Genomic DNA, 144,179 nt, shown 5'->3' on the forward strand with positions numbered 1-144,179 from the left:
AATACAAAACCATGGAACTGCTGGAACGACGAAGACTAGTTATTCAGATCAAACCGCTGGCCATGGTGACATTCATTGTTCGCACACTGTCCATAAAAGGGCACCATCTCCATAATTAGGTACACCACTTTTGGATGCAGGTATATATATAAATTAGTATAGTATAAACAAATATGAATTTAGATTAATTTTCTCCAAATTTATTAGCCCAGTAACATGGCTAAAAGTCCAACGCCGCCTAGAATTCGTGCTCGACTTTAACAATCACAAATAATCATGAGGTTGTTCGCACTCAACACTTGCTATCTGACACGTTCTGACATCTGCCGTTCTGTTTTTCGTAGAAATTGCGCGCATGACTTCAATAAACCGAAATGCCAGCGCTTCGCCGACAGCAGTGGTGACGCGATACATAACGTTCATTACATTTTGATTCATACATATATTATGCATATTTTTTTGTACGCAAGCTAAGCTGGAGCCCTTTCGCTGGCGTTCGCAAATTCTGCTGTGCGGTGCCTTAAGAGTCGTGTAACGATGGAGTAAATCTTCGTCGGCTGCGCATACTGACGAAAATTCCGCTTTCCATGGCCTGCATTTTACATCTTGCGAGGCGACAGGATAGAAGCTCACGCTTAGCAGCTCCATTCAAATGATTGATCAGGGACTGCCGTTTATTCCGTTCACTGACTCTATGCACTATTCCTCTGTTTCGCTTGAAGCATTAGGGCCCCTTTGCAATTTCCTCAGACGGCAAATTCATGATCGTTCCTGCCATCATGGCTTCTAACGTTGCGTGTTTCCCTCAGGAGTTTGATGCTTTCAACTTGCGTGTTATACAAATGAACGTTGTTGCGTCGAAACACAGAAACCAGATGGTATACAAAAGCTATCGGAACAAAAATTAGGTACCCTGCCATTTTATCAGCTATGCGCTTAACCAGTTCAGTCTCCTTATGCGGTGTTTGCCCTCATCTGAGTTGTTTATTCACGCTAGCTCAAGAGCACCACGGAGCAAGTGAATGGCTAAGCAGAGAAATGCAGCCCTCTTCAATGTAAATCGGAAGCTAGAATAAGAGGACGAGGGCCTCCTCCTTAGCGTTACTCAACTTCAAGAGTACTAGCGCTACACCAATGTCCACAGCAATGACTTCCCAGTCTCGCCACGTTCAGATTGTCTCAAGAATATGGAAATTGTTAGATAGATTACTGGCAGCCCACTTAGGGTAACATGCATAATTTATTTTCATTTTCCCAGCGCTCAATCTTAACAATATTGTGATCGGTAGATTTTCTACTTGTAACAGAGTGAAAGTGTTACTGAGACTCCTAGACCACGTGTTTTCATTACCTGTCTTGGGCTTTCCCCTGTTATTCCTACGGTGGCCCTCCAGTCACCTGAATTTGATAATGACCTCTCTAAGAAAAGAATAACACTATGCTACATACCTTCACCCTTGAAACAAACGTTTCCTTCGTACCATCCATCAGAAAGCACCCAACACTTTTGTGCTAAGTGGGGAAAACGATGTAATATCATATATTTGTCAAGTATATTCATATGGCCGAGTTGGTCGCATCCGTGTTCATGGTGACGACGTAGTGGCGAGGCGTCACCTTTATCGCTGTGTTTCTATTCAGGAGCAAAGTGCAGCAAGCCTATTCGTCATGAAGCGAATTATTACCTGGAAGCTTCACTTCTATCATGAACTGAAAAATCCACGCTAGCTGTCTCTTGCCACGAAGTTTTATGCTTTCACTACTAGAGGGAACTCGGCCGCTAATGCCTACAGGAGTTGTAAGCAGGGCGGTTCATCCAGCATAGTAGTCTTGGTTAGTATATGGATTTGCTTAAACTTTGTTCTTCCGGCTTCAAACGGCTTTGTGACTTTGTAAGCCCATAATTTTCAACAAAATACCCCGCAATTTATAATTAGATAGACAATATGAAAATTGTCCAATGATATAAATCCAACACAGGACACTAGCGCCTATTAGCGATATTGAAATCACAGCACCATGGTCGCATGCAAACACAAGTGTCATACTTGGCACCGCAGAACACCTTTATGAATTTAACGTGGGCAAGCAAGTTCGTTGGTAGGCTTGGCGCTTTTTAAATTTGGTAATTCCAAATTGCAAAATATATAGGCATATGCGACGTCATCAACGTTGGTGAACTATGCAATGTGCTGGAAATTTTCCCTTTGCAGAACTCTCATGACCCCTCACCTTTGCAGAGGAGACACGGCGTTCCTCTGGCGTTACGGGACGTGCTCTGCATGGGCTCTCGCTTTCCAGCTCTTTTTCGGAGGTCGAACCTATTCGGCATTCTGACCGTTGCCCTCTATAGACGCGGCAAGTCACCGGGATTATTTTCAGAGCAGCTTGACCGCAGAAAGTGAGCCCCCCCCCCCCCCCCCCCCTGCCATCAAGCTCTTTCCGACCACGGCAGCCGCAGGCACGCAACGGGATCGCTAATCCTTTCCTGGCTGAAGCATGGGCCTGGCGAGGGCTTTGTCCAGGAGCGCTGACTGGCGACAGTGACGCATTTTCAACAAGCCAGAATGAATCTGCATCGCATCGAGTGAGAACCTATGTCTTTCACGCAGGTTGCAGTACATTCTGCTGTTTTTCCTTGTGTGAACGCCGCCGGCGTCCGCAAGCCCTCCATTTCCATATGGAGGGCGCTCCCACCGGGAAAGTTGCAACAGACGCTGTGATCGCGCCTGCTGTGGGGGCGATGGCAGGACTTCGGCCACGACCAGGACTAGTGACGAAACTTCCCGATCGAATGAAGACGGCTGTACATGGGTGCTGGTCCAAAGGAAGCACCGCACACAAGTGGACCTCCGCTTCCCGATGCTGAACCAAGACCTGAAAACCAGCCAGCTTGAAGGCAAGACCCCCAGTGCGTCAACCCATAACGTTGCGACCATCCCGCTTGCCCTTCCACTATTACGAGGCCATCCTGTGTCCACATCGAGGGCGCCCTTTGGACCAGTGGACTCGTCACATCCTAACCCCGTCCATTGGGGGTGTCGCAGGTTTACTTACGGTTGAAGTCGATCGGCTTGTTTTTCGAGTACGCCCGGAACAGAATCTTGCCGTGATAATCACGGCGCATGAAAAAATCGCCTTGAACCGGTATAGCGTCGAACACTTTCGCCTGTTCCAGCGCAGCTATCCCGTTTTGGTCTACATAGCCGACCTCGACAACTCGTGTAAAGGAATCATCTCTGGTGTGGACTCGAGAACGAACCCGTCAGAAATTATGAATCATCTTGTTAAGCCTGGCTTCCCCGTCCTGCAAGCACGGATGGTGGGCAAATCAAACACGGCCCTCCTCATCTTCGAAGAACTCCGGGTTCACCACTACGTCCGCAACAACGGCGCCCAATGCAGCTGCTACGTAGATCATCCCCACCAGCAAGTCTGCACAGTTTGCCTCCAGTTGGGATATCGCTATGACAGCAGCCCTACTCCGGACCGGATCGTAGGCGAGATATGCTGTGTTGATAACCCCACACAGAGACACTCCTGCTCACCCAAGTGCCGCTCGTACGAGGGCGATCACCCCACCGCAGACGCGAGGTGCCCCGCCCGTGTTTGGCACCCGTTCAACAACGAAGTTCGAAAGATGCTTCAGCAGGAGCAGGCGCAACAGCAGCAACAGCAACAAAACCAATTGAATTAGCAGCCTATACCCTCATCATTGCCCCTGGTCAATCAACCACTGGCTGATCCAACCCCGGGTGGGAAGTCCCTATTAAGGTCCCGGACCCGAACGAAGTCACAAAACAAGGCCCCACTCCGCGGCCTCCGCGGCCACACTCCGCGGCTTGATATCGAGCAGCATCACCGATCTATCCACCGAGATGCAGCAGGAAAACCAGCGGAACATGCAGCAAGTACGCCAGGAGTTCGCCCCCTTCGAGACAACTACTCCGCGAACCAAACGCGCTCACCCATATGCGCGCCCATCGGTCCTGAAACGCGACGATAGGGACGCGTAAACGCGGACCAACTCGTCGTATGGATATGGAACTGCAGGGGTTTCCGCCGCAAGCGGGGCCCCTTGCAGCAATACATTGCCACCACCACGGTAGTTCCTGATATCGTTCTGCTTCAGGAACCCAACTGCGCCCCCTCTAGAGTTTAGGATTGGGAGAGTTGGTATTGCATTCTAAAACTGCTACAGCGCAACATACAAAGGAAAAAACCAGCCCTGTCCGCCAGATTAAGGAACAGAGTGCTGACTTCCAACTGGTTTATTGGCAAGTTGCACGAAATACGAGGTCTCTTAGAAAAGAATCCGACCGTATTTTTTTGCAAATAGCTGATGGATATGAAACAAGCGCGCTTCCATCATCCAAGCTTGAACCTTCGTGCGCATGCACGAATTTTTTCCCACCTGCCGATACCGTCAGTCGCTGGGACGCAGGGTTTGAGTGAGGTAGTGCGCAGTGCTCTCGTCGGTTCTTTATTGCAAGCAAAATGGCGGAGCGACTGGAGCAGCGCTACTGTATCCAATTTTGCTAGAAACTAGGCAACAGCCAAGCGAAAACCATTCAGAAGATTCAGACGGCTTTCAGTGACGATGATATGAGCAGCACACAGATTAAGGAGTGGTAACCGGTTTAAAAACGGCCGCACATCGGTGGAGAGCGAGCCACAATCCGGTCGGCCATCAACATGCCGAAATGACCAGGTCATTGCTGAAGTGAACTCTGTCGTGATGCGGGACCGTCGTGTGACTATCCGAGAAATTTCGGAAGAGGTGAGCATCAGCACTTTTTCTGCACATTGAATTATCAGCGAATATTTTACCATGATGAGATTTGCGGCGAAATTCGTCCTGCAGCTGCTCGCTGTTGAGCAAAAGCAACTTAGTGTTGCAATCTCACAGGACATGCTGGATTCCATAAACAGTGACTCCGACGTCATGAACACCATAATCACTGGTGGCGAGTCTTGGGTGCACAGGTACGACCCGAAAACCAAATCCCTGTCCTCACAGTGGAAGCATTCCACATAACCAAGACGAAAGATCGCCCGCCAAGCTCGCAACAACGTCAAAATGATGCCGACTGCTTTCTTTACTCCTGCAGTGTGGTACGCCACGCGTACGTACCACAGGCTCAAGCAATCATCAAAGAGTACCAAAGGGATGTCCTCCGTCGCCTGCGTGATGCTGTGTGGCGCAAGAAACCGCGGAGTTGTGATCAACAGGAAATTGGCGCATCCATCACGACAATGGTCCTGCTCATTCCACGCACTTTATTCATACTTTTTAGGCGGAAAACCAGACTCCTGTAGTTCAACAGGCTCCTTACTCTCCGGATATGGCCCCCTGCGACTTCTGGCTGTTTCCCAAAATCAAGAACCCATTGAAAGGAACGCGATTTTAGACAAGAGAGGACATTAGGCTGCAACAGCAGCTGAGCTAAACTCCACTCCGAAGGAGGCCTTTTCGGAATCCTTCCAACAATGGCAGCACCACTGTGAGAAGTGTGTGGAGTCCCAAGGAGACTACTTTGAGAATGATTATGCTTCCAACGCTCCAGTTATGCGCGCTTCTTTTCTTCGGCCGAAGGTCGGATACTTTTCTAACAGACCTCGTACGTACCTACAAGAAAGCACCAGCACATTTCGTCATAACACTTCACAAAACGTCACACCTATAGAAGGATACACCATCATGAGTCAAAGAACGCACAATTCTGTCAGGCAAGGTTCAACTGATCAAGAAATCTTGCTTGCTATGGAAATAGGCACAAAGATGGCGCGCTAGCACACGTGCTGCCAGCCCTTGCTATGAGATCAGCGTCAATGATCTTCCGCGTAAGTTGTGATTTGTGCTTTTTTAGCACTTCACAGCGATAAAAGTTCGGTTTACATCCACAATCGCGACAGTGAATTCCTAAATGCCCTGTATAGCCGTGTGCACATTATAATCATGTTCTTTTAGCCTTTCATTAACGCAGCGACTACTTTGGCCTGTATATTTATTCCCGCATGATAGAAGAATTGAATAAACAACTTCAACAAGTAAGACAAGTAACAAGTAAGAAGGCGTACCTGGCCCATTCCATCGTCCAACTCGTCCACGCTAAGAACGCTGTTGAAGGGAAGTACGTCTTCTTATCGAGAACGAGGAGTGCTGAGTTTCTTTACATTATCTATACGAAGCCTGGAGAATGTTTCATCGCGATAGACTAGCACGACTGAAGTGAAGCCCACCAATGTGCCGAAAAAGTTCGCTTAAACCCCCTCTATCCTCTCTTGATCCCTCGGCCAGAAAAAACTGCCCGCCGCCCCTTCGTGTGATCCAAGCATCCAAACCAGCGAAGGATCCGCATTGAGGGTGAAGGTTCACTCAATTACTTCCGCGCCTTTTTCAACTGCACACAAAGACAGGAGGGTATTATCGTAGATGGGGAATAGCACGCTTGACTCAAGCTGACATGTCATGGTTCCTGGGATTACCCTACAGTTAGCTCGAGCGTGTGTAAAACGACCGTGACGGTTTAAGGAATCCGCGAGGAAACCCCTTTGAACACCCTTTTGCTCCCATTGGTAAATGAAGGCGACAGCGACCAAATAATACTGGGTCCGCCAAACGCGTCTTGCCTTGCAGGCGGCACAAGCCTGTCCGAAGGGGACGCATTATTGGCTTCACGAAGCGATTCGTGGCAGCGGGGCAAGAGATGCTCTGCCGGGCTTCTGTCATTTATAACCATACGCAGAACTGCCTCCTGACGCGGCCGCCAAGACAGCGACAGCTGAATGAGCAGTGGGAAAGTCGAACGAAGAAGTAAGGAAAGGTTTGCTTTAAAAACTACGTAATATTATCTATGGTAATATCAGCATCATGCAGTACAATATAGCCCGCCTCAAGCCTTTTATTTCGGAAGCTGCATACCTATAGAGCGTTGCAGGCTCCTAAGAATTTTCATTGCAGTGGCAAAGTTTTCATTAAATTGTGGGGTTTTACGGGCCAAAACCAATTTTTTATTAAAGGCACGCCGTAGTGGAGGAATCCGGAAATTTCGACCACCTGGGGTTCTTTACCGTGCACCTAAATCTAAGTACACGGGTGTTTTCGCATTTCGCTCCCATCAAAATGCGGCCACCGTGCTCGGGTTTCGATCCCGCGACCTCGTGCTCAGCAGCCTAACACCATAAACACTGAGCAACCACGGCGCGTAGGCAAATTTTTCAATATCTATATGTCTCTCTCTATTTCTTATTTAAATGTCTATCTTATTTAGCAGAACAAACGTTTTTGCAGAGGCGCATGTTTCACAAAACTTTATTGGCTTTCAATCTATTCCCACCACCACATCCTAAGAAGATATACCAAGAAGGTTTTCATCGTAATAAGGCAATTATAAGAATACACATCCTAAGACTTTCTTGGATCTGTAACAAAGAACCGAAATTTGTGCGTTAGTAAGATCAGTAAAAAAATACTTTAAGAAAAGGTATGTAGGCATGGAGGTCAAATTCTTCTCCAAAATAACATACATCATACCGGCTGACTACATAGCTATGGCTATATCGATATGGCCACCCGAAATGAACGGGATCCTTCTTGCGATTAGCTTTCTTAGGATACATCACACAACTTTTTATTCACTATCAACGTTTCTCAATTCTCGCCAACTTGGGAAGTTGAGTGGTCAGTGGTCTGCGCATCGAGCGATGGTGCCGAGGGATGAGGGTTTAAAACTTAACGTCTGACTAATCTGGCCCATTGTCTAGGTGCCCCTGGATTTGTACTGCTCTTATTATACAACAATGACTCCAACTGGTGTGACTGGGTATGTGCAGATCATCAATGCACCTCTTTGACGCCAGTTTAGTTGGCTAGTAGTGTGCCACTAACCATGTGTTGCTTTCTAATGGCAATAAAGGCCCTGTAGGATTTCTCGAGTGCAATCGATTTTGAGAACGACACCAGCTTGGAGTTCTACCTCATAGAAATCTCCGTCAGAATCCACTGTATTACACTTACTCTTTTTTCTAACAAAATGCCCTTTCTGCTGGCAGAAGTAATTTGAAAACTGATGTATTTCGTCGGACACTGTGGGAAACAATTTATCGAAACTGGTGCTATCCTAAAAATTCATTTTAAGCCGATACGCCTTGCGAAATGACCGGCTACAATTCGTAAATTGGAATAAGTGTTAACAATAAAGACGTTCTTATTTAAGAAGGTAATTATTTGAACTTTGTTAACTAGTTGAGTATGCGGTTCGATTTCTCATGCTAGTAATGTCATCGCCTTCGGATATTCCAGCTCAAGGACAAGAATTATGCTTTTCTTTTTAATTCCGTATAACTCAGAAATAATCACCCCGTATAATCACAAAAGCCACACGCGTGAACATTTTCCATGGCGCTGCTAGATAGGGCAGCGTTTACGTGAGAAGAACTAGGGAGCAGCGCAGCTTAGTGTGCCTCCACCCTCTATGGAGTGGCGGCTCAGGAGGACATCGAGGCACGCTAGCGCAGCAGCAGACAGGCCTCATGTATGACACATTTTGGCATTACGGTGTGCCCCTACTATATCTCGCGTATTGACTTGATATTCATCATGAAATAGGCTCTCAGATTTATTTTTATGCTGCAGGATATAAAGTTAAGCCATGTTGCAGTGAATGTAGCAGTGTTAATACACGCGCACAAAAAGGCTTTATGCGTGTTTTTTGCGAAGTTTTAGAAGTTTATCTGGGAACAAATCTATTCCTAACAGGGACAATTTTACAGCTGATCCGAGGGAAATCTTAAGGTATGCAAGATATTTAGGATCTAAACGCAGCTTTTTGAACACTTGATTAATTTGCTGCCATGGTGGCAGCGAATTCCGATTTGTTAAGAACGAGGACACATGTAATGGCGGTGTGCACCTTAAGTATCAATTGTGTAGATTATTGAGGATGCCTGAACCAAATTAATAATCATTCTGTTTCCCTCGAGGAGTCCATCATAGGAAGCGCGCACTTTGTTTGAACACATTGTAGAACTAAACCCGCGATTGAAATTCCTTATACATAGGTTTGGGAAACATATTGTGGGTAATATAAGAGGTGCAAGCGCATCGAGCCGCCTTTCCAGTTCTGCTCTCCTTTCCCTCTCTTCTCCAAGCTCGGCCACGGTCCTTACTAAGTGCGCGGCCTAGACCGCTTCCACCTTGGCCAACTCGGCGACTTTCGCCTGCAGTGCTACCCGCTTCTCCCGCTCCTTCCTCAGGTCTGCTTTCAGCCCTTCGAGTTTGCTGCCCAATTTCCTTCCATTTTTTGGACTGCTTCCCTGACACCCTCGCACAGCCCGCACGTAAAGCTAGCAAAGCGTAGCAGCGCCCACTGGTGGCGGTTGTCTAGTCTATATTGTGGTAAAATGTAGATGATCCAGCACCGCCTGTTGTTTCGCACCACTGAAGGGACTCTTGAACAGCTACCGCGAGCAGTGCCTGCAGGCCTACTGTCAGCGCTGGTGTCTTCTTATGGCCACCCAGTCGCTTTCGCGCGCGATATATGCAGCTCACGAAGCATTATGTGACTTCCTCCGGTAATCACTCCTCTCAAAACGGCTGCTCTACCGGAATAAAGAGTGCTGGTTCACAAGGCCAGGCGAAAAACTCGCAGAATCAACTTCACAGCCAAATCATGAATAGAATTTGACCTAGAGGCTGTATGGTATATATCACGTAAATGTTTGGCTTCTTGAGTCTATCATCTGTGATACCCTTCCATCGTGTTCTTTTTATCGGCCTATAGCATTTCTCCCAGTGTTTACCGCCCTTAAAGTGTCAGCAGGCTATACTAGAATGATTTACCTCTCGTAATATTTTCCTGTATATTTTGCCTTTTCGTGTAAGTAACAATTCCATCTACAACTACGTTATCAATAGTGACTGTCAGCGTGTGATCACATCCCGTTCCAAACGTCACGCACTGCACGGAAAGAGTCATTAATGAAATACTTTTCCATTTACATGTTAGCAGCAGCAGTCTAAGAATATGTCTGGTCTTGTGCATCGTGGCACTCAGCGCTGAGCTCGCTCACGCTGGCCCGCTGGTACTCTCGTCCTGGAATCATCTCGGCAGCATTATTCGCCGCTCCGCCACCTCTCTTAACCTGATGTATGCTTTGGTGTCACTTTAAGAGCCCCGTCGTAACCCGCCGTTGTCGTCGAGTATTCACCGCCAGATGCTAAAGGAGAAGTGCACCAGAAGGAGACGACCTCTTCAGTCTCACCCTTAACTATCTTCTGTTGTGTTGGTGGAACAACAGCGCCACACGGACCACTCGGAGTCTCTGGTGCGACCCTCTTCCGCCAGTGGCCTACCTTTACTCTGTACTCGGCCCCACCGCCACCTTCTCCACCGCTGCACGCAGATTATTTCCCGCCAGTCAGTTAAATACGGAATGCCTCTCACGGTAGAAAATGGTAATCGCTTTAGAGACGAAGAAAACGGAATATGTTGAAAACGGGAAAAGTGTTTGGCTGGGCTGTTCAAGAAGTTTGAGATCTCCGCCAAAACATGCTTCAACAGTGGCGTAAACATAGCGTCAGAGGAATGGAACTGAAACAATGTATAATAGCTTTCCGTTATGGTGACTCTGGTTCCTTCTGGTTGCAATGAGTCGCTCCGAACGAATGCCGCTTCTCGAACACGCCAATGAAAACCTCGCCGAAACTTATCGTCACAACACGTCGCATAAACTCACCCTAATGACGAGCATGTTTGATATCATGCTACGTTAAAAATATGAATTACTACTGGACCACTTTTATGACTTCATATCCCCAAGTATAAGTTCCTTTCCTGAAATACTCGTTCAGTGCTGTGCACACTGCGTCGTTATGCCAGGTGCTTCTTTTTTTGCTGCACCGAGTTTTCTAAGATTATCTCTGGTATATAACACAATTCTAGTAATTGAGCTAAATTACACAATGAAATGGCCATTACTTCTTCTAAAATCAAAACGCTTTATTGAAACTAACGTAATTACACTAAATAAATTTTAACTATTCACAGCACATAAATAAATTTACGAGTTGTAGCCGGTAAGTTGGCTAGCCGCATCCGCTTAGAACGAATTCTCAGAACTGCACCAGTTTCGACATAATTTCGAAGAGTCCGTCGAAATACATTGGTGTTCCATTTATTTTTCTGCTTCGTTTCATAAACCACCGTTTTCTTAAAAATAAAAGTGGAACAACCTGGCATTTTTCTACAAGTTCGACGGTGCATATCTCGAAGCTGGTGCCCTACTGCGTTGTATTCCGTACTATTAAGTCCATGGATGATCAGAAAGAACATAACTCTAGCTTGAATGATATATTTTTGTGGTGCGAAGAATAGGGCATGGCTGCAAACATAGATAAAACTGCCTCTCTTCGCATAACGCACAAAAAGAATCCCCTGGAATACACGTATCAAATGTGATATGTTTCATTAAAGCAAGTTGAAAGTTACAGGTACCTTGGCGTAACGTTCACTAATAAATTTTCTTGGAACCTTCACACTGACAACTCATGTTCTTCCGCCTTTCGGAAGCTAACCTATCTGCGAAACAAACTAAGAAATGCCCCTTCAAACGTTAAGCTACTTACTTACCTAACCTATATCCGGCCAAAACTTTAATATACTTGCGTTGCATGGGATCCCTATACTAAAGTAAATGTTAACAAACTTGAGACAATACAGAGAAAATCTGTTCGTTTTATTTATTCTAAGTTCAAAAGTTTGGATTCCATGTCAGAGTTGATGCTGGCTAACCACATTCCTCCGCTTGAACAAAGAAGACAGAAACACAGGCTAGACTTTTTACATAATCTAATTACTCACAAATTGGCTCTGGACCCTTCACTATATGTAAGTCATCTCTCCACTAGTTATACACGAAACCATCGTCTGGATACACTGACACCTATCAATGCTAGGACAGACAGCTATAACTTCTCCTTCTTTCCCCGAACTATTTCTGAATGGAATTCGCTGCCCACCCCTTACAACATATGCCTGTGTTTTATGTAAGTTTTTTTTTTATATAATGTGTTCCTCCTATTGAATGAGCGGGGCAGGTCCTAGGCTCGCAAATTCCATTGCCTTTGATGTGCAGTTCCCTTACCTTCGATGTGCAATTCCCTTGCCTTCTTTTTTACATCGTTCTGTTTGCACCATTTATTGATTTAGGTATTGTGTTTTGATCTTTTTCACTAAATGATTTTGTGAGCAATATATCAGTGTAAAGTCTATATATTTTATGAATGTATACAAGTGTATCTTATATATGTCTTGTACTCAATGTCTGCTCGTCATGCAAGGACCACAGTGTGGTCTACAGTACGTACTAAAGAAATAAATAAATAAATCCTCGTCATTCCTTCCAAATCGATATGCTTTGCCAACCCGCTAGCTACACATAGCAGATTGCCGTATTGATTACATGTATCCGAGATATACGTACGCCGCTCGGCTGCGGGAGGTAGGGGTTCGATCGCCACCGCCGGACGCTTACCAAATTCTAAGACGGGTAAAATTTAAGTAACCCCGGGCAAGATGTCCGGCTTTCTAGTGTACGTTGCTTGGAAGCGGTTTGTACGGACCATTATACTTGCTCTGCGATTGCGAAGACAAACAAAACACTCAGACAACTCAAAAAGGAGCTGGTGATCCCTTGCGGCCGACTTCCCCATAGGTGGGTGTCCTTCCAAGCGCCCGTGTGAGAGCCTATAAAATCAGCTCAATTCCATGTGGCGATGTACCTCTATTCATGAAAAAGAACGGTTGATTTCCGGCAGCACCAGGATTCGAACCCCACGTTTCGCATTCGAGGCGCAAGCTCTGCCATATCGCCACCACTGCAGTCTTTCCTGTCTAAGTGACCTACTTTGAGCCAATATTAACTCGACCCCACCGATACCGCCTGACGTACGTCAGACGATACGTCATGACACGGTTACTTAAAGAATACCTGCAACGGCCGCCAGTGCTATTCGCTTAAAAACAAACAGAAACTGCTGCAAACTAGGAGAGCGCTTGATGGGACTGCTCAAGACGTCGATGGTGCTCGCCACGCTCGCGCCGACGGTTACATAAATTTTACGTCAGGTGAACAAAATTGAATCAACACGGAATAGGTTGGTGTTATGGCGCCCCTGGTTTTTACGGGTTTCAAACAGTCGTTAAACTAGCACAGCGTTTCTGACAAGCACAAGAGCAGGATAATGCGTGTTGTAGACTGCAGGCGGATCTAGGCTGGTAAGACATGCCGGTAACTGCTCTGCTTAAGTTTGTCCTTTAAGGAAAGTGCGCCACTGTTCAGAAGCGGACACGAAGCGGATGATCAACACGTCGCGCACAGCGAGGCGGAATAGCACACAAGGCCGCAGCCGGTGAATAATTGCGTCCACCATGCAGCGCCAACTGGCCCACCCCCGACACAACCTCCTGCAAGTGATCTATCAATTATTACCAACCATTGATGAAGCCAACGGGACTTAGCGTTAAGTTGACAGCAGGACGTGTGGGGAGGTCTGCTTCCTAAATATTCGGGGCCTACGAGCAAAGACCTTGCGGTCATACCAATATTTGGAAAGCCTACACAATGGAACGAGCCAAACAAAACGTTGCGTTCTATAACAAGTCCAGGACAGTCCAACAAATACCATTCAACGTGACCAAAAGCTTTATAAGTCTCACACAACTGTGACGTGGCGTAGGTAACTTCAGCAGGGATGCCCCTAAACAAGATGTCCCTGAAACCATTACTGAGAAAGCGTAGGATCAGTATAATTTTAGCCTAACAACGAACACCTATAACTTCGACAGAAACACAGTACAGGAATCAATATGTTACTGTTTCTTTAGTGCTGTGAATAGTTAAGGTATAAATTTAATCTCAATCCTAGGTTACTACTTTGAAATATTCGTCCAGTGCTACAAACAGCGCACTGTTAAATGCCACATAAAATTAAAAGGGCACTCGAAGAAGAAAGAACAACATCGTTGTTGCATTGTACGCGCTCCCAGTGATAAGCGCAATTGTGGTGCGCGTGCATACGCCCGTCTCTCATTTGTTTTCTCCTGTGCCCTTTGCCTCTTTTTCTTTGATGTATGTATTCTCTGCGGAAAATAAGCGCGTCGTTATGCATGGTGACACAGGCTACTTATAGTGACCGCCGCCTCCGACATTTGCGTTTGGATCTGTGTATGCAGTTGGGTCAATTTTCTGATATTGCAGGGGAAAAATACTTTGTTTACATTTTAGAGGGTTAAATGAACACACTTACAGCAGACACAAATGCTATAGTTTGGGTCGTTACCAGCACAATCCACTCTACCGCCATCTTTGCAATGTTCTTTCCAGTAGTCCGAATGTCCCTTGCAATCCTGGAGATCTTCTGAAAAATGATACCACCGTAGAATTAGCAAAAACGTGCAACTTTACAGTTTTCCATATTAGTTATTCATGTCCGTTAATTTCCGAAAGCAACCCCTAGCGCCATTTGCCATAGCGAGATCAGAGAAGTCGCCTCACTTCATGGAAAATGTCTATTGAAAGTCGACTGCAGTGCTTCACCTTTACATGCCTTCAAATTCCTTGTCTCCCGTAACCTACAGGAAGCGCTCTCACAAGATGTCAAGCCTCACTTTATTCCAGAAACTCCTTTCAGATGATAGGAAATATCGATTCCATCGCATCCTTATTAAGTCAATGATTGATCTGCATAATTATGGAATCATACATGTCCATACGCCACCAATACATGTTTATATTATATTTGTTTTCAGTAAAATTGTCGCAAAAACTTCTTTTTACGTCTTATTTCACATGTTACATGATCATGCCACTCTACTCCGCTAGTCGACATCTCAACCAGTGTACACGTTACTTCGAATTTATCACCTTTATTTGGTTGTGTTTCGATCATGTTAGACTAAATGTGTTTTTCAGCCCTTTTGTCGACGCGCAGCTTCTGCCCAGAGGCATAATCCCAAAGAATTTGTATCGATCGATGAAACGAACGATTTCAAGTAATTTTTTCTATTATTGTCCAATGAGACCTCCGTGTGTGTTGCATTCTTAACGAAGTGCCCCCCCACCCCTCATTTGTGTATAATCTCAAGTACCCCTGTAAGCACTCCTGCAGAAGGCGAATCCCAAAATCATATGAAACATTCGTACTTTTTTCTTATTGAATTTTCGTTCATGTACTTTTATGTGTTTGCTACAACCACGCTCACCAATACTGCCTTTCGCCCAGAGGGAACAATGAACGAAATTATTCTACTGACGTAATCACTGCGCTACACTCTTCGTAAACGTCATGTATGGTTTAAATACGACGTCACCGAGATGGGAAGGCCCTTTTCTGAAAAAATAAAAAGGACACTGCCGGGACAGCCTGTGATACGACCATGCACGTTTGAATGAATTGCCGGTTACCAAACCAATCAACTAACCTCGCTCTTGCAGCCGTCAAAATGCGGAGTTATTATATTCCAAAGAATTGTGTTAGGCGAGAGCCACTTCTTTAAAGCGAGAGCGAACATCGAAACGCCTACATCGCACGACGTGGCTTACACATATTGCCTTCTTGAGAAGTTCGCCTTCTCTGAGTGTAGTATACACTTTTCAGCATCAAAAAAAAAAGAAAAGAATGGCGCTGTCAACATATTCTAAACAAGGGGAAAATATGTTCCCTTCTTTCCCTTGGTTTCCTTGATGAGCATTGCGTATTGAGAAACGCTGAACTCGGATTTCGACAGGGCTTTTCCACAAACACTCAATTAGTAGAAAAAATCACGATTTTGCCTACACAATAAATAATAGAAAACAAACTAACGCTATATTCATGTTTTTCAGTAAAGCATTCGACAAAGTAGCCCACAGCAAATTACTTTATATATAAGGATTTTTACTTAGAAACGATAATCTATTAATATGGTTACAAGCGCACCTAACCAACGGTTTTCAATTCGTTAGGATAAACCAGACTTCCTCCAACACATTACGTGTTGCTTCTGGCGTTCCCCAGGAATCAGTGCTGCGTCCTCTTTTATTCTTGACATTCCCAATAATCTATCTGTCAAAATTAAACTTTACGTGGATGGCCGTATACTATTGGACAAAATTCAATCACCCCAAGGTCAAACCAGGCTAAAAAGTGACATTAGCGAAATAGTTGCATGGTTCCATCAATGGCAAATGGCTATTAACTAAGACAAAACCGTCTTTATGAGAATAAAACTAAAAAAGCCCCTTTTCTTCCCCTATTTTGCTCAGAACACTTATATCTCCGAAGTACCTTACTATAAATATTTCGATATAGACATATCTCACAACCTTTCCTGGTCAAAACATACTGACAGTGTAATGACTAATTGTCTTCGCAAATCGTTCACTCTCAGACGGTCGCTAATATTCTCCACACCAGCTGTCCGCCTCCCGGCATATAATACAATAGTTCGTCCTACTTCACAATATGCAATAATCATTTTGGAGCCCTGCACAAAAACAAATATTGAAAAATTAGAAAGAATTCAAAAGAAAGCTGTCCGATTTATCTACAATTCTTACAGTCGAACTTCTGTAACAGATCTCCTTAGACATAGTGGCGTCTCTTCGATTACAGAACAAAACCGTGTTTCCCGACTAAAATTCTCTTTTCAGCTAATAAATGGCCGCCACCATATTGATACCTCGCGCATCTTAACACCTTTAACTGGTTATGCTACTCGTCATAAGCACTCCCTAGCAATAACCCCGTTAACAACGCACAACAACTGCTTAAAATACTCTTATTTCACAAGAACAATAGTTGATTGCAATAAGCTTTTTGATAAAATCATTGCATTAAATATTTTGTCCCGTTTTCAGGCGCACCTGCATTCATGACTCAAACGCACATAGTTTATTTGCTCTTTTTTTTTCGTGCATTCTGTCCTATTGCCATATTCAATTCAAGCGTCGGCATGACTGCTTGAACTGTATGTTTCTAATAATGTACTTGTATGTTCATATTGCGCTAAGATCTTGTAAAGGATCGCAGTACCTATAAGTAAACAAATTCTAAAATAAACATTTTTGTAGTATATTAATTGGTTCGTCGTGAACGATAGTTTTCAGCGCACACAAGATCATGAGAGCAGAACAAGATTACGGCAGAAATTCTCAACTGGGACTTGTTAGATAGTGGGTATGTATTGTTTGCATGCCGTGATAGCTTAGTGGCTATTGTGTTAGGACTGCTGAGCGCGAGAACGAGGGAACATATCCTGGCCACGGTCGCCGAATTTCGATGAGTGCGAAATCCGAGCACATGCATGTGCTTGGATTTATGTGCACGTTAAAGACCCCCAGGTGGTCAAAATTTTTATTGTCTCGCACAAAGGCAGGCCTCGTTATCAGATGGTGGTTTTTACAGGTGAAACCCCACAATTTATTTTAATTTTTAAGTATTCTTTCCAGAGCAAACCGTTGGTTCCGGCTAGTTGGTAATCGATCAATTTTTCCAGTCACACAACTAGCACACGTGGGTCTCTGACATATCCAAACGTATCTGGTCTTATGTTGGCGATGTTTGCTTTATTCTATATATATTCACTATCCGCTATCTGCTATGTACTGTTACAATCACTATGAGCTGCACTCGAGAGGCACGGATGCCTTTTTACCGACAATAGTGCGCAGGTTCCCGTTGGGTTACCATATTCCAACTGACAATCGTCCATTGGAGGCCATTCTGCTGCGACGGTATGCCGAACGAGAGAGGGCTGTAATTGCCGAACAAATACAAGAAATGCTGGTGCCTAATGTTATCAGGCCCTCTTCTAGCCCGTGGGTGACACCGGTTGTTTTACTACAGAAAAGAAGACAGCAGTCTGCGATATTGAGGGGGCTATTGGTAGCTAAATTAGCACACCGTACCCGATTCATACCCTGTACCAGGTATTGGCGATGCCAGACTCTTGTCGTCTTGAGATTTCAAAGCGGGGTATTGGCAATGGCTGAGGAAAATGGGTGCAAGACGGCTTTTCGTGCACCTGCTTGCTTGTACGAGTTCAACCGAGTGCACTTCGGACTGTGGAGAGCACCAAGTACGTTCCAGTGATCCACGAATGCCATACTGGGTACGCTGAAAGATCACGCCTGTGTTGTGTACCCTGACGACATCCTGGTTACCAGTGCAACAGAATAAAAATATCTTTAAAACTTCGACATTGTGCTTGATAAGTTACACGACATCTGATTCCGGCCCAAACACGAAAAGTGCCGGATTGGAATGGCTTCTATATACTATCTCGGTTACACCATATCTCAGGACGGCGTCCAGACCCTTCCTGAAAGAACTGCAGCCGTAACGAACTATGCCGTGCCAACTTGTATTAAACAGCTGCATGTACTCCTCGGAATTTGGTTGTATTTTGGCAAGTGTATTACCACGTTGCGTCTACTGCTGCTCGACTAACGGACCTGATATACGGGAATGTCAACCTTCACAGGGCGTCACCTTCCGGACCCTAAAACACCAACTCACACAGAGTCCTTTTCTGTGCCGCTGTCATGAATATTGGAACAAGCAGTTAACACTGATGCAAGCCAGGTTGGTGTCGGAGCAGTTCTGATGCAGCGAGACCCTGACAAGTGTGAGCATGTCGTTGCCTGCGCCAGCCGCGAACTCTCAGAGCTGAAGCGCCATTATCCCTCGTATGAACTGGAGTGCCTCGTTGTCATTTGGAGTGCAAAGGAGAAGTTTTCTCATTACTTCTTTGGCCTACAATTCACTTTTGTAGCGAATGGCTCTGCTAGTGCATGAATGTTTGCTAAACAATACTGCATGCACATGTTTGCACGGTGGATCGTTTGGCTGCACGGTTAAACTTGCGACATCCCGCACTGAACAGAAGCACAAAGCTAGGTTGCGGATGCTCTATCGCGAAAGCCGATTGACTAAGGCTCCCCATAACACCGAGAAGGCTGGATCGTTTCCACCTAGCAAGACGTTTCGAAGTCCCAACGCGTCGATAAAAACGTGGTGCCGATGATCAATTGTCTAACAAATATGGGGCACAATTGAAGTTTATTTTGCGCGAAAGTACGTTGTATTGTCGTCATTGGGTAAAAAACAAACACGAACGCCACTTTCTGGTGATGCTTACTACTTACGCTCAAGCATTGTGCGTGCTATCCATGATAGACCCGAAGGCGGCCACGTGTGATATCAAGCCACCATCCGCAAGGCACAGGAGCGTTTTTGGTGGTCGAAAACAAACAGAAATGTCCCTTCGGATGTCGCAGGCTATGATATGTGCCAACAGAAGAAACGGTCTTCCGTGTGTCAACCTCAATACGTTACCCCTATCACGCCCTCTGAGAGAATTTTCCACAAAGCGGGAAGAAATCACGCGGGGTCTTTTGCAAGAACAGCAACATGTAACCTATATAGCATACTCGCTACTCACCATTTGCCAAATGTCCTAGAGCTCGCTGCCGTACTGTTACTTTCCGCCAGTTGCGTCATAATGTTTCTACGGAACTGCGCTAATGGAGACATGGCCTCCCTAAGAAACTCATCTTCGACCGGTTGACCGAATTCTGCAGCGGCGAACTCAGCGCTTATCTACAACTACCTTGAGTTGAGCACCACTTCATGTCGGCGTACCACCCACGAGCGAACGGTCGGACACAGAAGGCGCACCAGATTAACCAAACTCGACTCGCACCGTATTGTAGAAACAACAATCCAGGTGAAGCGAATTGGGATGAGCACCTTCAAGCTGCTGCATACGCAAGTTAACACCCCATTACAGAGCTCCACAGGCACGTCCCCTTACGCGATTCTGCCAACTTCCAACGCTGGGCGCTACACTCAGCTTGGACACGCCTGGAAAAATGGGACCTTCCATAGCACGTGTGATGCTTTGCCGCAAAATCCGAACACAGGCGCGCAAGAGGATTGTGCATGCTCAACAGGCGCAAGAACGGCACTACGACCACCGCCGCCGTCTGGCACCGAAATACAACATCGGCGGCAAGGTGTGGGTGCAGCGGGGTCCACCGTCATCTTCACAGAAATTAGGCGCAGAGTTCGAATCACACTATATTATTAGTCCACGCGTGGGCGAGGACACTTGCCATGTGCGGTCCTCGGCATCTGACTCAGGCATACAAGAGAAAGCGAAACAACTTTTCCGTGCATGTGTCGCGTGTGAAGAACGGCGTCCGTAGGTAAACCTAAAGTGCTGTGGTGTGTTTTTATTTCAGGGGCGCATCAGTTGCCTTGTGGCCAAGTAAAAAGGACACAGAGTGGACCTCCGGCTCAGCGAGCGCGAGGAAGCGGAAGAGGACGAGGCCGAACAGAACAGCCAACCCGGAGAACGGGTGTTGAACTGATGTTGTCTTTGTTTCGCTTTTACAATATATATACAGAGAGAGAGAGAGACGATCGTATCCGCATCTATGTAGCTCATCGTGCTACGCGTCACGTACCGACACACTTTCAAGGAAGTAGCCCAATAACATTCATCATAATCAGCCTATATTGTGTCTACTGCAGCACGAAGTAATCGGAGATTACTTCTGTCCTGCGCCAAGCCATTCCAACTTGAGCCTGCAAATTTCTTAATTTCATCACCCCACCTAATCTGCTGTGGTCATCGACTGCGCTTCCCTTCTCTTGGCACCACTTCTGTAACCCTAACGGTCCAGCGGTTATGAAACCTACGCATTATATGACCTGCCCAGTTCCATTTCTTTCTCTTATTGTTGGTCAGAATATCGCCTATGCTCATTTGCTATCTGATCCACACAGCTTTCTTCCCGTATCTTAATGTTACGCCTAACATTCTTCGTTCTGTCGCTCTTTGCATGGTCCTTAACTTCTTCTCGAGCTTCTTTGTGAAGCTTCAAGTTTCTGCCCTATATGTTAGTACCGGTAGAATGCGTTGATTTTACACCTTTCTTTTCAATGATAGTGGTAAGATTCGAGTTATGATTTGACAGTGTCTGCCGTATGCCCTCCAACCCACCTTTAATCTTCTGTAAATTTTCTCCTATTGATCAGTGTCATCTGTGAGTAATTGACCTAGGTGAACGTACTCCTTCACAGACTCGGAGAGGCTGACTGGCGATCCTGAACTATTGTTTCATTGCCAGGCTGTTGATCATTATCTCTGTCTTTCTGCGTATTATCTGCGTATTAATATTGCCACATGGTGTGGCAGAGCAAGGGGACTGAAGAATAGGAGAACGAGGTTCGTCTTGGCATCGAGCGTCGACGCTTACGTTTCGTAAACTTGAAACGCCTGCATCCTCGTTCAGCGTGTATACTACAGCAGGGTATACGCGACAATTTGGTGGAGCTTGCTGGGTACACTCAACTTATGCCGGAGACCTCACTGGGCAGCAAGAACATCAACCCACAATTGGAGTTGACTCCTGTTCGCCGCACAAGCCGGCGAATCTGAGGTCTCGCCCCAGAATTTCGAGACCTCCAGAAAAAAGTGATGACTGCGCCACTGCGACTTCTACGGAAAGGGTGACACCGACTTACCTAACGCTGCTGAACCCCCAAGTGCGGAGGGCTTTTCATGGCGACACATTTGAAGACGTGGAAGACTCGCTGGCGGAGTTCGAGCGCGTGGCTGCGTTTGACGAGTGGGACAATAACGTCGAACTCAGGAACGTCTACTTTAGCCTCCACGATGGTGCTCGCACGTGGTTTAGGAACCACGAAAGTGCCCTGTCATCCTAGGCTGAGTTCCAGCGCAAGCTACTGGAGACTCACTCCAGACCCGATCGCCGAGAAAAGGTGGAGCGAGCCCTTCAGTCACGCGTTCAAAAGCCCAACGAGAGCGTCACGATGAACGTGGAGGACATGACGCGCCTCTTTCAGCGGGCTGATCCGAACATGTCGGTAGAAAAGAAGGTGCGTCATCTGATGAGAGACGTAAAGGAAAAGCTCGTTGGCGGTCTTGTTCAGAATACGCCCAAGACTTCTGCGAAGTTTCTCACCGAAGCCACCGCGATGGAGAAGACGCTTCAGCAGTGGTCGAACATGTACAACCAAAATGTAAGTGCCGCCTGCATTCCGGATACGCCTATAGGCTTCCGGTGCGACGACGCCTTGCTTTGCGAGCTGATTAGCAAAGTGGTTCGCGACGAGCTGCAGAAGCACCACGGTACATCCCCACTTCCAGTCAGCTCCCTCGCCAGCGGAGTACGCAGCGAAGTACAGCAGGCACTGCAGGCAACTCTTTCCAGCAATGAAGCACCACCTCAGCCATGCGAGCCCCGGCGCAAGACTTACGCAGAAACACTACTGAGCCCCACCCAAGCTTTCGCACCTAGTTATTTTGCGTCGCCAGTCGCGTTTCTATCGGCGCAAGCCGTTCCGCCAACTCCGCTACTGTCCTTCAATAACCGCAGATCACCCGCGAGGGAATCAGAGGTTTGGCAAGCACCCGACCGACGACCGCTGTGCTACCACTGCGGCGAAGCTGGTCATGTGTATCGGGAGTGCCCCTACCGACGACTCGGACTGCAGCATTTTTCTATCGATTCGCCTCGACCTAGGTTCGGCCAAAGGCCTCCCGACATTGCAGAATTCCTCGAGCAGCAGTGCAGGCTGGGCACATTGCAGCGGCAGTCACGCTCACCCTCACCGCGGCGGTATTTCCCTGCTCGTGTTATACCACCTTGAGGACGACGCAAGGGAGGTCACCAAGTCCACGCCGGGAAAACTGACGTCAGCGACTTTCCGAGGTGAGGCTGGAAGTCGCTGACCTCGTATCGTATCGATACTTCGAAGACCTCGTATCGTGCCCACCGCAGAACAACGAAAACAGGCTGATGCCAGAACCAGGTCCCGCGTACAAGATTTCACTGGACGTACCTCTGTTGATCGACGGCAGAAAAATGAGTGCACTTGTAAATACCGGCGCCGTTTACTCTATTCTCAGTGGCAAACTGGCGAGCGTTCTGAAAAATGTTACGTTGCCGTGGAATGGCGGCCACGTTGTCACACCGCTTGGCTTATGCACTGCCAAAGTAGAAACTCGCTCGTCTGTTGTTCTCGCCACTTGTCTGGTTCTACGCGAGTGTTCCTGCGATTTAATTCTTGGGATGGACTTTATCCGGGAATATGGCGCCATTATTGACCTCCACGAGAGCTGCAACACTTTCTCGAAACAAAGGGCAACAACACAGACCAACACCATTGGACACAGATCCGCACTTTGCGTTTCGGACGACAGCATCACGATACCGCCGCATGCGAGTGTTATGGTTCCGGTCAATTCCGACGACCTACAAAACGGTGAAGCCATTGTAGAAGGCCTCATTTCATTTGTTGCTGACTCAAGGTATTTCTGTAGCGCGAAGCCTTGTGGAACTTCGTGATAGCCAGACAGCTCCTCGTAAGCAACTTTACCTTTGAGCATCGGCACATTTTTTGTGGCACGGCCATCGCCTACGCCGAACCATCAACGGACGTCGTCGAGTGCTTTGCTTCAGAAGTGGACACAGAGGACGGTTTGCTCAGAGACATCGATGTAAACTCCGAGCTTATGACCACCAAAAGAGCGCACTGCAGAAACTCTGGAATGAATCCCACGCGTGTTTCGCTCGGGCTACTTAGTTAGGCCAAATGCCAATCACGAAGCACCGAATAACGACATCCGCCGATGCTTATCAAATAACAGCCTTATCGTGTCTCGGCGAACGAACGTGAGACAATTCAAGTCCAAGTCAAGGAGATGCTAGATGATGGTGTCATTCAGCCTTCGCACAGTCCATGGTCCTCCCTGGTCGTTCTGGTCAAGAAAAAAGACTGAACGCTTTGTTTCAGTGTTTATTATCGACGCCTCAACGACGTTACCAAGAAGGACGTGTACTCATTAGCACGTATCGATGACTCTTTAGACAGGTTGCGAGAAGCTAAGTATTTTTCGTCTCTTGATCTAAAGAGCGGTTACTGGCAAACTGAGGCAGATGAAGGAGACCGCGAAAAAACTGCTTTCGTCACTCCAAATGACCTTTACGAATTCAGAGCACTTCCATTCCGTCTCAGTTTGGCACTAGCAACTTTCCAGCGAATGATGGACACCGTTCTCGCCGGTCTGAACTGGCAAAGCTGCCTCGTCTACCTCGACGACGTGGTTGTTTTTTCGGCGACATTTGACGACCACCTGAAACGACTGCGACAAATTCTCGAAGCCATCCAATCGGCCAACCTCCCCCTTAAGCCTCAGAAGTGTCATTTCGGCTACACGGAGCTGATGTTTCTAGGACACGTCGTCATCGCGGAAGGCGTGAGCCCCGATCCCGCAAAAGATGCCGCTCTAGCCACGTTTTCAACACCGGCCGACAAGAAAGGCGCCCGACGCTTCCTGGGGCTTTGCGCATACTACCGGCGTTTCATAGAAATTTTTTTGAAGATGGCGGAGCCGCTGACTCGCCTCACGAGGGACGATGTATCGTTCGTCTGAGCGTCAGAGCATGAGACTGCTTTCGCCAAGCTTCGACAGCGTCTGGTGTCAGAACCAGTTGTGGCCCACATTGACGAGCAGTCGGACACGGAAGTTCATACAGACGCTAGTAACGTTGGTATTTGTGCGGTGCCTGGACAACGACAGGAACGTATTGAAAGAGTGATCGCCTACGCAAGTCGCCCACTATTGCGTGCAGATACCAAATACACCACCACACAGAAAGAGTGTCTTGCCGTCATATGGGCGCTGGCCAAATTTTGACCGTACCTCTACGGCCGCCCATTCAAAGTTTTAACCGATCTTCACTCGTTATGCTGACTTGAAAATCTGCGGGACCCTTCTGGACGACTGGCATGGTGGAGTCTACGTTTGCAGGAGTACGACGTGACCATCGTGTAGAAGTCATACACGGAGACGATGATGCACTCTCGCGCGCCCCTATAGACACTACCGACCAACACATAGAAGACGATGGCGTTTTCCTTGGGGCCGTAAGCGTTACTGATTTCTCCACATGGCAGCGCGCAGACGACGCACTACGGCCTATATTCGAACATCTGGAAGGACGAAATCCATCAATACCCCGGCATATCGCTCGAGGATTGTCGTCTTTTTGTTTATGACATGGCGTCTTTTATGAAAAGAACTCCGCTGCCACCAATAAGACCTACCTTTCTGTCGTTCCAGCAGACCTCCGTGTCGGAGTTTTGTTCGCCTGTCATGACGAGCCTCTGTCTGGCCATTTGGGTTTGGCGCGAACGCTTGAAAGAGCCCGCAAATCCTACTACAGGCAAAAACTTGCCGAGTGTGTTAAGCGGTACGTCCAAGCAAACCGTGAATGCCAGCGCCGAACGTCGCCAGCTGTTAAGCCTACGGGATAGCTGAATCCGATTGACCCACCTGCCAAACCTTTCGACCAGGTCGGCGTGCATCTTCTGGGCCCATTTCCATTGTTATCTTGTGCCAACAGGTAGATAATCATCGCCACAGATTATTTAACGCGGTATACTGAGACAAAAGCGCTGCCTCGAGGCACGGATTCCAAGGTGCCAAGTTTTTATTGCAGAGCATCGTCCTACGGCATGGCGCCCCATCGCACGTCATAATAGATCGAGGCAAAGCCTTTGCTTCACAGCTCATTGAAGACATTTTAAACTCAGCTGCACGACTCATCGCAGGACAACTGCCTATCATCCGCAGACAAACGCTTTGGCCAAACGACTGAACAAAGCGATGACTGACATGCTGTCCATGTACGTCGACGTGCAGCACGAGACCTGGGACGAGATACTCCCTAACGTAACGTTTGCCTATAGTACTGCTACGCAAGAAACAACACGCTTCACGCCGTTTTACCTAGTTTACGGCCGTGAAGTTAGGTTAGGTGCATTGCTGCCGCGCGACAACACCGATCATCTCGACCTCGCCCCAGGTGATGCACTTTTCGTGCAACGCGCAGAAGAAGCCCGTCAGCTTGCCCAAGTGCACTTAAAAAAACAACAGAGCATCGATGCGCACCGCTATAATCTCCACCATCGACATGTCGAGTTCCAACCTGGCGATCAAGTTTTGTCCTGGACTCCCATGCACCGAAAAGGACTATCCGAAAAGCTTTTGAGTCGCTACTTTGGCCCTTACAGGGCGTTGCAGCGAAAAAGTGGCGTGAATTACGAAGTTCTTCCTGAAGGACGCCAGTCTCCCCGAAGTCGACAATCACAATCTGAGATTGTGCGAAGGAAGACGAAGTGATTCTTTGATAGAACGCTTGTGCTTTTGTCTCCGCTTTTTCGCTTTGTTTCCCTGCATTTCTGGGAGCTGCCTTTCCCTCCTTACGGCAATGGATGAAGAAATCTCCGAGGACTTTCCTGATGTGCAGCCATCAGGTCGGCTAGCGTCCAGGAAACGTGGAAGTGCGTCAAGCGATACAGACAGCGAGGCCACTGAGATATGTTCAGACAGCTACGACTCATCGGACGATGACTTCCAGGTCGTGATGAGTAGATCAGCGAAAAGAAGACTACTGCAGGCATCTTCGTCGCCAAGTGCTTCTACCGTGAAGAGTGCACCGCTGCGCTGGCCGCACACTGTGCTCTTTATGCCCGTGGACCCAGCGACCAATTTGCGGCTCCTCAACAGGCAGGTCCTCTCTTCCTTACTCGAGAGAATCGCACCAAATGAGATTAAAGACGTGCGAATAAACTCGCGGAAAAATGTCCTGGCAGTTGATGTGCTACATCGCAGTGCCCTACAACACCTACGTAATATAACTGATATCGACAAGGTAAAGGTGCGATCAATGATCCCTACAGGCGGCAATGGTACTGCGGGCGTCGTTTATGACGTCGACGTTGCCATTCCTAATGACGACTTGCCAACGCTGATAAAGCCAACGACAGAAGGCAATTTCATTACAAGGATTTCCAGATTGGGAAACACACGCTGTGTGAAGATTTTGTTTGAAGGAGACAGCCTTCCTTCCCACGTCAAAGTAGGACATGTCCGCCATCCAGTACGACCATTCGTACCGAAGCCCCTCCAGTGTTTCAAGTGTTGCAAGATTGGCCACGTGAACGGTGTCTGCGTGAACAGCGTAGTGTGCCCGCGGTGCTCCGAGTCCCATTCAGAAGACGCCTGCAGCGCACATGTTCTAAAGTGCCCTAACTGCAGTGGTCCTCACAAGGCCTCATCAAAGGATTGCCCGCGGATGCGGAAGGAATTCACGATTCTAAAACGCATGGTGCGGGACAATTCAACGCATCGAGAGGCTGCTACCGCTGTTCGGCGACGTCGGCATCGACACCGAAAACGTTCAAGAAATTCCGCAACTGCAGATAGGTACACGCCAGCTACAGTCAGAAGGGCTGCCGCATCTCCACACTGCGCCACCAAGACAGATACAAGGAAAGCGAACAAAGAGGAGAGGCTCGCCCGCCCTGAAGAATGGCATGAGCTACCGAGGGCACGACTCCCTGCTAAGTTACCTCAAAACGCACCGACTGCAACGCCTTCTGCGACTGTTGAAGCGACGCTGGCTGATGATCTCCAGGTCATCAACATTCTGCGGTCGCTCATGAGTGCTATTCGCGTTATACTTACCAACATGAAGTCTTCGTCTGCGCAAAGCGCACTACAGGTGTTGGACACTTTGAGTCCAGTACTTTCAGCTCTTGGTTAAAATCATGGCTCTCCAGAAGCCGTCGTTTCGTGACGAAGTCCGAAACGCGTCGATATTTCAGTGGAACGCCAGAGGACTGAAGTCACGCATGTCGGACTTTCGACAGTTTGTGTTCACAAATAAGTTCCCGGTCATCGTCATCTGCGAGCCCCTATCAGATAGCATCAGACTGTCCGGGTATGAGTGTTTCATGTCCGCCACCCACGGAGAATGCAGCAAGATCATCGTATTCATGCGACGTGATCTTACGTATGTCCATCACCCAGTGTCGCCAGACCAAGAAAACCAATACGTCTGTCTGACAGTGAAGAAAGGCAAGCTCACTTTCACATTAATTGGAGCCTACCTATCGCCCTCAAGTCGGTTGGACTGCGAGAGATTACGGCAAATCACCACAGCGACTCCGCAGCCTTTGGTGATTACTGGAGATTTTAATGCCCACCACCATCTCTGGGGAAGTTCTAAGATAAACTCGAGAGGCAGAAGATTAGTGTCATTTGCCTCCAAAGAAGAACTGTGCTTGTTAAATGATGGAAGCCCCACCTTTCTACGTGGAACTGCCTACTGTAGCTGCCTGGACCTGACCTTTGTTTCACGCTCCTTCACTAGAAAGGTCAGGTGGTTTCCGGATATTGAAACGCGGGGAAGTGACCACCTACCCACTTATCTTAGGGTTGAAGGGTTGACGGACTCCAGGTTAGCCGCCGTCACACAATGTATCGACTGGCCAATGTTCAAGTCAATTGTCGAAGACGGCTGTCGTGATGACTTGTCCACTAGCCGAGAGGACATCATAAAAGGTGCCCTAGAGACTGCGAAACATTCGCTTCTGACAACGTCTACACGCACCGAATACGACTTTGAGCTAGAGAAGCTTCGTGCAATTCGTCGTCGGGCAGAGCGAAGATACAGGCACACGAAGTCTGTACTTGACTTGAAGTTGGCCAGAAGAACTCAAAAGAAAATTCAGCGTCGCATGGACAAACTTGCATCACAAAGATGGAAATCATTCTGCGAATCTTTGGATCCACGAAAACCATTGTCTCACATATGGAGAACTGTTTGTGGTCTCCGTGGAACCCCTCAGCAGCGCCACCCTTTTAAGTCTTTGGCCCTTCACCAACAATGCAGCGAGATTGACTTAGCGGAAGCTTTCTGCAGGAGGATTGCTGGCGAAAGTAGTTGCGCTGGAACATCGACGCTCCGCCACTAACCAATTTCACGCGACTCCCGCATGGATAGTCCTTTCTCCATGGACGAGCTCGAAGCTGCACTGGCCTTGTGCAAGCGTTCATCTTCACCAGGACCCGACGGTATAACCTATCGTGCCCTGTGTAATCTTGGCGATGAGGCTCGAAAAGTGCTCCTGCTCCTGTTCAACATCTCCTGGCAGACAGGTACGGTTCCCCAAGAATGGAAGACCAGTCGCCTAATTCCACTGCTCAAACCTGACAAGTCGCCTGTAGACATTGCATCATACCGACCAATTGCGCTTGCCAGTTGCATCGGAAACCTAATGGAGAGGATGGTTCTAGCACGGCTAGAATGGTACCTCGAACATTACCAGGTATATCCAGATGCAGTGGCCGGTTTCAGGCGTGGCCGTTCTTCCATAGACAACGTTATCGACTTGGTGACGTACGTCGAGCACCAGAAGTCCTGCAAAAGATTATCTGCTGCTCTGTTTCTGGATGTTAAAGGAGCGGACGATAACGTAACGCACGAAGCGATTTTCAACGCGTTAGAGGCAGTAGGACTTGGCGGCAAAGTATATTTTTGGATAAGTAGCTATCTACATAAGAGATCCTTTTTCGTACTTACCGAGGATGGCCCGACCTCCCAGCATTACAGTAACCGTGGGGTGCCTCAGGGCGGAGTACTCAGCCCAACGCTCTTCAGTCTAACACTCATTGGACTCACCGACATCCTGCCAGGCACCGTTAGGCTCTCCATCTATGCCGACGACATTTGCATTTGGACGTCGGCTGTGACGCGACTGTAGCTTCGCGCGCGGCTTCAAAAGTCAGCTACTTTAACATCATCCTACCTTCGAGAACAAGGACTTCGTATATCATACGAGAAGAGCGCAGCGGTGGCATTAACCAGGAAATCAATGTCTCCATACGTGATATCCGTCGACAGACACATGATCTCGTACAGCACGAGTCACAGATTTTTGGGGGTGGTCCTTGACAAAAATCTCTCCTGGACCCCTCATGTGAATTATGTGAAAAAACGCCTGACAGGAATTTGCCATATGTTTAAGTTCCTTGCAGGAAAGACCTGGGGAGTGCCAATACACTCTATGCTGCAACTGTACAGGGTCCTCTTTATTGGATTCCTGCGGTACAGCCTACCTATCATGTCCAACAACTGCAGAACCAACCTGAACATAATCCAAAGCATCCAAGCCCAAGCACTCAAGATATGTCTCGGTCTACCGCGGAGTGCGTCAACGACTGAAGTTATTGCAGTCGCTCAAGATTTCACTATTAGAACGCACATTAGCATTGAAACAATGCGTGTGCACATAAGACACTTCGCCCGGACCCCTACTCACCACCTAGCAAGTCTCCCAGTAGATAGGCCCCACACGACATTCAGTGCGACTGTCTTCGCGCACCGTGCCTCTTTCAGGTCAGGTTGCACACCTGCGGCAAGGCCTTCTATTCCTCCATGGTGTACGCGCCGTACTCAAGTGAACCTTACAGTCCCAGGACTTCAGAAAAAGTCGGACTTTACTTCTCTTGTACGAGAAATACAGCGACTGCACACACGTCTACACTGATGGATCAACTACATCAACCAGTTCCGGCGGCGCTGTAGTTATACCAGCAATGGGAATAACCAAGCGGTTCAGGACTTCCCATGTCAGTACGTCTACAGCTGCAGAGCTCGCGGCTCTCCGCGACGCGCTTCAAGTGATAAATACTGAAAGTCCTAGAAAATGGGCAGTCTTCTGCGATTCAAGGCCGGCCTTGCAATGTGTGCATTCATTTCTCCGACATGGAACTCACGATCAGCTCACGTGCGAAATCGCGGAACTTGTCCATCACTTAAGAGAAAAAGGCCATGATATCTCTTTTCAGTGGATACCAAGTCATTGCGGTATCATTGGTAATGATGACGCCGATAAGGTAGCTCGGACGCCAAACCAAGAAGACCGCTGCGTCCCCATTCCGCTCTCAAGGACCGGCGCCGCGAGACAACTTGGCATTCTGGCAAGCACTATCTCCATAGCAGAGTGGAATACCGTACATACAAGGCGCACAAGACTGCACCGACTAAACCCGTCACTTCAACTCAGACCTCCAGCCGGTGTGCACCGGCGTGAAGCGTCTCTTCTGTGTCGGTTATGGCTTGGAGTGGCCTTCACAAATGCCTACTCAGCACTAATTGGAATGGCTGATAGTCCTGCATGTGATGTTTGCGCATGCGAGGAGAACATTGACCACATATTGTGCCATTGTCCTCAATTTTAAGCACAAAGACAGTATTTGTCCGACACATTGAGGAAACTAGACGATCGTCCTCTGAAGGAACAGACAATATTAGAGCACCGTCCCGACCGATCATCGGCTCAGAAGGCAGTGAAGGCACTTTTGTGTTTTCTCAGAACTTCTGGTTTGCTCGAGCGACTTTAACTGAAGTGCTATCCGTACACGTACCTACACCTTCTCTCTCCCTTCTTTCTCTTCCCTTCTCCCTTCCCCCAGTGTGGGGTAGCCAACCAGACTATTGACTGGTTAACATCCCTGCCTTCCTGTATTCTTCTCTCTCTCTCTCTCTCTGAGATTGTGCACGTTGTGCGGTCGAAACCGTAGTATAGCCCCTAATATTCGACGTTTTCAGACGCTTAGGTTCGTTTTTGTTGTTGCTAGCCCCTCAGTGCCTTGTGACTATATCGCACACCACAGTGATTGCGACTTTAGCCTATGTGTTCGTCCTAGGCCATCTCGGTGTTCTCACGTCAAGCCTATCCATGTTTTCGTTCTTTTTTTTTTAATAGGGGGTAATGCCACATGGTGTGTCACAGCAAGGGGATTGAAGAAGAGGAAAACGACGTTCGTTTCGGTATCGCGCGTCAACGCTTACGTTTGGTAACGTGCTAACGCCTGGATCCTAATTTAGCGTGTATACTACAGCAGGGTATACGTGACAATATTGCCACGCATCGACGATTCGCTGGACAGGCTGTGGCATGCACATCATTTTTCATCAATGCACCGAACAAGCGGGTATTGGCAGATTGAGGTGGATGAGAGAAATCGTGAGAAGACTACCTTGGTCACTCCCGACGGCCTTTACAAATTTAGGGTCCTTCCGCTCGGTTTTTTCTCAGCGCCGGCCACTTTTCAGCGTCTAGTGGACACCGTGCATTCAGGCCTCAGGCAGCAAACATGCTTGCTCTATCTAGACCACGTAGTAGTGTTCTCAGCTACGTTTGAGCCGCACCTAAGTCTATTACTCACTCTGCTCCAAACCATACGCTTGGCTGGCCTGATGTTAAAACCCGATAAATATCATTTTGGTTTCAATGAACTGTGCTTCCTCGGCCACGTCGTCAGCCAAGAGGGTGTACAACCTGATCCAGCCCAATTGACGTTGTAGCAAAGTTCCCCACACCATCCGACAAGAATGCACTGAGGCGCTTCTTGGGGCTGTGTGCCTATTAGCAACGCTTTATTACGAATTTTGCATGCGTTGCGGCGCCGTTAACACGCCTGACACGAGACGATGTTCGCTTTTCGTGGAGGCAAAATGAGCAAGTAGCATTTAGCGAACTACGCCAACGCCAACGCAAACAAGCGCCTCCTGTTCTTGCGTACTTCGACTAAGATGTTCCAACAGCACTTCACACTGATGCGAACAATGTTGGTCTGCGTGCCGTACTGGTGCTATGGCAAGACGGCTCCGAAAATGTAATCGCCTACGCTAGCCGAACGCTCTCTCGTGCGGAGGAAAACTACTCAACTACCGACAAGGAATTCCTCGCCGTCGTGTGGACGGTTATCATATTTTGCCCGTATCTGTACGGCCGTTCATTGAAGGTTGCCAGTGATCATCATTCTTTTTTATTTGGCTGACTAAATTAAAAGACCCATCTGGCCGTCTGGCGCGCTAGAGTCTTAGGCTTCAGGAGTTCGACATGACCATCATTTACAAATCAGGAAGGAGGCACACTGACACCGACTGCCTCTCGTGGTTACCCTTCGAGCCCGCAGGTAACAATTGCGTGGACGTGGACGCTGTATTTTTGGGCGTCGTCGACTCCGTCACTATTTCACAGGAGCAGCGCCACGAACCAGAGCTGCTCCCACTCATTAATTTCTTGGAAGGCCGAAGTAATGACGTTCCATAAATATGCAAGTGGACTGCCATTGTTTTCTCTCCGGAACGATGTCCTATACAAGAACTTTTCTGCCAGTGGCACCACGTACCTGCTTCTCGTACCGGCATCACTTCGAAAAGAACTACTAAAAGCATGCCACGATGAAACCACCGCAGGTCATCTAGGCTACACGAGAAAATTGCCCGAGTCCGACGGAAGGACTACATTCCGAAGCTATCCGCTGCTGTAAAACATCACGTACAGGCATGTGTGGACTACCAAAGACGCAAAGCACCTCCCGGCAAGCCCGCAGGTCTCTTACATTCGGTCGAGGTACCAGGCCAGCCATTCGCACAAGTTGGAATGGATTTCCTGCACCCATTTCCAACTTCTACAGCCGGCCACAGATGGATCATTGTTTCCACCGATTACCTGACGCGCTACGTGGAGGCGAAAGCTACACAGTGGGGCACAGCTGCCGAAGCAGCTCCTTCTTTCAGTGAAAACGTCATCCTAAGGCACGGTGCTCCAAAAGTAGTCATCACAGGGATGGGCCTTCACTGCCGAACTTCTTGACGCGCTTCTCAGACTCAGTGGTACAAGCCACTGGAAAACAACCGCTTATCATCCGCAGACGAACTGACTAACCAAGCGTCTTAATAGGACCGTGGCAGACCTGCTATGCATACATGTCAACATAAAACATAAGAACTGGGATCAGACTTTGCCTTACGTAACATTCGCCTGCAATACCACTCAACAGGAAACTACTCGAATGTCACCATTCAGCTTGGTCCCGGGCCGCGAAGCTACGGCAACGCGGGATGCCATGATGCCGCACGAGTTTGACGACCTACCGGCCGACACCGACGAATTTACTCAGTGCGCCGAAAAAGCTAGACAGCCTACCCGCGTACATACCTCCATTCAGCAAGACCAAGATGCAAAATGCTACGATCTTCAACACAGGTCCCTTTTCTACTCTTCCGGCGACAAGGTATGGTTCTGCATACCCATACACTGTCGTGGACTCTCCGAAAAGCTCCTGAGATGGTACTTTGGGCCGTGCAGAGTGATCTGCCGCCTGAGCGACATGAATTACAAAGTCGTTCCCGACAGTGACAATAGCTCCAGTCGCCGCAAGCACCTAACCGAATTGGTGCATGTGGCACGAATGAAGTCGTATATGTTGATGTAAGTTTTGCTTCTTTATAGTTTTTCTTTTGCCTGTGTGTGACTGTCCTGCTCTACTCTGTCCCACTGGCCCATTGCCCCGATTAAACTGCTCATAGAGAGGATGCTTCCTTTGCAGGAACGCAAATGCCACTCATGTACTCTGATGAAGAAGAAAACAACCCGTCTGGGCACGAGTGTTTTTGTCGAGCCACAGTGCAGAAGTCGCAGTTGCGCTCGGTACTAAAAAGGTGACCCGCCGCTGTTCCTCCTGAATAGCGCTCTACGACCGCTGTTTTTCATGTTGCGACAATATCTTACAGCGCTCCGCCGTGCCTAAAACGCCAGAGATTGCCCACTCTATTCCTCCGCAGACAGGTTTGACTCATAAAAATATCTAACTTCACACGCCCCATAGCTGCTTCTTAAGCAATAGAACGTTAGAAAATACATCCGGTCCAAAGCTCTACCTGTTCTCTTCATGAAATGTTCATGATGTTCTCTTCTTCATGAACACGGACACCAGAAGAGCGACGAATTATGAAAAAGACAGCCGCTTTCGTGTGTTTCTTTTGCAGTTCAAGAAACATGTTTAACTCTCCAGTCCAACATCGCGCCATGACATGTGCGACAGCTACATTACCACCACACGCACAATTTTCTCGGGCTGCTACCTTTCCAACTTTGCGCTGCATGCTGTAACGCAGCCGCCTCTAACGGGGTCTATTACTGTGTGACACGTTGCAGGTGGGTGTCAAGTCTGCTCCACTGGTGTGCTACACGTTCGAAGCACGGCCAAAGTAAAGCACAACTGTTGAAGCTATGGGTTTCAGCGGCTTTCTCTGTGCGAAGCATTTCTTTAGCCTAGTCGCAGTCAACGTTAGGCGCGAGGTCATCGAAAGTCTCAGAGCTTGTCGCCGAAGCGCGCGCACCACTGTGGGTCCGGACGCTGACCGCTATTGGCTCGGTCTCTCCTTCCTATACGCACGTCCACGCGCTGTCCGATGTGGCCGCTCGAACACCGCTACTGTCCTTGCAACTCCTCTCCTTGCGTACTCGACGGTAGCGGTGCGACAACCACAAGTAGGCGTGATTCGGTTGCTTTCTCTGCTTTATGTTGGGTGTAGACCTCTACTTGCAGATACAACAATGAGGTCTGGAAACTATAAATCGGAAAAGGAGCGCAAAGCCTCACTCGCAGAGCCGTCAAACATTTCGTTGCATCACCGTCACGGCTACGTGTTTCGTCAGGGAAGAGGGTTTCCGAGTCATTTTATCCTCAGTAACGGATCACCGGGGAGGTAGAGCGGTGTTCTAGGTTTCTGTCACCGTGCCAGTGACGGAGCCTCATCCCTACAAAATGTACCAATCAGAAATTAAAAAGCCGTCGCTAACTACAGTCGTTAATAAAGCTGAAGCTGGCAATAACACAGCTGCTGCTTTGTATATACTAGCGTTTAAGAAGCGGCACATAGAATACTGAGCTCTGCGTGTCAGTGGGGATGAAATGTTCGACATGCACAACGCCGAAATGTACTATTTACCATTTTGTTCTTGGTCTGTGCAAACCTTACACCAACACTAAACTATTTACAGATTCAATGTGTGATTTAGATTATATTTCTCTAGCTTTAGGAGCACGGGGGAACGGTCAGTGAATACTGTACATTAGCCTGCTGTCGACATCACCACCGCTGTCGCCTATTCGTTTACTGCGCAATCGTAGCTCCGGTATGTCTTGTTTTTTTGACGTACAGGTGACACGATGGACCGTTTGACGGCTGTGTGAATCAGCCCTAACAGGACAAAGGCCCTGCAGAGAGTGTAAAGGTACGCAATACGTACAGGAATGGACGAGGTAAGAGGCTGAGTGACACCTCAACGAGATTATGCATGACCGTTGAACGCGAGCAATAAGAGAAGTGACGCGTGGCCGACAAACAATGGTAGGCTAAGCGAACGGTCGCTGAACGACCGCTGAATGGCCGCAGCCGAAACTAAGCGGCGCCGATTGAAACACCGCCATTCACGAGAACTAGACGCATATCTTCAAGAGCACTTTGTCGAAGACAAATTTGCTGCGGCGTGTAGCGTCAGCGACAGCCTCCGGTCCAGATCGGATGTTGTCGGGGTGTGGCGACACGCGCCTGCGCCGGTCCTCGAGTGAGTGCTTCCCCGGAGGTACGTGCAATTGTTCTCGCTGTGCACAAAGTCAGCTGGAGAGGTGCTTCACTGTGAGTTAGATAATCAACAACGACGGTTCCTCCTATAATTTTTTATACGTTTCCCCCTCTCACCTTTTAGATGCTCGCGCAATCCGCTCGTCAAAGCATTTGCTCGCCTCGTGAAGGCAAATGTGTTGTTTTTGACCTCTGCCTCTTATTTAACAACGTAGGAGCTTCCGTTCCACGGCTAACGCCTAACCAGTATCGCTGTGCGGGGCAGGATTAACAAATACTTCAGCGAAATTACAGCACAAGCAAACTGTTGTGTTTCATGTTTACGTAGCCGCTTTTATTTTGTTCTAATAATTCCACCTACTTATTTATTGGATTATTTATTTAATATTATTTTTGCCTAACTGAACATTGTGATTATACATCCCTTGTGCCTAGTCTAGCCCTTACCTGGTTCCTTTACGCTCAGCTAGCTCGGCCCCATCCTCACTGACGACTACCGTAAGGTCTCTAAAAATGTAGCCAGACAGGTACAGCGCAGTCAGCAGTTTGTTTTAGTTTCCCTTCCTAGTTTTGGTAAAAATAAATAGCCAATTACTACTACCAACGGTTTGCCGATGCAAGCTTGCACTGGGTATATTGTATTTTCATCTTCGGGCTAGTGCGTACAGGGCAAAGATGTAGCGCCTACGGCGACGAAGGGCCACTTGCCCTGTCGGAGGTGCAAAAGTCTTCACGATGTTGTTACTCACCGTTTAGCTACACCTTACATGTTCGTCGTGTCGATGGCATTGCACACGGCAAAGGTTGTAGCGTTGTGGTGCTGCGTTCCTGTCTCGAGCAGCTACTTCGAGACCTCGTACTTTGGATAATGTTGGCCTGCAGGCTAAGCTTTCTCTACTGATCAGTCTCTGTTCTCTTATTATAAGAAGTATTCGTCATTCAGTTGCACTTACATATCAGCCGGTTCAGCTTTCGTGTACCTTTCAATTGATAGTAGCAAGAACTGTGCAACCACATAAGTTTTCTTATATTGCTACATTTTCCTTACATGATACTGATATTTAGTGAACGGTATTTCAGCGACAAATGCTTGGAAAGGCTTACTCTTGACAAGCACGCAAAGCAACTTGACTGACAAAACTTGGCCACGTGGTTCTGCTGAGCACGAGATCGAGGGTCCGATTCCCGACGCAGCAGTCGCCTTTAGATGTAGGGAAATCCAAGAAGGTTCATGCACATTTTCTTTTTTCAGTCAACATTAATCCTTATCCCTCCTGTATGAGAGTCCGCAGAATTCACTTTAGAATTTTAGGACGTTAAGCACCACAAATACAAATTAGCCAATAAACACGCTACTTACGTTCAAAGATTAATGAAATACAGTAATGAGGTATGCCATATACGTACCACTTCGTTTAACTGAAAAAAAAATAGAATGCCAAGTAAACACGAAGCATTGCCAGCGGTGCCAGAGATCAGTATATTTCTGATAGGCACTAATCAAGAAATTAATGACCAGTTGCTTATTACTAGAAATTAGATGTCTTACGCTAATTTAGAACGGCTCTAAATGTAAACATTTAAAATGAGAAGGAATAACGGTATATTGGCGGGAAGATAGAGCTTCACGGTGCAATAAATGAGACCTACCACGTTTGTATATTTCAGATACTTAATTTTGTATATGTAGGGTAGACAACTCGAAGACCTTATGGGCGTCTTGTAATGCAATGAGTTCTACTGGCAACAATTGAATAGCTCATCGGACAAGGAGGACCGAGCGCCGTAGGTGTCATTTGCCACTGTTGTCAGCACTACACAGTGCAACTAAAATTTAATGAATGCTTTAGCGCAATATTTCTCTATATACAACAGTGTGTTTTCTATACTTTATTCCTTCCTCTCTATGTTGTAACATGGTAGTGGCGGTTGAGGACACAGCAAATAGACTGTGAATGGCAAAACTAACTTTATTGTACGAACCTGTGCCAAAAAAAGAACAGGCTACACTCAATGCTCAACGAAAGCGGCGAACACAGTCGGCGATCGTCGAAAATCTGATCAGCGGGTCAAGCGCGTCGGCTTCTATACATAGGTCTACAAAGTTCTACCTTATTCGCGGTCGCGCACGCATGCAATCAGATTACAGAATGTGGTGTTATCATCGTCGCTAGTGTGATAGCAGCGGCGCGACTATCGCGACAGCTTGTTATATTAACCAAGTCATGTGGCCACCGGGAGGCATTCCAGTACGAGCCGTCATGGAATAAACCACGTTTGGTTTAGCGGGCGCCTTCTTCCTTCGTCTGCGGTTTCCCCCCGCGAAAACACCCCATTGGCGACGAAGATGGGATCCTGACCAATTCTGTGGCAAGCTGACATGAAAACGGAAGGTCCGGCAGCGGCGCGTGCAGTGGCGCAAATGGTGGTTTGACTGGAACACATCGAGCCCTTTGACGAGTCCGCAAGCGACTGGCAGTCGTACGAGGAGCGATTGTCGTCGTTTCTTCAGGTCAACCGTATCCCCGAGGACAAGGTACATGCTTTTTTGAGACTCATTAGCCCAAAGACGTACAGTGTTCTCAAGTCGTTGACCGCACCGGAATTGCCGTCAGCTAAAGGTTTCGAGTTATTAGAGAGACTTCTTGGTGACGATTTGTCACCGAAGCTGTCGGTAATAAGCGAACGCGCGATAATTCACAGAAGAGCGCAACTTGCGCTAGCCATGGAAGCAGCGAAAAAGAGCGTGGCAGAAGCGCACGCTTCGGAATCACGCATATCAGACGTTCACAAAGTCGAAGTGGCTGGGGAAACTGATATGACGCAGGGAAATTGTCACAATACACCCGGGTTCGGGAACGAGGGACGGCTTGATGCACCCCCCATTAGAAGGACGCTCCGCAGCGTGGTGGTGCTGAACGATGACTGACCGCCGAGCAGAATTTCTTTCCACGGGACACCGCGTCGACCACCTGAGAGAGGACTGGGTACCGACTGGTCGCTTGAGATACCGCAGATCTGGAGAGCACCTCCGGGGCTCGTCGGTGTTTATTGCAGTACGGTGACCAATGTTGCCTACCGAGTTTGGCAGGCCACCAAGCCTGGCGGCGAACGAACATTATGCCTGAGGGTGCATCACATGCTTGCTACAGCCCCTTACCACCAGTGTGTTTGTTAAATAAAAGAAACAAACGTCCGTGTTCAAAATACGAGGCTCTGCCTCCACCCTAGCTGGGTCAGCGGTGCCTGCTATCCAGGCGAGTACGGCCCGGTGGCCTGCGCTGTCGAGTACTCCGCCTGGGCACCGGTGTTGATGGGTCGGGTCTGGCAACGCCGGATGCTGCCTGAGGCAGGCTCGCGCCATCCGGAGGGTCGGTAGTGGTCGGCCTTGTGAATGGTGCCGGGCTCAACACCGGTCCAACGGGTGCCGCACGACTGGCTGCGGTTGCCGCCTCCGAGGTGGGTGGTGCTCCGCTGCAAGCGACTGGTACTGCCGCTAGTCCTCCTGCGAGCTGGAACTGAGAAGTGGCAGTTGAGGGTGGCAGTTGAGGCCACGAGGCGAGGCCTGACATGGTCGGCGTGTCTGTGCCACATGGCCCCGTCTGGCATGCGGACGAGCAGCGATGAAGCGCTGGCAGGAGACGCCACCTGTCTGGCAGACCAGGGTGGCCAAGGACGGAAGTTCTTCGCGAAAACTGGAGCTCCCGACTCTGGCAAAGGCCCGGAACGGCACCCTTGGTCAGCAGCCACCTTCTGCTTCAGCTGCTTCAAGAGCACTGGGTATCGGAGGTAGGGATAAGACGTCCAAGTGTGTCTTAACCATCCGACTCAGCAGGAGCTCACAGGGGGCATGGCCAGTGACATCGTGGGGCGTTGTCCGGTACTGAAACAGTATCCGGGAAATCTGCGTCCGGAAATCCCTAGTCTGACTCTTCTTGAGCTTGTCCTTGATCGTTTGCACCACCCGCACGGCGCCACCATTTGAAGCAGGGTGCTACGGCAGAACCATCACCCGGCGGATTCCGTTTTTCGTCAGCCAGGCCAGGTAATCTGTGCTGGCGAAAGCAGGGCCATTGTGGGGACACGATGACATCCGGCAAACCCTGGGCGACGAAGACCTCTCGTAGTGCTGCAATGGTCGCGCCTGCTGATGAAGCGGTGACACGTAGAACATCCACCCACTTTGAAAAGGCCTCAACACCACCAGGAAGTAAAGCCCTTAAAAAGTCCCCCAATATCCACATGTAGGCGGGACCACGGTCTCTGTGGGAACGGCCAGGAGGTGATTTCCACATGACGCAAGGCTCGCTGATGCTCCTGGCAGATAAGGCCGCTGTGCCCCATGTGAGCGATGTCCTGGTCTGGGCCATAGGACTGGGCCACCATCTTGGTCTTTTCTACGCCAGGATGACCCGCGTACAGCAACTGCAGGACCCTGGACCGGAGACTTTGCGGGATCACCAACCTAGAACCCCGCAGTACGCATCCCTGCTGTAAGCTCAGCTCAGCGGCCTTGTGGCTATAGGCCTGCTGCATCAATTTCTTTCCACGGGACACCGCGTCGACCACCTGAGAGAGGACTGGGTACCGACTGGTCGCTTGAGATACCGCAGATCTGGAGAGCACCTCCGGGGACGAGTGTTCCAGCATGAACACTTCAGCAGGTTCTGGAACAGCATCAGGCACCTCTGACAGGGGCAAGCGGCTTAGGGCATCAGCAGGTCCCAGGTCCTTTCCCGGACGGTAAACCAGCAGGTAACTAAGCCGCGAGCCTCAAGGCCCAGCGTACCGCTCGAGGTGATGCCTTCACAGCAACTGCCTTGTCAGGCCCCAGCAGCCCCCACAAAGGCTTGTGGTCCGTGACCGCCTCGAACATCCGGCCCCACAGATACTGGTGGAAGCGTTCGACACCGAACATGAAGGCCAAATCTCCCTTATCCAGCTGGCTGTAATGTAGCTCTGCCGCGTGAAGCCGTCGAGAAGCAAACGACACAGGGCGTTCCTGGTCATCTTTGCCCCGGTGTGCCAGGACGGCTCCCACACTGTACGGCGACGCATCTACAGTAAGGACGACATGCTTAGCAGGATCAAAGTGCACCAGCAGTGGAGCCTTGGTGATTAGCTCCTTGCTGCGCTGGAAGGCCTGGTCCTGCTCCTTCTTCCAGACCCATTGTTGACCATCTCGAAGCAGAAGATGGAGCGGCTGTAGATGCTGCGACAGGTTCGGCAGAAAACTCCTGTAGAAGTTGATGAGGCCCAGGTAGCTCTGAAGCTCCTTCTTGTTCTGGGGCTTAGGTGCCTTGAGCACCGCATCAACTTTGCGTGGAGCCGGGGCTAGGCCTGCCTGGGAAATGATATGTCCCAAGTACTCAACGCTGGGGGCTAGGAAAACACACTTTTCCAGCCTGAGCTTGAGGCCGGTGTCCTGCAGTCGTAACAAGACGTTGTGCAGGTTCTGCAGGTGGTCCTCGTCGTCGCTGCGAGTAACCAGGATGTCGTCCAAGTACACCGCCACGTGTTTCATGCCACTGAACAGGTTGTCCATCTCCCTCTGGAATAAGGCTGGGGCCGAGGCCACGCCAAACGGTAAGCGCGTGTACTGAAAGAGCCCTAAAGTGGTCGACATTGTGACATATTTCCGGGAGGCATCCTGGAGCACCAGCTGCTGGTAAGCATCTCTGAGGTCGAGCTTGGTAAACTTCTGTCCATTGGACAATGCTGAGTACAGATCTTCAATCCGGGGCAGCGGATACTTCTCGACGGTAGCGACGGGGTTGATGGTAACCTTGAAAACCCCGCAGATCCTGGCACTGCCGTCTCGCTTGAGGACTGGTACGATGGGAGCGGATCATTCAGATGTCTCGACAGGTACCAGGATGCCCTCTCGCTGTAACCGTTGCAGCTCCTGGGTGACCCCGTCCTTCAGGGTGAACGGCAGTGGGCGAGGCTTGAAAAAACGTGGCTGGGCTCCCTCAGGTACATAGATGCCAGCTGTCGTGCCGGCAAATGCGCCCACCCCTGGCTGGAAGAGGGACTTGAACTCAGTCAGATGGCTGGGGATGTCTTTCATCACATGCAAACTGGCTTCCTGGTACTCTGACAGACAAACGCCCAGTGCATGAATCCAGTTTCGGCCCAGCAGCATCGGCGACGACCCCTGCGTTAAGTAAAGGGGAAGGGTTGCCTCCCTGTCGCCAAAGCGAACGCTGACCTGTGCCTGTTCCTGGACCTGGGAGAGTTGCCCGGAGTAGCTGCGCAGCATCACGCCCGAAGCCTCGACGGACACGCCGGGGAAAGTACGCTTGAGAGTTTCCCGACCATTACCGACACGCTGGCCCCTCTGTCCAGCTCCATGTAAATGGCGTGCCGCATATTTCGACGGTCAGCATGTACGGAGGCACAGACGACGGTACAAAGCCTGTGTGACACATGTCGAAAATCGGCGGGCTCTCCGCCACGACATGGAACCTGGCCGCGGAAGAACTTGAGCCTGCTGCCACACGCCCCCGCCGCAAACGCTTGCGACGGCTACCCTGGCCGCGTGGCATTGTGGTAACTGGGCTTCAATCAGGCTGCTGCTGCTGTTTACTATTCGTCCTCCCCCTTCAGAATAAACGTTCCAGGTGCCCAGTTTTCCCGCACGTAAAGCATTGTGCTTAAGATAACTGGCACTGTGAGGGGGAGTGGGCACCGCCACAGCGACAGCAGGTACTGCCCTTTGTCGCCAACTCGTTCAAAGCCGCTTCCGCCGACGGTGAGCCAGTCGCACAGGAAATCTCTCCGGCGCCCTCGGCGGCAGCTTCCATTGCCAGCGCTTGCCTTCACGGTGTCGTCCAGAGAGGGGTCGGAAAGCTCATGGAGTCGCGTCTGCATGGCGGGGTTGTTGGTGCCGCAGACGAAACGGTCCCGGAGTCGCGAGTACAGCTGGTCCCCGAAAACGCAGGCCCTCGCTAACCCTCGTAGCGAAGCAACGAACTGCCGAGGGTCTCTCCTTCCCGGCGCCTCTGGTTGTTGAAGCGGAAATGCTCCATTAGTGTGGACGGTGCTGGGTTGAAATGCAAGCGCAGTATGGCGAGCTGCTCCCCGAGCGTCTTAACGTGCGGCGTGGCTCGCTCGAGAAATCGAGCAAGAGGCTGAAGACGCAGGTGCCGCAGCTGGACAGGAAAATGTGCCACTGTTTGGTCTCGGGCGTGTCGTTTGCCCGGACGAACACGTGGATTTGCATCTCGTAAATTCGCCATCGCCCTCGAATAGCTCGAGCCTTCCGAACAGCGGCAAGGCGGCAGCAACGGGGGGTGTTGTTTCGCCGCTCGCGGCGGCGTGCGACGATCCGTGGGTACTCGTCGCCAGCGTCACGATCCACCCGGGTTCGGGAACAAGGGAGGGCTCGAGGAGCCCTCCGTTAGACGAACGCTCCGCAGCGTGGCGGTGCTGAACGATGACTGACCGCCGAGCAGCTGTACTCGTCGGTGTTTATTGCAGTGCGGTGACCAATGCTGCTTGCCGAGCTTGGCAGGCCACCGAGCCTGGCGGCGACCGAACATTATGCCTGAGGGGAGTCGACTACTTGCTTGCTACAGAAATTGCTACCGCTGCGGGTCTGCGAAGCATGCTAGCATACTGTGCTGGCACGTTGCGGCCATCCTTTTCAAATGTGATAAGAAAGGGCACATTGAAAGAGTGTGCCAAGCTAACAAGCAGAGAACGACGAAGGGAGGGCGTCGAAAAGCGATGAAGGTTTTGAGTCCCGTTATATGTTCTGTTAGCGTGAAGGGAATAGTTTCGCCTGGTATGGAGCAGATAAAATTTCAATGCACGTACAAGACGCACCCTTGGAAATGCAGTGGATACTGGGGCTACTGTGTCCATAATGTCTTCGGATCAGCTTAGTCGTATGTTTCTCTTAATCAAGGTGATGCCAACGATGCTGAAGCTGCGGGTGTCCAATGGAGCCATCATCCAGCCTGTCGGAGTTGTTCACGTTGCCGTGCAGTACGGAAAGCAGAGGGCCCAGCTGTCTTTTTACATCACGAGAGAAAAGGGACCCCCTCTGCAAGGTCGGCAGTGGATGCTAGCCATCCGACTCGACTGGAGCCGTATGTTCAAGCTCAACGCTATTGCCAGGTGGGACGATTCTGCATGTTCGAGATTGCGCGCTCATCTAGACAGGTACCAGATTTTGTTTCAGGACGAACAGAGGACAATTACAGAAGAGCGAAATTGTCCCTGAAAGAAGGTAGCGTGCCAAAATTTATTAAGGCAAGAAGTGTGCCCTTCGCATTGCAACCGGCAGTCGAGGCAGGGCTTAAGAAGTTGGAAGCCATTTCACCAGTCGTGACATGTCACTACGCCACGCCGGTTGTGCCAGTAGTAAAGGACGGTGGCATAAGACTATACGGCGATTATAAGAGCACCCTAAACCCTTGTCTTGAAACGGATCGGTATCCACTTCCCAGAATCGACGAATTGTTCACAGCGCTCGCAGGGAGCCAAGAATTTTCTAAAATTGACCTAAATTGAGCCTATCAGCAGGTAGTAATGTCGGAGTCCTCAGTAAAGTACTTTACACTAAATACTCAAAGGACTTTTTCCGTTAACAGGCTGCCGTTCGGGGTTTCTTCGGCGCCTTCCTTTTTCCAAAGAGTTACGGACACAATGTTGAAAGACCTGAAAGGCGCCAGCTGCTATTTTGATGACGTTCTCATCTCCGGCAAGACGTCAGACGAGCCTTTTGCAAACCTCGAAGCGGTTCTGAAGCGGTTGACTGAGCGCGGGGTTCGAGTAAAGAAAGAAAAGTCTATTTTTTCCAAACGGAATTACAGTATCTGGGTCATGTTATCAGTGCAGCAGGTGTCAGCACAACGCCAGACAAGATAGAAGCACTGATGAAAGCGTCCGCACCCACAGGCAAGCAGCAACTGCAACGTTTCTGGGCATTGTAAATTACTACGGGAAGTTTGTTCCTGGATTGTCTACTCGGGCGAGTCCACTTTACAAACTGCTGCGTCGCGACCAGCGATGGCTCTGGGATGAATCGTCGCAAGGGGCGTTCGAGGAAATGGAGAATGCGTTGGCGTCATCCTCGATCTTGGCGCATTAAAAGCCATTAAAAACAATTCTGGGGCAAATAATAGGCATTCCACCAATTGCAGCAGCACGCTTACAGCGATGGGCTGTCACGTTGCCTGCTCACAAGTTCCTTTATTCCTTCCTCTCTATGTTGTAACATGGTAGTGGCGGTTGAGGACACAGCAAATAGACTGTGAATGGCAAAACTAACTTTATTGTACGAACCTGTGCCAAAAAAAGAACAGGCTACACTCAATGCTCAACGAAAGCGGCGAACACAGTCGGCGATCGTCGAAAATCTGATCAGCGGGTCAAGCGCGTCGGCTTCTATACATAGGTCTACAAAGTTCTACCTTATTCGCGGTCGCGCACGCATGCAATCAGATTACAGAATGTGGTGTTATCATCGTCGCTAGTGTGATAGCAGCGGCGCGACTATCGCGACAGCTTGTTATATTAACCAAGTCATGTGGCCACCGGGAGGCATTCCAGTACGAGCCGTCATGGAATAAACCACGTTTGGTTTAGCGGGCGCCTTCTTCCTTCGTCTGCGGTTTCCCCCCGCGAAAACACCCCATTGGCGACGAAGATGGGATCCTGACCAATTCTGTGGCAAGCTGACATGAAAACGGAAGGTCCGGCAGCGGCGCGTGCAGTGGCGCAAATGGTGGTTTGACTGGAACACATCGAGCCCTTTGACGAGTCCGCAAGCGACTGGCAGTCGTACGAGGAGCGATTGTCGTCGTTTCTTCAGGTCAACCGTATCCCCGAGGACAAGGTACATGCTTTTTTGAGACTCATTAGCCCAAAGACGTACAGTGTTCTCAAGTCGTTGACCGCACCGGAATTGCCGTCAGCTAAAGGTTTCGAGTTATTAGAGAGACTTCTTGGTGACGATTTGTCACCGAAGCTGTCGGTAATAAGCGAACGCGCGATAATTCACAGAAGAGCGCAACTTGCGCTAGCCATGGAAGCAGCGAAAAAGAGCGTGGCAGAAGCGCACGCTTCGGAATCACGCATATCAGACGTTCACAAAGTCGAAGTGGCTGGGGAAACTGATATGACGCAGGGAAATTGTCACAATACACCCGGGTTCGGGAACGAGGGACGGCTTGATGCACCCCCCATTAGAAGGACGCTCCGCAGCGTGGTGGTGCTGAACGATGACTGACCGCCGAGCAGAATTTCTTTCCACGGGACACCGCGTCGACCACCTGAGAGAGGACTGGGTACCGACTGGTCGCTTGAGATACCGCAGATCTGGAGAGCACCTCCGGGGCTCGTCGGTGTTTATTGCAGTACGGTGACCAATGTTGCCTACCGAGTTTGGCAGGCCACCAAGCCTGGCGGCGAACGAACATTATGCCTGAGGGTGCATCACATGCTTGCTACAGCCCCTTACCACCAGTGTGTTTGTTAAATAAAAGAAACAAACGTCCGTGTTCAAAATACGAGGCTCTGCCTCCACCCTAGCTGGGTCAGCGGTGCCTGCTATCCAGGCGAGTACGGCCCGGTGGCCTGCGCTGTCGAGTACTCCGCCTGGGCACCGGTGTTGATGGGTCGGGTCTGGCAACGCCGGATGCTGCCTGAGGCAGGCTCGCGCCATCCGGAGGGTCGGTAGTGGTCGGCCTTGTGAATGGTGCCGGGCTCAACACCGGTCCAACGGGTGCCGCACGACTGGCTGCGGTTGCCGCCTCCGAGGTGGGTGGTGCTCCGCTGCAAGCGACTGGTACTGCCGCTAGTCCTCCTGCGAGCTGGAACTGAGAAGTGGCAGTTGAGGGTGGCAGTTGAGGCCACGAGGCGAGGCCTGACATGGTCGGCGTGTCTGTGCCACATGGCCCCGTCTGGCATGCGGACGAGCAGCGATGAAGCGCTGGCAGGAGACGCCACCTGTCTGGCAGACCAGGGTGGCCAAGGACGGAAGTTCTTCGCGAAAACTGGAGCTCCCGACTCTGGCAAAGGCCCGGAACGGCACCCTTGGTCAGCAGCCACCTTCTGCTTCAGCTGCTTCAAGAGCACTGGGTATCGGAGGTAGGGATAAGACGTCCAAGTGTGTCTTAACCATCCGACTCAGCAGGAGCTCACAGGGGGCATGGCCAGTGACATCGTGGGGCGTTGTCCGGTACTGAAACAGTATCCGGGAAATCTGCGTCCGGAAATCCCTAGTCTGACTCTTCTTGAGCTTGTCCTTGATCGTTTGCACCACCCGCACGGCGCCACCATTTGAAGCAGGGTGCTACGGCAGAACCATCACCCGGCGGATTCCGTTTTTCGTCAGCCAGGCCAGGTAATCTGTGCTGGCGAAAGCAGGGCCATTGTGGGGACACGATGACATCCGGCAAACCCTGGGCGACGAAGACCTCTCGTAGTGCTGCAATGGTCGCGCCTGCTGATGAAGCGGTGACACGTAGAACATCCACCCACTTTGAAAAGGCCTCAACACCACCAGGAAGTAAAGCCCTTAAAAAGTCCCCCAATATCCACATGTAGGCGGGACCACGGTCTCTGTGGGAACGGCCAGGAGGTGATTTCCACATGACGCAAGGCTCGCTGATGCTCCTGGCAGATAAGGCCGCTGTGCCCCATGTGAGCGATGTCCTGGTCTGGGCCATAGGACTGGGCCACCATCTTGGTCTTTTCTACGCCAGGATGACCCGCGTACAGCAACTGCAGGACCCTGGACCGGAGACTTTGCGGGATCACCAACCTAGAACCCCGCAGTACGCATCCCTGCTGTAAGCTCAGCTCAGCGGCCTTGTGGCTATAGGCCTGCTGCATCAATTTCTTTCCACGGGACACCGCGTCGACCACCTGAGAGAGGACTGGGTACCGACTGGTCGCTTGAGATACCGCAGATCTGGAGAGCACCTCCGGGGACGAGTGTTCCAGCATGAACACTTCAGCAGGTTCTGGAACAGCATCAGGCACCTCTGACAGGGGCAAGCGGCTTAGGGCATCAGCAGGTCCCAGGTCCTTTCCCGGACGGTAAACCAGCAGGTAACTAAGCCGCGAGCCTCAAGGCCCAGCGTACCGCTCGAGGTGATGCCTTCACAGCAACTGCCTTGTCAGGCCCCAGCAGCCCCCACAAAGGCTTGTGGTCCGTGACCGCCTCGAACATCCGGCCCCACAGATACTGGTGGAAGCGTTCGACACCGAACATGAAGGCCAAATCTCCCTTATCCAGCTGGCTGTAATGTAGCTCTGCCGCGTGAAGCCGTCGAGAAGCAAACGACACAGGGCGTTCCTGGTCATCTTTGCCCCGGTGTGCCAGGACGGCTCCCACACTGTACGGCGACGCATCTACAGTAAGGACGACATGCTTAGCAGGATCAAAGTGCACCAGCAGTGGAGCCTTGGTGATTAGCTCCTTGCTGCGCTGGAAGGCCTGGTCCTGCTCCTTCTTCCAGACCCATTGTTGACCATCTCGAAGCAGAAGATGGAGCGGCTGTAGATGCTGCGACAGGTTCGGCAGAAAACTCCTGTAGAAGTTGATGAGGCCCAGGTAGCTCTGAAGCTCCTTCTTGTTCTGGGGCTTAGGTGCCTTGAGCACCGCATCAACTTTGCGTGGAGCCGGGGCTAGGCCTGCCTGGGAAATGATATGTCCCAAGTACTCAACGCTGGGGGCTAGGAAAACACACTTTTCCAGCCTGAGCTTGAGGCCGGTGTCCTGCAGTCGTAACAAGACGTTGTGCAGGTTCTGCAGGTGGTCCTCGTCGTCGCTGCGAGTAACCAGGATGTCGTCCAAGTACACCGCCACGTGTTTCATGCCCCTGAACAGGTTGTCCATCTCCCTCTGGAATAAGGCTGGGGCCGAGGCCACGCCAAACGGTAAGCGCGTGTACTGAAAGAGCCCTAAAGTGGTCGACATTGTGACATATTTCCGGGAGGCATCCTGGAGCACCAGCTGCTGGTAAGCATCTCTGAGGTCGAGCTTGGTAAACTTCTGTCCATTGGACAATGCTGAGTACAGATCTTCAATCCGGGGCAGCGGATACTTCTCGACGGTAGCGACGGGGTTGATGGTAACCTTGAAAACCCCGCAGATCCTGGCACTGCCGTCTCGCTTGAGGACTGGTACGATGGGAGCGGATCATTCAGATGTCTCGACAGGTACCAGGATGCCCTCTCGCTGTAACCGTTGCAGCTCCTGGGTGACCCCGTCCTTCAGGGTGAACGGCAGTGGGCGAGGCTTGAAAAAACGTGGCTGGGCTCCCTCAGGTACATAGATGCCAGCTGTCGTGCCGGCAAATGCGCCCACCCCTGGCTGGAAGAGGGACTTGAACTCAGTCAGATGGCTGGGGATGTCTTTCATCACATGCAAACTGGCTTCCTGGTACTCTGACAGACAAACGCCCAGTGCATGAATCCAGTTTCGGCCCAGCAGCATCGGCGACGACCCCTGCGTTAAGTAAAGGGGAAGGGTTGCCTCCCTGTCGCCAAAGCGAACGCTGACCTGTGCCTGTTCCTGGACCTGGGAGAGTTGCCCGGAGTAGCTGCGCAGCATCACGCCCGAAGCCTCGACGGACACGCCGGGGAAAGTACGCTTGAGAGTTTCCCGACCATTACCGACACGCTGGCCCCTCTGTCCAGCTCCATGTAAATGGCGTGCCGCATATTTCGACGGTCAGCATGTACGGAGGCACAGACGACGGTACAAAGCCTGTGTGACACATGTCGAAAATCGGCGGGCTCTCCGCCACGACATGGAACCTGGCCGCGGAAGAACTTGAGCCTGCTGCCACACGCCCCCGCCGCAAACGCTTGCGACGGCTACCCTGGCCGCGTGGCATTGTGGTAACTGGGCTTCAATCAGGCTGCTGCTGCTGTTTACTATTCGTCCTCCCCCTTCAGAATAAACGTTCCAGGTGCCCAGTTTTCCCGCACGTAAAGCATTGTGCTTAAGATAACTGGCACTGTGAGGGGGAGTGGGCACCGCCACAGCGACAGCAGGTACTGCCCTTTGTCGCCAACTCGTTCAAAGCCGCTTCCGCCGACGGTGAGCCAGTCGCACAGGAAATCTCTCCGGCGCCCTCGGCGGCAGCTTCCATTGCCAGCGCTTGCCTTCACGGTGTCGTCCAGAGAGGGGTCGGAAAGCTCATGGAGTCGCGTCTGCATGGCGGGGTTGTTGGTGCCGCAGACGAAACGGTCCCGGAGTCGCGAGTACAGCTGGTCCCCGAAAACGCAGGCCCTCGCTAACCCTCGTAGCGAAGCAACGAACTGCCGAGGGTCTCTCCTTCCCGGCGCCTCTGGTTGTTGAAGCGGAAATGCTCCATTAGTGTGGACGGTGCTGGGTTGAAATGCAAGCGCAGTATGGCGAGCTGCTCCCCGAGCGTCTTAACGTGCGGCGTGGCTCGCTCGAGAAATCGAGCAAGAGGCTGAAGACGCAGGTGCCGCAGCTGGACAGGAAAATGTGCCACTGTTTGGTCTCGGGCGTGTCGTTTGCCCGGACGAACACGTGGATTTGCATCTCGTAAATTCGCCATCGCCCTCGAATAGCTCGAGCCTTCCGAACAGCGGCAAGGCGGCAGCAACGGGGGGTGTTGTTTCGCCGCTCGCGGCGGCGTGCGACGATCCGTGGGTACTCGTCGCCAGCGTCACGATCCACCCGGGTTCGGGAACAAGGGAGGGCTCGAGGAGCCCTCCGTTAGACGAACGCTCCGCAGCGTGGCGGTGCTGAACGATGACTGACCGCCGAGCAGCTGTACTCGTCGGTGTTTATTGCAGTGCGGTGACCAATGCTGCTTGCCGAGCTTGGCAGGCCACCGAGCCTGGCGGCGACCGAACATTATGCCTGAGGGGAGTCGACTACTTGCTTGCTACAGAAATTGCTACCGCTGCGGGTCTGCGAAGCATGCTAGCATACTGTGCTGGCACGTTGCGGCCATCCTTTTCAAATGTGATAAGAAAGGGCACATTGAAAGAGTGTGCCAAGCTAACAAGCAGAGAACGACGAAGGGAGGGCGTCGAAAAGCGATGAAGGTTTTGAGTCCCGTTATATGTTCTGTTAGCGTGAAGGGAATAGTTTCGCCTGGTATGGAGCAGATAAAATTTCAATGCACGTACAAGACGCACCCTTGGAAATGCAGTGGATACTGGGGCTACTGTGTCCATAATGTCTTCGGATCAGCTTAGTCGTATGTTTCTCTTAATCAAGGTGATGCCAACGATGCTGAAGCTGCGGGTGTCCAATGGAGCCATCATCCAGCCTGTCGGAGTTGTTCACGTTGCCGTGCAGTACGGAAAGCAGAGGGCCCAGCTGTCTTTTTACATCACGAGAGAAAAGGGACCCCCTCTGCAAGGTCGGCAGTGGATGCTAGCCATCCGACTCGACTGGAGCCGTATGTTCAAGCTCAACGCTATTGCCAGGTGGGACGATTCTGCATGTTCGAGATTGCGCGCTCATCTAGACAGGTACCAGATTTTGTTTCAGGACGAACAGAGGACAATTACAGAAGAGCGAAATTGTCCCTGAAAGAAGGTAGCGTGCCAAAATTTATTAAGGCAAGAAGTGTGCCCTTCGCATTGCAACCGGCAGTCGAGGCAGGGCTTAAGAAGTTGGAAGCCATTTCACCAGTCGTGACATGTCACTACGCCACGCCGGTTGTGCCAGTAGTAAAGGACGGTGGCATAAGACTATACGGCGATTATAAGAGCACCCTAAACCCTTGTCTTGAAACGGATCGGTATCCACTTCCCAGAATCGACGAATTGTTCACAGCGCTCGCAGGGAGCCAAGAATTTTCTAAAATTGACCTAAATTGAGCCTATCAGCAGGTAGTAATGTCGGAGTCCTCAGTAAAGTACTTTACACTAAATACTCAAAGGACTTTTTCCGTTAACAGGCTGCCGTTCGGGGTTTCTTCGGCGCCTTCCTTTTTCCAAAGAGTTACGGACACAATGTTGAAAGACCTGAAAGGCGCCAGCTGCTATTTTGATGACGTTCTCATCTCCGGCAAGACGTCAGACGAGCCTTTTGCAAACCTCGAAGCGGTTCTGAAGCGGTTGACTGAGCGCGGGGTTCGAGTAAAGAAAGAAAAGTCTATTTTTTCCAAACGGAATTACAGTATCTGGGTCATGTTATCAGTGCAGCAGGTGTCAGCACAACGCCAGACAAGATAGAAGCACTGATGAAAGCGTCCGCACCCACAGGCAAGCAGCAACTGCAACGTTTCTGGGCATTGTAAATTACTACGGGAAGTTTGTTCCTGGATTGTCTACTCGGGCGAGTCCACTTTACAAACTGCTGCGTCGCGACCAGCGATGGCTCTGGGATGAATCGTCGCAAGGGGCGTTCGAGGAAATGGAGAATGCGTTGGCGTCATCCTCGATCTTGGCGCATTAAAAGCCATTAAAAACAATTCTGGGGCAAATAATAGGCATTCCACCAATTGCAGCAGCACGCTTACAGCGATGGGCTGTCACGTTGCCTGCTCACAAGTACTCGCTCGTGTACAAAAAGTCCGCTGACAACACAGAAGCAGATTTTTTTCAAGGTTCCCGCTCCAGGGTCCTGAAGACGGCACGTACGAAGGTGAGGAATCGTTTTATGCTTTGCGTCTGCCCTCTATGCCTGTGTCCGCCAAACAGATTGCGATCGCTACAGTACGTGATCCGGTGCTCAGTAAAGTGCTCCAGCTTCCAAGCATAGGCTGGCCATGACACTTGCAAGATGCGCGCTTAAAACCATTTTTCTACAGACGTTTGCAGATCAGCGTGCATCAAGGGTCCCTCATGTATGACCTGAGGGTTGTTATTCCGTCCCCTCTTAGGGAATCCGTGCTCGACGAACTGCACCTAGGTCATACCGGCATTGTGCGAAGCAATGAGCTGGCTCGCAGCTACGTGTGGTGGCCGTCAATGCAGGCATACAGACAAAGGTACGAAGTTGCCAAGCCTGCCAGAAACAACAGAGTGATCCATTTAAGGCACCTCTGCATCCCTGGACATGGCCGACCGCACCGTGGCGGCGAATTCACTTGTGTTCTAGTTCGCAATTACAGACGCTCAACGAAGTGGGTTTGGAAGTGGGTTTGGAAGTGGGAAGACTGGACCAGTCTCTTACAAAGTCATGGTAACCGCACCCTGATGCATGTTCATCTGGCGTCGACATCTCGACCAGCTGCTGGCTTGCGCAGGCCCTATGGTGACACCAAAGGCATCCGACTCCGACTTCACGGAGGGGTTCCTGGTCTTCCCTCAAAGCCAGAGTGGTGACCAGCGAAAGTCAGAAGAGCCGGTGCCCGTGGAGTCTGTCCCTCCAGTTGCCGCTCCTCCATCAGAGACATCAGCACCGCAAAGGCGCTACCCGTCAAAGGAAAGACGTCCTCCCGAGCTATACTACGCCCTTTCTTTAATTATTGTATAAGGATACAAGTGCACCATCTAAAATAAAAGGACCCGGCGTGGTTGCTCAATGGCTATGGTGTTGGGTTGCTGAGCAGGAGGTCGCGGGATCAAATCCCGGCCACAGCGGCCGCATTTCGATGGGGGCGAAATGCGAAAGCACCCGTATACTTAGATTTAGGTGCGCGTTTTCCGGAGTCCTGCACTACAGCGTGCCTCATAATCAGAAAGTGGTTTTGGCAGGTAAAATCCGATAATTTCATTTGCAAAATAAAAGGGAGCAGTATGGTATTATCATCGCCGCTAGAGCGATAGCGGCTGCGCGACTATCGCGACAGCTTGTTATCTTATCCCAGTCATGTGGCCACCCGACTGCATCCCACTACGAGCCGTCATGCAATAAACTGAGTTTGGTTTTGCTTGCGCCTTCTTCCTTCGTCTGCGGTTTCCCCCCGCGAAACCGCCACACACAAAGTTCGGTCACAGATCGCGGATGGAACCATCGATAACATTCCAGAAACTTCCAGTACACGCAGGCGCGTCCTGCGCTGCGCGATATCATTTGTGAGGCGGTGGAGCGTCGCCCGATAAAGACACACAAGTGCAGGTGTCAATATAGATGAATTTCAAAAAAAAAATTATGGGGTTTTACGTGCCAAAACCACTTTCTGATTATGAGGCACGCCGTAGTGGAGGACTCCGGATATTTCGACCACCTGGGGTTCTTTAACGTGCACCTAAATCTAAGTACACGGGTGTTTTCGCATTTCGCCCCCACCGAAATGCGGCCGCCGAGGCCGGGATTCGATCCCGCGACCTCGTGCCCAGCAGCCTAACACCATAGCCACTGAGCAACCACGGCGGGTAGATGAATTTCACAACACAAAAACAATATTTGATTGATTTATCTCTTCTGCCATTTTTTACGAGATGTTTCATTAGCATCCGAATTTTCATTAAATACGCAGACACGTAAAACGTCATACTTCACTGCCCTTAACTAGCCTAGCGATAAATACATGTGAACATTAGCGTTGCCATCATTTACGGATACAACACTTATATTACCCCTTCCCTAATCGCTTTGTGAGGAACAAGCCGCACACGAACAGCCTTTGGATTGCGGTGGTTCTGTCGGGTGTATTGGCTTTACGTGTAGTGGCTTTACGTGCAGCTAATGGAGCGAGTGTATATTTACATAGAAAAATATAATCTGCAATCACACAGTACTGCAATCATAATATACAATTTAAATGTAGGCGATTTAAACACGGCTGAATATCCTCACCACACTATCATACGCCATAATTGACGTCCATATTTAGATTCCAGATTTACAGGACAGACAGGACTATCATTGTTTATTTCTTCTTTTTTTTTACTTGCATTTTTTCCTTTCCTCACAGTGTTCTCTCAAATTGTCATTACCTTGACAAGGATTTTAAGGAGGGCTATCTTCTGAGGACTCAACGTCATCCTTGAGCTACCTAACCCCAGGCAAAAACTGCTGAAATATGTGCGCAAGTGATTTAGTTACGTCTACAACCCGGCAACATATTCGCTACAGCCAGCGCAGGTTCCCGCTTCATGCGGACGACAATCCCTTGCACCTACGGGTCCTTGCGCCCATAACCGCTCATGTGACCATGCCTGTGCCCTCAGTTCATCTCAAAACAGCAACATCGGCGTACTCGGCTATTAGCGTGGATGTACTGCTGCTTTAAACGTCAGCATATATTATGAAGGTGTTTCTGGTAAGCCATACGCGTGATGGTAGAGTTGTTCCACATATATAAGTTCCATATCTGTCAACAAGTTGTGGAAGAAAGACACACTTTTGCCCGAAAGGCACAGAGTCAATTGCGATAGCAAATGAGCAGACAGCCGTAAGTAAGGATGGTACTTTTATCGGCCGTATTAACTTGTCAATAATTGCTTGCTAACGTAATCAATAAGCATGGTGTCAGCGCGCACAGGAAACGTGAACACATCACACTCGATGACCGCGGACATTTACTGTCGAAACGCTGGCATGAGCAAACGCGGAAGCAGCAGTGAGCGAAGTGACATTCGTGCTGTCCATCACTTCAACGGAAAGCGAGTGCCGAGAACAAACAGCGCGCACAAAGCTACTAGCCAACCTCGCTCCTATAGACCGTCTTATGGGTGAGCAGCAACGTTGCCTTGGACCACCGCGCTGCACCGCTCTGTTTCTCGCACTGGTATGTGCGGATTCTGTTTTCTCCCAGCGGCACCTTGGAAAGGCAGTGGTTTAATGGGGAATTAGTTCCAATCAAGCGGGTTCTGTCTCGCATCGCTTGGATGTCAGATGACTCAAAGTGGATAAGCTACCTCTCTGCTCTAATCGGCTGCAAAAACAACTTTCGGAAGCAAGCGCGAAGTGCATCTTCAGCCGTGGTGAATTCGTGGACACCGCCACTGCGATTACATATACGCGTCCGCTTTGCATTGCCAAAATAAACATCAAGTTCTTGATGCTATATCCTATATGTTCGTAAGCTTTTTTCCCCTCATAGCACTCGGTGACAAACTCGGAACTATAAGCACCCATGATCAAACTGGCCTATGAAAGAAAAGTGCGAATTCGAGCCGATAAACTATTGCGAATGAGAGAAGTTAACTATTTCTTCGTGCACGCACATCAAACTTATTCTGTTCAAAAGTGTTTTGAGATTATGATGCTTGGAAACCGACGTTTTTGTGGACGTTGAGTGAGGACGTATTATCAAAACAGTACGTGCAGACCAAGAACTCAAGGTGTGTTAGTTTACATTCTGTAACCAAAGCCATGCCTACAGTGTGCTCTAGTTCAAATGGGCTCTCCCGTTCTTCCGAAACTATCCGGGAAGCTATCGGCTCCGTTCGTCCTGCACTGTATTATTGCAGAAAATGAAGTGGCTGTTGCAAATAGTAGTTGTTCATTTTTCAGCTTTCTTTTTCAGGTGAGGTGCCCTTGCACGCATAGGCAGCATTCGAGACCTAAGAGTGCGCATAACCTTTCAACGCTTCGCAAGGGTCTGGTTTATCATGGTATATTGGCGACTACTGTCATCAGCTCATTTTATGTATGTTAACAGCACTTTCGACCCAGGTATTCTACACTGCCTTATTTGTTAAAGCTTGATGCCCGGGTGCCAGATAAACAATGTTTAGAAAAAGCTATCAACGCGTGATTCCTCAGAGCTTCGCAGTTGCCTGAATTGAGATGTACTCTGGAGCGGTTCACCTTATGACACAGATACGCATCTGATTGTTGTCACCTCAGTGATACCTCAATACAGTTCAGACTTCAAGGCTAGACATACAAACCTAGCGTGTCACATGTATTCGTTACGTATCGACAATGCTCACACTTGACTCGCCTCCTACTTTGATCGTGGGCAGAGCTACGGGAGTGCCGCGAGGCCCGTCACCATTAGATATTGCGGCTATATCTAAGCTAAGTGCTTAATGACGACACGCTAACGAAATTTCCAATCTAAACAACTTCTTGACACCTCTCGAGAAAGCGCGAAAACGAGCACGTTCACCGTGAACCCTACAGCGCAATCCCACCTACCCCCACGGCACCGGATGATAGACGGCGCCGCGATCGCAAAATGGCGGCGCCCTCAGTAAAACAGTCAACAGACTCTGCCCCAACGCAGGTCGTTCTCAAGATACTGCCAACGTGACCGTGTGCAACCGCCACATGCGTAGTTGCAGCTTGAGGGAACGCCCGTCCGTCCCCTCCCCGCGGCGCCTCGCAATGTTGCGTGCCTCGCGAATTAGAGAAGACGACGCACGTCCTCTTCGCATTCGTGCGTTTCGTGTGGGCGGTATTAGGTCACGATTACTCGCTCCCCTCGCACGCTTTCACTCGAACATGCAGCGTAGGGTGAGCAGCAAAGGTTTTATTGCACTTGGACTTATACCGCACCTCACGGCGACGCCGATGGCAGAAGTGAGTTTGGAGTGTCCATATAATTAACATCGCAATAAAAAAGTGCCCTAGCACTCTTTCTTTTGCTTTCATGTTCCACGCGAAAATTTTATTACAGCATGGTATTACTGCCGAAATATTTATCTCCTCCTTTGTTCCTTTTTTCTGCTTTTCCTGCGTACCGCTTCTCGTTGTCTTTCTTTTCGTTTAGTTCTCCTTTATTTCTGTGCTTCTTCAGTGCAGCTTGTTTTTAGTCCTTTCTGTTACTCTTCCTTTAATTTTCTTTCCTGTTTTCTCCTTCCTACACATGCTGCCCTTCACGACCTCGTGATCCTGCGTCATTTTCCTAGTGTGTATCCTAGCTTTCACTTTCTTGCGCAAATGCATTTTGTCCTCCTCAAGTCTCCTCAACGACCAAAGGCCCCCACCTTCTCTTCCCCTCGTTATTTTGCTCGTCTCCTACTGAAATACCTGCTCTGTGCTAGAGGCGAATAATATGAACGACCAAAACAATGATTGCACAAAAGCTCCGGTTCTTTTTTCTGCCAGCACAACGCTTCGTTTAGACTATATCTAAGTGAGCCAGATTTTCCCTAACCGCACTGTCCTTCGACAGTCGTCACATCGTTCTTCTCTCTCGTTTGTTTCCGCAAATGGTAGCTGCTCTTTTCCTCCACGTGATCTCATGGCACTCATGTACTCAATCCTTGTAGTACTTCGCCTAACCAGTCGTGCCACAGTTTCCGCGCGTTCGCTTGTGTCGTGCCGCCTCACTGATGCGAATGAGCGCAATATTTTCTTCTCCCCTAGACGTCTTCATTTCCGCCAACAGTTTGATGGCTAGTATATTTTGAAGGGTGTGGTGTAAAACTTTCACTCGCAAGTCGGTGGCTGCATTAGCTTCTGGCTCGTCAGTCGCAAACCATCGTCTAGAAAAAGAACGCAGCCCCGCGCTTAGCTCGACCACTTATGACAACTTCCAGTGGCAAGGAAGTGCAAGACTTGATCAAAGTCTAAGGGCACAGCATGCACAAAAGCCTCAAAGGGCATCATGACTACATCGGCAGCAGCAAGATCTCGGACAGTTTGCTACCAGTGCATTTACTGTAGACAGAAGTCATGAAAAAAAACCAGCATGAAGAAAAAAACGGCATTAAATATAGGGGTTGCGCAGTGGAAAATGTTCAAATCCTAACATAGCCTGCGGATTGAGCTAAATGCGTTTCGCAAATGTCAGAAGGAATTCATGCCTTCACTAATACGTCGATGTGTCTCAGAATGGTTACCTACGCAGAAGGTGCCCTAACTGGTCGGCTTCCTCACTATTACAGCTGCCAGTGTAAGGCTATGGACCATTAACTATACTCGTGGACAACTTTCTGTGGCAACGAAGAAAAAGCTAAAGAGGCAAAGCGCGCACAAGTGAGAGCGCTTCTGGAAAGAGCCCCGTGTTTTCATCTGCGTTGGTTTAAGCTGAGGATGAGAAAACATAAAAACCTTATTAGCAAAAGTTAAGTATAATAAAACACACCACTGAATGTAAAAGTTTACTTATTTTGCGGCTATTTCCTTCCGCGTATGGGGAAACGTGAAACCGTCGCACGTGAAGCTGCGTCGATCCAGCGTCTCTTCCGAGCTACCAAAACACTGCCAAACGCTGGCGGACTACTTGGCACCGTAGCACTGGTGCAGCAGCCACGCCCCCGTACTTTCCCTCCATTGCCACAGAAAGTTGTCCGTGAGTATAGACCGGTGAGTGAATGAGTGCGAACTTTATTTTGGTCCTGAGGAGAGCGAATTAAATCAATCCGGCAGCTCCAACCAGTTCGCCGCCGGTAGACAGAGTCCTTCGGCAACAGTCGGGCCCTCTGGACAGCCTTGAGTGGAGCGATGAACTCTGTGGTTTTGAGGGCTGAGTCCTAGGAAGACTGGTTAGGAAAGTCAGTGCCCGCGTTGGCAGCGCACAGCCAGAGCATGTGTTCCAAGTTGCATTCGTAACCGCAGTATGAGCATTCAGTAGAACGGTCCGGATTGATCCTGGTTAGTGTCGTTGTAGGGATGTATGTTCTAGTTTGCGACTGTCTCCAAGTGACGGCCTGTGCTTTTTTGAATTGTGGGTGAGGAGGATGAAAAATCCTTAGTCATAACCTATGATTTGAAGGGATTTCGTCGTATGACACGAGCGGGTCTTTGTTGGATAAGTCGCTCCAAGCTGAGTAGAAGTGAGGGGGTGTACCGCAGACGCGGAATGCGAATTCTCGCGCCAGTTGGTGTACCCGCTAGCTCGGAATACAATCAGGACATCCGGAAATGTTGCCCATGTGGGCCGAGAACCACGTGATGTGTGGGTACATGAGGTTATAATCTCCCCTTTCTTGGAAGAAGATTTTGTTGATAACCGTAGCTGCTTTCAATGAAACGAGGGCCGCGGAGAAGGTCGGCTGTTCTTGGAAGCTCCTGTGCACGGAGGCTCCTATGCAGCTTGGAAGGGCCACCGCGATGGCCATTTCTTCGCCTTCATGAGTGAAGTTGGCAACTACAGTGGCTGCGTTGACGAGCGAGCCATGGACGTCCACCGCAGAGACCACGTAGGCGCCTCGATTCCAATAACTGGCCGCGTCAACGAAGAGGACTTGCGTATCGTTACGTTTTATGTTTTCAATGATTGCCTTCGCTCTCGCTTTTCTCCGCCCTTCGTTGTGGACGGGTGTATGTTTCTTGGCATTGCTTCGACTGTTACTTCCCTGTCGGCATTTGTGCATAGTTGCGACTTCTCTGGTGGCATGAAGGGGAGCTGTGTGCCTGCTTCTAGTAAGATCCCTGTGCCCACCCTTATGATTGAAAGCCGACTAATTTGGGCGTTTCGCTGTGCCTCAAAGAGTTCGGTTGCCGTGTTGTATAGCCCCAGTTGGAGCAGCCGTTCCGTGCTAGCGTTACCCTGGAGGCTTAGGACCTTTTTTAGTCCTATTCTGATCGGTGTGTCGATTTCTTTCAGCTCCGTCTTTTTACAGCTCAACAAGGGCGCGGCGTATGCTACGCGGCTGATGAGGAAGGCGTCAAATGCTTTCATGAGGTTGTCCTCTTTCAGTCCATCCCTTGTGCTGGCAACCCGTGATATGAGCCTGGTGAAGTTGAGGGTGCTCTTTTCGATGCGCTTTAGTGCCTCCGCGTTGTCATTGCTGTAAGCCCCAATGACCAAGCCCAGGACCTTGATTGTGTTACACCTGGTAATGTTTCCCCCATCCCTGGTGTGTAGGTGAACAGGGAGGGAGCTAAGGGGATCCTTCTCCCTCGGACCTTGTTTGCACAGGAGAAGCTATCATTTGCTGGGGGAGAGGTTCAGTCCCGTGTTTGTAAGAAAAGCTTCCGTGGTGTCCAGCACTTGCTGTAGGTTCTCCTCCAGAGTGCCTAGCGGGCTGCTCGCAGTACCTAGTGCCTAGCGGGCTGCTGTCCGCGTCAATCGCGTGCCCTACTCCGGAGACTTTCGAGAGTTTGTTGGAGATATCGTGCACTGAGATGTTGAAAAGGAGCGGCGAAAGTACTGATCCTTACGGGGTGCCGATGTTGCCTAGCCTTTGCTTTCTGGTTCTAATTTGTCCGACGTTTATGGCGGCTTTTCGGTTAGCCAAAAATAATCTTACAAAGTCATGGAAATTTACTCAGAGATTTAAAGTGTAGATCTTGTTGAGGCTGTGTTCATACCTGACCGTGTTGAAGGCCTTGGTTAAGTCGAGTGCCAGGATGCCTTTTACATCCCTGGATTTGTTGTCGATGACCGCGCTCCTGATGAGTAGCATAGCGTCTTGCCTCGATAGTGCTTTTCTGAAGCCTATGAGATTGTGGTGGAATCGGCCGTTTTCTTCACTGTACTCTCCAATTCTATTGTGGATGGCATGTTCCGCGACCTCCCGAGATACGACCTAAGGGAGATGCGTCTGATATTCTCTGCATGGAGCGGTTTTCCGGGTCTGAGGATGAGGACAACATTGGCAGTTCGCCATACGTCCGGCACCCGGCCTTCAGCCCATACTTCGGTAATCTTGCCCTTAATAATTCTTATACACTCTCTGTCATTTAGATATTTGAGTAGTTTGTGAGTCCATCTTGGCCAGGGGCCAAGCGTCCATTGAGGTCGTGAAGGGCGCGCGCGATCTCCGACACTTCGAAAGGACGATCCAGCGAGCGCTGAGGTTTCCCTTTGTACTCGCGTGTCGGGTGATCCTACAGGACAGATTTGCGCTCTACCGGAATGTAGATGTCTGCCAGGGCGTCAACAAACTCCCGCGGACTCGTACCTTCTTTCGCGTGGAGATGAACGAGGCTTTCGATCGTTAGCCGAGCAATACTCTTGCTCGTTTGGTTGCTGTCGGCAAATAGGGCTCAGGTTTCCAGTGAGACCTGTACTACTTACAGAGTAGTGCTGAAGCTGTGCAAGATAGTCAACTCCGTAATGTACGAAGGTGACAAAGCTGAAGAGGTCTGCATATTTTTGATCAGCAAAGGGAGCTTATATTCCGTGTCTGAAGTCATTTATCAATGCTCAACCTTTGAGATGCTGAAAATGCGAGGGATAACACCGATTTTGTCACTTGGCTTACGTCACAACTGTGGCGAGCGTAGATACGAGATCGAATCAAACATACGGCAGATTGTTCGAGAGGAGTTGCTCCACCCAAAAGGGATGTGACGTCGTATGCCCGGCATCACTGGTGCGTACTCATCACACGAGATAGCAAACACGGCCGTTTCGACCACATGGCAACCGACAGATCACGTAGCGACTCTTGAGTATTGATTCACCCACAGACGAGAGAGACCAGGAGCTACCAACATCATGCCCATGGTCAAGGCCGTCGCCGCACGCACTCCTCCTGGAGGCTGATGCCTAACCACGATGAATGTGACCGACCTGCTGGCCATTCGGTCGACGAAACTGTGCTTCACTACGTTGAGGAACATCGAAATTTGCGTGCTCTACCAGTGTGTTTTCAATTTGGGTGTCGCAGGTCGCATAGCAAGATTTTGCAATCGCCGCCGAATGGATGCTGGATCCAGGTATTCAACGAGGACCACGTTTCCTCTGGGGATTACTCACGTGCCGTACACCACCTCTTGGTCAGTTTGCGCCGCTCCCGGCAACAATTACATATCCTGGCAATATATATATATATATATATATATATATATATATATATATATATATATATATATATATATATATATGTGTGTGTGTGTGTGTGTGTGTGTGTGTGTGCATGCATGCCAAAGCTGGCGGAATTGAAGTGCAAGTCTGGCAACAAGTGGATCACTGTGCCTACGGATTACGCGACGCGCTACGCCTTAAAAGGAGTGCTTCCGACCAAGTGTGCTAATGACGTCACGGATTTCCTCTTCTGCAGCATCACTTTAGTGCATGGTGCCACACAACAGCTACGCACGGACCGTTGTCATACGTTCCTTTCTCTTGCCCACATTTTGCAGTCTTGGTCTACCAATCACAAAATCGCTACGTCGTACCCTCCTCAGACTAGTGGCCTGACTGAGTGATCTAACCAGGCCATCACCGATATGCTGTCTACGTTTCGCCAGACCACCGTGACTGCGACATTGCACTGCCCTACGTCACTTTCGCTTACAATTGTGCACGCCACTAAAGTGCCGGGTATTCACCGTTTTTCGTTTTAGCTACTCTTTGGTCGCGACCCTGCATTGCCCTTAGGCGCTCCATTTCCCTCTGCTAAGGCCTCGAGGAGCGAGTATGCCCGCGACGCAATTGCCCATGCTGATCATGCGAGGCAGCTTGCCCATAATCGTCTGTTGCAATCACAGCTAAATCAAAAGCGTGTTTACAATAAATGGCACCATGACGTACACTTTTCACCAAGTTTCCTTGTGCTACTTTGGTCCTCCTCCCGTCGACTGGGGCTCTCTGAAAGAGCTCCCTCCTTGCTACAAGGGCCCTTACCGTGTCTTACTTCAAGTGACCTATGTCAGCTATGACATCATCCCCGTGAGCTCTACCATGTCATCTCCCTCTCCTCATTTGATGCCGTTCATGTCGCACGGCTAAAATCACACAGTGCTCTTACTGATCGTGCGTGTGACGCAGCGGGATGGTGCTTTCTCTGCCGGGGGTCGTGTTACGACGAAAAGAAGAGAACGACGATGGTCTGTGGACACAGCCGGGCTGGGCTTTTTTCCATCTCCGCGAACGTTTGCTCTTTGTAAATATATTGTAAATAGCTTTTTACCCGTAACAATAAGGCTAGTTGTGTTCATGTTCTAATCGTACATGCTGGAGCATAGAAGCAGCAGTGTTCTAAAGCCTTCAGTTTAACAGCTTTTCTTACTTGAACAAATTGTCACACAGCTATGCAGACACTGTCAGCTTCTGCCATCGTTATCCCGCACCTAGTAGTCATGGTAGCAGTCATTGTAGTAGCCCGAGCTCGATATACGAGGCTTTCGGACGAGCAGAACCAGTGCGTGGCCCCGGCCCAAGGGTTGCTCCCAGGAGCCGTTGCTGCCGTGGCCCCTTTGTAGAGGCCAGATGAGGATGCGAGGGCATTGTCGGCTTATAGACGCCAACTGGAGCATTTTTAAGTGAAGTTCTCGCACGAGGGTGACCATGAGTGTGGACTACCATGGTGGCTGTTCAGATTGCCAGGGTGAAGCACTAAATACGGGACTGAAGCGGTGTATCAACTTTCGTCTAGCCTCACCGACAGCCCAAAGCTACCAGCGGCTCGACTCGCCTCCAGCTCTGTGATGTGTGCGTTCGCGTAAGCGTAATGTGTTTGCGATAGCGTTATTTAGAACGCAGATAATAGGCGCCCATTGCTGCGGCGAGCATCATCGCTGTCTCTCGTAACCGAGCGAAGAATCACAGCGAAGGATGAAAGCGAACGTGGAGCGCAGCGGACGATGGCGATAGCAAGGGGAGCACGAAGAGTAAAGTGGAAGAGAAGGGCGCAACGGCACCATGAGGCGCAAAGCGGAGGAGGAGGTATGGCAAAACCATGAGAAAAGCGTGGTGCCGCGCCAGGCGGGATTTGTGGCGACAATGGCTACGAGATGGCGCCAGAGTAGCGTGCATCGTCTGTATGGAAGCAAAACGTTGCTTGAGTGGAGGTCTGTCTGCGGCGGCTGTTGTGAATCGCGCGCACGCGCCATCCACGCACCGCCTCTCGCGATCTCCCGATTAGCGACACAATTCGCTCCGTTTGCAACGAATGGACAAGACAGATTGCCCGCACCAACCAATATATTGCGAAGTGAAAACACGTATACAGCTGCGCTGAAATTTCACATTAGGGTGTATCGTAATCGTCGGTGATTTTTTCTTACGTTTTCACTGCTCAAATGTGGTTTCTCGTATGATGCACGATCATCGGACGAGCATCCTGTTCATCGAAACAGCTAAAAGCGCAAAACAAAAGGTGCGCTGCGTCCAGCGACGACCGTTTGTGGAGCGATATTGATTTTTTCTTCCAGTCAAATAGTTTTTTGTCCGCCGAATGGCACAACGACTTCCCTGGGGCATTATTGACCAGCAGAATCAGTTGACACGCTACAAGAATTACATTAAGAATTTGGTTGCACCTTAAACAGCTCCAATGAACACATTATATGTGGATCAGCTGGTTTCAGCGAATACGCTGCCAACTTTCGTCGGATGTAAATATGGCGTGCCATCAGATATCCGGAAACCATTTTGGACCTTCCGAACCGCGAGAATGGCTCAGACCCCGTCTGCCTTAGACGCCCTTCTGCGGTGTAGAAGAATCACATGCAACTAATCATCCGAAGACTGAGATTGGCAGCATAGCGCTCGTTCGTGCAACTTATAGCTTTACTGCCGCAGTCTTTGCACAATTGATGTGAATAAATTTCCTCGCGTTGATTTGCCCGACATTCTGCTCATGTTCCAGAGTTTGGCGCCACCTACTTGAATACTGACGATTCCTTTCGTAGAAAACGGTGAACGCGACTCGTAATCGGCGCCAATGGACTTCGCGCCACCGTGGCCTTCCCCGCTGATGAGCTAGTCAAGATTAAGGCTCCAGCACAAGGGCGTCTTGGTATATTGAGTTTTGTCTTGAGCCGAAGTAGTGCCCAGTTCTCCTTAACAGCAGTAAACTTCTGGGAGTAACTCTGGTTAATCTCGTTGTCTTTCCCTCATTTCATATATATCTGTCTCTCCCTGGCCATATAATCCATGGACAGAATTTCTCAAACTCTCTTGTACAGACAGGCATTGAAACTGATGAGTTTAATTGCGGTTTTTGAAACTAGAAAGCTGCCTTTCTTCATATAGCATATATTTTCGTGATGGCAGAGCAATATACATCCAATATGGTCCCTCGCACCTCGAGGCCCTTCACACCTACGTCCTTGGGAAGATATGTTGAGGCGTCTAAGTTGTAATTGGCAAGAAAAGCATCCTTTGAAAGTGCCAGGACATAGTTCCAGGAAATGATGGGATTTTCGTGACCATGCTTACATTTGTCGTCCTGGGCAAACAAATGCTTCGAAGGCTCCGAGTGTAATTATACCGTGAATAGCGTTTCTAGGACGACCTTTATTGGTATGAGGTGCCCAGTAGAGGTTAGGGGATCCATGTTGTGAAATAAATTTCATTTGATTTTATTTCATTTGATCACGTCATCTATACACATCATAGTCATTGTTCATTTTCGTCACTCATACACACGATCCATGAGGTACTGCAATGTAACTAAATCCCATAGAAGGGGATTTAAATAATCTGGTAATTACCACCAAACATAACGCCTGCACTTCTTAAATCGAATCTTTTTTTTTTAGCTTTTCTTTCCACTCTACCTTAGTTAGTTACTTGCAATTAAACCTTGGGTTGAACCTGACCGGTTTCTCGACAGCACCACAGGTTTCCTGGTCACTGTGTCAGCTTTTGGCTAAGCTGCAAAAAAACTTTTACCAGCTTTTTTTTTAAGTCTGACCCTATTTAATATCTCTTACTAGACTAAAGAAGTGCATTACCAGGTCGGTTGAAATCTCTTCATATGCAGATGACATATTTATATGTAGCTGTGGTCCGAGCGAACGTGTCCTACGAGCAAAATTTCTGTAAGCTATCAACCTTGTTGAAAAATATCTATTCGCACGAGGTCTGACGATGGGACCAGAAAAGTGTGCCGCCATTTTTTTTTCTCTAGGCGTGATGTCGTAACGTCTCGTGCGTTACGCCAAAGATTGCACACGTTCCCATTCGGTACATGTCAAGTCACAAGTTTTCGGGCGTGACAGTCTACAACTAATGGCGTGGTGCCCGCTTTTCGAATACTAAAAGAAAACTTTGCGTCATATGTGAGCATCTTCCGTAGGCTATCAAGCAACATTAGGGGCAGCTCCCTAAATTGCTGCGCATGTATACGGCTCTCCGTGAAATTCGCCGGCGTTACAGCCTTCCGGTCCTGCAGGACATTTTCCAAACAATAATAAAAGCACTCATTGGTGCACAAGCAAGAGCCCTGAAGGTGTGCCTCCACTTGCCGAAAAACACACCAAGTACATGAACCCTTTCAGAAAGCAGACGCCTACACGACGCTTCGAAAGAAGTGTTCGAGATACCTCTCTCGAGAAAAGACGCGGCGGCACTGTTATCTGCTATCGTGTGGCGTGTCCATCGATCCCTCTGGACAGATGCAAGCTACACAGTACAGACCCTTATAGAATATAGATCAATCACGAGAATTTTACATGCCGCTAGGTCTCAATACACAAAAGAAAGCATGCCCTCACTACATAAGACTCAACGAGGCTTACACAAACAACTTCAGGTGTAAGATTCAACTCATGCACTCGCCAATGTGCTCTGAATGTACCGTCCCTGAAGACCTGTAACATGATTGAGGCGACAGCCGCCGCCAGGCGTCAGACAGAGAGAGACACTCTTTGAAAGCAGTACTTTACCTTCAACGAGACTCGAGCTTAGCACTATGGCACATTCTCGGCCCATGGCAAAGCACCACCTGTGCATTCCACGCCAAGAAAGAACTGAAAGAACTGCTGACATTCTTGCGGACCACGCGTCTTAAGACAATTTTGTAAATATCCCTATAGTGCATACACCTACTTATGTATATATATATATATATATATATACATGCGTGTGTGTGTGTGCGTGTGTATTACAATCAACAGCCTACCAGCCAACAGAACCGCTCCGATTGTTACAGAACGTCTTCGTCGTACCGGTCTCTCTCCACCGAATCCTCCGCGGCGCGCAAAATACCGCTCAATCAAGCTGTAACCACACAACTCATCCAAATGCACTGAATGTACGTGTCATTATGCCCCCCCCCCCCAACCTTCAAAAACATTAGTTCAATGCTCCGGAAGTAGAAAAGGTAGCAGAGGGGGATTACGGTGCGTCGCCGGGCTTCTTCTTAGCCACGTGAATGATGTCCAGTTGTCATGTACGGCGGAAGCATGGCGTCGTGCTCTCCGGAACAACTTTGTAGTTGACACCACCGAGGCGTTGAAGGACCCGATAAGGCCCGAATGAACAGCGCAGATGTTTCTCCCAGCTCCCGCGTTGGCGGATGCGACTCCAGACTTATACTTCGTCTCCAGGGTGGTAAGTAACTTCTCCGTGGCGGAAGTTGCACCTGTGGGCATAGTAGTGTTGCTGAGAGGAAATGCGCAGGCGAGCCGCTGACGAGCTCCCTACTCCCAGTTTTTGTGATCCGCATCGACATTCATTAAAAGCATGTAAGCGATGGTCTTGTTGAGTCGTTCCGTTAAGCCGTTCGCCTGTGGATGATACTGAGTCACCTGACGGTGAACAGTGCCGCTGTGGGTCATAACTTCGTTTAGTACATGGGCTGTGAAAGCGGTCCCTATATCGGTTATAACGGTTGTTGTTTCCTGCTTTTGCATCACTGTGTCTGCTGTTGTAAGGGGACGTTGAGACGAATCCTGGACCATGAATTAAAAATACTTCTACAAGAGCTGTGTGAAGGCCAAAAGGCCATTCAGGCCAACCTAAGCGGCCTGAGCGAGAGACTTAAGGCGCTTGAAGAGATTGTACAACTTTTCAAGGACCAAGCGGCAAGTCTTGCTGAGCTAAAAAATACAAACGATAGGCTGAATTCAGCTTTGGAAAAACATCAAGAAAAGCTTGCTGACTTAGAAGGTATAATGCGGAGAAACAATCTAATGGTGTTTGGGATATCAGAGAATGGCAATGAAACTTCAGAAGAGCTTTAAAAAAAGTTGTTGTAGAATTATTCAAGAAAAAGCTCGGTCTTAACTTGAAAACTATAGAGCGGATGCACAGAATCGAAAAGCCGCACAAGAACAAATCCGCAGAAGAATCCCTGAAGTCTCGTGCAGTAATACTGAAGTCTTATGATTATAGGGAAAAAGAAAAGGTTTTTCAAAACTGCGCAAAATTGAAAGGAAGTGGTATTTCTGTTGGCGACGACTATACAAAATAAACACTGAATAAGCGCAGGCTACTCTGGAAGTCTGCCTTTAAAGAAAAAGAAAAAGGCTCGCGCGTGCGCCTGAACCACTACAAGCTTACTGTTGATAACAATGTCTACGTATGGGATTATTCCATGAAGAGCCCTGTCAAGATACGGCAATTCTCGAAAACCAAATTGACACACTCAAAGAATACACCAACAGATAGTAACCATTGAACCGATACCGTCTCCCAGGAAACAGTCTTTCGTCTTATAAACTTTAATGCTCGAAGCATCACTAATAAATTCGGCGATATAGAATATGTGCTAGCCAGTTATGACCCCCATGTAGTTATTGTTAGCGAAACATGGCTGCGACCAGAAATACAGGATAGCAAGTTGTTACCTCCTGGTTTTAAGAAAATACAGTAATGATAGAGAAACTAAAGGAGGAGGAGTTGCAATAATAATACAGGAAAATATTGAATGTGTAAGGATGAACGGTATCCCTAATCACGAGAGCGCCTGGTGCCAAATCAAACTGGGAACTACTTCAGCCATAATAGGAGCAATCCATAGATCCCCTAACGCATCCATTGAATATTTAGAGGCCATCCAACACTACTTATAAAAACAGAATGCGCCAAACCAAAGGATCATAATTGCCGGGGAGTTTAACTTGCCAGGGGTTGATTGGAACTCAATTACTATACAGTCACGGGAACAAGCTGACTGCGAAGTGTCGCTCTATACTGCTATCACTAACGATTCAACACAGGTAGTGCAGGAAAGCACTCCAAAAACGGGAACAGTACAGTCCATATTGGACGTAGTATTTCTTGATGGACGGTTTGAAAATTATCAGGTAGCAGTTGAGGCTGGCATATCAGACCATCATCTTGTATTTGTACAAATCAGAACCAAGGTTCCGGCAACAAATCCTAAATAATGCACTACGCACGTTGCCCATTTTGAAAAAGCTGACGACACGACATCATTGATTGCTTGTCGTTTCGTCTAGGCAGTCTGAGCTCTGACGATGACGTAAATGTGTTGTGGGCAAGATTCAAAACCATTATCTCGCACTGCGTAAACTCATTCCTACCAACAAAAAAAAATAGAAGAAATAAAAGAAACTACTGGATAACGCGAGAGATTGTTCGCCTGAAGCGAAAAATAGGAAGACAAATGAAAGTAAACAATTGTGCAAAGATATCTAACCTATCAGCACAGCTGCGAATAAAGCTTAGGCAAGCGAAAAATAAATACTATGAGGAAACACTTCCTAACTTCATGATATATTCTCCGCAAAAGTTTTGTCGTCACTTGTCGCAAACCACTCAAAGCCAGTACAACATTGTTGTTAACAACGAAATCATAACTGACTGTGCGAAAATTGCGTCTTACCATAACGAGTTCTTCCAGTCTGTCTTTTCAAATGTTTCTAGTTTTACTGCTCCAACTACAGTAACGTCATTTTTACACGTGTCAGATATGCGAGAATTACGAATTAGCTATGAAGGATTACTATCGTTACTGCTGAACATCAAAGAACATAAATCTTTTGGTCCGGATGGAATTCCAGATGCCTTTTGCGAAGATACGCTGAATGGGTTGCTAGATACCTAGAAGTTATCTTTACTGCATCCTTGCAACAAAAACGGGTCCCAGACGACTGGCTTGTTGCAAAAGTTATCCCGATACACAAAACCGGTGACAAGCAGAAAATTGAACATTATCGAACAATTTCTTTAACCTGCGTCTGCTGCAAACTCCTCGAATTTCTAATATGGAAGGCAATATATAAGTACCAGGAAGATAAAAAAGCACTACATTCGAACCAACATGGTTTCCGGCAAAAACTGTCCACTGTCACACAGCTGGTTGAAACCATCCACGACTTTGCAAAAGCAATAGATAACGAAAAACAGGTTGATGCAATATACTTTGATTTCTCAAAAGCCTTTGATAGGGTCCCTCATAATAAATTAATTATCGAATTGAAGCAGCTTAGAATAAATAACAATATAGTGGAATAGGTCAGGTCATATCTATCAGGTAGGACGCACTACGTGGACGTAAACGGCTACCAGCCCGATGGTTTATTTGTAAATTCAGGCGTTCCTCAAGGGTCTGTCCTTGGACCGGTATTATTTCTCGCTTATACTAACGATATTTCTTCAGATATTAATGAAAACGTAACTGTGCGACTCTTCATTAATGACTGTTTAACTTATCGAGAAATATATAACCACAAGGATCAAAAAATGCTCAGCGAGGCACTGGCGTCTGTTGAAGAATGGTGTGAAACTTGGAAAATGCAAGTAAATAAAGAAAAAACTGTTGTTTTACGTGTTACAAACAAGGTTAAGCACGTCCTAAATTTTGATTATCAACTGAGTTCCACGGTGCTAACTACCGTTAACAAATGTAAATACTTAGGAGTAACAATATCCGAAGACCTCAACTGGACTCAACATATCACTAATATTTGCTCTACCGCTGAAAAAAAGTTATGGCTCTTACGTCACAAATTAAAACTCGCTCCAGCCCCCGTAAAGTTAACAGCATATTTAACAATAGTAAGGCCTACATTGGAATATGCAAGCATCATAAGGGACCCCTACCAAAAAGGTATAATTCATAAAATTGAGCCAGTACAAAGAAGGGCGGCTAGATTTATTCTTTCAAGGTACTCCCTACTGATTCTGTAACAGAGATGTTGCAAGAACTAAATTTACCCCCATTCTTGGAACGCCGTCGCATAGCCAGACTAAAATTCTTGTTTTTGCTTTCTCAACATTTATTTAACCTTGATGCAGCGCAGTACCTAATTCCGCGACAAGTCCGGAGCCTACGAAGTGACCACCATCGTAACTTCCTAGTATGTCAATCTCATGTGAACACATACGCATACTCTTTTTTCCCTCGAACCATAAGAGACTGGAATGATTTACCGAACGCCATATGTGATTCTCAAACTGTATAAGATTTTGAAACTGAAGTTACAAAATATTTTCTAAAAGAATCCTCATTATCTAACATTTCTCGTGAAAGTTGTAGAATGTAGTATTGTTATGTATAATGTTGCGATGTATGTGATGTAATATGTATCATGTAAGTTGTAGTATGTAGTAACGTGATGCATTTTTCGGCTACACATTGCTGCTTTATGCTTCACATAACGGTTGTTAAGTCAGATTTTGTATTGTATTCATGTATAGTGGCACGCTGTGATTATGTATTAGCTATACAGTGCGGGTTTATGTAAGCCATGATGCGTTTTGTGCCATATTTGTACCCCACCCCTGTAACGACCCAATCGGCCAAGAGTACCTGCAAACAAAATAAATAAATAAATAAATAACCACTGCTGGTGCACCATGGCGAAGGAAGATAGCATGGATGAAGACATTAGCGACGTCGTTACCGGTACTTCGCGGAAGTGGTCGTGTTTCACGGTAAAGGGTGGTATAATCTGTCGCAACTATTATCCATCGGTTGCCAGTTGAAGATTCCGGAAATGGTTCAAGCAAGTCAACTGAGGCTTGTTGGCATGTTTTCCGGGGTGGTTCAACAGTATGTAACAAGCCAACCGGTTTTATTGGCCATGTCTTGCACCGCTGGCAGTCGCGCCATGTCTAAACGTAGTGCTTGACAGTAGGGGACAGTTTAGGCCTGTAGTATGTGCCTGATACCTGCAAGAGTCCACATGAACCACATATGTCCAACTTACGGTTCGTCGTGGCAAGCATGTAGGATCTCTTCACGCATCACAGATGGTACCATCAGAAGATCAGTTGGATAGCTGGAGTCAATGCTTTGCTTATACGAGGTGTTGTTGCGGAGAAAAACGAAATCATGCATCTCAATGCTCTTGGTGGGTGGGTAAGTTGGCCCTCAAGATAGTTGATGAGCGTGCGAGGTTCCAGGCCATCACGCAGTGGCTGCGTCAAGTCAGAAGCGGTGACGGCGCAGAGGAAGCTGTCGTCGTCATTTAGTTCAGGCGATGTCGTTTCTACAGGAGGGGGGTGGGGGGTCAGATACTCGGCATCTCTGTGCTGGCGTCCCAGCTAACAGACGACCGTAACGTCGAACTCCTGAAGGCCAAGACTCAATCGAGCGCGGCCGCTTGAGGCGTTTTTGAGACGCGCAAGCCAGCATAACGAGTGGTTGGTCAATGACTACTTTGAAACATCGGCCGTACAAATTTGGCCGGTTCTTAGCCAAGGCCCACACGACAGCGAGACATTCATTTCCGTAGTCGAGTAGTTCGATTCGGTAGACGACAAGGTACGACTAGCGTAGGCGATCACTCTTTTGAGTGATCACCTACGGAGGATGTGGATAGACATCTGTCTCCGTGACGCTGTTGAGCCTGCGATAATCAACGCAGAAACGCAGCGTGCCTTTCAGCTTTTTAACTTGCACCATCATAATTAACTAGAGTAATCATCACCCGGTACTTGGAGCAGCCAGGCGAACAGAGGCCATCATATCATTAAAGGTTGTTTCTCTCTCTCCCCCTCCTATTGGCATGGCATTTGCTGGATTTCCAGTTCTTTCTCATACGTGCTCTGTCGCAGGTTTACTGTCGCAAGCGTCGTCTTTTCCGAAGTTGTGAGACTGCTGAGCGCTCCATCTTTTTGTTTACTTTTTCGTTCTGTGTTTTAAGTGCCTGCGCACCTCCCACATTTGAAGAAATCCTGTGCTTCTCTCGCAGAATTCTTTACTGCCACCAGCTAAGTACTCTTGGTGCATATTATGCTAGTGTGACTCGGAGTGTCACTACCATTTTACAGCAAAGCAGTTTATGCGGACTGCTGCAGATAACCTATTCGGAGCCACGTGCGCCTCTCCGCGCATGCGTCGATGGTCCCTCTTTCCTTCTTTCTCTCTTTTCTCTTCTATATATATTTCCGAGCTGGAAATAAAGCGTTGTCTTTTTGCTCAGCGAATTGGCCTGGATTTCATCGCGTAGCTGCCGGCCTTTGGCCGGTAGAACGTAACAGTGGCGACGAGGATTCTGCTGCAGCAAGGAAGCCAAGCAGAAGGAGCCCACCACCGACCATGGCACACAGGCTACCGGAATTTGAAGACGAAAAAGATAAGCGGCAGGCGTACCTAGTCAAGGTTGAAGCCTATTTCGAAGCGAATGATGTGAAGGACGATGCTAAGCAAAGGGCCCTGCTGGTAGCTGCGCTTGGAAGAAGGACAATAGAAATTTTGTACGGAAAGTTAGCCCCACGAAAGCCTAACGCCCTGACCTACAAAGAAGTTGGGCAGACGTTAAACAGCTACTACGACCCGGTACCGAATGAAATTTCTGAAAGTTTCAAGTTCTTCCATCGCTGCCAGCAAAAAGGGGAATCTGTACATGATTTCATAGTGGCAATACGGCAGATGGCACACAACTGCAATATTGGAACTATGCTGGACAGAATGATAAGGGACCGTATTGTGTGCGGTGTCAGATCCAAGAATCTGCAGAAGCAGCTGCTAGCGAAGAAAGATCTGAATCTTGAAAAGAAGAGGAGGCTCTTGCCCTTGCCGCAGAGAGCGCTGAACGCGATTCGCAAGGTATTGTTACGGACCAAGAACAAGCAAGATTGCTGAAGCTCTCTGGTCAATACGAATCGCGCGCAAAGTCGCAAGGCGTGCAACAATGCAAATGTTGCGGTAAGCGTGGTCACAAGACCAATGCTTGTCGACTAATCAAGCGCAAATGTTACGAGTGTGCACGGCCAGGGCATTTAGCGAGAATGTGTGCGGCAAATGAAACAAGCAAAATGCTAGCAGTAGATGCTCAGGTGACGGAAAGCGAAGAGAGTGATAGCAGCACGTCACAAATCTGGTCCTTGACCACCACACGCTCTCTCATACCGCCCATCAGGAAATCGTTCGCGTGGAATGGCATCGAAATAATGATGGACATCGATACTAGTTCCCCTGTTTGTGTCATTCCCAAGAGCATTTACAAATTGCACTCTCACCGATGGCCGCAGCTACAAAAGGCGGAAGTGCAGCTTTCATGCTATCTCGGAAAGTTGCCGCTTCTGGGTGCACTCACAATGCCAGTTTCTTATGAAGGTACAACAGTGCAGTGCAGTCTGAAAGTTTTAGACTGCAATGGCCCCAGTCTATGCGGTCGGGACCTGCTGAAAAAATTAACAGACGAACGCATTCAGGTACTGAGCGTGTATTCGACGGCTCCTGTGCCAAAACAAGCCTTGGAGGACGTGCCGACGCTGCTCCAGCAACACTCTGACCTTTTCACTGAAAGCGCTGGTCTCATGAAAGGCCCGCCAGCCCGACTGCACATCAAGGCCGGAGCAAACCCCAAGTTCTTCAAGGCAAGGAAAATTCGTTTTGCATTTCGTGATAAAGTGTCTAAGGAGCTTGACAGATTAGTCTCAGGTGGTATAATATCTCCAGTCCCTCATTCCGAATGGGCAACGCCCATCGTGCCAGTTTTGAAGAAGGACGGAACAGTGCGCATTTGCGGTGACTTCAAGGTTACACTAAACCCTGTGTGCGATGTTGAGCAGTACCCCTTACCTGTCATAGACGATATTTTTGCAAACCTGTGTGGAGGAAAAAAATTCAGTATTTTAGACCTTCGCGATGCTTACAATCAGGTCGAGCTAGATGAAGACTCGCGGAAATTAGCAGTGATAAACACACAAAAGGGGCTCTTTTGCTACAACAGGTTACCGTTTGGCATCGCATCAGCTCCAGCGATATTCCAACGGAAAATTGAATCTGTGCTGCAAGGGCTAAAAGGGACCCAGGCTTATCTAGACGACGTCCTGATAGCCGAGAGCAGCGATGCTGAAAACGTAAACCTGCAAGCTGTGCTACAACGTTTCCGCGATAGCGGTATAAAGCTTCGTTCCGACAAGTGCAAGTTTGGTGAACAATCAGTGACATATCTTGGCCATCGTATCGATGCTGAAGGGCTACACCCACTCGAGAAGCACGTGGATGCAATCAGGCTAGCCCCGTCACCGCGAAATGTTGCTGAGTTGCGATCCTTTGTGGGAATGGTTACATTTTACAATAAGTTTTTGCCAAATCTTTCCACTATACTTTCACCCTTGTACAGCCTTCTTGAAAAAAGTGCAAAATGGGTTTGGCACGAAAAAGAAGACGCAGCATTTCAGAAGGCCAAGGATACTTTGTGTTCAGCCCCAGTCCTAACGTACTTTAATCCGCAGCTCGAGTTGATGTTGGAATGCGACGCGTCACCTTACGGTGTCGGTGCTGCCCTTTTCCATTGAATAAATGGTGAAGACAGGCCAATTGGTATGCAATCACGAACGCTCACCTCAGCAGAGAGAAAATACTCCCAAATTGAGCGCGAGGCTTTAGCCCTGGTATTTGGCGTGACACGGTTCCGCTATTACCTGTTGGGACGGGAGTTCACGCTTGTAACGGACCACCGCCCCTTGCAGGGCCTCCTCAGACAGGATCGTCAAACTTCTGTCATGGCTGCCGCCCGAATTCAGCGCTGGGCGCTTTTGCTCGGGACATACCAGTACAAGCTGATCTGTAAACCTGGCAAACAGATGCTAATTTCTGACTCTCTAAGCCGTTTGCCTCAATCGCTGCAGGAGCTGCTAGCGGAAACCGAAGATCTGTCGGAAATGGTGCTTAGCATAGACTAATGGCACCAGTCAGCGGTTTTCCACCAAGAGATTCAAGCACTCGCAGCAGCTGACTGTTTTTTGCAAACGATATGCAGGTACGTGACTGAAGGGTGGCCCTCCGTCGTAGAAGATGACAGCAGAGAAATGGCGGAATTCTGGAAAAGACGACACGAGTTGTCTGTAGAGAAGGGGCTGTTATACTGGGGCCATCGTGTGGTTATACCAAGTGAGGCCCGTGAGAAACTGTTGAAGATGCTGCACGAGTCTCATCAGGGGGCGTCTACCATGAAGACAAGGGCGAGGGCTATATTTTGGTGGCCAGGTCTAGGTCGAGACATTTGTAGAATGGTCTCAGACTGTCGAAGCTGCGTGCAGGCTCTGCCCATGCCACCCGCACGGAACCCCGTCAGCTGGCCTATTTCGCGAGAGAGGTGGTCACGGCTGCATGCCGACTACGCAGGGCCCATTGCAAACAAGATGTTGTTGGTAATCGTCGACGCACACAGCCATTGGATAGAAGCCATTCCAGTATATCGAGCAACCGCTAATGCAACTGCCGATTGCTTGCGAACCTTGTGTAGCAGCTTTGGATTGCCCCGCACCATAGTTACGGATAACGGTACGCCCTTTACCGGTTCAGAGTTTGCTGTATTTGCGCATAACAATGGAATCGAGCATATTCGCACCCCGCCTTATCACCCTCAAAGCAATGGTTTCGCCGAGCGGGCCGTGAGAACTATCAAGGAGGGCTTGAAGAGAATGCCTGGTGTGGAGTTGGAAACTGCTTTGGCTAGAATTCTTTGTAACTACTGAAATTCGCAACAGGCTTCAGGGTTTTCACCGTGTGAACTTCTTCTTGGGTACCGTTTGCGTACAAGACTTGATATGTGTCTTCCTCCCAGGAGCCACGAAAGGCCCAAGAATCCAGCGGCTGATTCCGCCAGTTGGTACTTCGCCCCTGGAGCTGCCGTCTATGTACGCAACTACGGCATAGGAGAAAACTGGACACCAAGCAAAGTAAAATCGACGAGTGATGCCCGTTTAGTCACTGTGGCTACCGCGGACGGTGTCGTTCGACGCCATGTCGACCAGATCCGGAAACGTTCATCAGACACAGACGGAAGCATAGAAACATGAAGTCCCGAGGAATCGCCTCCGACGACCTTAGGGGCACCGAAAAACGAGGCTCAAGACCCTCCCGAAGGGCCTGTTCCTGACCTTCGTCGTTCCGCAAGAACCAGAAAGCCAGTGGAGCGCTACGGCTACTAGGGGAAAGGAATGCTGCAGATAACCGGTTCGGAGCCACGTGCGCCTCTCCGCGCATGCGTCGATGTTCCCTCTTTCCTTCTTTCTCTCTTTTCTCTTCTATATATATTTCCGAGCTGGAAATAAAGCGTCGTCTTTTTTCTCTGCGAATCGGCCTGGATTTCATTGCGTAGCTGCCGGCCTTTGGCCGGTAGAACGTAACACGGACCCTGTGCCATCGTTCTCGGACTTCAGTAAAAAGGGGCCACGTGACCTAGAAAAGAAGAGTTCAGCAGAGAGAAAGGGGTTGGAGTGGCCCTTTTTGCCCTCTGAGGATGCCATCTTATACGCGAATCTTCTCCTGTTGTAACGTGGTAAATTTTCTGCGATCAAGCCAGATCGGCATCGAAGTTATTGACAATTCAGTCCTCCCTGCCAAAAAAGAAAAAGATGATATGCTCGCGGTTTGCGGCAGATGAACAGTGTGGAGCAATTGAAACGTTATACAAGGAGCGCGTGGCTGCCGACACTTCTTTCGCCAGCAAGGAGTGCCGGCACCACGTCAATGGTCAAACTAATCCAAGCGACCCACCAAACCCTTGCTTTCATTACTAGCGCTCAAAAAAGGGCGGAGTAACTTGCCTGCAAAAGAAAGCGCTGTAAAACATAGACAGAAACCTCACGCCCAAAAAAGGAAACACTGGAAGAATCGCAAAAAAGCATTCCTAAATTATGGTCACCACGCGAAGCACGAAAAAGCGAAAATGATGTGAAAGAATTGTGAGACAAAAGATATACAATATTGTCACGTGGCGGTGACGTTAAGAACACAGTGGCAATACTGCGAAAGGCAAAACTAGATTTTATTGGGCGAACCTGTGCCCACAAAACAGGCTACACTTTAAGCACAACGAAAGCGGCGAACACAGTCGGCGATCGTCGAAAATCTGATCAGCGAGGCAAGCGCGTCGGCTTTTATACAGCCGTCGTCGAATGTTCCAGACTAATCGTTCGGACCCGCGCGCCTTCCACAATGTTCTACACCATTCGCGTCACGCGATGAAATCAGATAACACAACGTTCGGCGGCAACAGACAGCCGGGTAGAAGCATCGATAACTTTCCAGAAACTTCGGATACATGCAGGCGCGTCCCGCGCTGTGCGATTACATTTGTTAGGTGGCGAAACGTGGTCGCCCGATAAAGATAAGTACACGTGTCAATATACAATGCTTGCGGTTAGACTTGCATGGTGTAACACTCGATATAACTAACACAGCTTCGCTGTTCAATTATGTTTATAGACTAGAAGAGGCGGTAATTTGTTTAATTTCAGTTCATTGGTGTTATTGCATATTAAACTTACAACTTCCCCCTCCTACTCGGTTTTCATTTATTTATCAGCAAATATTACAACCCTAATTCAACCAAGAAGTTCTTCTTTGTCGAAAACGGGACACAACAGTTCACACCACCAATTTAGTGCACAATAGATGCGCCACCAATACAGCGAGACGGCAAAAATTTTTAAGTCAGTTTAGTGAGAAACATGTCGAGAGACTTTTTCATGTTACCTGCTTCGCAAACATTGCCCTGTAATTTCTCAGGAATCTTCCCGGAGATTATGAAGGAAAACTAAGCGATAGAAGATCTAAACCCAAATAATACTGCAGCCTGACTCGCCACAGTTGGGTTGTTTACGGCAGATAGTGCGGTTTAATAGAGCCATTCGTGCATAATGAGATTAGAAGGAGCATGAAATATACGAAAGCAACCAGCTTAATGCGGAGAAATAGGGTGCACATTTTTAGTTCACGCACATTTCTGAATAACCAACTCTAAAAAACCTAATTCAAATACGTCACTTTATCGATATATGGCGCTTGAAAGCGGCCCGGCTCTGCTTCTGCGTCTGAAAGGATTTTCGTTGAATACAGCAAAGCACGTGGCGGAATTATGTTGTGCAAAATAGAATAGTGACAGAAACTTTATTTATGCACCTTTATGCACCACACAGGAATTGGACCACGAACTGTGCTTCGCACTCGCGCAGACGTAATCAGGTAACTGAACTAATAATTTGAGAGCAGGTCTTCTTGTTAATATGGTAATGTCGAAGTGCCAAAACATGAAAGTAGACTTGTATGACCATTTTTTTAAGATTTTAATTCAAGCATCTGCTGTAGTGTTTGTCAATGAGCAGCAGAATAAAGTGGCTTGTTTAATCAACTAACGATTCCATGCGGTCACCTTTGAAGACATGTCCGCTTGTGCAGATAAATCATCTGAAGTTAGATAATTCGAAAAAGCAATTGTTCTATTTTTCTCAGTGTTCGAACTAAAATAGAAAGACAAAAAGCGAAGCTCGGTTTAGTAGAGGTACCAGGGTAAATTTTCAACTGCATGCAATGCCTACGTTTCTACTGCTTTGCTCAACATTCGCCCATTTACATGATTCACTCGGACAACTGAAATTAACAGTGGTCTTAAATGGGTTTTGCGCCACTTTTAATTGTGTTGAAATAGATTATGTAGATTTATTTGGGCCAATATCTGCCCAATCATCTCAATGTATGTATGCGCCATTTCTGAAGGAACAAACAACAATGTAAGTGTACAAGGCGCCATAAGGGTCTTTGAGGTGAAAGGAATACTTACCACACATATGCTGGAACACGTTTGTAGTGCCAGCATGAAAAAAACATAACAAAACTTTACGCGCAGGGCACGGGTCCACTCCCTTGCACGCCTTTAACATTTCTTCAATTGCTGGGAGAGAGAAAAAACATTACTCTCAAACACATGCCTTCAATGCCATAATCATTTACGTTAAAAATGATATTCGAGTAAGAGTTTCAGAAGTCCACAATGTAGAAAAAAAGCTAAATATTTCGAAACTGCTGAGCTCTAGGTCTACCAGACATCTTAACCCAGTGACTGGGGAGTGGCGCTGCTGAGCTCGACCTCAATGGATCATTCCCGGCCAAGGCGACCGCATTTCAATGGGGAAGAATTCAAATGCTCGTCTATTTAGATTCAGGTGCACATTAATGAAGGCCAGATGGGCAAAATTATTCTGGACTCCCTTGTAATAACGTCCCCCTTAACCAATGTTTACTTTGGTACATAGAACCCCGGAATACAATTATTTATATCTCGTTTTATGGTGGGCTTCTAAGGCATGTTAAAGTAGTAGTTGTGCATCTTGTCTGCTCCCCTTCAGTCCACCTGTGTACGTTGCAGCTTCGCAATTATTGAAGGCTTACATAAAAACTGTATCAGCTGAAGGCAACTCCATTCTTTAAAATCGTAGTTAATAAGATGAAGCACACATCCGCAAGCAGCCATCATCACTTCTCAGTGTTCTGATAAAAATTCATGCAGAAACTTCTTTGGGAGTTGCCTGAGTATACGTAAGCATTGTGCCAGTTGCTCATCTCCACGCAGCCCAGGGTCACAATCATTGTTATGAAATTTGATTCGACCAGCGTAAACCCGTATCAACCCTGATCAGCCGTTATCAACCTTGTCGAACATGTTACGAATCTTATCGGCCCTTTCCGGTACCTATCAACCTGTATGCCCAGCGAAGCTATTGCCAAACCACCAGTACACTGGCTGAGGAAGGTATGCAATGTTTTATTGATGCTTCAGAGGCTTGTTTGAGTTTGTCCTTTATTGAAACGTAGAGTGTATTGTGTTGTATGGGTCATTTCAATGAATATATGCACTGTTCGCTTCACTTTGCTGCCACTTCTAGCCTCTTCCCTACGTGAGTATGAGTAGTAGTAGTAGTAAACGACTTTATTGGGCCCTGAGAAGCTAGGCGGAGGCCTGCTAGGTAGGTTCCCACCCAGCCGTTGGCTAGTCCCATGTCGGAACAGAGAGGCCATGCCTCTCTGCTGGTTCACGGGCCCTCTGGAAAGCCAGGAGCTGGGCGTCTTGTTTCGGGACTGTGATGGCCTTCGTCCAGTCTTCTTCTCGGTTAAAATCCTGTAAAACAGGGCACTGCCAGAGCATGTGACTTAATGAGCTAAATTCAGTGACGCAATCTGGGCAGAGAGGATCAATGTTCGGGTGGAGAGAGAGAGAGAGAAACTTTATTTGGTTCTTTCAAGGATTTAGCGTTTCGAGGTCTCCGTCGTCTTCTTGGGCGCCGGTGACTTGGAGCCTCTTCCGGCAAGGGTGGCCCCTATTCCAGGGCTCCACTGAGCCTACCTACCTCACTAGCGTGCTGCACTAAGGCCCTTTGGACCGTGAGCTCGCAGCTGGTAAGCCGACTCCCCCATTGCTCCGCACTCGGGTTATTGTGTTGGTGGAATGATTGATTGTGTTTACATTCCCATGTGACATGATATAGTGTGGGTGCGGCCCCGCACCATGGGCAGGTGTCTCTGTATTGTTGCGTACATTTTGTTTAGGATGTATAAATTTGGGAAGGAGTTTGTCTGCAATCTGCGCCAACTCGTTGCTTCCTCCTTCGTTAGAGCTTTGTGCGGTGGGGGATATTTGGCTCTCGTCCCTCTGTGTAAGCTTAAGATTTCTGTGTATCCTCCTTCACAAGCGTGTGGGGGATACTCCGGGGCGTGCGACTTCTCTGCTCGGAACGTGGTCTCTCGAGCTAGGCTGTCTGCCCTTTCGTTACCATCTATGCCTGCGTGGGCCGGAATCCAGATTAACTTGTGCGTAACGTTCCTCTCGGCGAAGTTGGCTCTGCCAAGAATTCTGAGGGCGGCTTTGCTAATCCTACCCCTCGTGTAATTTCTCCACGCTTCCTTCGAGTCCGTTAAGTTGTTTAGAGGTCTGCCTGTCCTATATCCTTCTACTGCCGCCAGCGCCACGGATATTTCTTCGGCCTCCGCTGTGCCGGCTCCCTTTGCCCTCGCACATGTGATCAGATTCCCGTCGCCGTCCACCACCACCACCGTGGCCGTGCGCTTCCCTTCTCGCGGGTACGTGGCAGCATCCGTGTATACCGTGTTGTCTAGTGCCGCTAGTGTCTTTTCCACGTATTCGGCTCTCGCCTGCCTACTGCTCTCGTGGAGGTTGGGGTCGATGTTCTTAGGCACTGGCCTAACGCTTGTTGTTTTTCTTAGGCAGTCGGGCACGTCTGCGTATCTATCTACGTGTCCGCTCGTGTCCCGTCCCAGCTTAGTCAGGAGCGCTCTCCCTGCACGGGTGCTGTTGAGTCTGGCTTTTTGCGTTTCGAGCAGGGCTTCCGCCAGTTCGCTGAAAGTGTTGGTTATGCCCAGTTGGAGCAGTTTTTCGTTTGACGTGTTTTTTGGCACATTGAGAGCCGTCTTGTATGCTTTCCTGAGTATCGTGTCCGCCTGTTTCCTTTCTCCTTTGGTCATCGCGTGGTACGGTAGCGAGTAGATGACTCGGCTGACGACCAGGCTGCCGACGAGTTTGAGTGTATCTTCCTCTTTAATGCCATATCTTTTTTGGGAGACCCTGTTGATCATCCGGCCCACCTGCTCCGTCGCTTTGCTTAGCAGGCTGATGGTGTGGCTGCATTTTCTGCTGCCCTGTAGCCACATGTCAAGGATTCTGATCATGTTCTTTTCCGGGATGTTTTGACCGTCAAGCGTTACTTCCAGTGTTGCTTCGGTGGGGTGTCTACTTACTCTCAGTAGTTCGGATTTTTCTATGGAGCATACCAGTCCCCTCTCTCTGGTGTACTTTTCGACACAGCGCTCAGCCTCTTGTAGCTTCTCTTGTTTTTCTCCCAGTGAACCTTGCGTGACCCAAACCGTGACGTCGTCCGCGTACATCGCGTGCTGGATGCCCTGAATCTCGCCGAGTCGTTTTGCCAGGCCGATCATCGCCTTTACACGGTGTGGAGAAGGTGTCGCTTCTCAACTCAGTCCTACCGTTGCCGTTCTGTCGGTTAGGAAGTCCTTCATGTAGTTGGCTATCAATCCCGATTCGAATGCTCTAACGGCTGCTCAGGAGTCCGTGTACACCATAGTGCGTTTTCATTCCAGTAATTCGTGAGCCTGTTCAGCCACATCGGCCGAGGAGGTCTTCAGCAAGGCTGCCAAGAGGAGTTCTCCCCTGTCATTGACTATGGCTACGGAGAACTTGTTGGCACTGGCATGTCGCGCCGCGTTAACAAACGTCTTCGTTCCGGATATGTCCTTTAAGAAAGTTCTAGCCCTCGCTAACCTTCGACCTTTATTTTGTTGGGGGCGGACATTTCTGGGAAAAGCGTCTACAATAAAGGAGTTCCTTGTCTGAATATCAAGTTGCGTGGTATCTCCCTGATTGAAGCTAGGACGGTGGCCTCCCGCATCCAGCAGACTTCTGCCTGCTGTGGAGTTTCATAATGTAATATTTCATGCTGATCTTCGTGCTTCTATTACCACGAAGTTGTGTTGTGTACTCCCAACGTCAGGAAGCCGATCACCATTTTGACACTTTTGCGCATAAGCGTGTCTGATTTATCTATTTCCATTTTCGTCCAAGTGAGGGCTGCGACTAGGTAAATGACATGGCTCATGAGGAAAGCATGGCGAGCCCTAAAGAGTATATCCTCGCCTATGCCGCCTTTCTTGTTAGACACTCTCCCAATTATTCTAGTAATGTTTCCAGTTTTCGTGGTGAGATGGGCTATAGTCTTAGCGTTGCAGCCCTTTGAGTCTAGTGAAAGGATTAGGATTTTGATAGAACCAACTCTCGGGATGGTGTGCCTATCTCTGGCACGAACGCTAATGACCACCTGATCGAGCGGCGTGAGTCGCCTAGTACCTCGCCTAGCATGTCTGTACAGCAGGAGCTCCGACTTTCCAGACGAGAGTTCAAGTCCTGTACCTTCCAAGAAAGACTCTGTAACATCCAGAGCCTCCTGTAGAGTTTGTTAAACCGTTGCCTCCGATCCTCCAGGACACCATATTGTAATATTGTCAGCATATAATGCATGACCTAGGTAAGGAATCGCTGCAAGGCTTGCCGACAACTTGCGCATTGCTACATTAAACAGAAGGGGTAAGATAAGTGCCCCTTGGGGAGTACCCCTTCTTCCGAGTGTGAAATATTCTGAGACTAATTGCCTCAACTTTATGGCTGCCGTCCTGCTCTCGAGGAAGGATGCAATGGAGAAGAATGCAACTCCCAAGTTCAAGGCCGATATCTCCTGAAGGATATACTCATGTGTAATTGTATTGAAGGCCTTGGATAGATCAAGTGCGAGGACCCCTTTTGCATCTTTGCTCTGAGAGTCGATTATCTGTATTTTGAGCAGGAGCATGGCATCCTGCGTTGAAACCAAGGGCCTGACCAACCATATACGGAAATAGTTCGTTCCACTCGATATGTCCAGACATCATGTTATGCACTGCATGTTCCGCTACTTTGCTAATACGAAAATTAAAGCAGATAGGACGGAGGTTCTCCAAGCTGGATGACTTACCTGGCTTGGGGATTAGAACAACTGTGGCCTTTCTCCAACTCTCCGGTACAACGCCTTCCTCCCATACCTCATTTATCTCCTTCACTAAAGCTTAACTTGCTTTGTCGTCCAAATTTCTTAAGAGCCCGTTCGTAACTCCGTCGGCGCCTGGGGCAGCACTTCTGTTTAAATTGTGCAGCACTTCCCTGATCTCAGCTTCCGAGAAGGGGACGTCCAGCTCTGGGGCAGGCGCGCCCTCACACTGAGGGGGGAGGAGGGGAGCGAGAATCTGGACATTGGTCAATAGTAAGGTATTTGTTGGCTAGTTTCCGAAATATGGAGGCTTCTGAGATGCCTTCCATTTTTCTCTTATTAATTAATCTGTCTATGACTAGTCTCTGATTACATTTGGATTGTCCATCGTCTAAGAGATGTTTGAAGAGGGTGCATTTGCCTCCTTTGCGAATTTTTCCATCCGCTGCCGAGCAGGTCTCTCTACATTGCTGTTTATTAATTTGGGAGCAATGCTCCTCAATGTGTTTATTGAGCTCCGCGATCTTTTTCCGTAGCCCGCGGTTGAGTCATTGTGTTTTCCATCACTGGAGGAGAGAGCGTTTGGTTTCCAGGAGGTGCGCTAACCTTGCGTCCATCCCTGGGACATCAAAATCTGTAACTATTTCCTTGGTGGCCTTCTCGACATTCATCTGGATCTGTAATAGCAGTTCACTAAAGTTGTATACTGCCTCATGTTCACCTCTTATTTTCCTAAAGAGGTTCCAGTCTGTGTATTTATAGGTTTTGGGAGAAGCTGCTATTATTTCGATCCTGAGTTCTATGATGTAGTGGTCGCTCCCCAAGTTCTCCTGTAAGTTGGACCACTTGGCCACCGCATTTCTAGTGAAGCTGAGATCAGGCATCGCGTCCCTGGCGTCTGAGTTTCCCTGCCTCGTGGGGAAACGTGGGTCCGAGACCAGCGTTAGGTTTAGGTCTGTACTTGCTGCAACTAAGTTGGCTCCTTTCTTTGTTCGTGTTACATAACACCAACCCGGGTGGGAAGTGTTGAAATCTCCAGCGGTTATTAAGGGATGCGATTTCGCAGTGGTTGCGAACCTATGTAGTAGTCAGCGTAGATTATGCTTAGAAGCCGAAGGAGAGCTGTACAAGTTAAGAATGAAAATTTTAAGTCGGATTTTTCCATGGGGGATGATTTCAATTAACTGTGCCTCGAGACCGGATTTCTTATCCGAGTTACAAATTTTGACCACGTGCTCCTGAAAAGAGGTGTCTTTCCTGAATTATGTGGCAATACCTCTGCCATTTTCTGCTTTTTGGCTTACCGAACGGTAGTCCGCTAAATTTACCTTCGCACTAAGTGTTTCTTGCAAGAGCAGCACGTGTGGCATTAACGCTTGTGCTTTGATTAGCTGCAATAGAGCAGCCTTGCGCCTTAAAAAGCTGGCGCAATTCCACTGCCAGGTAATTATGTTTCCGGTTTTTCCCGCCATTTTGATTTCTATTACACTTTCATAGCCTCCAGGGAACTCGTGTTATCAGGATCCTGCTGTACTTTCTTGGCTTTGGAATGGTGCCAGTGGTGATGGTTTTGATTTTGCTAGAGTCTATCACTTTCATTTTAGACTCGAGGATGCCAACTCTACGTGTTAGGTGGGAGATGTTACCGGCCATATGCTCGACATTGCTAGATTGAATAGCTAAGGCTTCTCTCATCTGCGTGAACGATTCCTCAATTGCCTTCAAAGACGCGAGTATGTTTGGCTCTGGCTTAGGGTCCTGAGCGGGGGACTCGTCAGTTTGCATGGGCTCTCGTTCCGTGGTCGCGGGTACGGAAATAGCTTTGCACTTATTCGACCCTTCTGCTTGAACCGGGATGGCTAAGGCTACTTCGCGGAGTTCACGCGAGTTACCGAAGATCTACAACTCAGACCTTAGCGCTCGTAGTGCCTCTTTTAGCTCTGCATATTCTTTCTTAAGGATTAAAATCTGAGATTGCACTTTTATGCTCTGGCGAGATGCCCTGTGTTACATTTTTACCGCTTGGGATGTTCATTTTGGCCTTGTCTGCCCAGGACATTGGTTCCTGGGTTCGGACCTTGGAACCCGATCGTCCTCTCGAACGGGAGCGTCTGCTGCTATTGTGGTGCCTTCTGGAGCGAGAGCGTGATCTGCTGCCTGGGCGCACTCTGGAATGGGAGCGGGAGTGCTCTCTCGATGCCGATATGTTGAAGGTGGGGGGGAGTAGAAGGGTTTCTCTCCCGCCATTGCTTCTCCGCCGCCAGCTGTGTCGAAGCCACGTGGTCCTGCCGCCAGCTGCGCGTGCTGTGCGCGCCTGCGTCGCTGCCGTCTTTGGCGCACGGTGTATGGCACATGGATGCGCTGTTTGCACTTGCGGTCTGCCGTTTCGTGTGCCCCACCACAGATGGTGCACTTGGGATCACATTGATGATCCTCTGATGGTGTGAGCGTGCCACATAAGCGGCATTTTTTCTGATCTTCGCCCCTCGGTCAAAGTTCCGCCATGCGGCCCAATTCTCCACACGCCTAACAAACGTCTACTTGCCTGTGATACAAGGAACAAGGGTAGCGAACACCATCACACAGGACGTTTAGGGGGACACTGTGTCCGTCTAACAACACGATCACTGTTGGTGTCTTCTTGATTCTTCGAACCCCCAGAGCGCCGCAGTTTCTCCGGTTGATGATCATCTGCGTAAGTTCTGCGTCACTGATATCCGGGTTGATTCCGCGGATCACTCCTTTGCATGTGCCGTCTGACGCAGCAGGCCGCCACTTTTAGACAATATTTGCCATACAAATCTGTTGAACCTTGGCGTAGGCGCGCACCCCGTGGCAACCCCGAGAATATTCGCGAAGGGGTTCGTGCACAACCTGTCGTCGAACGCCTGCTCCGCTGCTTCGGAAGCCGCCCTGGAGAGTTCACGCTTGAAGATAATAAGGTCCACCTTCTTAACATGCAACCCTCCACGAGGCCCTATAATGATCTTAAAGTGGTCCCTAATGAGGTTCGCGCTTATGGAAACTTCCACGACGTGTCATTCTGTGGTGCGGCAGTGCGGGCGCCGCCATTACCGCTTCCTTTCGCTGACGTGGGCGCGTCACAATCACATCGCTCGGGAAGTTTCTTGTTTCTCACGACTTAGATCCACCCTGAGCACTCCATTTCCTCCGTATTGATTTCCATGCCTTCTACAACCGAAGTATTGGGGTTGGAAGCCATTTTTGAGCTCGACGACGCGTTGGGCCTAGGCTCGCCGCCTGCCCGACCGCCCCGTATGATTTGGCACGTTAGGCGTACCTGCGCGCCAACGTGCCGTGCGGTGGAAAATTCTCGGGAAAGTTCGAAAATCCACCCACCGGTAAGATTTAGATAGCCGCTTGTTCCTTGGGGCAAACTGCGTCGTTTGATGCACATGTGGGTTGAGGCAAGGAATCTGGTCCAAAACCTTTGTAGAAACGGGAGCCGACGTGCTCGCACATGTTTTGCTTGTTTTGCTTGCTTGTGGCGGTATGAGCTATCGTTTAGGGTGGCATGAGCGATCGCATTCCTCCTACGTGACGGGCGGACAAACTTCTTGTTGGGTAGGCATAGGAATTCTTACCGGTTTAAGGAGTTGAGAATCACCCTGAATCTAGACATGGTCATGCTACATGCGTGTTGAAATGCGTCGATAAAGGTGGAATATGTCTCGCTATTTTGTCTATCTTATTCGTATTTGACGCACGATTACAGTGATGTTGTCTTCTCTAGCGTACACACTTCATTTATCCTGCCTCTTTTCAGCATTGGACACTCTGAAATGCACCCCTCAACTCAACTGCCTTGTTGCCCTGCACGCTGCTACAGGGCACAAGTCCTATTAGCCCCGACAATTTCCGGCTTCTGCGAAACACATGCTACTGCTATGGAGACGCTACCGCAGTGCGGTTCGTGTTATTATAGAGAAGCTCTCTTAGCGGCATCTGCTAACCGGAGTTAGGGGAAGTGCTGTAACGTATGAGATCCACGAGCATCAGTTTTACTGTGGGATCACAGTGCGCAGGTGTTTGTATTATTCGCGAAAAGTGCTTCGGATTTCGTGCGCTGCTGCACCCAGCAACAGCCGCGGCAGTCTGAAAGCTGCTCTCTCGATGCTGCTACTCCGGACTCACCTCGGAATAAGTATCCAATAAGGGAGTGTTTGAAAGTCTCCACAGTTGGCGTCCTCCATGCCTAAAGCCCCCGTATTCCCTGTCAAACGGAACAGCTGGCGCTCAGCGACGGGGTTTGAGGCCCCTGGAAGACCGGCGAGAATGTCTAGTGGGACTTTTGGTTTTGCGCATTGTTCTACCATATGTTAACGTTTCGCGGTGAAGCTGAACCGGGTATGGTGACCACAACGTGCCCTAGGCCATGCAGCGGGCTGGAATGGATCTCAATAGCTTGCTAAAAGTGGACTTATTGGCCGTAGTTGAGCAGATCACGTCGAGATTTAGGACACGTATGCTAAAGCCAGCGATTCTAAAGGAAAATACAAGCTGCGAAGCCTAGCAAGGTCAAATTGCTGGGGCTGTAACTCAGGCTAAGAAACAAACATCTGCTAAGCCACGAGGAAAAGCAGTTTCGCATGGAATAACTTAAGCACAACTTCGAGAAGTAACCTGAAGGCATCAAGCTTATGAATTACGGTATGAGAGATTTCTTTCAGCCTTTTTTGCTAGCAGCGAATAGGGTTTATTTTTCACGAACTTTGAGCGTACCTGCTCCAAGATTAGTTTGAGTTAGCGGACGTTAAGGCGATACTTAGTCCCGAACAGGCAGGCAGTCGCAGAGATATAAAGGGCGCTTTGTTGAGAAAGCTTAATCTCTCTTCCGAGGTGTTTAAAATAAAGTTTCTAGAGGCCCTGAAAAAGTCAGATGCAAGCTATTCGGGCTTGGTTATAAGCTGAAGAGCTTTCTGGGGAACTGGCTGAAAACTGTGGGTGCGTACGATATAGTACGGTGCCACTGTCAGAGGTCCTGACATGTGTTGGCTGGATGCATGGTACAAAAGAGGCCTTCCATTCAGTTTGTTCACGAAAAGCAACCAGTACCCCTGAAATCATCTTCGTGACGTGGTATGAACAGGGAAAAGCGTACGGTCCTGCGCATCACTGCGGCGCGCTATGAGACTGTACGCGGCTCTCTCATAAGTGGGGAGGACTTTCCGCGTCCTTACGTAAGCTTGAAACACGCATTTGACGCAGACAAAATCACCTCACTCGTCGCAAAGGAAGGCCCGAAAGATCTTTTGGTGAAATAAAAGTAGGGGCTTACTTAAATTCTCTCGAACCGGCCATCGAAGGATTCCTTTCAACTAGGCATAGGCCCTAAGATACACCATGTAATGGTTGTCAGGAAGCATACAACAAAGAGGGAACTTGAGAATGGTGTGGGGCCCTGTGCTACTCACAGATGCCCATGTAGCCGCATGATCACATGCTTCGAAATATAGTAACCTGGTTCACGTTTTGCTGACAGTGGAGAACGAATGGAATTAGCTGGCATCCATTCCTCCAGCGAGCAGTTAGTTGGATGCATTAGCAGCAGTCGAAAAGTTGGCTATAATAGTGTAAGAAAAATTCGCAGTTCCGCCCGAAAGACGAAGCACCGATTGCGCTATGAAATTATTAGATAGCTGTACGAAGTAAAGATAGTAGTTTTATCGGCCGTATAAATTTGTAAAAAATCTAATAATAACAAAAGTAACAATGATATAATGTGTAAGCGTGACTCAACGAGGATGTAGAAAGAAATAGACACACAGAGGCAGCCTTGTCCTTGTGTGTCTGCTTCTTTCCACGTCCTTGTTCAGTCGCCGTTACATATTCTGTCATAGATTCAAACCAACTAGCCCCTGAACGTGTCTTAACTAAATTAAGAAGCACGGTGTCACACACGCACAAGTAAACATGAACTCATCTCACTCGATGACAGGTGAAACTGTATGTGAAAATGCTGGAGTTAGTAATCGCGGAAACAGCCGCGAGCCAATTGTCCTCCGTGCATATGTCGCTTCAACGCGAACGAAACTTTGAAAGCGCCGTGCATATGAAGCTACCGGCATTACGCGCATCCTGAAGTAATCACAGATCGCTTTGAAGATCAGGCCGCGCGGACTTTCACCACGTCGCAGATCGCTTTCAAGACACACGAGCACCAGCCACGCGTTTCTAAGGCGTCTGACAAAGGCGTCTTCTACGGCGTCCGCGATCCGCGTGACAAACCCCGTAGTAAACGCCGCTGTTCCCTCTACTCTGTACGGAGCGGCGGGCGAGGAGGACTTCGAGGCACCTTAGCAGCCGCCGGAGAAGAACGCCCCGCCTCCCTCGCCTCACCCTCCTGCCTCGCGCGCCACAGGACAGGCCACGCATCCAGGCCGCGTTCGTCGCTGCACACGCAAAATTCAACCGCGTTCGCCAGCTCACCCTCTCCCAAGTTTTCGCACTAGGCGACGGTGACGACGACGACAGAAATGCGCCTGGAGTGCTAGACAATAGCTATCGCAATAAAAGCCAACTCTATACTGGCCAAATCTTCAGAAACGTTTTCCACGCAGGAAACATAAGCCAACATTTCCGTAGAAAAACGATATTCTGCTCCACCAATTCTGCTGGAAAACAGGAATGGCTGTCGGCCAAACTGCTCTGCCTCAGAAGTACGCAGAGTCTCCTGGACTTCGCCCAACGGGCGGGTGGGTAAGGACTTTCTAGCAACAAAGATATTAGGGCAATGTTTGTAACCGAAAGCTAATTGCCTGGCTGTTTTAAAGATTGTGAGCAATTCATTCAATAATGTAGCGTTTGCGAGCGCACTGGTTGACGAAGCGAGAAAAGGAAGGCACCAATGAGAATAATCACAACTATAACCGAACTTTATAGAAGCTTTGTGACGCACATTGTAGGGCGTTTACCAGCTATGAAGGCTGGATACAAGTGCTTGTTTACATTGGTATACTCAACCATTTATGTATTCAAGAGGGCCTAGAACAACAGCAGGCGCCCTCAAAGGCCATAGATGGTATTCCTTTCTTTTTTTTTTTTCTTGAGGGGGATTTCCAAAGAAAATCCAATCAGATTTAGGTGGTGTGATTACCTGCCAATTGACCACTACCTTCAAGCCTAAACGTGGCTTAAAGAACCAACATAGCTGCATACACCACATGGGAAGCAACAACGTGAAATGTATATTCCATTACCTGTCGAGCTTACCCCTGCTCTCCGCGATAACAATAACTTGTGGGGAGGCTGTCGATAGAGTTCCCATCCTCAATTTTATTGAACCAGTGTCAAAGTGATTATCGCTGTGACTGACGTTGAGGTTAGAGGCAAGGCAATTGAAAGCCTAACCTCGCTGACAGCTACCAAAGTTTATCCAATTCCTCATGTTCAAGATCACAACCACTTTGAATCTATTCGGGCCTACTACAGTTGCCGCTCAGCACTTGTGCTAGTAATCAAGCCACCAATGCTAATCGCTTCACATTCTCTAACCATTGTTGCTTACATTCCACCTCAAAACAGCTCATTTCGCCATTGCGAGATCGATGAATGAAATTTGTACAGGGGTAGAAAGTTTCGCTTTAACCCTACGTAGACAATGTCACGGTTTTTCTAGAATTGTGGAAGGAACATGTGCGGCACCTTAGGCAAGTGATTTAAAGGCTTCACACTAGAGAACTAATAGGTAAATGAATAAAAATGTCAGTTTCTACGCTCTAGTTTACTCGGGTTCGGCACTGAATCAACCAAGACCATAGAAGCCCGCAGGACATGTAGGTACTGCCGTATAAACTTGTTCTCTGCCAGCAACAAGCACGAATTCGCGTCATCATGGACTTGGGTGGTCATTATCAACACTGCACCAAGGGGTTCTCATAAATAGTGTGCGTGCTTATGGACGCCCTGAAGAATATTGACCCTAATTGACCCTCATTAAATATTGACCCTTTCCCATTTGACCCTAAAATGGGAAAGCGCCAATCAATCCTCTTTTGACAATGTCAAAGAGCACCAAGAAGCAGCCAGCACTATATACTGTTCCTGGGCCAGGTCGAAACCCTTCAAGATGCAATGAAATAAGAGCGATTAGGGGTTGTGCTCAATGAATAAGTGAATACGAGTGCGAACACCCAGCAGTGTACGTGAGCTAAAAACTTGCTCTTCGAGGACAATCGTACTAGCACAATTCAAAAGTAAAGTGTTTACAGTGTGTGGCTGAGAAATTTTTCTTGTTTGACCAGGCGACAATTTATTCCAGTCAGTTCGCGCTCCCCACTCACATGGCTCAAGCAAATGCAAAATAGACCTAATCGACGGCTTCCTAGGAACTTTGGTATGTAACTAGATGCCCTCGTTGTGAAGCACAAACAGGGGAATTTGCATGGTAATGCTGATGGTATGACCAAGGCTTTCTCATTCCAGAAAAAACAACAATAATGCGGCCGAATAAATATTTCTTTAAAACCTTCTTGTCAAAGTTGTGAACAAGTTTTTTTTGCAACGAGAGCCTGCTTTTACGAACACCAAGTGTACAAGTGTATATTCACTCACTTCCTCTCTCACATTTCGCCTCTACTGGGCTCCCGTTTCGCCAGGTGCAGACGGTACAGGCAAAAGACCTCTAAAGGTCGGCGTTCATTCCAGTGTGATGAGCATTTCGTGGATCCTACCGAAAATGCTGACGTCTCACTTCCAGATACAAAACCAAAAGCAGGGACTTGATAACGATGCCAGCCATTTGCCAAGACTCTCTGTGTGCCTGAAAAGAAGTCAAACTTCCGCCTGTTGTGCTCTTCAGGGCAAAAACTAATGTGATGGAGACCAGCGGTGCCATAGAGGTTGGTTTTAATACGGCTGGGTCTCCTCTATTTCAAAGAGAAAGACAAGGATGGGACCTTTGTTTCGCTTCATCACGCCCATTGGCTTAGGATAGATTACAGGACGAAGAGGACATCTCTATGTTCGATTACTAAAACAAGGTGGTTTTGTAGTACGAGTCCTTTTCTACTACTTTCGTTGCACCGTGACAGTGATAGGGCTGCTGGTTACAGACTACCCGATGTTCCTGACCCCTCTTGGAAGCTGTTCATGCAGCCCGGAAACATTACTGCTCATTGCAACGTATGGACATCGTTTCAGTCGTCGGTTGCATGACCGTGCAAACTAGCTGACCCCCTGCAGGAACGTTCGCCCAGACGCTACCTATCGCAGCCCATGGCAGGCGTTAGCCCGCCCCAGGATCATGTAAACATCGGTTTATCCAGCCAGCCACAGTTAACCCTTCATCGTCCACCGTTTCTGGATCGAGTTCGCGGTGGCTTCTTCAACGAAAGCTCCGAAACCTCTACTTTGCTCTTAACGATAGTCCTCGTACATGGTATGAAAGCGGAGAAGCCAGTCTATCAACGACGAGTGAATTCTGCTTTTAGCTCCTTGACAGCTTTGCGAGTGTCGACCGATGGGACCGTTCCCAGCAACTTTTTTCACTCACGGGATAAGAAGACTGACGAACCCCTCACAATGTTCGGCGAGGACATGACTCGTCGGTGTCATAGAGCCGACCGAAGCATGACGAATGATAAGTTACGTTGCCTCATGCGCGGCCCAAAAGAGAAGATTTTGCCGGACTGGTGTGTGATGAACCAAGTACCATGGCTGATATTATCTTGAAAAGAACTGCTATGGAGCGAGCCCTAATCAATAATGCAGGCAGTACAAATCGCTTGTCCAGCAGCAACTAGGTCAACGCCACCGCCATGACTGTTCACAGACAGAGCTCTCTGCGTTCTCTGATTAGGAAGATTGTTCGTGAAGAAATTCAGAAATTCGCGACCCCATCCATGGAACCTCCAGTGGCGTCTGTCGGTGAAGGAATGCGTGATGTAATCAGGCAAGCGTTCTCGTCTCCCACCCTTAATTCTGATCCGCATCTTATGAACTATGGCGCTGATGTCCGACGCCGACGAACTGTTATGTCGATGCCGCCGTACCGCGAGACCTCGACTGCCGCACCTTGGTAACTACACGAACAGTCTCAGAGACGTCTGCAGTGCTCGAAGAATGTTTCAACTGTGGTGGGGGCGGCCACACTTCGTGCCATTGCTGACATCACGACGCACCGTTTCGCTCTCTTCGACGATAGTTTGGGGGTCGACATGCCAACACGCCTAATCGCCTTGGCACGGAGCTTCTTTTCAAGCGTCTCCACCAACCTGCTTTCGTTTTGACGATCGCGGAGGCAATGAAGAAAAGTCGCTGCCAAGCCACCAGGCCGACATGAGTCATATGTCGCGCTCTCCGTTTCCTGCACATTCGCCTACTTGAATACGGCACACTTTCACTGACCTCTGGGGCAGTAGGTCACAAGCCTACACCGGGGAAACTGAAGGCGGCGACCTCAGGGTGTAAGGTTGCAAGCCCTCACCACGATAAAAAGCACCCGTTACTTCCGCTTCAGGGTGCTATGACGCCGACGAGCCATAACACCGAAAAAGCTTTAAGCACGGACGTGATTTTTAAAGCGAAAGCTTGACTGGTCACGAACTTACGATTTCGCCGTGACCGTGCTCCGAGGAGGCGCATAACGTCACACCGCATCCCTCGTCACACCACGTTCCTCGTCGTTGCGCTCGCCTCTGCTCGCATCGCCAGGTGCGTCGCATGCCTGATAAAATGTCGGAGGATTGAAAAGAATAGCTCCCGTGCGCTGCAACCATACTTGAGGCGGCAGTATGAACCGTGACAATTCTGATAAGCAGGAAGAGGCCTGGAATCGACATCGGAAACGAATCGCCAGGGAAACAGACGAACAGAGCGCCGAACGACTGGCAAAATGCCGCAACTTAGCTAGACAACCAGACTAACGTGGACGTGCAATCAATATTAACCAAGGCTAATCATGCTATGCCTTAGCTTTCGCTACGTATATCCTGGCATAGCCGAGCTAAGCCACTGCCAATTTCTTGTAGACGAGGACCAAGTGACAGCTTTGGTCGACACTAGTGCCATCGTCTCCAACATAAGTGAAGACCTCGCCGTTCGTCGCAAGAAAGTAAAGACACCGGGAAGAGGGACCCACACAAGGACAGCAGGTGGCCAGAGACTGAAGCCTGCCGGACATTATACGATGAGCGTCAACCGAGGAGGTGAATCTTCCGCCACCACTTTCGTCATTCTCGCTGCCTGCTGTAAAGATTTGATCATGAGGATGGATTTAGTTCATCGCATAAAAGGTCCGCACAACCAATTACGCCAGAATGATGATGACGTCGTCGTCTCGTCTCGGTTGCGCACCCTTGTTTCTGTGTCATGCGACGCGCCCTTCGACAAGGAAGGAGTTGCCGATCAAATAGCCCCGCTGTTGTCAATTCACGGTGCTTCAGTCACTCGACGTATTGTCAGCGTCGTTCGTGGGCCCACGAATTTGCTGTGGACAAATTTCAGCATGGAGCAATGGCACCTTCGAAGACGCATGACTGTGGCCTATTTCGATGGTGTTTTAAATCTTAAAGGCGGCTTTTCAATGCTCGAAGAAGAAATCTGCGCAATATTCAACTCATGTTCTTGATGTCAGCACTACCTTCCCTCAGAAAGAGCGAAGAAACACTTTAGCGTTACTAGCCGAGATCCAGGACTACTTTGTATCTACATGAGGAGTCGGCCCCAAGCCCTAAACCAAGCACTGGATAATCACTGAAGACAAGTCCAAGCCAATAATTCAGAGCCATCATCATGTGGCTCTAAAGGAACCTGAAGCAACACAGACGCAAGTAACTAGAATGCGCAAAGACGACCCAATTCAATCATGAAAAAGCCCCTGGGAATTGCCTGCAGTTTAACTCGAGAAGGACAGTACCCTGCGTTTCTACATCGGCTACCACAAGCTAAATCAGCTTACAAAAAAAGATGTGTACCCAATCACACGTATATATGATTCCCTTGGCCGGCTTCGACACTCTCGTTCCTTCTGCTCAGTGGACTTGAAAAGCGGATACTGGCAAATCAAGGTGGACCTGAGAGATCGTGAGAAAAGCGCTTTCGTGATGCCAAATTATTTATACGAATTTAAAGTTTTACCGCTTGGATTGAGTTCTGCGTCGGCTACTTTTCCAAGGCACATTGACACTGTTCTTTAGGGGCTAAAGTAAAAACAAACTGCTTGGTTTATCTTAACGAAGACATCTCGTTTTTTTTAATCATCTGACTTGCACCTACAGCCACTCGAAATGGTTCTGCTAGCCATCCGGTTGGTGGGCCTAACGCTGAAGCCAAACAAATGCCAATTTCGTTTTGAAGAACTGAAGTCTCCAGGACAAGTCGTCAGTCATGCTGGTGTTCGTACTGATCATTACGAAATTGCCGCCATCGTCCAGTTCCCGTACGGTCCTATAAGAAAGCTGTCGGGCGCTTTGTGGGCATCTGCGCGTATTATCACTAAATTATAGCAGGTTTAGGGCGCTTTGCTTCGCCATTAGCTCACCTCACTAAAGCAGACATGGCAGTTGTGTGGGGCAAGGGATAAAAACTGCATTTAATGGGCTACACCTAAGCCCACAAACGCCCCCAGGGCTTTCCAATTTTGACGAAGCAGTGCCTACGATAATTCACACTGATGCCTGCAAGGTTGGCCTAAGAGCTGCACTCGTGTGGTTGCACGGTGACGTTGAAATGGCGATTCCCTATGGAAGGAGAACGCTCGCGTGAGTAGAAGCAAAATACTCGACAGCTAAGAAAGAATACCTCACCTAAGTATGGGCGCATATAAAACTTCGCCCATATTTGTACCAACGCCCTTTTAAAGTTGTAAGTGATCCTCATTCGCTATTCTGTCTCACAGACCTGAAAGATCCTCCCGGGCGATCGATGGGCTGGATCCTCAGGCTACAAGGGTCCATAGGACAGTCATATTCAAGTCGGAGAACAGGCATAGCGACGCTGATTGCCTGCCCCGGTCAAAGATAGAGTCGACATCTTCATCCGATGAAGACGAGATGCCACTCCTGGATGTTCTTGATACGACCACCGTTGCACACTAACAACGTGATGCCCTTCGGTTGTTAGCCCTTACTAATTTGTAGACGGATGAGCAACAAAGGCGCCTACAATTTTTGCAAGAGGACTGTCGTCGTTTTCATTACGAAATGATCTCTACAAAAGAAAATTTTCGCCCATCATATGCAGCTCTTTACTGGTCGTTGCTACACCCCATCTGAATGAAATACTGTAAGTATGACACAACGAGGTCACTTCTGGCCACTTAGGCTACTACACGTGGACTCTCAACAGCGTACGACAAAGTGCTACTGGCGAACACTCGTCACAATCCTGGAACATAACGTAGAGACTCGCTTCGATTGCCAGAGGCGCAAATCGCCCAAGCAAAACCAGCCGGCCTGCTACAAGCCCTTCAGGTCCGAAGCACCACATTTTACCAAATAGAACTGTCCCTTTGGGCCCACTTCCAGCGTGTAGTGCAGGAAACTGATGAATTATTGAGGCGAGTGGCTATTTACCTCGCTACGCTGAAACAAAGGCGCTCCAGGGAGGCACAGAAGCAGAGATGGCGCGATTTTTCAATGAGATGATTGTGCTGAGATATGGTGCACCAACCATCGTAACGAAAGACACAGGAACACCATTCATGACAACGCTTTTAGATAATCTTCTAATACTCCATGCAACAACAGCCTACCAACGACAAACGATAGGACTTATAGAGCGCTGAAAGGGACACTAAAGACAATTACTATGTCGACGTGGACTGTTTAAATACTATTACAGAAACCTCTAAACACTTCTTTATGCCGAAAAGACAATTAGTTTACGAGGAACTTGTACCTGATCGGTCGAACACCTCTTTTCGAAATTCAAATCTCCTGCTACCCAATCGGGGGAGTGGTGAGGTTGGATACGCCATTACCACCCTTTGCTGCTGTCGGTGCCCGACAGACGGCGGCACTGAGCCAAGACAGAGCGACGGATTCGCCGCTGCAGCTGCTTTTTAGTCAAGTGGCGTAGACCGTTCGGGCATCCCGCGACATCTCATGGAAATTGAATTCTCAGCTACTTGCAGTTTGTGCGACTTTAGCGAACCAGCGAAACCAGCGCAGCACTACGCGATAAGGAACGTACTGAAATTCGAAAGCCTGGGCGGCGCAGAGTCGAGTAAAAACGAAACCTTTGTTCGTCCCCGTCGTCGTCGACAGTAATTTCAATGAGTTCTTTTTTCTGAGCATGAAACTGAACTAGACTAGTAGCATTTTATTTCATCTTATAATACAATACGATGATGTTTTTTTTGCAAGGGGTAGTTGAGTACCAGTGACAGGATTTAACTGAGGAGTGCTTTCGTCATCGCGCAAGTGCTTGATTGCCCCGGAGGATTCTCTAATCATGTCCTGCATTTACCTCAGTTTCTCGATTAATAAAGCTTTGTTCGCTATATTATTGACCCCTTAGAAATTCTCGAGCACTAATCTATCAATTCAGCTTGACTTTGTATTTGCCTTTAGCGTCCCTTTAAGAAAATTCTTGTAGACACAACGTCAATGGACGGTGAGCTAGAATACAAAAATTGGGATGAGTCCCTGCCTTATATACCGTTTGCTTACAACAACGCTAAGCAAGAAACAACAGGGATGACTCCATTCAGTCTTGTTCACGGACAAGGAATAAGGACAATTTTTGATGCCATGCTCCCACACGAATGCGATAGCACTGACACGGATGCAGATGCGTTTACATAACGCACCGCAGAAGGTACACACGAGAGGATCTGCCAACAGCAAGACTACGACTCAGGCGGCTGCAGTACACCCCATAGACCGGTAACCTACGAAACCGGCTACAGAGTGTCGATGTGGACGCCCATCCAAAGATTTCCGAGAAAATGTGAAGCCGATATTCAGGAACCGTATCGAGTACTACTACGTGGTCCCTGATAGCTCCTATTGCACTAGGCGTCCCCAGCACCGGCCTGAAGTTGTGCACGTAGTACGCATGAAACCCTACTTCAGCAAATGACTGTGCAAGGCACTGTTCACCAGTGATCTCCACCAGCATCGGGGTGATTTTTCTTTTGAGAGGAAGGCAAATACCGCGTCTCTGCAAAGTTGACACACAGATGGAACCTTTCGCAGGCTTTGTCTGGTGTGTCGGCGTCAGAAGACGAAGAGGACGTCTCAAAACTCGATTAGTAAAGCAAGTTTGCTTTGTAATATGAGTCGTAAATTCCTTACAGAAAGTCTCAATTTACGGTGTACTAAGCTAAAGGTAGGTTTTCTAATCCTTAGTGGAGCGGACAGTGCTAACGCGATAACCAGTGTCCTAGCGATTGGGGACAATATACGTTCGCGGCCGCAACATTTAAAAGAGCAGTTGCAAATGTGAAAGACAGTTTTTATTGTAAGCATGTAGTCTTTCCTTCAAAGCCACCAACAGAAAAGCATTATTTCAATTTCTGAGGAAAAGAAAGTCCATCCGGCACAAATACATCCACGCTGTGGCTCAAACACCTTGCAAATTTAACAAGTTACTGGAAGGAAGTGCTAAACCTCTAGAATTTCGCTTCAAGTTGATTTTTCCCTATCACACTGCGCTGCCTACTCATGGTAAATATCGGGAAGACATGACAATTTCGGAGCTGGTAAATTAGTGAGCCAGCTGCCCAATTCGGCTCTAGGTCGCAATGGCATTACTATGCCAATGATAAAGACTTAATAAAATTATCGCCTCAAGCGATGCGCACCAGGATAAACGATTTTATTTAAAAATTCATGGATTGCTCGGAATGGAGACGTGCAACATTAATCCCATTATTCAAAAAGCAAGGTGGCCTTTACGTCTTAGATAACATTAGTCTAATATCTCTTGCATCTGACCGGCTAAAACTAATCCAAAGAGTACATGACCCCATACATGACCCCATAGATAAGTTGGTTATAGTTAACATGATATTGAACCCATGACAAATGGGCTTCAGACGTGGGTGCTTCGATTCATGTGCCCAGTCGGCCTAAAGGTTTTGTCCAGCTAGCTCGATGCCAGAAAAAAATATGGAGCCTTAGCTACTTTGGATCTCACTAGAGCATATAACAATGTAGAGCATGCAAGCCTAATAAGGGCGCTTCAAAATGCAGGTCAGCCAAACAATTTTGCCGGGTGGGTTTATGAATTTTTAAACAGCAGGAAATTTACGGCTTCAAACACAGATTGTCTTCATTAGCCTATAAGCAGTCAAGAGGTATAAACAAGGATCAGTGCAATCGGAATTTCTTTTTAATGCTATGTTGCGTACTGTTCCTGTGCAACGGGATATGCATGTGTACGTATACGCCGACGACTAAGCTTTTTTGATGTATCGGTAGATTGACATGCGTTGTAGCAAATTCTACAAGTCTGCACAAGGTCTGTTAGAAAAGTATCAGACCTTAATTTTTTTTGGCAAACACCTGATGAATACGAAACAAGCGCGCTTGCATCAGCCGACCTTGAACCTCCGTGCGCATGCGCGAATTTTTTCCTGCCTGCCGATAGCGTCAGTCACTGGGATCCAGCGTTTGTGTGAGGTAGTGCGCAGTGCTCTCGTCGGTTTTTGATTGCAAGGAAAATGGCGGAGCGACTGGAGCAGCGCTACTGCATAAAACTTTGCCAGAAACTGGGCGACAGTCAAGTGAAAGCCATTCGGAAGATTCAGACGGCTTTCGGTGACGATGGTATGAGCAGCACACAGATTAAGGAGTGGTACAACCGGTTTAAAGACGGCCGCACGACGGTGGAGAGCGAGCCGCGCTCCGGTCGGCCATCAACATGCCGAAGTGAACGCTGTGGTGATGCGGGACCATCGTGTGACTATCCGAGAAATTGCGGAAAAGGTGGACATCAGCACTATTTCTGCATATTCCAATATGACCGAAGATTTGGTCATGAAGAGAGTTGCGGCGAAATTCGTGCCGAAGCTGCTCATGGTAGAGCAAAAGCAACTTCGTGTTGAAGTATTATAGGACATGCTGGATTCAACAAACAGTGACCCCGACTTCATGAAAACCATAATCACTGGCGACGAGTCTTGGTTGTATGGGTACAACCCGGAAGCCGAATCCCAGTCGTCACAGTGGAAGCATTCCACGTCATTAAGACCAAAGAAGGCCCGCCAAGTGCGCAGCAACGTCAGTGATGCTGACTGCTTTTTTTTATGCGAAGCATATTACTAGAGCTCAACCCAGCTCCTCAGGCGCGGCGGTGTCGCCTTCAATACCACGTGACACCGTGACGTCACGACAGAGGAGAAACGGGGCTCCCACTCGCGGCGTCGCGGCGGTTTCTTCGTCTAGCTGAACCAAATATAGCCAAGCAACAGCAGTTCACCAGGCTAAACAGTGGTTCAACAACTAAAATAAAGGCTAGTATGCTTCGCATCCTGGGTTTAACCTTAGCTAAGCCACAGCCATTTTTTTTACTCCCGTGGTTTGGTACACCACGAGTACGCACTACAGGTTCAAACAATCACCAAAGAGTACTACAGGGATGTCCTCCGTCGCCTACGTGATGCTGTGCGGCCTCGTATGAGTATCCTAGATTTGTGGCTTGATGGCGTTATTCTTTACCTTAGTATGAGAAGTGCTTGCGTAATTTTCCCTCAAAGCGTTCCTTAGCGAATTTCGATTCGTTATCGACAAGCGAGTATCCCGCATGTGAATTCACTTAAATATTTCGCTGCAATATGCACTAAAAAGCATCATTGCAGTCCGCATACGAAGCCTGTTACCGCAAAGAGAGCACGCGCAGTAGGAATACCGCATAGACTTATCAGCAATCGATCAGGATTTTGTCGGCATGCCCTCACTATGATCTATTGCATGTATCTTCGCCCGATAATTGAGTTCAGTTGAGTTTTGTTTGGTGGTAAGGCGAGAAAAGGCTGTGGCCTGAGAGGGTCCCCTTGAAAACGGCAAACTTTTATTCAGGAGATCTGTGAGCGGGCGCGCTATGGTGGCAAAATCTTTAACAAAGCGGCGGAAGTAAGAGCAAAGGCCCGCGAAACTTGGGACATCTTTTGCGGACCGTGGAACGGGGAACTCTTTCATGGCGCGAATTTTCTGTGGGTCCGGTCGGATGCCAGTCGCTTTGACGACATGTCCAAGAACAGTAATCTCACGGTGGCCGAAGTTACATTTCTTGGAGTTGAGCTGTAGACCGGCCTTGCGAAAAACGGCAAGTACAGCTGAAGGACACTCAATGTGTGTCCTGAAGGAGGGTGAGAACACAATCACATCATCTAGGTTGCACAGACAAGTCGACCACTTGAATCCTTGTAGTAATGAGTCCATCATACACTAAAAGGTAGCCGGGGCGTTGCATAGCCCGAAAGGCATAACCTTGACGTGGTAAAGGCCATCAGTCGTTATAAAGGCGGTCTTTTCACGATCGAGATCATCGACAGCGATTTGCCAATATCTGGACCGCAGGTCGACAGACGAAAAATAGTGTGCCCCGTATAGGCAATCCAGGGCGTCATCAATGCCAGGTAGTGGGTAGACGTCCTTCTTCGTGATGCGGTTGAGGTGTCGGCAATCGACATAGAATCTCTATGAGCCGTCCTTCTTTTTGACCAGCACGAATGTGGACGCCCAGAGACTTGACGATGGCTCAATGATGTCTTTCGCTAGCATCTTGTCTACTTCCGGTTTGATGACGTGACGCTCCGAAGCTGAGACTCGGTGAGGTCGCCGATGGATGGGTGGATTATCGCCTGTATGGATACGATGGATACGATACGATGGATACGAGGCTCACAGGAAGCGTTGACGACAAAAGTCTCAACGCAAGTAAGTTCTCAAGCAGTGATCGTAGCCAGGGTGATATCTTTAGGTAGAATTTGCTTAGCGAGTCCGAAATTCACCACAGGGAGATACGTGCGATTGTCTGTGACCCTCAGGATTGTATGCGGGACAGTAACGTTGTGGGTGAGAACGATGGCAGCTATGGGAGCGGGGATATAATAACCATCGGGCCCTGGCGTAGAAGGCGACATTTCGATGTATGTCAACACCTGTGGTGGAACGTAACGAAATCAGTCGGTCTTAGGCGAATTTCGTGTGTCGAAGGAACGTCGGCTAGAAGCAAGTCAAGACGCACAGTACTTGAGGAACAGTCGATGCGCGCTGAATGGTCAGAGAGGAAGTGTAGGCCTAGTATGAGATAATGGGGGCATCGGCCAAGCACAGTGAAAAGGACAACAATATGGCGGCCGGAAATACTCACAAGTGCAGTAAACATTCCGACCACAGTCACCATGCTACCGACGGCGGTTTGTACGAACCGAGTAACTGCAGGCGTAACAATTTTCTTTAAATAGCGGCGTAGGCAACTGGTCATAATCGATATGTGTGCTCCTGTATCTATGAGTGCTGTGACGGGTCTGCCATCAACTTGGACGTCAAGAAGGTTATGTCTTGTAAACAGCGTCAAAGGAGGATGTGTCGGCAAATCCGGCATCGCAGCACCACTTCGAGGTGCCGCATTGCCTAGCTTTCCTGCTGGGACGGTCCTGGGTAAGTCTGCGAGGGCGAGCGGTGAAGCTGGGGCGGACGTGGCTGGCGAGGTGGAGGTGAGGGCGAGCGAGCATAGCGGCGAGTCGAGGTAGTGGCGTCGGAAGCATCGTAGAAACGACGGGGAGAGGAACTTCGGAACCAACTTGAATTCCAGAAGGTGTTTCGAGGAGGGGACGGCCAACGGGAAGCGATGGGAAGCGATGCTCCCATCCCAGCAGTGATGGGAAGCGATGCTCCGCATCGCTTCCCATCACTGCCGGAGCCGAAACAAAGCAGAAACAAATCGGCCTGTCGTCAGCTGTACACCAGCCCGATGGATTCCTTGTAGTGTAGCGATAACGGACACTGTGAAGTGGGCTACGATAGGACCGAGTCTTAGGAGCAGGGCGGGTGTCAGGGCGACTCAAGGAGCAGGCACTGGGAAGAGCCATATTAGCGATTTCCTGGCGAACCACGGACTGGATCAGCGATATCGTCTCAGCAGTGCTGTTCCAAGACATCTGTTGAGGCGAGGCAGGAAACGCTGCTTTTAGTTCGTGGCGCAAAATTCGGGTCACGTTTTCGCTTGGAGGTCGCAAGCTAGATTGGTCGGTGGGGTCGGTACAGGAGGAGGTCACTGAAGTATTTGGAAGCCGTGTAAGCTGATTCTATATACGGCGACTCTTCGCCTGCTTGAAACGGCGGCATTCCTCCATGATGGCGTTGATCGTCGATAAGTTTCTAAAGACCAGGAGGTTGAATGCGTCGTCCGCGATGCCTTTGATAATGTGTCCAGCCTTCTCTGCCTCTGGCATGGACTTGTCGATTTTATGACAGAGGGCCTGGACCTCCTGAATGCAGGAGACATACGACTCGGTAGCAGTTTGGGCGCGTGTGGCGAGTTGTTGCTTGGCGGCTAGTTGTCGACCGGTCGGATTACCAAAAACGACGGACAGCTTTTCTTTCAACAAGTCACCAGCCGGTCAGCTCTTTCTCGCGTGTGTAAAACTACGTTCACGGTGTTCCGTCGAGGTAGAACACGACATTGGCCAGCAATATGGTTGGATCCCTCCTGCTCACCTTGCTGACGCGCTCATACATCTTCAACCTTTCTTCCAGGTCAACACCATCGAGGCCGATGAACGTGCCGGGGTCTTGCGGCTGAGGTTGAGCAATGTACTGGGTATGCGTAGTCGGCATTGCAGCTGCAGATGCGGTGCCTTTCACTGGAAGCATCGTCCCAGGCTTGGTGAGACGTCCGCTGCGGAGCTCCGTGGCGAAGACGCGTACCCCGCACGTCCACCAAAATGTCACGAGTATAAAGCTATTTACACGTTGTATTTAGAAAGCGTATACACACAGCTGCCGAGAATCCCGAGGGGCTCTTGCCACTTCGTCCTTTTCACCGTCGACGACCTTGTTCTCTTTTCCCAGTGTAAGAATATTTTTGCGAACAGTGCTAGACATTTGCCCTACCAATAACGGCCTAGTGTTTTGGAAGACTACCTTACAAACCTCGATACAAAGACAGTGAAAGCTAGTGACTGCTTCCCCTCTGCGAAGAGAACGCAGGTGTAGAAATCGTATCACAATATCTAAATTGATGAACGAAACGAGAACAAGGTGAACGGGAGCCAATGTTTCGACAAGTGGACATGTATTTTTCAAGACGACATATTCTTTTCTCCGCACAGTATATATAAGTAGGGTTCTTATAAAGGGGAGAATGGGTAAGCCGGGTGGGTGAGGCAACGACCGAAGGTCTGTTAGCGGCGAGGGTGTACAATTGAAAATAGAGGGATACGGTGCACATGGCCGGTGACACGGCAAACTGTCACCGGTCATGTGCACAGCATCCCTGTGTACATTACCCGGTAATGTGTACCGTGAGGTAATTATTTACACGCTTATTAGTGAATTTATCTGTAATTAGTCGATTACTGCTCTGAAGTTATTCTGCAACTAATGTCCGCGGGGGGAGGGGGAGGGAGAGAGCAGGGCCACACTAGAGCTGCTCCGTCACCGAAGGACAAAAGAAGAGAGCGAACGCGGATCGCAGCGGAGCATGAAAGCTGGCAATAGCAAAGAGAGCATGAGTACGAATGCGGAGGAGGACAGCATGGCGAACGTGTGAGGAGGAAAGCGGAGTGCCGCAGGAGACCTGCTCCATCGGGGCTACCTGCTACGAGGTAGCGCCGTTGTACCATGCACCAAGATATGCGGAGATCACGTCTGCCGATGCAATATATGGAAACAAAGCCCTAGCGTAGGCTCCTTACCCACTGCTCATAGGGTACTTCGTCTATGGCAACGCCGCTAGAGAATACACTCCTGGAGAGGCACGCGTTCCCGTGTTCACGCTTTTTTTGTGTGAAAAATGAACGACGCATCCACTGGAAGTGCTTCGTCTGCCGCTGCGGCGAAACGAGCTGCCCGAGAAGAGGCTCAGCGCCGCCGTCATAAAGACGCGGCCGTTCAGATACAAATTATTTGCCTCAATACGTCGTAAATTCAAGCTACCTAAGCAGCTGTGCTGAAATGTTGCATTAGGGAATATTAAAACCCTCCGTGAATTTCTCGTACTTAGTGAAGAACGTATTTTGATTTGCTGTGCAAGTAATGTCCACCACTTCGAGTGGAGCTGTTCAAGGACCATGTTTGTGCAATCTGCCAGAGGCAATGTTTAAACCATTCCTTAAACTCTCAGCGTAAGAGTTTTGTGACGCAACGCAAAGCAGCTATAGCCGCCTCTCTTGATCAATAATATTGGAAAGAAGAAAGAAATGGAAACGAAAACTCAAAATGTCAAACAGAAGACAAACAAGAATCGAAGGAAGAAGGATTTTACACGCATACTTACGTTTATTAGCAGCAGACTCAGAACTTCCGCCGCCGTAAACAACCGGCACGAGGGCCAAGAGAAGTAGTTTCAAAGCCACACCTGTGTAAAACAACGAGTTGAAAATGGAGGGAGGCTGTATTTTGCACATAATATCCATCATCATCAGTAGCAGCAGCAGCCTGGTTACGCCCACTGCAGGGTAAAGGCCTCTCCCATACTTCTCCAGCTACCCCCGTCATAATATCCAGTGCCTGCTAATTCACCCATTGCTTACATGGTATTTTTGACAGCAATGATAAATATTATACCAAACAAAGAAAAAACAAATTGTGATGTTGTTTATAATGTTCATTGTCATCCGCTTTGAAAAGAGCCAAGGACAAAATGGCTGCTTCATGCATTCAACTTGAGTGTTTTTCTATATGTGTGAATGTTTCTAAGCAATAAACGTTTAGTCTTAAGTCGGTGCTGCTGTTACGTCTCTCCTCTTGTTTGTCCATTTTTGATGTACGCACTGTAAGTAAAAATGAGTTATTCAGTTTTTACTGCATTATAATACTATTTAGTGATGTTGAAGCGACATGTACCGAATTCGTATTAGCTATGTGTAGAAGTAGAGCCTTTATCAATATATATATATATATATATATTTATTTAGTTGAACAAACGAAGGCGCCCACTTACGAAAATTGTATTTTTATTGTTTTAACGTTTCGGCCGTGCCCCATGTTGTCCTGTTCGCTTAGTTTAAGGTAGAGGGGCCCGGCAAAGTCTAGTCTTGTTGCTTGCAAGGCTTCCGAAGTGGTCATTCTTTCATGTGGTAATGGGGCAGCTACTTCGTACAGAGGTCTGAAGTTGTAGCGTTCGACACAACGTATCCTCCGATGACTTTCTTGACTAACTGCTGTCGTCGTATTATCTATCATATTTCCCTTATTTGCATAAGAGTATAGCGAATTACTGCATGAAGTTGTCGATGATGCTATATGACACGGATGTTGCAGTATTATTAGTCATTTGGTGATATTATTGGATGTAATTCTTCATATAACTTGCTGAACATTAGACGTATGCCGACCCGAAGAGCTCCATCCATGTCTTAAAAACAAGTGACACCCAAAATGGCCCATATCTTATATGCTCAGCTCAATTACCTTTAGAAAAAGGACTTATCTTATCCCGCAACAATAATCGTCACCTGTATTGGTTGCGTTTCCTTTCTTGAAAACGGCGCTCACTGCTTTCCTGTCAAGAATGCGATGTCACGCTGATGACGCGAACGCCGTTCCTGAACTTAAAGTTCCGTGCTGGCAGCTTCAAAGGAAGGAAATGCGGACAAGAAACGTGGCGATTATAGTTGTACAAGTTAAGACCCAAAGGATGCAAACTTTTTGAAAAGTAATTAGAGACGCAACACATTTTTTGCAAATAAACGGAACTTTGAAGCTCTTTTATCCTGTATAATTCATCGGTTTTTATTAGTTCTGCATTAAGAGCTCCCCAAGGCTGCCATTTTCGCTTTAGCATAGATGCGAAATGTATTAACAGTGTAGTGGAACAACAGAGCTGTATTTATGGACCTCTAATACTTGTGGTCGAGTGCATGCAGACTTCTAAGGTTGATTTCCGCCGAGGGCGTTCCTCCGTAAACACAATGGAAGATTGGTGGACTTGGGTGTATGGGTTGGTGGCCTTTCATTCTCTTCACAATTAGGCGAACGGGGTCCTGTTAACCAGTGCGAATTTGTTGTTAGTTGTCTGGAATACCTTCTTCACGTCAGAAATCGGCAGGGTTTGGATTCCCAGGAACAGCTCCATAATTTGATGTCGGTTTTGCTTTGAATCTCCGCTACCCTATAGGAAATGAAGTCTTTCTATCTGGTAATCTGTTAAGATTCCTGGTAATTCAGCCCCGTGTAATTATTGAGTCTGTCTAAAACTGAAGGGATGTGATGTCTTTAGCTAGCTATTCACGTAGGTATTCTCCCATTCCTGCCGAGATGAGGCAGGCTAGCAGCTCGAGTCTGGAAAGGCTTGTCTCCTTCATTGGCGCTACACTTGACTTGCACAGTACTATCATTCAGCTTTTGTCATTCGTATTTGCTGCTGTGCAAATGTAGCAAACGCCGCCGTAGGCTGACTTAATGGCCTAAACGAAGAACTGCAGCGCGTACTTGTCACCAGGCCCAAGTACGTCTTGCCGGAGAACAAGGTAATTTCAATATCGCAAAACTCTGAATGTTTATTGCACCGATCTTTTTCATTCTCAAGAGCGCCATGAGGCAGCTGCTCTTCCTAGTAGACGCCTTTGCTGGAACGCTTTTCAAAACGGATCTTCGTCTTTCTAAAAGGGGGCAGCATGCCGAAAGGATGGCATAGGAGACAAATCGGCTGAAGAATTAAGCGCTGGCTATCGGTTCTTGGCGGAACAATCTGCATACTGTTTATGAGGCTGAACGACAAGCCATTAGTGTCAGCATGCCTTACCAATCCAATGACCTTCACTAGTCCTGTAAATTTCCCGAGAAGTAATTCCGTAGGTCCCGTCAATTGCATGCCAAGAACGCGTGGGTCGTTCGAAGACCACTTGTGCAGCTTGATAGGGGTGCTCGCGAAGTTATCGGTGCTTCTTACCGCAGCATTGCTGCCTCTTCGACAAAGTGCACTTCTGCTAAAATTTCGTCAACATATATGGAACCCAAATGCCGTTTTGTAGCTTCGCGGTAAACTGATGGGGCTTCCTCAAGATGATGGCGGTTGGACACTGTCATGGGGAATGCACGATAACTCATGCTCAATGGCACTCTAATAATATGTGAGAGACGATCGCTAGACAAAGCCGACCGGTCGTAGGCACTATCACCCGACATAGTTAACGCAAAGTCGCTCGGTCTTTGGTGACAATGCCCATAGGAAAGAACGTTTTTTCCATATATGCTACTAAAGCAATACAACGCCTTCTCAACCGAAGTTCCCGTTCCATGAGATCGGCATAAAGCTTCGTTCCGGTGCACTGGCTGTCGTTTAGCGAAATGTATTTTCTTGATTGGGAGGAAACACAAAAACCACCCTTTCTTTGGCGTACATTCCTCACACATTAGTGCGTCGTTAGGGTTGTTATTAACTGGGTTTTGTGCTTATCGTCGGTGACCATCTCGGCTACACCGTCTTTGGCGTATTTGCGTACGGCGACGTCATATTTTTAGAGAAACTAGGGGCCAAGCTTCCTAAGTAGTTCATTTAGATGCAGCTTTGGGTTTGATTGTTCGTTAAGCTTGAAAATCGTCGGCTTCCATGGGAGTGAAAATTCGTAACGGCAATTGTAGTGCTGTTGAAGTAATCGAGAACTTGTTCTACATAATTCTTAATATTGTGTAGATCGGATTTTATCCCCTTGATTAAGAAGTCCCAGTAGTTATCTGAAGTGATGTTACGTTCTCTCACGGACATTTCCTGTACAATTGTCTGGTTGCATTGCGTGACGGTAGCACTTGAAGCTACTGGACCATGCAATGTCCAGCCTAAGGAAGTCTAGATGGCTTTGAGCCCATTATGCAGGTTCGCTACGTTTCTCTTGAGAAATAGCCAGCAGTAATCACTACAGGTGAAGACACCGAAAGGTTTTGTACTCTAAGCTCGATCGATGTCAGTGAGGCAGTGAGCTCGGTGTTCGACCTTGCCGGTAAATTCACTACTCGACAGCGGAACGAATTTGCCGCATATTTTGGCCATGACAGCTTCGATCAGCAGAGATCTGGTTCCTAGTTCATGATAAAGGTCCCTCCCTGGTTCATTCCTCAGCTTCGGCACCACTTGTAGGTCATTGATCCTCCCAAGCGATGAACTCAGGATATACTGTAGCCTGATTCCATGGCTAGCTGATGTTCCGCGTTTGTCAATGCACGTGATATCTTTCGTTCTTTTCATCATCCTTCTTCTTCCGACAACGGAGCTTGTCATAAGAAATTCAAACGTGTAGCTAGCGTTAGTAATGGTGGCCCTGTACATGTGACGTTCTCGTGCTAAAACACAACGTGCAAGTTCAACTCCCTGCCATGGTGACCGCCTTTCAATTGAAACAAACGCACAGACACTTTGGTAATTAGATTTAGGCAGGGTTAAAGATGACCACATGCTATAATATTGCTACATGCATATAGCGTGTTCCTTTTGGACGATGTGCACCGGCGTCTCAACAAAAAAGACGAACTGCTCCGGAGCCTCGAGCTGTAGGCTCAACAGTGTCCAAAAAGATCCGATGATACGTGAATACTGGAAATTATTCGTCACAACAGGTGCTCCAGAACAGACGCATATGCCCTTTTAAGGTGTAGCAAAAATAAATGCGTATTGTATTGAGACCATCCGTGGATGTTCTAGAAAAAAGTATAATGACATAAGTAGTCGCAGCTATGGAGGGGACACTGAGTGGCGTACTAGATAACTTAAAAACTACCTTTTCCTATGCATTATCGCACGCTATATGGCATAAAGTGCATGTCACTTAATCGCATACATTTATAAACTCACCCACCCGACCTCATTGAGCTTCTAACATACCATCCGTGACCTCCCTTTTGAGTAAATCACCTATAATGTTGCCAACCACAAATGGCCTAGCTAGCACGTCTACAACAAATGTTGGCACTGATGTGGAAATGGTGAATGTGGTGCATATGCGCAGGGCTTCTCATTTTCGCCAACCAAACATGATCATTCTCTGACAAAAAGCAAGAAAGGGCCTCCGAGCACGAAACCGATTGATGTATGGAAAGAGGCAGTTGCCTCTTCAGTCTTGGAGAGATCATGGCTGAGTTGCCGCTCTGTTTTGTCTCCCTTAATTGATTTTCAACGCCTTATTTTACCAATGACCCAGACATAGTGTTTTTACAAGAATCTTGGCTGACACCTGTCAAATCATCTTCTTTTTATAATTTTTGCATATTCAGATTAGACCCCATTGGTGGGTGTGGCGGGCGTGTAATTGCTATGGTGTCCTGAATATATGTATCACAGAGCTATTATTCTGAATCTGAACTGTTGGCTTTTGATTTATTTCTTCCAAGATGTGCTATCATTATTGTACTAAATGTTTACTTTCTTGTGGCGGTCGGTAGAACAGACTACTTTGATGGTTTATTGAGAAAATGGGAAGAGTTGTCATTGCAAGGGACTTTAATTCACATCATATCACGTAGGGTTACCGCTCAGATACTAGTGGTGAACTATGGTCGGTGGCTATCATCAAAAAATGCTCGCCGCATGATAGACGGTGTGTAACATTGATGCGCCGAGATTCAAGGAGAGTGATTGACCAAACTCTGGCAGCTGCTATAGTTAGCGTGTCATCATGAGCACCTCTAGATAGCGAAAGTTCCAGTGATGCACTGATTTTTCTCTTTTATGTGCTTCTCGCAGAGGGTAACTAAGAAAACGATGAAATTTCTCAACAGCAATACTTATAAAAAGATTGTTCAAGCTGCTATTAACTCTTAACTTCGCTTGATAACGCTAAGCCTACGGAGCAGGTTCTAAAATATCTGATTAACGAAATACAGCAGTGCAAATTTGCTGTAATAGTTTCAACTCGAACAAAAAAAGTTCGCCGTGGTGGACTGAGGAACCTGAAGGGGTATATCGTCTTAAGAAAGCTTCGTAGGAGAGCCTTCTTCATAATCAGAGCACTCTAAATACCACTAACTAAATGTTTTCTGCTGCCACCTTTAAAAGACAATTGCGAAAGCTAAAGATGATTATAAGGCTGATGCGAACACTTACTTATCTGACTGCAAAAATAGTAAAGACCTTTAGACTTTCGTGGAGCACGACAAGAAACCTTCTGTCAGCAACATATTGAACGCCGTCGTATTGACCCCAGTGATGACCAATGTACTGATCCAAGTACCCCAATCTAATTTTGATTTTATTGCACGTGGCCTTCAGTTTCGATTTCAGGAACTGTGTTCACTTGAGTTCAGAATGCCGACACAGTGGAATGACTTTAAAGAGGACGAATCGCTGGAACTTCTGCCGTAGCTCGTATGAGATCGGTAGTTCCGGGTTATCATTGCATGTCTGTAAGCATGCTGAAGTTCCTGGCCCATTATTTTAAGGGAAAGTTGCTGAATATTATGAAAATTTCCCTTGAGGAAACATTCCTATGTAACGAGTGGAAGATAGCTAAATTTACGTGGCTTCTAAAAACACCGAAAAAGGGCTTGATTTGGACATCTGGCCAATCGCAGAAACTTTCGACATAGTAAAATAATTGAGTTGTTGGTAATCATCTATCAGAGCATGTTTGTTAAGTAGTGCATTAGGCATCGCATAGGTTGGATTTTGCATTGGTTACTCCACTTCTTCCGCGCATTTGTTGAATTAGAACATAAAATACTGTTAGCTAACAGAAACTTAGAAGTTTCAGCCCTCGTAACACTAAATCTTCCAAAAACCTCTGATAGAGTAGAATACAGCATTCTACTTTGTAAACATGCTGCCTTAAGCCTACCATCGTATATCATGGGTTGGATTAAGGATTTCTTGCTCGGAAGGAGATTTTTCTGCCTAGATGTAAAGCATCATTCTGACTGGTTCTCCAAGACCAGAGGTGCACCTCAGGGTTCAGTGCTTTCTCCACTATTGTTTAATATACTACTAAACGATATTACAAATATACCGAATCTAAGGCTATTTGTGTGTGTTCATGACATCGCATTCTTTGCTTCCGCTAAAGATAGTCACATGTTTCGCCAAATCTTGCTAGCATATAAATTTTCTTGGGATCTGGCTGGATAACTTGCGCGTGGTCCTTAACATTAATACAAGTGCCTTTCCTGCGTTCTTTTCGAGTTAACCGGTTTCCTTATCTCTCGTGTATCAGAATCAACTGCTTCCACAGGTTGACACTACTAGGTACATATGAGTAATTTACGAACCTGGCCTAGATTGGCGTCCTGATATAAAAAAACTTGTGAGCGAAGGTGGAATCGATTCACAAGAAAATGCAACAGGAAGCTTGGATACTCTACTTTACATTATCGGGCTTAACACGCATTCTTCAATTTAATTGTGTGTTGATATCTGGCCCACCAACTTATAAGTTAACCCTTTATTTATTTTAGAGAGACGGGCCATACATCAGTGTCTTGGCGTCCCTAAGTATGTTGCGAACTCTCTGCTGTATCTAGAAGCAAAAGATCACATTCAGAGCTCCTAATAGCAACAACATTTCTTAGAGCATACGAATACGTTCCCAAAACAAGTTTCCTGGTGCATCTCGCACAACCGGAGCGATTTTTTTTTTTATTCTATGTGGCCGAGATAGAAGCTCCCCCAGGTCTTGTTTACGCAGACCCTTTTAGCAAACACAAACGTTAAAGTAGGATGACTTCTATGTTTCGCTTCAATAGACATCTAATGCTTGTAAATTTCTTTACGTCTTTCCGAAGAATGCTAAATACATAACCAAACAGACACTAGTCCGACTCGTTAATCAGAATCTGGAAGATTTTCCCTCACTAATGCAGTGTCCAAAACAGCTTCACAGAAAGATGAGAAATCAGCGATAGGGTACTTACTCTGAAACACTATCATGGAGCTCTGCTACCCGTCTTCCTGAATATTCTCTAATTATTGTGGCTAAATTCATGGTCATATGCTTGACCGTATACAATATTCCTAGCAATGTGCCACACATAATATTGCTACGGCATGAGCCGGCCGAGCAGAAGAGGAAGAAGACGTTAGCGTGTACAGCCTCGGGACACCATCTTGACTTCACCATCAATCTCGGCCCTTATATAAAGCCGGCTTAACATTAACCGTAACAGTTTTGTGGTGGAGGTGCGGGGTACTTCGACGAAGACGACGGAGCTGCTGCAGCAAGTACCACGCCGGAGCCGACGCCTCGCTCGACTGCACCCAACACCACTTGAGATCCCGATGTCCCACAGCGGCGACCAACAGCCTTCTCTGGCTGCTCCAGTGCGAACAACCGGCGCCTGGATGCATCAGATGTAGCCCCACCCTTTCTCAGGAAAATTCAGCGAGGACGTGGAGGAACGGCTCACCCACTACAAGCGTGTGAGCAAGTACAACGGCTGGAACTCCACGGCTCAGCTCGACAATGTGGTTCTGTTCCTCACAGACACTGCGCTTGTGTGGTTCGAGAACCAAGAAGATATCTGCACAACGTGGGACACCTTCGTTACTCACCTTACCGAGTGCTTCGGCGATTCCACCACGAAAAGGAAGCGGGCGGAGCAGACATTGCTTCAGCGCGCTCAAGTACCAGGTGAAACCTGTACTACGTACATTAAGGCAATCCTGAAGCTTTGCAGAACGGTCAATCCTCGAACGTCCGAAGGGGACAATATTGGACACCTTCTCAAAGGCATAGCCGAGGATGTGTACAATTATTTTATCGGAAAGGAGTCTCGCCTCGGTCGCCGACCTCATCAAGCATTGCCGCACATTTGAAGCCTTGAAGCTGTGCCGTATCACGCCCAAGTTCGGCAGGTTAGCAAATGTCACAACGGCGGCAAGCGTTGACGAAAGTGACAACTATGGTTTTCGATTTGACCTTGCGGCAACTATAAGGCAAATCGTCCGCGAAGAACTTGAAGGACACACCAAAGGGGCGGATGTCGAACAGCTTGGTTGCGCTTCCAACCAACCTCAAGAACATGCATCTCCTGTGTCCGCATTGTCTGCCATGCCAGGCGTTGCAGAGTGTCGAGTCGATCAGCTGCGATAGCACCGACGTACCTTTCCCGACGACGCGACGCACGATCAACGAACTCATCGAGCTACCACCAGAAATCGGAATTCGGAAGATCGCGTTTATTATTCGCAGCGTCCCAGGGTTGACCCCGACGTTTACAACGTCGGTCGCGCATCGCCTGTGTGTTACAGCTGTGGCGCCTCAGGACACATTGCTCATTTTTGTCGCCAGCGCCGACAGACAAGATATGGCCCACCACCATCTTGGCCTAATATTGAACGTGACTGTTATGACGGCCGTTGGCCGACAGACCCTGATAGTGCAAACACCACAGGCGCGCCACCCCGGAATATCTTCCGTCAATATAGTAGAAGGAGTGGCTCGCCAGCTTCATACCGCAGCTTGACGCCCCCAACCAGTCGCCAACGCCGTTCACCTTCACCACGGCGACGTGCTGCGTCGCCACCGCCGTCGGGAAACTAGCCGGCGCGGCCGATGGAGGTAAGGTCGCCGGACTGACTGCGTCTCTGCGAAATACTCCACTGCCTATTATGGTGCTGAAGAACAAAGTATGTGTGGTAATTGATAGTATACCTGCAACAGCATTAGTGGATACTGGTGCTACCGTTTCCGTCATGAGTGTGACTTTCAAAGAGCGGCTGAGTCGGAAAGTTATGTTCCACTGGAATGGTGATGTGACGTTTCGTGGTGTCAGTGGAGAGTGCCTAGTTCCCCTTGGCATTTGTGTTGCAAGTGTTTTGCTCGGAGGAGAAGATCTTAAAACAGAATTTCTCGTACTACCGCGGTGCACTCATGATGTGATTCTCGGGATTGACTTTCTTCAAGATTGTGGTGCATCCGTTAACTGTGGCACACTCGAAATTACTTTGAATAGCGCGCTTCTCGCCACCCTTGCCGACACATCCTTACCAGTGAAAAACTATTGCGTTCTTTCGAAGGATTTGCTGCTACCGCCTTGGTCGCTGTCACGTATCCCCATCAACTTCGCTGCTGCCAACCTTTCATCGTTTGACGCGCAAGTCCAGCCACTTACGTCGAGCTGCGCAAAGAAAGATGTACTTGTACCACGCTCTGTCGTAAGAGTAGTGAATGGCGCCTCAAATTTGTGTGCAGCAGTACGACTTCGTTATTTCCTACAAGTCCGGGCGTCGCCACGCAGACGCGGACTGTCTCTCCCGCCTTCCTCTGAAGACGACGGAGTGTGACGAAGACAATTTTGATGACTGTTTCGCTCCCATTTCATCTACATTCCCAGACTCGACGACTTTCAAAGCAGAGCAGGAAAATGATATTAGTTCGGAACCTCTATTTGTAGCCGCATCGCGTCCTGGAGCCACCGGTCGATTTTGCGTCCGCGACGGCCTGCTTTACAAGAAGGCGCACGCTACCTTCTGGTGGTGCCGCAGAGTCTGCGAACGGACATACTGAGAGCCAGGCACGACGATGTGACCTCTGCCCATCTAGGATTCATCAGAACTTTGAACCGGACACAGGAGCGTTTTTACTGGCCCAAAATGCGGGACACAGTCAAGCACTACGTCGCCAGTTGCGAATAATGCCAACACTACAAGCGCCCTACGACCACTCCGCCAGGTCTTTTCCAACCTCTGCCGCCGCCTCGCCTGCCATTTGAATAGGCGGGTATCGATCTTCTGGGCCCATTTCTCCGATCACCTAACGACAACCGATGGGTGATCGTATGTGTCGACCATCTGACCCGTTACGCGGAAACGGCGGCCGTACCATCTTTAACAGCTGCGTCTGTTGCGACGTTTTTGCTTCGATTCATTATTCTGCGACATGGTCCCCCACGTGTCATCATTAGCGATCGCGGTCGTCAGTTCGTTGCGGACGCCGTGGAAGAACTGCTTCATCTCTGCAGCTCGCAGTTCCGTCATTCAACGCCTTATCACCCTCAGACAAATGGGCTTGTAGACCGTACGAACAGAACTCTAACTAACATGCTGGCCATGTACGTATCTTCCGATCACAAGGACTGGGATGACGTACTCCCCTTGATCACCTATGCTTATATTACTACAAAGCATGAGGCGACCGATTAGATTTTTTATCTCCTTTACGCACGTTCACCGTTAAGCTGCATTGACACTATACTACCGTTTGACTTTCACAGCGAGTACTCTGTTGCCGAGATGCTTTGTCTTGCCGAAGAAGCCCGGCGTATCGCTCGCCTTCGTACTGTGGCATCGCAACACCGATCGAAAGAGCACTATGACAGCCGACACCAGTCTGTCTTGTACGCTAAATTATTACAAAGACGGCTGTGTACAGAACCAGTGTTCTGTACAGAGCGGACCATCAACTCACAAGGGAGATATTGGAAGCGCTTGAGATAAAAAAGCGCGGTGTTCGTATCAGTGAAGCCTCAGTTTCGCTTTCGACAAAGGAACTGGCGTATCTTGAGAGTGACACTTAAAAGTTATTCTGTATCTTGGCTTCCTTGTGCGATGCAGATGGCTGCCCTGTTTATTCTTGTTGTTTTGATCCTTGACAGCAGCTATATATTACTATGTCAAGAAATAAAACACTAAGTTGTTAGTGCGCCTACGTGCTGTCTCGTGTTCCCCTTCTTCGTGTGTTGTTTTATTCGGCGCCGTCTTTGTAATCATGCTTAACCAACTAGCCCACCAACACATGCACTGTACGCTAAAGGAGACTTTGTGTGGTTCTGGACTCCGGAACGTAAACGTGGCTTATGCGAAAAGCTTTTACCCCAATACACGGGCCCATTCGTCATTGTAGATCGCTTGAGTGACTTGACGTACGTGGTGGCATGCTTGACGTCCGCTGGTCGTCGGTCTAGCCGGACCCAGTTAGTACATGTTGCCCGTCTTAAGCGGTTTCACCCTACGCTTTCCGAGTGATTTGGACTTGCCCAGCGGGCTTCATCTGGCAACCGGGGATTGCTACGGCATGAGCCGGGCGAGCAGAAGAGGAACAAGACGTTAGCGTGTGCAGCCTCGGGACGCCATCGTGACTTCACCATCAATCTCGGCCCTTAAATAAAGCCGGTTTAACATTAACCGTAACAATATTGCTCGCAAGGTGCCAGTCAGTTCTTATGTCGCAAGAGAGCACTAATTATTCACTACTGCACCGGTCGCTACACTTGTTCGTTCGACCTCATGTTAAGGAAACTCGTTTTTTTTTGTTACCTGGGCATTGTGTACTAGCACATAATGAGATTTCAGACAGCTGGGTAAAGGTAGCGCTTGATGGGCCCCAGTGTGTTCCTTTATACATAACTTTATTCTGCTGGCGGTGACAAGATTCTGAAGAAGACGACAAACACTAGGTTGAAAAAAAAACGACAATGTGTAGTCTCGATTATACTATTATTATTAAACTGTTTGAATTGAATTCAATTTTATTCCGCAACAAGAAAAAGTTACGAGGAGGACAGGTAAAAGCTGTAAGAACAGCTTGAGGAGCTCTGACCCCCTAGCACCCCCTATTGTTATACAGTAAGCTAGATACCAGTAAGCTATCGCAGGAGACTAAAGATCTGATCAAGAAACGCCAATGTTTGAAAGCATCTAACCCTAAAGCTAGAATAGAACTGGCAGAACTTTCGAAGTTAATCAACAAGCGTAAAAAAGCTGACATACGGAAATATAATATGGATAGAATTGAACATGCTCTCAGGAACGCAGGAAGCCTAAAAGCAGTGAAGAAGAAACTAGGAATTGGCAAGGATCAGATGTATGCGTTAAGAGACAAAGCCGGCAATATCATTACTAATATGAATGAGATAGTTCATGTGGCTGAGGAGATCTATAGAGATTTATACAGCACCAGTGGCACGCACGACGATAATGGAAGAGAGAATAGTCTAGAGGAATTCGAAATCCCACAGGTTACGCCGGAAGATGCAAAGAAAGCCTTGGGAGCTATGCAAAGGGGGAGGCAGCTGGGGAGGATCAGGTAACGTCACATTTGTTGAAGGATGGTGGGCAGATTGTTCTAAAGAAACTGGCCACCCTCTATACGCAATGCCTCATGACCTCGAGCGTACTGGAATCTTGGAAGAACGCTTAAATAATCCTAATCCATAAGAAAGGGGACGCCAAAGACTTAAAAAATATAGACCGATCAGCTTACTGTCAGTTGCCTACAAACTATTTACTAAGGTAATCGCAAATAGAATCCGGAACGCCTGACACTTTTGTCAAGCAAAGGACCAGGCAGGATTCCGTAAAGGCTACTCAACAATAGACCATATTCACACTATCAATCAGGTGATAGAGAAATGTGCGGAATACAACCAACCGTTATATATAGCTTTCATTGATTACGAGAAAGTGTTTGATTCTGTCGAAACCTCAGCAGTCATGGAGGCATTACGGAATCAAGGTATAGACGAGCCGTATGTACAAATACTGAAAGATAGCTATAGCAGCTCCACAGCCCCCGTAGTCCTCCATAACGAAAGCAACGAAATCCCAATAAAAAAAGGCGTCATCCAATGCTATTCACAGCGTGTTTACAGGAGGTATTCTGAGACCTGGATTGGGAAGAATTCGGGATAAGTGTTAATGGAGAATACCTTAGTAACTTGCCATTCGCTGATGATATTGCCTTGCTTAGTAACTCAGGGACCCATTGCAATGCATGCTCACTGACCTGGAGAGGCAAAGCAGAAGAGTGGGTCTAAAAATTAATCTGCAGAAAACTAAAGTAATGTTTAACAATCTCGGAAGACAACAGCAATTTACAATAGGTAGTGACCGCGGATCCAGATCATGAGACGGAAATAATCACAGGAATAGGAATGGGCTGGGGTGCGTTTGGCAGGCATTCTCAGATCATGAACAGCAGGTTGCCATTATCACTCAAGAGAAAATTGTATAATAGCTGTGTCTTACCAGTACTCACCTACGGGGCAGAAACCTGGAGGCTTACGAAAAGGGTTCTACTTAAATTGAGGACGACGCAACGAGCTATGGAAAGAAGAATGATGGGTGTAACGTTCAGGGATAAGAAAAGAGCAGATTTGGTGAGGGAACAAACGCGAGTTAATGACATCTTAGTTGAAATCAAGAAAAAGAAATGGGCATGGGCAGGACATGTAATGATGAGGGAAGATAGCCGATGGTCATTAAGGGTTACGGACTGGATTCCAAGAGAAGGGAAGCGTAGCAGGGGGTGGCAGAAAGTTAGGTGAGCGGATGAGATTAAGAAGTTTGCAGGGACGACATGGCCACAATTAGTACATGACCGGGGTTGTTGGAGAAGTATGGGCGAGGCCTTTGCCCTGCAGTGGGCGTAATCAGGCTGATGATGATGGTGATGAATATACAGAAGTTAAATCTGTACATGAGAAGTTGTGTATTCGCACTATGAAACCCTTGTGCGTTATGTAGGCATATAATGAACGAGAAGAAAGGGGGTAAACTGAGGGGCCAGATTTTTTATAATGAGCAGCCAACAAACAAAGACACGAAGAACAGCGCAGCGCGAATTCCTTCTACTTAATCATTGAATTAAAGAACCGATAAATTAATAGCAATAAAAGTTGACGAAGAAACAACTTGCCGCAGGTGGGGAACGATCCCGCATCTTCGCATTACGCGTGCATGTGCCAGAACATTTCATTTATGTATAGCGCCGGCCTGTAACAATTTTTCCTCAAAACAATCCAACCATTTTTTGGCCAATCCCCCGTAGCCTGGCGTAGCTGCGACGCACACCGCACACCGTACACCGGTGGCGGCGGCGTTTGCGGCGGCGGACAACCTCGTCAATTGAAACAGCTATCCGAAGGGACCAATAACAGCACACGCTATAATACAGCGTTTTCTCTTCGTATGCTTCCCATAACGTAAAGGTGACGGTGTTAAAAGGAAGCTTTGCTCGGGGAGATATGAGGGCAACAAAGACGAAGAATGATAGGCTGGCTTCTGATCGTCACTCTATAAATTCATTCTCGTGGACAAATTTTGTGCTCAGTTGTTACTCTCCCTGCTTCGCTCACAATGAACGATGGTCTCGGGGCACCTTGCTGCGAGAGAAGCATGTCAAGTGGCCCCCGAAACGCGCCGGGCCTAAGAAGCTGCGGGATCGCCCTACGCTGTCACCCGGCCTTCGTGACACTGCATTGCCATCCACCGCAAGCAATGAACCCTAAGGTGAGCATGTTCCTTCTGTGGACCATCATAAATAGGATGAGCAAGCAAGGAAGAGGCCAGATGAGGTCGAAAAAAAAAGAATGTACAGGAGCCAGCGAAGACATGGACCGCACAGCTTCCACTGTCATCTCTTACAAGAAGAAAATAACCGCAGGTGTTCCTATAATATTGAAGCCAACTAAGCCGAACAGGAGCATATGGAAAATAAAACCAGATTACCTGGCTTTTAGAGCCGTGACAACAGGCCAAGAAAAGGTACTCTTCCATCACCTCAACAAAAATGGCAGTAAGATGTGGACAGTGCCTTCAGTTCCTGCGGCTAATCACCTCCTCGCCATATCATGACAGTTGGGTACTCTCATAGAAGCCCGAGTTACGGGTCGACACAAGCACTCCCTGTTGAAGTCTCTAATGAGTACTTGAGTGATCAAAGAATCATATTGGCTGAAATCCAAGTTTCATACGTCCTTAACGAAGATGGAGTGTTAACAGGGGTCCGTAGACGCTTCGTCATAATTAAAGAAACACACTCCTACACTGCAGCGACTGTTGTTAGGATTCTACTGTAATGCCATAGCGGAGTACACGGGACCTGGAATTCAATATACGAAGTGTCCAAAATTGCGGTAGAACCCATCGCACGATGGCTGTCGAAGGTAAAGCGATATAATTGAATCTACACAGTGACACAACGCATTCGAACCGTCCAAAATACTTATGCATGAGGCGTGTACTGCAGCAGGACTAACAACCCTCGGCATCTTCTAGCCCCGCCATCCCGAAGCAACGCGTGGCCTCCAAATGCATGGCGCCCCAGTGCGTGCAAACACTGAGAAACGCATCTTGTGGCAACATTGTTCATCTTTATGCGCTTCCTTCTGGAAACGTTCAGCCAATTAGTGTCACTGCCGGGAAGTCCGCACGTGACCTCCGAGACGAACATCTTGGCACGGCGGTAAAAGCGCGCGCTTATGATTCCTCCCTCACTTGCCGCTTACTGAGTGGGACATACTCTGTCCATTTATGCCGCAGTTCGCTGAAGCACCGGGCTACGAGCAGTTCATGTAAAAGTGGCACACACTCAGTTCGTTTGTGGTGGAGCCTGCAAATGCGTCTGGTTGCTGTCCTTGAGGAAACACCATGACGTTATTTCGATTCCGCTCAGTATCGGATAAAATTAAGAGATATTTCTTAGAAATTTTTAGAATGCACAAGTACTTAGAGAACCCTTGGCGCAGGTGGCAAAAGCGATGGCTTGAAAGGCGTCGTTTGAAAAGCGGCACTTAACCAGCGCATTTGTTGCGCAACCTACAAAAGCGTGAGCTTGATGTCCTTGAGGATCCCTTGTGACCGGTTCCATTACGCTAAACTTTCGTAAAATTTAGAGGTTAGTTTCTTCATTGTAGAGCCGCCACATTCACAGTGGCACATTACCCGAGTTGGCGTGAAAGACGTTCATTATACAGCGGCACATACAAACTGACACCTACTGTGTGACGCATGTTGGCATCAAAAAGATTCATTGAAGATCAACACAGACATGGTAGCACATACTCTGTACTTCTATTCGGCGCGAAACAGTTTCTTCGAACAGTGGTACATACACCCAGTACCCATGTCGGAGCGAAAGAGGTTCGTTGAAGAGCAGCACGTATCTACACATTCCCACATATGCAGTGAATGAAGTTGGTGCGATAATAGGTGTGGAACCCCGTTCTGTAAGCACTGCAGCGCAATTCGCTACGCATTCGAACGTCGACTACCAAGCGATTCAGGTAGGCCGGAAAACGGTTAGGTACAAACATACAAAGACGGAGAGAAAGACAGCCAATTTGTCCACTTTAAATGCTGATGTTCTAACATTTGCTGTATACATCTGTATACAGCTGTATAATCTGTTTTTGGTGCAGAGTTACGGGTTCATAATCTCCGTGCTTCTTTTTTCTTTTTTTTTTTCAAGGCTACTCATTTTCACCAATTTTTGTAAAATTGTTCAAGACCTAAGTCAATATTACACTTCGGACAGTCACAGTAGTTTAGCTTTCTCTCTAAAATGCAACAAATTTCATTAAAATTAGTTTGGTGTTATCTCAGAAAACAAATTGAGCGTTAGACATCTGCTTGAATAGGTGGCATCGGAGCAACGCCCAAGCTGAAGCTTCCTCTTAACATAATGTGACAACGTAGTTAGCATACGTTTGAAAGGGTAAACCGCCGAGGAAGCGCTTTGTTCTGACTGAAGCTGGTATTGTGACAGTGACAGGATCGGGCGGATGACCGTTGTGTCAGTCAAGCCTACGCTTGGCTGTGACAAACAAATCCACAAGTACACTTATTTTAGCGCTGTTACCGCACGTCTCTTGTCGCCTCCCTCGAAACTGGTGCTGCTCGTAGTTTCAAAATTTATTTAAAGTCAGTGTGCCTTGTGAACTCATTGGTTCCAGCGTGCGAATCGGACATGTGCGTTTCGCTGAACAGTCTTAAGTAAATAAAGTTTAGTTACTTAGCTAATCAAAACTATGATTTCTGAAATACTTATTATTCGCCTCATAAAATTAAAAACTTCCGGCAATGGATTCTGCTGTTTGCTCCACACAAAATTTTAGGTTCAGTATAAGAAACGCAACTCATGATGTGGCTTATTTCCCCTTCTTTCGTTTGCAGCGGTAACCATCTTTGGCATGAGCAAAATTTGGGAGCATATGCAGTGCACAAATATAACCAATACATATAAGGAAGTGTTAGAATAAATCGTGACTCGCGAATTTTTTTTTTCTTTTTTCACTTTACTCAAGCTATTCTCCTCAGAGTCATGTTCAGTCCTCTATGAGTGAGCTGCACAGAAGGCCCATTTCATTGAAAGTGAAGCGGACTGCGCTCTTGAACTTTTTTTTTCACTAATTATTTTTGAGATCCACAGCTAAAGCTGTTTGTCTAGGGGACGGACTAAAACTGAAAATTCGGCTTCGCGGTGCACGTACCCATTGAGACACAAATATAAGTCACATACAAAAGCTGTTTGGGCCCATTAATCTCTCCGAATGAACTGGTCGTATGAGCTGGCAATCAGATTTGGGGCACTGATTCGTGACAGGCAAGCTATTCCACTGCGGAATATTTGTTGACCTGCTTCACAACTTTCACACTATCCAAGGAAACATCGGGTAACATTTCGGGCATTGTATTATGGGCACACCAGGTAAACATGCCCAATTGTGCATGTTAGTGCGGAACTATGCGTGCGTAAACAGTCCAAAGAAGACACGGATACATAGCGACGGTTCAAAGGGGTGTTGTAGCGACAGTTTCTCTTGTTTTTGCTGCTTACCTACAGCAGCTGAATAAATTACTCCGTTGGATCGTGCATATGGTCATCGTCGCGTTGCTGGTGGGTCGCCCTAGACAATCCTACGCAGTAGAGGACACTCAGCTCTGAATGTAGAAATAGTTTTGCATAAAGCGTGACATACCGTACTTCATCCTTGTCGTCTCCTCGCTTTGGTATGCGCGTTCGCACTGCCTATGGAGACGTTCGAATAGCCAGGAGGTTTATATATACAGAACTGACGCTCAAAAATGTTACCGCGGAAGCAGTTAAAAGGAAGTGATTCACCTTTCTCAGGTGCCACTGGACGACACAAACTGAACGTATTCGGTCGACAGGGAATAGTTCATTGAACATTGATGACCTCAGTTATAAAAATAACAGAACCAGGTGCAAGGAACTCCGTCAGAATTTCTATGAGTTCTTTATGAATATAGCAGAAGCGTTGTTCAGGTGTGCATGCAAGTACAGAGTTCTAATCGTGCTGTGGAGAGAAACAAATCATTCTTATACATGGCGAAAGCATAGAAAATAATATGTCAGAACATAGTGTTTTCATGGTGCATTCTGAACGCACATAGGGTGGCTGCGATGTGTACGAAGATGTCACGCGTTGCTTGCGTCTCTGACACCGGAAAACTAGCACGGCCTATCTGTTACAACAACCAGTTCACGTGTTCCTCTGAGCTGATATTACCTTTTATTTGTGTTTCATTATCAGACGGTATGAGAAAGTTATAGGAAACCCAAATTCAAATAAATGCGAGTGAACCGGGTGTTTTACACGAAGAGCTTTACCGCAGGAAGCACATGTTCCTTTTTCCTCGTTGTATCCTGCTTTAAGAGTTCGTGGTGTTCTAAGGCAACCCTGATCTCTCTTCGAAAAGTAATGAGCTTCGCTTTGAGATATCATGTATTGTTTCTGTGTTGATTTCTTTTTTTCCTCTTAAGTAGTTAATCATAGCGGGTTTCTTTTCCATTACCGCCACCAATGAGGTTACATCAGCCTTTCTGACTTTCTGCTTGATGTTCTTTGTTGCCATGTTGCTCACCATAAGGCTCCCATACTTGGCGGTAACTTTCCAGTTATTTTTCTCCGTTCTGAATCAATGTTTTTTCCTGTACACATACCTCAACACTCTTCCAGCACATTAACTTTCTTCCATATTCCTCGGACGCTCTTCATAATTTTTCTGTGAGCTTCTCTCACTTCAAAGCTCGTCCAGCCCCCAACACCCTGCACAGCTTCTTTTGCAGTCTTCCCATGAGCGCCGAATGCGAGGCGTCCCCCTGACCTTTGGTTGCCGTCGAGTCCTGATTGCACCCCTGATTTCTAGCAAACGAACGCTTTTCCAGGTGTGAGTCCTGGAACTGTTACACCCTTCCACATGCTCCAAAGCACTTCGTACCTACTGTATCCTCATAGCGCTCTGTGTTTCATATTGATCTCATTTCTCTTACCTCCTTGCTTTTATTGTTTTTTTCGGTGTTTCCATATATCTAGCGCCTCCATTCATCCCTATTTATTTATTCAGCATTTATTCAGTATACCGTAAAGGCCCTATGTTGGAGGGTATAACATAGGGGGGATATGCAACATGTTACAGGTGACAACAATTATTACTAGGCAGAAAAGAAAAGCAATAAATCAAAGTATTTATATTCTTTTACCCGAGATATTTCCTGACCTTGAATTACAACTGCCTGTTCACTGTTTTCATTGAATACCATAACACCATCCAGTCCTATATATTAACTAGACGTTGCACATCACTTTGCGTATTAGCTAGCTACACAATGTCGTCCGCAGAAAACAAACCTGGAAACTGCTGCTCTACCACTGTACCCGCCTGTTTGTATGAGAGATTAAACCTGACAATACTTTCCTTCTGCGCCCTTTCCATCCTCACCATCAACTTCATAAACAGCAGTGGGGAGAAAGGGCACCCCTGTCTCAGTGTCTTGTTGATATCGAGTTTCTATTCGTTCGTCATCCCTTCGCAGCCAACGCAAACGGCATTTTCTAGGTAATTCTCTCTCAAAAGCTTTATACAATCGTCACACACGCCTTCCCCTTCCAGAATATCCCAAAAAATGTTGCGGTCTACGTTGCCATATGCTCCTGTAATGTCTAAAAAGGGCCACATATAACGGTCTCCTTTCTTATCTGGATATTTCAATAGACTGAGTAAGGACAAATAAGTTATCATCTACAGGCTTACGTTTTCTGAAGCCATTCTGACGTTGAAAGTTCTGAAGCCATTCTGTCTGCAATTATTGCTGATCTACAAATTCGTTAGGCCTGGCCAAGTCTTGTTTCCACTCATTGTACATGATAACCTAAAATGTTCTTCACACTTTGAATTTACTATTTTCCCTTTGGCGCCGTGATGTATGAGCATTCCGACTTCCGCTACCTTTCTTTCCAATTTATTTTCATTGCAGTCTTACCAAACATTGTGCTCAATCACTCGCAGCTCTTCCTAGTCTCTAAGGTGGGTTTGTGTTACCGCATAAACCACTATTTGCTCTCTATTTACCTGAGCAGCGTGCAAGAAACAGACACCTGGTGGCGCAGAGCTCAACCAGACAAAGACAAAGCCAGCATTACAGAAACCAAGTGTATTCTGGGGCCGTATAACGTAAAACTATTCCAATGTGCTTTTATTCCAATCTCCCGACGTCAAATTTGCGTAACCGCCGACGCAAGCACCGGACGGTCAACCACAAAGTTGTCTGCACGAACCAATCAAACACTCTCCGCTCTCCTCGTTCATTGGAGGTCCCTTTTGTTTGCTTGAAAAACGAATAACATTGCCTGCACTGAGCGGCTTGACTTATCTAACTGGCTCATAAGAGGCGAGAAGCATGCTCAAGTGGAAAGGGATTCGATGAGGCCGAGCCACTGCACTGAATATCAATAACCTGATGAAAAGGGTTGTGCCGGCGTCTACGGTTGGTCCCCTTTCTCTTACTGAGCTTGCGGTGGCTCGTCAACAGTCGCGGGGTGGCATGCAACGGAAGCTTAAGAATGACGCTAAAACGGATCCTCAGAAAAGAAAAGTTGGCATAACGAGGTCGTACACGTGCCAAAAGTGCTCGAAAACGTTACACGGCCACGCAAGAAGTTCTATTGCACCGAAATAAACCCATGCTCTCTATTAGGGGTGAGTAGCCAGTATCTGAGCGATTGGCGGCAGGCATAATTTATTCCTTTCGGAACGGGGCACCCTGCGGCTATTCCGAAGAAAATTCAGTTTTGTTCGGCATATTAATGCATCTTTAACGCGTCCGCGTAACTTTGACGCGGTAAGTTTTTGCGGTTTTGTGACGTCGCCTGAGAGGCAGGTTAAGTAGGTGCAGCCCGAAAGTTTTTGACCAATAGCCGAGGGCTAATGGCAAAAAGGCGTCGTATCAGAAATAGCTATATTTTGTTTTGTTCGGTCAAATTATGCATAATCACCGGGTACACGTCATATCATACGGGGAGCTATCGTAGTTTTCGGGACGTCGCGTCACAGACAGGTGAAGTGGGAGTGGTCCAAAAAAGTTTTTGACCAATCGCGGTGGGCTGATTGCAGAATTGTAATAGAAAAGTTTGGAATAGTTTTACGTTATAGCGCCCCTGTTTCGCAGCTGGTGTGAAATGTCGGCAGTGGCGTAATTGAATAGCGTAGTACTTTACATGCAACTTAGCATATCAATAGAGTATTTGCGTATTTCACATAAGTATCACGATATATTTGAAAACTGCATCATCGTCGGTATCTATGATGCATTCGTTGAGGTATCGTGTATCTTATGATACGAACACGCCTATCGCAACAGCTGCGAAGATCAGCGGAATCCCTGAAGGCAAGCAAATGACACCCATCAAATTCTAGGATTTTGCATGCGAAAACACGATTTGACTATGAGGCGCGCCATAGCGGGGGACACCTATTAATTTTGACCACCACGCACAGGTGGTTTAGCATTTAGCCCCACTTGACATGCGGCCGCCGCGCCCGGGATTTGAACCCGCTACCTCATGCCGTTAAGCTTAACACGATAGCCGCTAAGCCCCCGTGGCGGAGAAATGACAGCCATTAAAGCCTATTTTAAAGGACAACAATTCTATGTTAAGTAATGATTCAAATAAAAGATGTCCCGTAGTAAGCGTAATCGAAAACACCATGGAACCAAGAAACCTTGCGTGTTTCAAATATAACAAATGGCAAGCGTCAGCCCACCTCCAGTTAAAAAATAAAAAGAAAGTATTTCGCTCCAAGTACAAAATATAAAAGCGGCGTCTGGAGTTCTTCATCAATGTGCTTCAATTTGAAAACTGCATCTGACCAACATGATTATTCTAAATAATACATTTTGCTTAGTACATTTTAAAAATTATTATCTTAAGTAGACCTGTCATTGATGACACCTTGGTCCGCCACTAGAACTGCCCGCCCTTTGCTGGGGACATCGTGCGGAGAACGAGTTTGGAAAAACATATTCAGACACGTTATGACAAAATTCGCTGTTGCTCAAATGAAATCTTCAATACTAAATTTTACAGTTTCAAAACATTAAACGGCAAAGCATTTTGCCGGAGATTTCAGGTCTGGATTGAATGAGTGTGCATAACCATGCTAACACAGCATAAAAGAATATCAACGCACGAAAACGCAAGCGCTACACATGGGTAAAAGAGTTTATTACGCTTGTTACGCTCCTCGTCACCCGGAGACTGCTCTCGCATTTTTCCGTGCGCGTTCCCTTGCAGTTTCATTCACATTACCTAAAACAAACTTTGCGTCGGACTAGTTCATCATAGATACACCAAAGATGCCCAGAAATTTGCCTTCTGCAATCAACTGGACGTCATAAGCAGAACCAACAAGGCTGCCATCACCAGTAACCCGTGGTGCGAGAGTGAGTACAAGGGAGTGCGGTGGCTGCCTTTGCAACATCGGTTTATGTGTTGACTAAATGACTTAAGTCGCTTTCCTGTTTTGTTCACCGCCAGATTCCATCGCCTTTACTCCACCATCGTTACGAAAAACACCTTGAACATACTAGTACCCTAAATGAATGGATACTTCGACATTTGGACAAACCATACTAAACAGTCTCTGTGCTCTCTCCACGCGATGCGTGTCAATAATCTTCCATGGAAATTTTAGACGGCAGCACCTTATTTTCATAATCGGATACCCGCATCTTACATCGAATAGTATTGTACACAACGCTTTCAATTATAATAAATGTTTTTTTTTTTTCACTCATTGCTTGCTGTTGAGTACATCCCCATTGAATTTTCTTTCTAACCTACTGTCAATCTTCAATATATATTATGGTGTGTCTCTAACGGGACATTAGTTTCAACACCTTGTTGTGGGGCGCTGTACACGCATGATCCGTTATATATACTCATTGGTCTCAGGCCTCGTCTGGTCCACTATTTCTTCCTCCATGTTTATACGGTTATTGATGTAATATCTCATGCAAAAACAAATAGTCATTTTTTCGATAAACATCCTTAAGGTTTCAGCCACAACATTTCTACACTATTTTTACAGTTGCTATCCTTTATGATAAAAATTATTTTCTGCTGCCAAATTAAGCACTTTTCTTAAGCAAGTGAACGCTGGCTGTTTCGCTTGACACTGGTACAAATATATTGTAAATGGCGTATATTCGTCAATTCGCCCCTTCTCATTTGGGGGGCTTTGAGACGTTGGGTAGGTGAACAAGGCATAGATTCGTGCTTTTTGCTATGGCAGATAGCGGGAAATTTTGCCTAATTCTGTGCTACGGCAGAATAATTAGATTAAGAGGAAGAATTCTCACGTGGTTACTTCTTTCTCTGCTACTCAAGTCAAGAATGTAAGCGGCGCCTTATCAGCCCCACGGACGCTCACAGCTATCTTAAAATGCGCACTTGAAATTTTTTGATATTTGCTTCCAATGATGCCCTGTTAGGCACCCAGCATCGATAATGCAGGCTCTTGCTTGACTCATAATCTGCTATTCTGTAGTACTATCAAATCAACGAATCAGCGCCATGCTCAGTAGATCCTGTGGCATGAATATTTGGTTTTGCGAGAAAGAGAGAGAGAAAGAAACACCTTTATTGATCCGTAATGAAATGAAGTGCTTTAAGCGCCTGTTGGGGTGGCTGCCTCTTCACGGGCTCATATGCTTCTTGGGCCGCCTGGACCCTGTGAATCAGTCGGAGCTGGTCTACAAGGACGGGGCTGGATAGCAAGATCTCCCATCGCTTGTAAATGGTGGGGATAGTAGGGTGGGTTAGTTATGGATATAGGCGGGGGAATCTTCGGAGAAATTTCACTCTCATAAGACGTGCCGGAGGGTGCCTAGTGCATTATTGCAGTGAGGACGTGTGTTCGCGTATCTTTCTGGGTACATTCTGTTCTGGAGGCAGGGGTATGGAGAGGATGCTGCCCGGATTGGCATGCATATCGTTTGTTCGGCGTTGGTCAAGGAGTGCTGAGGGTGTGACAATGTCTTCTTGTCGTGCCTGTGATACCTTACTACGTCTGTGTAACTGGTGATGGAATGCCATCCCCTTGCCTCCTCCTCAGGGGCCCGCGAGTTTAGCGCTCGGGTCTCTTCATGAGCATATCCGTTGCCCTCAACTGAGAAGGGGGCCGGGACTCAAAATAGTTCCATTGTTTGTTTAGCAGGCGTAGTTCTTCCGGAGATTTTTAGGGCCGCAAGAGACACTCACCCACATCTGTAGTTCATGTACGCAGCTTGTGAGTCCGTGGTGATCTTGGTGACGTTAGGTTGCAGGAGTGCGAGGGCTACCGCAGCTTCATCTTCTTCGTCCGAAGACGGCGTGTTAATTGATGCTCAGGTCAGCGCATTAACAATGACCTACCTTGTCCTACCTTGACCTACCTGTCCTACTGTCCTAATGACCTACCTTGTCCAGCCCGATGATCGCGACCATTGCCCTCGTGGAGCGTATGGGTAGAGAGGCGTCTCCGTATAGGACTTCCTCCAGGGTCCTGTAGATGGCTCTTGCACGGGCATCGCGTCATCCAGCGTGCCTTGTGGAGTACATGTTGCCCGGTAGTGGTTTGCAGTGCAGATTCTCAGCTCACTTTTCAGGTAATTGGCTGGGGCGGCTGTAGTGGAATTCTCGACATCCAATTTTGCGGAGAAGACTTCTGCCTGACATGGTCAAGCTAAGGCGGACCCTTCGATTAGACGTGGGTTTCTATGAGTTCGGCTACTGTGTTGTGGACTGTCATTTGAAGTAATTTTGTCGTGGATGAATTTATAGGAATACACAGGGCCTGCTTGCTACCTTTCCTGATTATTTCATAAAGTTTTATGACACTTCTGGTGTAGTTTCATGTGTGGCGCTGCGTAGACGATTGCCGAGATAACAAATAGCTGAACGAGGCGCAAGGTGTACTGTTCCTTCAGACTACTCCGCCTATTGGCCACCCGTCTGATCATGTTCAAGATCTGGTCTGATGGGAGCTTGACTTTTGTTATCAGGGCCGTCGCCTTGCCGTCTGCCTGGATCAGGAGGCCCAGGATGCTGAGTTGAAGTACCGGGAGGTTCCGGACACCTTCCAGAAAGATTCCTGCGTTTTCTGCTTGTTTCTGCGGTCTGACAATGGACTTCTCAGGCCAACAGCAAAGGCCAGAGGAGTTCGCATAGATGTTGATAGTGTGAACCGCTTTTTGGAGCATGTTTTCCATCTAGCCATCCGACCCTGCCCTCGCAGCCCAGAGTATGATGTCGTCGGAATACAATGCAGGGGCCAGGCCATCTGTTAGATTGAGAAGCTTGGGCGGCCGCTTCCGAGCCATGCTGAACAGGAGGGGGGAGAAGACCGAGCCTTGCGGTGTTCCTTTATTCCCCAGGGAGATCAGTTGGGGTGTCTCCTCTCCTATTCTCATCCTGGCCGTTTGGTTGCAAAAAAAGTCTCGGATGTAGTTGTACGTTCTCGCTCCGCAACCCCTGTTGCGTAAGTTGCGGAGGACACTCTCATTCGTGCCGCTATCAAAGGCACCTTTGCGATCGAGCGTTATTAGTGCTCGTGGCGCCTGCTTCATTGCCCGCTTGATTACCAGCTCGTCGATTTGCACGAGAAAATCCTGGGTGCCCAGGTGTTGCCTAAAGCAATATATTGTATCCGGCATCTGGTCAGTGGCATGCAGATGTCGCTGAAACCTCTTGAGTACCATGCGGTCCATGACCTTCCCTACGCAGATCGTGAGGGATATCGGACGCATGTTGGCGATGTGAAGTGCCTGCCTCAGCTTGTGCATGAAGCCGACTTCCGCCTCTTTTTTTTCATTAGAACTTCGCCAGATTCCTCGTCCCTTCTCCGTTTTCAGATGCTTTGCCTTCAGGTCGTTGATAAGTTCGTCGCACCCAGAGTATACTTGTTGAGGGTGCGTGTGAGGATTCGATTAGTGGCGCTATTGCTGCAGAGAGGGTCGATCAAATAGCAGACGAGGCACCACGTCTTCCTGGTAGACAGGGTGCCCTGCAGACCATGACACACACTCAGCCAGTTCCCTCTGCACTACTTGGACGCGTATTCAGTGGCTTGCTTGTTGAGTTCATGAATGCGTTCGTGAAGTTTCTTGTTTTGTCATTTCTTCCAGCATCTGGTGAAGCTGTCCAGAGGTGGACAAGCTTTCCGTCCACACAAGGTGTCCGGTGTGTGGTCGCAATTTTCTTGGTGTATTTCTCTACCAGCTGGAGATGTTCCGTGTGCTATTGCAGATATGGGCTGCTGCTGTTCGTGTCCTCGATCCATCGGTTTCTTGTCTGTTTCGAAGCTTTTTCCAGTCTGTTATCTTTGCTGTTCCCATTCGGGCCTAGCACACGGATCCCCTGATTGTGATGTGGAGTATATCGTGGTCCGAACTCAGCTTCACTCCCGTGTTCTGCCACGACACGTCCAAGGCTCCACTCTGTAGGGTAAGGGCGGGAGTGGTGTCCCGGGCGTACTGGTGCCCGTCAGGCTGGCAGTCTCTGGTTCGTTGAGGAGGGCTAGGTTGTGCTGATCCGTGAGGTTCGAGAGCACCCTGCCTCTCTTTCATCAAAATTTGTAGCCCCGTATTGAGTGAGAGGCTCATTGAAATCTCCTAATATCAATATAAGTCGGCTGCCCGCCTTCCCCTCGCTGTCGAGTAACGTGCCCTCTACGTCCAGATCCTTCTGGAGGGCCGGTAGTATGCGTTGAGTATAAAGATGTTGACTTCGCTTCCTATGCTTCTGGTGTGAATATCCAAAAGAACGTGTTCACACCCTCTCTCGCTGGTCATGTGCTGCGTCTCAGCTACGTTGGTTCGGACTAGGATTGATACGCTTTTCTCGCTGGGATCGGATTACGTGATATAACCCGGAAGTTTGGGTCGCGAGTTCTTTTCTTGTATTGCAAGCATATCCAGCTTGTACCGTATTATCTATGTATTGCTGTATTTCCCTCTTTTTCATTGGTTCCTTGACAGTGCCATTGGGCAAAAGTCTTCCTTCCAATTTTTACGCCTTTCCCCCAACTTGATTCATGTTGGTCGTCGTGAGACTACTTCCCATGCAGAGTTTCCCATAGGGTGCTCCCTTTGTGTCGTTCTGAGTGGCTAGTACGAGCTGATTGACATTAGCCTCTAGCACGTCGAACTTCGCCCTCCTGGGCGTTACCAAGGCGATCTGGCTGGCAAGCTGTGTGAGAACCTCGGTGAAGGCTTGAATGGGCTTGGCCCACCCCGGCTCCTCAGACGGATTTCATTCAAATTTCTCTGCCTCCACAGCTATTACCGGGGGCTCTGGCTGAGCGTCCCTCTTGGCAATTTTGCGTTTTTGTCATCCATTTTTTGTGAGTGTTCTGTCATCCATTGTTTGTTAGATTGTGAGTTGCATGAATTCCTCACAATCTTTTCTAGGGGAGGGATGTCCCTGTGTTGTTCATCAGGATGATGAGCACCGCATCCTCGGCATATCCGGTCTGTCGAATTCGGGCAAACATCTATGCAGTGACACAGGTGACCGCACTGATAGCAGATATCTATCTGTTTTCTGTATAAGGAGCATTTGGCGAGCAGGCGCCCGTAACGACCGTAGTTCGGCACTTGGGTCCGTTGTAGGCTATCACCCCAGACGTCATGTTGGCGATGCGGTTGGCATCTACAAAGGAGAGATCATATTCCTTTACGATGTTATCGCTGATTTCTTGAACCGTGTCTCCGAGGGGGACACCTCGTATGACTCCCTTGGTCATACCATGGCGGGTCGATTCGTAGGCGCTGACCTCGTGCTCCTTGCTTTGGGCGACAATCTGGGTGACTCTGACGCACCGGTTAACATTTTCTCTCTTCGAAGTACTGATGATAACGATGTTTTGCTGCTAACTCGGGCATATCACGTCCCGGATCCATTCTTCTTTGGTGACTCCCACCGCAGCATAAATGGCCCGACCAACTTCCATATGGCCGACCTTGCTGATATTAAGACCCCGACGAGGTCTCACCATGATCTTTGTATTATCTTAGTGCTACGCAGGCATGCGTTGTCCCTTGATTGATTTCCCTTTGGTGCTCCCGGGTCCATGACCAGCACCGGAGGGTTTTGATTGAAGTACGTTGTGTAGGCGTAGGTTTTGCTGATGTGGCCAGGGCTATAGCTCACCGGCGATGCGCAGGCCCAGGGTCCTAGGTAACTTCCTGGGGGTGAATTTCCTCCCAGTGCATTTCAACACTCATGGCCATGAATTCGCCATGATGCAGCTAGAATGCGGAATAATATCCGTTCCAGCAGCGTCTGGCCATAGGCGCCGGCCGCAGCGGCCGCGGCGGCTAGGCCAAGTGGTCGGCTGATCACGCCTAGGCTTAGCGATGACTCGGCTTGGGTGGGCACAAAATTGTACCTAAAGTTCCAAAAAAATGGTCCCCAAGCTCAAAGGCGGGCATCCATCCTCGTGTGCCTGGTGACTTCATGGAACGCTTTGTGCAAGATTTTTTGGAGCACAAGGTGAGAATCCAGCACAATCGTCAAAAAACTGCGGAGGTGATGTGAAGCGCGTCCCACCGGTGTCAAGGATTTTTTTTCCATATGTCCATCAACGACGAGCTCGAAGCACTTATGGTTAACTTTCATCACACAAACCTTATAACGTAGAGACGAGGGCATCAACATTGAAATTGTGTAAACGGAAAATTTACCAAGATTTGATGCATTTAAGATGCCTGCGCACATATTTTATGCCTTCAGAGTTCATAAGCATAGCAAGAATTCAGTTGTCGCCACCACGTGTTTTACAGTTCAGGTACAAAGAGAACTGGTGACATTGGTTGTCGACTTCAAAACCTTTGTTCTCTACTTAAACAAAATTTACTGGAAAAAATTTTATACATAGTAAGATGAAACGTTGATTCGTATAATTAGCTATTTCATGTATCCTTTATCGGGAGATCCATAAAACTTGGTTTAGGTCTAGACACCGTCGAAAAAGTGACTTTTTGCCAAACTCGGAAGCAATATTCGGGAACAGTACTTGATTTCGTAGTCTAACATCATTTTAAGCATAAATTACACAAACGATAAAAATATTTGAAAGTTAGTGTGAATCAAACGTTACCAATTCCTATGTAAAAATTCTTGGAAGCTCGCTATTTCCTGTTTTTACTGAGCCAAATAAACGCTTTAAATTTATAAATCTTTTCACCTATCACGTCGCATCAAAGAACCGTATCAATAGAATATTCTAAAATATGATTTGACGGTGTGCCTAGTTTCACGCTTCATTGAAAAAATTACCCTAACCCAACTTATGCTTTCTCACGGAAAGTTTAAACACCTCCTACGCTACAAAAAATGTTTTTTCGTGAAGAATGCATTGGCCAAAACCTCATTCACCCATTCATCAATCATTTCAATTTTTCCAAGAGAATCGGTGATAGTCACTATTGAGGTCTGAGATGTTTTGCTTGGAATTGGCCTGCTTCAAGCTTTGCGCCTAAAAATTCTTTGACGCACAGTGTATGGGGGTACATGCACTCAAGCATTCCATACTGAATGCCTGCGGCACAAAGCTTTCTATAAAAATGTTTCCATAATATGCAAAATGCAGCATTAAAAATGTTGCTTCCAAAACAATGAAATTTCTAGTGGACTATTTGTCCTTGTTTTTCCATATTCGTTGTGCGCACGAAGTTGCCAGGGAAACTGCTGGCTGATCAATTCCTAATCTGCTACGAGCGCATTTACGATAATAGCTTAAAATGCACGCAGTTAACGCTATCATTTATTACTCGTGTTGGTCACATGTTGCTTTAAATATTTGAATTGATTTATTACGCACTCCACACTTCAAAACTTACTATTCATATTACTTTTGCTGCCCCGTTTCACGATTTTCAGCTGTAAACTACTAGGGCCGCAAAATACCTTTCTTTAATAGAGACGGGCTATCGCTTGCCATTTGTTACATTTATATACTGTGGACTTTCCAGAGGCCAATGTGTTGTCCAGCACTCAAGCGCATGTATATATATATATATATATATATATATATATATATATATACATATATATACATATATATACATACATATATATACATATATACATACATATATATATACACATACATATATATACATAGATACATACATAGATATATACATATTATATATATATATATATATATATATATATATATATATATATATATATATATAGGTATAGAGCGGGAGAGAGATTTGTTTCAGTACTTGACACAAAATTGTTGTCGGCATAAATAGGCCTTCTGTGCTCTCATTCGTTTATCTTCAGGGACTCTGGCCATCTCAGCGAGTGTTGCGATATCTGTCTGGTATCTTGAGGTGTACGATACTTGTAATGATGCATCGAAAAAAACACACACGCTTCACTTGTTAAATATATTGTTGCGGGGAAGCGAAGGAAGAAGTTGATTTGTACTACAGGAAGACGAAGTCTGGCAGTGGCCTGAACGCCATATACACCAGTTCTAGATATATTATATTTTACAGTCGTGGGCCTGCTTTCTTCATGCAACATTTTGGTGGGAGGTGCGGGGTACAATCACGGAACTGCGCAGCGGACGTCATCTACCTGCCGCCATAATGGTAAATCAACCGACACAAGCAACCATGCCTCAGCAGCCCTTGCCAACGGTCATCCTCACTCATCCGCAGGACCCGGGCACATTTTGTGGCACGGACAACACCGACGTCGAGGACTGGCTTACGATGTACGAGCGAGTGTGCGACAACAACAGGTGGGATCTAACAATGATGCTAGCAAACGTGATATTTGATCTAAGAGGAACTGCGAAGCAATGGTACCACACACATGAAGCTGACCTAACGAGCTAGGATGTCTGCAACGGAAAATGCGAGACCTGTTTGGCAGACCTGTCGGTCGTCAGCTAGCAGCAAAAAAAAAAAATTGCGTGCCGTGCACAGACGTCCACATAATCCTATTATCGTGTATATACAGGATGTGCTGCCCCTCTATTGTTAGGCTGATAACAACAAGACCGAGGCAGAGAAGATTGGTCACATATTGAAAGGTATTGCAGACGATGCCTTCAATCTCCTGATCTGTAAGGATTTTGCCACTGTGGATGCGATTGCAAAGGAGTCCCGGAGCTTCGAACAAGCGAAGGGCCGCCGCGTCGCTCAAATTTTCCACCGATTACCCAATACCACCGCGACATCCTATTGCGAAGAGACGCCGCGGTTCGTTCAGCCGACAGGACCGGAAGATATAACACGCATCGTTCGCCGTGAGCTTGAGGCCATGGCTCCGGCTCCAGTTCGTTCCAACTGTCGGGAAAGCGTGCCCGCTATCTCCCTTATACAAGCCGTCGTTCGGGAGGAAAGAGCAAGTTTTGGCATTCCATCTCTCTGCTCGATCCGTCATACAAACACTTACCAGATTTCTCCGGCCGCTGGGTCCCAGACGCAAAGCTTTCTGCCACTCCGTCGCAACCCAGCTGACTGGCGTATACCGGATGATAAACCCATCTGTTTTAATTGTTCCGGTATTGGACACATCGCCCTTTATTGCCGCAACCACTGGTCGTCGTCTACTCGATGGTCGTCTCCGAGTCACTAACGCCAAGTACCAGACAATCGTACTTTCTCGCCCTATACGCTGACTAGAAACATCAACACCAACAGTGCTTCACCAAGATCCCGCCGCTCCTCGCCTCCGCAAGGCCGTAGGTCCCGTTCACTTCTCGTTCACCACTCTTCTTCCCCTTCTGCAACCGGTCGCTTCGCTTCGGGGAACTAGGCGGTGCAGCTCCCGGAGGTGAAGCTGCAACTCCGCAAATCCTCTGTTCACCCTGCCTACCTGTGGAAACCTACTGGACATTGACGTTGATGGCGTTGCTGTTAGATCTCGCGTTGATACAGGAGCGCAGCTTTTAGTTATGACCGCTTCTCTCCGCCGAAGGCTCAAAAAGGGTCTGACACCCGCCGTACCATGCAATGTACGAGTCGCCGATGGTTGTACTTCACCTGTCCTTGGAATGTGCACAACACGTGTGACCATTGGGCGCCATCATAATGTTGTTCTATTTATCGTCCTTGAACACTCTCTACACGATCTAATTCTCGGCCTCGACTTCCTTTCGAAATACTCTGCCCAAATTGACTGCTCCACAGGTGTTGTACAGTTGGATCTGGCGCTTCCTACCGACGCAACCACTTGCGCTTCACACCGCTCATGTTCTGCTGAGTTTGCATGGCTGTCCCCACAGGCGACTCCACATGTCCTCCTGGTGCCGTGTCCTCCCGTACTTGTGGGCGAGTACGTCGTCTCGCCCCTTACTGACGCGGTTTTGTCGCGCAATATTGCCCTAGCGAGCACCTTAATCCGAATCCGGGAAAACTACACTCCCGTCCCCATCCTCAATGTTGGATTTTCGTCGCGTGTGCTGCCACACGGTATCGCCATAGCGCATATCGCTTCTTTGGAAGAATTTGAGATTTCTTCTTTGACCTCTGAGTCCTTCCTCAGTACCAATGGACCTTTGTCACCCACTCATTCGTACTCGACGCCTGCGAACGATGTTTCTAAGATGATCGCTCCTGACCTTCCTTTCGAGCAAACAACAGCTTTTCGCCACCTCCTGTCATCTGATCAGGACATCTTTGATTTGAACGACCATCCTCTTGGCCAGACATCTGTTGTCATGCATCGCATCAACACCACTCATGCTAGGCCAATTCATAGGCGGCCATATCGTGTCTCCGCAACAGAAAGGGCCATCATACAGGAAAAGGTAGACAGGATGATGGACCAGGACATCATGAACCTTCCAGTAGCCCATGGGCATCACCGGTTGTCTTAGTAAAGAAAGAAGACAACTCGTGGCGCTTCTGTGTTGACTACCGTCACCTCAACAGGATTACAAAGAAGGATGTTTATCCCCTGCCTCACAATGATGGCACTCTTGAGTGCCTTCACGGATCCCAATACTTTTCTTCAATTGACCTCCGCTCCGGCTATTGGCAGATTAGCGTCGATGAGATGGATCGCGAGAAAACCACCTTCGTCACACCGGACAGTCTGTACCAATTTAAAGTCATGCCCTTTAGATTATGCAATGCGCCAGCTACATTCGAGAGCAAGATGGACTCTCTCCTGCGTGACTTGAAGTGGTCTACATGCCTCTGTTAGCTCGACGATGTGACTGTGTTTTCACCGAACTTTGAGAGCCACTTGCGGCTCCTCACAACCATACTCTCCGTGTTTCGCAGGGCTGGCCGTCAGGTAAACTCCCCCAAGTGCCATTTCGGTCACCGTAAAATTAACATGCTCGGCCATCTCGTAAACGCCGCCAGAATCCAACCTGATCCACAGGAAGTTCACGCCATGCAAAATTTTCCTGTACCTTGTTCAACAAACGATGCCCGTAGTTTTCTGGGCTTATGCTCTTATTTCGGGCGATTTGTGAAAAATTTTGCCGACATCGCTCACCCTCTCACTGACCTTCTTCAGAAAGACGTATTTTTCTCTTGGGGACCACTACAACAGAAAGCCTTCTCTGCCCTGATTGAGCGACTTACAACTTCCCCGATTCTGTCACACTTTCATCCTTCTGCGCCCACTGAAGTGCGAACTGACGCGAGTTGTCATGGCATAGGCGCTGCCCTCGCTCAGCGTCAACAGGGCCAAGACCGTGTCATCGCTTAAGCTAGCCGCCTTCTTTCCACGTCCGAGCGAAATTACTCCATTACTGAGAGAGAATGACTCGCACTCGTATGGGCGGTCGCGAAATTTCGACCATACCTTTTCGTTCGGAGCATCCGCGTCGTAACCGATCATCACGCCTTCTGCTGGCTCTCTTCTTTGAAGGACCCAACCGAACGACTTGCACGGTGGGCATTGCGTCTACAAGAATATAGGTTTTCTATTGCGTATAAGTCAGGGCGCCTGCAAAAGACGCTGACTGCCTGTCCCGCAATCCCGTTGATCAACCGGACGATACCGATACAGACTCGGACATCAGTGTTCGATCCCTCTCCAGCTTCCTCCATATCGGCCAGGAGCAGCGCAAAGATCCGGTTCTTCGAACACTTATGGAAAGCCTAAGCTCCTCGCCCTATGACCCGTCCCTCCGGATGTTCACCTTGCGCAATGGAACTTTATACAGTCGTAGCGTTCGTCCTGACGACCCGGAGCTCCTCCTAGTCGTTCCCACGCACCTTCGACTCGCCATGCTCCAGCAACTTCACGACGCTCCTCCTGCTGGACATCTGGGCATCACTCGTACATATGACCACCTGCGGCGCCGCTTCTTCTGGCCCGGCATTTATCTCTCGGGGCGCCGCTATGTCGCTTCATGCGACCTGTGTCAGCGCCGGAAGACGCCTGCTATGCCTCCCGCTGGTGTGCTTCAACCAAATGATATCCCTACAGAGCCTTTCTTCTGTGTGGACCTCGACCTCCTTGGCACCTTTCCAATTTCCATCAAAGGAAACAAATGGATTGCTGTAGCATCCAGTTATGCCACGAGATATGTCATCGCACGAACGATGCCAACCCGCTGCGCTACAGAAGTCTGCGGCTTCTTACTATACGACGTCATCTTGCACCACAGCACCCTCGTTAGTTGCTGACGGATCGCGGCCACTACTTTCTATCAAAGGTCGTCGATGTTCTGCTCCGCTCCTGTTCTACAGAACACCAGATTACTACCGCGTACCACCTTCAAACGAACGGCCTCACCGAGCGACTCAACCGCAGACTAACTGAAATGCTGGCCATGAACACTTCCGACGATCACCGTGACTGGGTCGTCATTTTACCATACATCACTTTCGCATTAAAGTCGTCCCGTCACGACACTGCCGGATTTTCACCATTTTACCTTTTGTATGGCCGTGACCCCACTTTGCCCATTGAGACGTTGCTACCTTCCGCAGTAAAATCACCCCGCAGTGGTTACGCTCGCGATGCTATCGACTTAGCCACTCAGGCCCGAGATGTCGCTCGTCATCGCCTCACAGTCTCGCAAGCTTCTCAAAAGCGATGCTACGACCTTCGGCACCAAGACCACCATTGTTCACCTGCTTCCTTTGTCCTTCTCTGGAAACCTTCACGTCGCGTCGGCTTGTCGAAGAACTACTTTCCCGTTATTGCGGTCCGTACCAGATCTTACGCCAACAGTCCGAAGTAACATACGAGATCGCCCCAGTCGGTCAGCCTTCAGTGCCTCCCAACGTCACCAGCGATGTTGTTCACGTCGCCAGGCTCAATCCTTATGCCTCCCCATTAAGTGAGGCTCTGTAACTTGCACCGGGACGGAGCTACCCCGCCGGGAGGGTGATGTTACGGTGAAGCGAAGGAATAAGTTCATTTGGACTAACGTAAGATGAAGACTGGCCGTTGCCTGAACGCCATATACACCAGTTTGAATATACTATACCTTACACTCGTGGGCTTCCTTTCTTCCTGCAACAATGTATTGACGCAAACACAATAAACCCAAGGAATATCATAAAACAAGCACGATACAACACCTGTATATTCGATACTGCCCTGTCATCCTCTTATCGCT

At 48.2% G+C, this 144,179-nt stretch overlaps 1 long non-coding RNA gene across 1 annotated transcript; it reads right to left on the bottom strand.

The window, feature by feature from the left end:
* Positions 1 to 7,342: 7,342 nt before the first annotated feature.
* LOC129381456 (uncharacterized) lies at positions 7,343 to 107,997 on the bottom strand. The gene is made up of 4 exons (XR_008609630.2): positions 107,913 to 107,997; positions 80,735 to 80,845; positions 14,312 to 14,422; positions 7,343 to 7,425 (listed from the first exon to the last, which is right to left on the bottom strand). It is a non-coding gene; the product is annotated as an uncharacterized lncRNA (long non-coding RNA).
* Positions 107,998 to 144,179: the final 36,182 nt, after the last annotated feature.

This window comes from Dermacentor andersoni, chromosome 11 (assembly GCF_023375885.2).
Source record: "Dermacentor andersoni chromosome 11, qqDerAnde1_hic_scaffold, whole genome shotgun sequence".
Classification (NCBI taxonomy): domain Eukaryota; kingdom Metazoa; phylum Arthropoda; class Arachnida; order Ixodida; family Ixodidae; genus Dermacentor; species Dermacentor andersoni.